Here is a 144,179-nt window from a genome sequence, read left to right on the forward strand (position 1 = left end):
GTCAAAGGTCTCCTTCAAACTCCTTCACGGGGCTCAATCCTCAGCCAATTCCTGCTACTCTTCCAGATAGATGCTTTTTTATTTGTTTAATTTTTATTAAGCACTATGATTAAAGAGCCATGCCTATATGCTTCACACTAGATAAAATAGTTCATATCCCCGTCGTATATAGTCGGTTAGTGCAAATCTAGCACTAGCTGACCCGCGCAACTTCGCTTGCGTCACATAAGAGAGAATGGGTCAAGATTTTCCCCGTTTTTGTTACATTTTTTATTGCTACTCTGCTCCTATTGGTCGTAGCGGGATGATATATAACCTATAGCCTTCCTGGATAAAAGGACTATCTAACACTGAAAGAATTTTTCAAATCGGACCAGTAATTCCTGAGATTAGCGCGTTCAAACAAACAAACAAACAAACAAACAAACTCTTTAGCTTTATAATATTAAGTATAGATAAAAGGACTATCTAACACTGAAAGAATTTTTCAAATCGGACCAGTAATTCCTGAGATTAGCGCGTTCAAACAAACAAACAAACAAACTCTTCAGCTTTATAATATCAGTATAGATTGAATAATACCCACATCGTTTAGTTGGTCAAATTCTGTCAAGAAATCTTTGGGTGACATAACCACTACCAATTGCAAGATATAATATTTGGTTGCTATTTCAGGTAAAAGTAAAGGCTGCATGTAAGAAAGTGTGTTTTTTTTTATTTAGCTTGTTACGCGGAGACTTTTACAAACATACAAACAACGGACACAAAGTACAACCAGATCCGCAAAAACTATTTGTGGATCGCACAAATAATTGTACCGTGTGGGAATCGATCAATGGTAGTGTCGTGGCGACCACCACTGCGCCACGGAGGTCGTCAAAGTAGTAGTGTGGGTTAAAGGCTTTAGTGGTAAATAAAATGTTGATGCCAAGTTCTATGTTATTTTAAACTACCGTATTAACTGTTCTAAGAATTTCTGCAACAGTTCCATTAACAAGATCCCTTGTTTTCATTAGACGTTCTAATGAGAAAGTCCCGGGAAAGTTCCGCGCAAATACTTTAATAGTTTATTTAACCATTATTGTGAGAAAATCTTGTTTAAAAGACGGGTATTGTTAGAAATTAATAAAGAGAAAGAAAATAAAATTATAGTGTATTTCAAGAAAATAATTCTAGGAAAATAGTTTTATTTCGAGATTCTTTGAATATATAAATGAAAAGAACTAACCAGTGCTGTGAACTAATTCTATACAAATATTATTATAAATATGCCAAAATGATTTTTTTGTAATTTCGTATGTTCGATAGTAATGCACCCTGCCCAGACCTTCAGTAGAATATGGATAAGAAATATTGTGAGGTAACTGTAATTTATTAGCTATCTACAGCCTTTCATGGAAGCAGGATATTTACAAAACAGCGAGGCACAGCTTAAAAATAAAATAGCAAGTATCCCTTCGCGATAAAAGTCTTTGCACATAATAATAATTGATTTGCCACTAAAATATTTCTAAGAAGACAACTCGAGGGAATACAAAATGTCTTCAATATTTCGTAAAATAACTCAAGACGTCGCGTTAGCGTCATTCTCAAGAATTACTTAAATTCCTATTAAAATGAAATGTCTTGAAGAATATTTCAAATTTTCAATATTTTCGGCCTTCAACTCAAATAGGTAGAAAAGCTACTGGATACCTTTTAAAAGGTTAGTGAACTTTAAGGCATGTTTTGGGATGTAGCGGATATCTGTGTCATATATAACTTACGAAAATTGATAGAGTGTGGGGAAAGCGATGGAGAACTATAATTAAACAAGCTTTGCCACTGACTTAGTCATAATTTATTGGAGAATTTTCAAATTGCATTTCGTCTGATTCAGTGACTTTTTGACATGTATGAATATTAATTTTAATATCTAAACTCTATAATCGCAATATCACTTTTCTTGACATCTATAAAAAATAATTTAATTAAAAGTCGTCTGTGTATCTTCATAGTGACATTTACAATGGTCACGATAGTGAATTAAAACTGTTATAATTCCACTATTGAGAAACAATTCTTTCGTAAAAAAAAGTGTAAAACCTTAACCAGTAACCGCGGTTACTGAGGTAAATTTGACGGTAGTTTATCTGTTCAATAGTTTTATATCAGTTTAAACGCTATTGAATAGATAAACTACCGCTAAATGTACCTCAGAAACCGGGGGTAAGTCCACTAAGCTTTCAAAAATCTGTGAATATTCACTCCGCAATTCTACAGACCCAGTCTGTAAAAAGGAAAAAGAAATATAAAAATCTGAGAAGGTCTACACGTGGCTCTGTAATGGTATAATAAAATATCAATAACTGCGATATAATGTCCTTTCCTGTTAAACGATTTGGATATCAGGGTCGATGAGGGTATAAATAGGATAGATTTTAATGGACTAGCCAGCTAGAAACGTTGGTTTCGAATATCGTGTATTTATGATTTATGAATTCAAGTATTTTAGTTTAGCGATTGTCAAATAATTATTTGGTAACATAAGCTGACTAGCTGACCAGCACAACTTTGCTTACGCCACGTAAGAGAGAATGGGTTATAATTTTCTCCGTATTTGTAACAGGTTTTACTGGTACTCTGCTCCAATTGGTCATAGCGTGAAGAAATATAGCCTATAACCTTCCTCCATAAATGGGCTATCTAACACGGAAATATTTTTTTAAATCGGATCGGAACAAACAAATTAACAAACTTCAGCTTTATGATATTAGTATAGATAAATAAAGTGGAGGATTAGTATAAAAGAATACTGCAAGATTCATATAGTTAAGTTATCTGTTACTTGTCCGCAGGTGGTCAAGTCGGCACCAGTTTTAAATAAATTTCGGTCTGGCGTCCGCTAATTACAATTAGAATAAATTGGACCTCCACAAACCAGTGACAGTACCTTCCTTTTAACACAATACTCCTCGGTAAGACTGATTGTCAGACTTCAATGCTTGATGGACTTTCGAAGATGTATTAACACATCAAATCTTACTACTTCGTATCAAAATAATGATTTTATTACAAGTTCTTGACCTTCACACGACTTAGATTACAATCATAGTCAAACTCATTACTAAGCGTACTCCTAACAATATTTTAATGGAGTCTCAAGCACCCAGGGACTTAGTATTAAGATACTTAAACTCCCTAACAGTTAAAATAGTTTTAACTGCGGAAGTCGAGCCTCTAACAAGAGACAATGACACTAAATAGTTGCGAAACGACGTCTTAGTAACTAAATAGTTTGGGTATAAAATATTTAATGTTTCTTCAACTGTTATTATAGTTTAAGTTATAATAAGAGGCTGTTAAGTTTAAATGTTATGAAGATAGTGAAAGTTTTGTAAAGTTAATTATTTTATGAATGTAAAGGTCAAAGTTTGTTTGTGGTTTTTTTTATTGTCAGATTTATGTAATAGTGAACGCGTATATAAATAATGCTAATGCTAAAAAACCGGAACAATTTAATGTTCACATTGTATTTCAAAAATTTTACATAATTACGATTTGATAATAATATATATTTGCATAGTTTACGAAAAAACAGTAAATCAATAGCCCGCAGAAACAATAAAATCAGTAATTTGAAAAATAAGACAAGTTATCACAATAGCGTACAATACAACTATTTATTAGTCATCCGTCCACAATCCACATCCAGACCTTAGTTGAATTCACTTAACCTATTAAAACTACAGCTAGAGCTTTTTAAAAGAAAATTTCTTCCTCTTTTCAATCCTGCTATAATTAAAAATATCAAAACCAGAAACTACGATACAATTTATTTCATTAAATCTCTGGATTAAAATGAGTTGCTAACGGAATAGTGTATTTTATTCTTCTTACACGTGAACGGTAATATGAACTAGCGGATAGTTATTCTTAATACAAATTATTTTATGATAATATGTGTGTTTTCCTTTTTTTAGGATGTTTTAGTTATTTTCAGATTGATGTGAAATTTGTCTTAACAGAGATAAGAAAATAGAATTTGTATGATTACCTATGATTATAAATCTAATTATGTATTACGCCATGGATGTAATTATTCATTATAATTATCTAGTTAGTACAAAAAATAATACAATACAGTGTTTCAAGTTATATTACAGGCTCCGTGAATTATATTATTTTTCTAGCCGCGTGAAAAAAGGTGCCAAGAAACGGTGGTGGTTTGACTGCCTCCGTGGCGTAGTGGCTTAGGTCGCCACGCCGAAAACATTGCGTCGGGAGGTCGTGGGTTCGATTCTCACACGGAGCAATTATTTGGGCGATCCACAAATAATTGTTTCGAGTCTGGTTGTGCTTTGTGTCCGTTGCTTGTATGTTTGTAAAAGTCCTCGCGACACAAGAGCAATTTTTAGTGCGAGAGTTGTCTTTTAAAAATATTAAATAATAATAATAAATCCTATGTCCACACAGTTTTAAGAATAAGGTGAGCGGATTTTAATAGTGACAGTAGCCCTAAGGCTACGGACTTGCAATTGATGATAGGTCGTAAGTTCACGTCCCTTTCCTCGAAAAGGGGTAGGAAATGTCTGTTAAAACTTCATTCTAAGTTTCAAAAGTTACGTTACAATTAAAATAATTTCCGTAGTAAAATAATAATCATGATTAAAATCTTAGATTTTATTATAGATAAAGATTTTACTGACAAGCTGTTACAAGTTGAGAAGGCTGTATTACTTAGAACAAATCCTTAAGCAATTAAAACGTTAAGGTAAAATTAGGGTAAAACTATAAAATTTGTTTTATTTTAATCACTATTTCTTCATTCTGGGAGGCTAGGTTTTCAACAACATTTCTTCAGAAGTTGCTGTATCGGGAATCAAACTCAATTACTTGTGATCTACTGTCACAAAATAGGTTACGATGGCCCTGAGGGTCAATAACTGGCCAGTGGAACCTTCACCGAAATGTTATGTATCCGAAGTAACAAATGTGTTAGCGTTAATTCCCGTATCCTACTCACATACATTGTATCCATTGGGTCATAAAGGCATTGTTTTGTTTCCTTAAAATACAGAATTAATAGTACAAGTACCAACAACAATTAACTTTAATTCAAATAAAATTAATACCAGCTCTTTTCTTACTTTTATAACCTTAGTCGAGAATACACTTGAGTACCCTTTCATAATAGTTCACAAAGAAAAAATATAAAACTAGATAGCCCCTTTATTCCTCGAAGCGTTACTCAAATTGAATTACTATGAACCGACCAGATAAAGTAGATAATATCCGCGTTATATGAATGTGAACAAGCCAAGATTATCAAAAAATATTCAATAAATTTGGTTTTTTATTCAGTGACTGTTTGACAGAGTGGTATTTGTAGTATTTGTGACTCACACGGGGGTCGGAAGTTCAAGTACTAGGTTAGACTAAAAATAAATACTATGTCAGTATTTTGTTAAAAAAAAATACCATTACTGTGGCAGTTGAGATGACCTCTATTACTAGATTAAATAATTATATGTTTCGTAAAATTAAGATTAAAGATAAATCCCGGTTTAAGTCAAAAATACTAAAAACACAAAAAAATTGTGAAACTCAAAAAGTTATTGAAGATCTTATCAACATACAAATTGTTTGTATTCATAAACGACCCTCAAAGCACCTACAAGTTAAAACCAAAAAATGTGGTCTACTTGGCAACTTTACTTGAAAATACATATGGATTTTTAGTTTTCACACAGGCTGGTTAACTGGCAACAAGAACATCTGGCATAGTTTTACTTAAGAAAATTTACTTTATAGATTTTCATATTTTTCGTTACTTTAAGCATATACTGTGTATAAATTTTATTGTGGTTCGTTCGTTCGTCGTATGGTTAGTGGTCAACCTAGTGTCAAAGTTGTTCAAGCCGCCCGAGAGGCCTTTGACATGGCTTAACGACTGTTATCTTAGTGACAACAGCCGGGACCGACTTTTTACGTGCCCTCCGAAGCACGGAGACGCCCATTGTGGTTACACTTCTCAAACACTTATTTTTCACTAACTAAATAGGTGTAAAAGTTAAGTTTGTTTTTACTTTTCTAGTTCGAAGCATTTAGTTGATTAAAAGCTTTCGTAAAAGTTTGGGATAAACTTTTTCCATAAGTTAACTGTATTGTTTACTTGCTACCCAACAAAGTTATAACACATTAGTTGAAAATACTCTTAATACATTTATATTTTTGGTACTACAAGCGCAACTTATATTGTACTAAACAACATTTTTTTTGTTAAAGATAAAAATGAAATTAAAATACACAATGCACTGCATTTTGTGTGTAAAATCAGTTACGTACGACAATCACATGACTCGAGATAAGACTAGTTTTTACTATAAAAATTGTGTTTTAAATAGAGAAAATACAAAAGAGATAAAAAAAATAATTTCTAAGCTGCTATTGCTGTCTGTTTTATAAAACTTGGCTATTTCACTTCCAAGTACTCCAAAGCGGGTTGCACGACCTTAACTAGATTTCAACGTAACGTCATTAGATAGTATTAGATAACTAACTGGGGTTCTTCTGCGGAAAACACGATGTATTTTTGTTCAACTTACAGTTTTAATATTAGAAAATTTCCTGGAAGAGTATTTAGGTCGCTAGGTTATCTTTTTATAAGATGAAGCTTGAAAGCTACTATCTAACATGTAAACAGGGTTAGTTTTAAGCCATTTACTTGGCGTATTTTCTGGACTTGGCTTATGTTATTTTTACCTTAAGCTTAATGATATTGTTTGTGTGTTCTTATGTTTCATTAGTACATTGAAATATACATTACAGAGCAATTTGTGTCTAATGTACCTACATTACACACAAATTGAGTTATGTACGTTATTCACATTTTAATTTTTGTTCAGCTTACAATTTTAATATTAGAAAATTACTGGAATAGTATTTAGTTGGCTAGGTTGGCTATTTTAATAGGCTATGTTATGGTACTGAAGGCTGCTTTAAGTTCTTACGCTCTTATTCATAAACACACTATAAACCTATTTTAGTAACAAAACTACTAAAATATGCTTTCTCTTTTTCATTTCGCTAAGGAGTGAAAGAAACAAAATTTTTGTAAGCTTTTCATAACTTCACATATTATTATGAATATAGCCGTTGGCATTAGTACAGGGCTTCTTGTAAGATTCTAACAACGGACAGAAATAGCTAACTTTTGTTCTACGAATATTCATATAGCTCAATACATCAAAAATAATAGCTTTTTTAATCCGATGTTATCCCATTAAAAATGTTTTATTGTAATGTGCCGTCACGGAAAACTTAAGACTACCCTCTCCACGAATAATACTTCATTGCTAAACGGTAAATCTGCAGAGAATTGTAAATTTACAATACCTTATTTGTTGCCTGATATTTTGATCTTGGCCATGGGCTGACTGTTGTAAGCGTAGTCTCCTTACAGCGCCAGTTCACTATTTTCAAATCGTTTGAAACTGCGGGTACTTCGACAAAACACTACCGATGTACACTACACTACAAACACTACACTGCGTTCACAATTACTACATATTATTTCGTTACCAGGAACTTAGGACTTAGGACTGGCTACATTATACTAATATAACAAAATAAAAGATTACTTAAACAAAATTTTCAATATGGCGACGGAAAATCGGAAAGGTCACGTAGCGCGCGCGCATCAAAGCGGCCGACTGACAGTTAATGTGTCAAGTTTAAGGCGCTACCCCCTCCCGCACTTCACCCCCAACCCCGCACGTCACAGTCGCAGCCAGGACTTGCGTAGAATTTTTTGTATGACATCAAAAACGAAGAAATTATGAAAAGTCGAAGTTTTTGTGTTTTTAACCATGTATTCGATAAAATAAATAAATCAGAAAAAATAATTTGTCTAGTTCAATTGACAATGGTTTTGCTTTTTTTTAAAATAGTTCTACTGTTATACGCTAGGGGCGCTGATTAATGCTCCGTTTAAAAATATTGTCTACAACTACTGTAAAATATAGTGATTTTAAAATTAAAAAAAAATATGTACCGATGCGCTAAAATGCTTAACTTTTAAAAGGTCATATGACATCAAATAAAACGTATCACGTAAGGTTAAAGCCATTAATTATAGAAGCTTATTCACAGTGAACAATGGACTAATATAACAGATTGATTCGATTTGACATCGATATAATAACGAACGTTTAATCATGAGAATTACTCGTACTTTTGGGCTCAAAAAATTTTGCTACTATATTCCATATACTGAGGGTTCTGTAGCACAATCTACTACACGGTAGTACTGTTGTAACGTCTTCGAATGAAGTGTTTTACATTTCAGATGACTTGGAAAATATATATTTTTTTATAACCCGTGACCGTCCCACAGCTGTGCAAGGGTCTTCTCTCGAATTAAGCTTTAGCCTAGTGCGCGTTAGTTTGGATGCCCTCAATAAATGTGATAAAGAACTTTTATTTCTATTTATTAATAGGTTAATATAAAAAAAAACATGCAACTAAAGAAATAAATGTTTTAAATTACGAATCCTCTTCCACTCAAAAACTTTCGCATTGATAGAATGACCATTTACTACTAAATTCTTCTTAACATTGTTACTATTCTTTGTAAAATTGTTTCTACTAGGGAACCCAAAAATATTGGTTCCACAAAAATGATGGATCAAATATAAAATGGATAGCTTCAACTAAACGAGCGAGGCGATTTAGAATCGACCGATGTCATTGGATTTGTTTCACGACGTTTCAATCGAATCGTATTTCACCAAACCAATATGGCGGATGACTCGTTTTTGGAATTCTGCAGAAGAAAAACGTGATTCTGATTTTTGTGTTAATGAATTGATAGATTTATTTTATTTTACACTAGCTTTTACCCGCAACTTTGTTCGCCACCTGAATTTTCCCATTAGAATGCGTAATTTTCCCGTGGTAAAAATTAAATAAAAATAAATATTATGTTGTATAAATGGTTTAGATTGGTAGAGTTGTTATGAAGTAGCTTCATTTCCTGGGTGCTCTGTCATTACTTGTAATATATGTATTTCAACGCCAAAGTGATACATTTAATTGCGATAAACGACTTTAATAATAGATTATTACTTTTGCTCATTACTGCTTCCGCATGAAAAGATTTCCCGGGAGAAAAAGTATCTAATGTGTTAATCTAGATTATAAACTACCAGTGAGAATTATGTAGAGAGTAATTTTATTCAAATTCGTTGTGTAGTGTTGGCGTGTTTTAGTCTCAAATATACATACAACAAATACCGATCATCAAATCTTTCGCATTTTTATTATTAGAACTGAATACAGTTAAATAATTTACAAGTATTTTAATTTACCTAATTTTGCTTTATAATATTCAATTATAAAAGTGAACAAACCAAAAAAAAAGAAACGCTAATATTTTCTTTACCGCTTTCATGCCTTGACGGTAACCAATACTATTCACTGTCGTGGCATTGCAAAATGCACCTTAGATTTACAGGATAAAGTCTATAATAAACTTCAGCCACTCGGCTCAATGTACAATGTACCTACCAATTAATTAAGTCACAAGTTTAAAACAAAAAAGGTATCGGTTACTGAATGGCCATTTTGTACCTTACTTTATATTTCATTGGTGTTTCGGAGAAGTGAGTGCTGAATTTCAGTTTCGTTTTAACGGTAAGGTACAGGACATTTTGGCATTTTATATTAGAAAAAGATGAGACTAGATTGTATACATATTTTAATGGTTTAAATTTGGTTAGTTCACATAAAGCAGAGACAAAATATTTTTTTTCGTATGACACTTAAAAAGATAACATTTCATACTCGTTATCTTGTGCTCATAACATATAAGCATAGCGTGCTTTCATAACTAGCAATCAAACGGATGAATAATAAGTTTGGGAAAGATACAAACTACCTTTGAAATGAATCCTGGCTGCAAAGAAAACTGTATTATCATTTTAAATAATTTGTTAAGAACACATCTAAAAATGCGAAACCTTTGACCACTCATACCAAAACAGAAGTACCTAACTTATTACATTAGAAAACTGAACTAAAAATAAAACAAGTAAAACAGACTAAAAATATAAATAAATATACACAAGGTCCGTACAAGCTGTCACGTCAAGAAGGGCTCTGCATGAAATATGATCGTTCGCCACAACGGCACAACCGTACCAGTGGACGACTGGACGTGTTACCGTCGTGGTAACGTGTTGAGGTACTATTTATCTTTTCACGTATCGCGGCACTTTTAAGTGTAAAATTCAGTTTAAATAATATTTAAGTGGTATAAGTTGACACCTCCCACACAAGTGGTCGCAGGTTCGAACCCGAGGCAACACACCAACGACTTTTCGAAGTTATGTGTGTATTAGAAATAATTATCACATGCTCCAACGGTGAAGATCGTGAGGAAACCTTGCATGCCTAAAAATTTGTTTAAAAAACATTTATTGAGGGCATGCAAAGTCCGCAACCCGCACTTGGCCAGCGTGGTGGACTTAAGGCCTAACCCCTCTCTCATTATGGCAGGAGATCCTTGCCCAGCAGTGGGACATAAATGGGTTAAATTTATTTATTTAATATTTAACAGTCAAGCCGCGACTACGGTCGATACAATTCGTTTAAAAAGTCGGTTTATAAAATAAGGTATCCTAACCTTTTATTTCCAGTCGCGTTTAAGACCCTTTGCATTATACTACTATGTGTACAAGTCGGAAGAATTTGATAAGAATTTAAAGGTTTAAAGCTAAACGCGTTATTAGGGGTTTGCTGGGGATTTCATGGTTTAGATAATAACTTAAAGTGTAACTCAACGTCAACTTTTTTTTTCAAGACAACCTTCTCTTATAGAATTATAGTGATTTGATTTACGTTTTAGACAAAATGACAAATATTCTTAAATTTTCAGGTCACGCTTTATACTGCCTAAAATATAACAGATTATTAAATAACCATACTATGCTAATAAACAAATGATTCAGTATATGATATATAATGATATGTTTCCAGGCTTTTAAAATTTTAGTAAGATTACCTAGACCGAAGTAAAGTAAATTTTGTAATAGTAAACCTGGCTCCTCTTGTACGACAATAAAGCGTTTAAAGGTGTATTTACCATTCACCTCTAACATAACCTTTTTACAAAAAAACACACTTAACATTTTAAAGCTTAAAGAAAATTCTAAGTGTATATAAAGATTTTAAAAATGTATCAATTCCCTCGGCAACGAACAGCCAATGCAATCCCAGACGTATTTATTTATTTATTTATTTCAAACTTTATATACAGGGCTGTATAAAGGCGGACTTAATGCCAGGGGTATTTTCTGCCAGTCTACCTTGGGGTGATGCAGAGATTTTTATGAAGGTGTTAAAAAGAGGAAGGAGAGTGAGTTGAGAAAGGGTGTACAAATAAATAATAATAGGTGTAGACAATATGAGGTGTAAATAAATAATAATATAAAGTATATGCACACAAAATAAAAAATACAAATATACATACATATTAACTACATAAATTTAAATAAATATAAGATAAATATACATAAATCAATATACATAAATATAAGAATATATATATATATATATATATATATATATATATATATATATATATATAAACTAAGATGATTGTGACGATTCTGCAACTTTGTTCAATAAAAGATCTCGTACTTTGCTCTTGAACGCAAGACGGTTAGTGGACATCCTGATTTCAAGAGGGAGCGCATTCCATAACAAGACTGCTTGGACAGGGAACATTCTAAAACATTTCTACTGAAATTCTGTTAGCAATACATGCACTCGAGTGCTGGTAATGTAGAAACTCTTAGAAGAGTCTAGAATATTCTAGAAAGTTCGCGGTTTTAATTTAAAATTTCCTTTTAGTGTCAAAGTTACTCTCATAGAATTTTTACTCTCAAAGTTTAGAGTTGAGAAAGAGCGTTGATTAGGTTTTTATGGTTTTAAACGTTTATTCTATGTATGAATACCTATTACATCGAATTACCTATATACAATTACCTACCTATTTCAAATATAAAATAGACTTACCATTTAGCTGTAATTATCATTAAGTAATACATAAGGAACCTATGATTTTGGTCGCCTCTGTGGTCTATACAATATGTGGCTTATAAGACTCGCTACCATAAGGACGGGGTTCGATTTCCAGGCCAGACATAACGCTAAAAGTTTCTTTCTAATTTGAAAACCTATATCCTTGCAATAGCATAATCTCCCAGCTGAGCCATATTTAATTACAAATCGTAACTAAACATGAAACTTAATCTCAACTTGTACATTTCATCTAATTTTACTTTTTACAAAACTTATCTGAACTTGTCTCATCGGATTTATAATTTTGTTCTCAAAACTTTCTTGTGAGATATAAAAACATTTTATTTGTTCAGTAAATAGGCTTCTTTAGACTGGGAACTTTTTAATTTTGTTATTTGATTCCTTGAATTAAGTAGGTAACATATACTTTGTTTTTAAGGGCGTGTAACCTCATTCAAGGTTATTTGAGAAAACGTATTGAGTTTGTCTACAGCGCTCGTTTTCACTTTATTATTTAACAACACTGAAACATGTGATTGGTTCTAAAAGACACAATATGCATTTTTTGCGGATTTACCGTCATTCATTCATTCATCGTTAGTGGTTTTGGGTCAAAGTTGTTCAAGCCGCATGAAGGTCTTTGCATAGCTTACGACTGTTATTTTAATTGACAACTTTTAAGTGAGCCCTCCTTATACTTTAAATTCTATTATCATCTGGACGCCCTCATTACGTTTAATACTTATTTTTAGTTCAGTGTAACGCTAAATTGCAGTTTATTTTGATCTAAGAATGAACCAAAATAACAATGCTCAAAAATACTTTTTACATACCATCTTTCAACCTCGATACCAATTTTCTATAGATTTAATTCTCTATCAAACTAACATGAATAAAACTAAACACCTTACTCGAAAAATCTCTTCTCACTCTACCGAAACGCCGCTACATTCTATCAAGCACAAACTCCGCTTGTACGTTCAAACGTTTGGCAAAGCTTCCTTTGAGATGAAACACCGACTCGTCACTGCTCCTATTGCTTGTAGTGTGATTATATATAGCTTATATATAGATTATAAATGGGCTATCTAACATTGAAATAATTTTTCAAATCGGACCAGTAGTTCCTGAGATTAGCGCGTTCAAACAAACAAACAAACTCTTCAGCTTTATAATATTAGTATAGATTCTATCAAGCACAAACTCCGTTTGTACGTTCAAACGTTTGGCAAAGCTCCCTTTGAGATGAAACACCGACTGGTAGTTACGTCAGTTTGTTCCCCGGTTATACTAACAACGTTTGACTGCTTTTGCATTGGAGTGTTATAATAATATGAGTTCGCAATGCTGGAACGTGAAGTATTTTTGAAAATTTAATAAATTAAGCTTTAAAGGGTTCTTTTGATTTGAAAATGGTAAAGGTAGGAACTAGTGGTTCAATTTAATTTGTCTTTCAGCAGTCTGAAACTCGATCTCTGGTGTCTGAGTGCACCTAGTGACTTTCAAAAATTTCCCGCAAACATAATCTGCTTCATTAGCAAAAAACAAGTGAACTTTATTCAAAGCTTACTTACAGATTCCTAAGAGAATTTTTATAAAGTTTCCTACATTTTATTTGGCTTATAAAGCTTCTAAAAGCAGCAATTGAGGGAAAAATACTATCTCTTCCTGTAATTTTCCTTCATAACATCACTCAGCTGGCAGTAACATCGCGATAACAGTTCTACAATTCAATCACGATTTCATTGTCCAATAGCTTAGCAGAGACCCTTATTTAGCACGGTATTATAACAACCAGCTGCATAGGCCTATGCAGCTGGTTGTTATTGTGTAATTGATGCTCTGAATTCCAAAAGCCGCGAACCTTTCGTATAACACTTTCTTCTAAGTTGATGTACTAAAGTACCTTACCATACTTCAAAAACTATAATTTATACGTAGTTTTAAAGTTCAAAAGATTGCTACTAACTTTTATCAAGCGAATCAACATCCAACATCGAAACACTCGAATGCGACTGTCCAAACGTCTGTTTTGAATAACTAACGAAGTCGCTCAGTTGAACTCGAAGTTACAACTTGTAGTTAGTTACTGCAAACCTTGTACAACACTAATGGGTCGTCAATATTGTATTACATTTCGAAACTGAATAATATCCATATTATCCATATCTAGTAAAATAATATTTTGAATACAAGTCGCAAAAAATACTTTAATTTTGTTATTATAATAAGCTATCTTATCCACGTGGCTCCGTTTGCGTACTAAATTTTAGTTTCTAACTAGCTGACCTGCGCAACTTCACTTGCGTCCAATAAGAGAGAATGGGTGAAATTTTTCCCCGTTTTTGTAACATTAATTACTGGTACTCTGCTCCTTTTGGTCGTAGCGTGATGATATATGTATAGCCTATGTCCTTTCTCGGGTATCAAAATATCTCCATACCAAATTTCATGCGAATTGGTTCAGTTGTTTAGGCGTGATTAAGTAGCAGACAGACAGACAGAGTTACTTTTGCATTTATAATATTAGTATGGATTAATACCTAAAATAAATTCTTTGGTAAAACGAACTAAGGTTATTAGTCAGCTCTTCATGCAAAATTTCCCTTTATATATTTACAAAAAAAGCTGTAAGAATTTGGTTAAATTTTGGTGGGGTGACTGGTTAAATACCGGATACCTTAATTTATTTTAAATTTTTCACACATTATCATTTAAAATGACCGAGTTATTATTAGTTTTTAAGGCATTAGAAAAATTGTCTGCTAAAAAACTTTTAACCACACGCAAATCAAAAATCTGTTGGCCACATTTTGGCTCTTTCATTTATATAATTTAATAAAATAAACAACATAAATCTGGCCAAACCTAGTGAACACTATCAGTGCATAATAGATGTCGTTAATTAACAAGCCAGCTCAAAGCTTGTTCCTTGAATATTTACGTGACATAGTTCGATCAATTCACTTTGTAACACAAAGGCGGTTGTTCTATCATTTACTGAGGAAATTGTTGTTCAACAACAACATTATATTCACATCTTTATAGCTAGTGTAAATGTGTATGTATTTATGTTACACTTTATCAAAACGGCTAAAAGATTTCAGTAATTTCATGTGGTATGGTAACAAAATATATCTTGATGAAAAACGTAGGCTGCGGTATAATCTTGTTAAACTGCTGAACGAATTTGAATAAAATTTAGTATACAGATAATTGATAGCTCGTTTACTAAATATATATAAGATTTATGGGGAAAGAAAATATACTTTGTATTAAACAATTTATATTTTCTTCTTCCAAAAATATTTTCACGCGGACGTAGACACAAGCAGAAACTAGTAATATGATATTTTGAATACAGTTCGCAAAAATACTTGAATTTATACCAAAAAACGATTTCCCTTATCTTCCACAGAAAACAATCTAAATACATAATCTTGGGTTGAATCTATCGGAATTCTTGGTAGAAAGGCTTTTCAGAAAAAGTCAAAGGTTGGTAACAATATCGTTTTATCAGAAATCTGGATCAAATTTAGCATTCTTGAACAAGTACGAATCATTCTTTGATTTGGATTGTAAGTGAAAAAGATCTAGTGCAATTCAAGATTCGTGTATTCACATATAATTGTGAACTAATGAACTATAATCCAACAGCTTAGTAGTTGCCTGCAAGGTTCGTAGCTAGCAGGCTTATACAGCGGACTCGGACGCGGACGGTAGTCTTATAGATATAGTCTTCTTTATTTTAGAGATAGACATAATTGTTAATTGTAATCTAGGTAAATCCTGCACGACAAGGCTTTCTGTTATTTGGTCGGACTAGATCTAGAATTTTTTTATGAAAATCAGATTATCGTTTCTCTCATTCTGCTCTTCACTGTTCCTCAAGCAATTTTAGAAGTTAATCCTATAATAATTCTATTATATCCAAGAGTGTAAATAGATACGCTAAAAAAACAATTTTGCTAAAATAAAAATGTAGGAATACTACGAAATAATAAGAAAAATCTATTAACTTTTCTATCACTTACATGAAATCCAAGAAGCAAAAATTTTCGAAGTATTACACCAACATTTTGTTAAAAATGTATCCTCGAGAACTCAAGGTTTCAGAAACTAATCGTCGTCACAATTCGTTTAACGAACGCCTCGGGGCTATGATTCAGGTGTAATCTTTGTAATTCAATTGTGTTTAAGGGCTGTGAACAAACTGGACTTAAGAGAATATTAAATAGGGGATTTTCCATTTGAAAATGAAAATATAAACGTTAGGAGAAGATAGTCTTAGCCAGGTAAAATGAATCTTTGAATTACTGCCAACAGCAAACGATTAGCAGACAGACAATGGCGGCGTTGATTTCTCCGCACCTCAAAATATACCTGAATTAGTGGCAGGTCATCAGAATTGGTCTCATACAAATGTTATTAAGTATTGCCCTTATTATATATACGTGTTGGCCAAAACAAATAAGTGTGTCGTGAATTCGTGAGTTTGTAATTCAAATAATTATCTTATTCATTTATTTATTTATCAGTTGTTCATTTTCTTATCTTTAAATTGTAGAAGATTCTGCTTTCGGTACCTTCATGAATAAATAAATTATTGTTATGAAAGAAGGACAATTAAGGGCTTTGCATGCCCCCGATATTTTCCTTTCGCCTTTAAAGCACGTAACTATTTCAAATCCAGATAACTGTTATTTTTTCTTGTATTAGTCACCCCTATTGCACCGCCCGGATTTTAGGTTAATAACTTTAAGACAAAAGGTATTGGTTTTTAATCAAATCCCGTTTATTTAGGCCAGATTCACAGTTAGGGCCAAGGGCGAAGGGCTGGCAGTCGAGAATAATTGGACGCCCTTTAATTACAATGCAGTATTTAATTAATTTAAGAAAAGTTTTTTGATCATCACTCTTGTTTAAAAACTTTGTTTGGACATTGACAGCAGACTGATGTTAGCAGAGGCTTTTTGTGCGAAGTGTGCAAATGAGTTTCTGTACTCGGGCCTTTACAAACGTGCAAACTACGTCATGTGATTTTACTATACATATTATTATATGGGACTATTTCGGTTGCACTTACACATTGTCACATACTTATGATTCTTTAGATTATGACGCGGTTTGCACTTTTGTAATGGGTTAAGTTGAATATTAATAACTGTGAAGGAACGCAAGCTTTACATGGGTTATGTTCACATACATTACAAATATTTCATAAAAAGAGGGGCGAGAGACAATATCTGTATAGTGTACAAGCAACAATACAAATTAAAAATTTATTATAACGAAAAAAACAACAAAGAAGAAAAATTATTCTTGCAGGTTCAGGAATGAAATTCTCAGAATTAAATCCATTGTACTATGAAATTGCACTAATAGGATTCGATCATTTCAAGTAACACAGTTTACTAACATTCAACCACAAACTACATATTTTAATACATAACATTTTACATCATATCTTTTCAGTCTTCCTCTTCAATATCTTGCTCTCTCAATCTTCCGAACATTTTAATCTCGGTCAAGTTTTCAGAGACTTTAATTACACTTTGATATTTTACATCTTGGAATAACACTGTGAATATTGAGAAAATTTCACAGTTTATTTTTAGAAATATTTTAGACCTACCTTGCTTGGATTAGCTGTAGAGATTTTGGTCCTTTTCATTCACAGATAGTTATAAACTTGATTGATAGTGATAGAACATCAATTTACTAATCCATGATTACACTGTTTTGAAAACATATTACTTTTTTTGTTTGTTTGAACGCGATAATCTCAGGAACTGCGGGTGCGAATAAAAAAAAATCTGCTGTTGGATAGTCTGTTTATTGAGGAATGCTAAAAGCTATATAACATTACGCTACAAACATTAGGAGCGGAGTAGCAACGAAAAATGTTTCAAAAAAAGGGAAAAATATGACTCATGATATCATTTATGTGACGCAAGCGAAGTTGCGCGGGTCAGCTAGTTATTTATAAAGGTGAATTAAAGTGTGTACAAACTATCTGTGTGCCACATTTTATCTAAATGAATTCCAATAATAATTCAAACATATTTTAAGTGTAAAATTTAATAGGCTAATTACCAGGGATTTTCCCTAGACTACTCTATTATCCATTTACTTCGAAAGTAATAAACTATTAAAACCAATTTTCCAGTAGAATATTCTAGAATTTTCTGGAACATGAAAACATTTCCCGAAGCATTCACCCAGAAACTAGAAAATAAACAGCTCAATATTTCTCGGTAACATTGTTCGTATAAAAGTGCATTCAAAAATACAAATGGTGTTGGATTTAAAAGAAAAATGGCGCGCCACTGCAGAATTGTGGACATAACAAATATGTCTTTTTTATTCTGTGTTGTTTTTAGAAATTCTTTTGAAGATAACAGTTGTAATTTGGAAACTGTATTGCATAAATTTTACGGTAGTCGAATTGCTTAAATACATAGGCATTCATAAATGCCTACTGAAATACATAGGGGTGCTAGTAATTGTGGTATACACCCTGTCCAATCTTGATAGGTTTTTATTGCCAGCTTAGGTCTTTATGTTTAGCAATTAAATACTAATTAAATTGTGTAGGTATTATCTCACTAGACTGGGTAATGGGTACTCTCACTTTTACCTACCTTTCCTGTAATTTTCAATTTGTAATTATTTTAATACTAATAAAGTTGCTCGTGAGATGGAATTACTGTCAACTACAAACGGTTTTTTGTCCAACCAATTATGGTCTATGTGTAAAGGGGTCTGCATCCCTATCCAGTTTTTTTTTATTTCTTTGTGCAAGAAGATATTTTTTACTGTTCCTTCCTTGCTCTTGCTCTCCTATGGCCCTTGAACTAGAAAAGGTTAAGAAACGCTGAATTAAATTAAATAATAAGAATTATTCGTTAGCATTAATGCATCAAAGGAATTTACTTCGTGTAACTTGAAGACCTATGCACACGAATTAAATCCAAGCCTTCATCCCAAGGGATTAAAATAAAATCGTATATCAGAACAAAACCTGCCATATTTGCTTTATAAAATAAGTACCTATAGAAACGTTAAAGCGCTTTCTTTATTGACATAGCTCTCGTACATTCGTATTGTACCAATAAATGTTTAAGCACAAATATTTGTTCCAACTTTCTTGTTGAGGATCTGAACGAGTTTTGCAGAACGTCTTCAATACTGCTGCTAAAATTGTAATGACTATTTTGTTATTTAGAAGTTTGTGGATATGTTATATTTTATTATAGGTGACCCGCGCAACTTCGTTTGCGTTACATAAGAGAGAATGGGTCACAATTTTCTCCGTTTTTGTAACATTTTTTACTGGTACTGTGCTCCTATTGGTCGTAGCGTAATGATATATAGCCTATAGCCTTCCTCGATAAATGGTCTATCTAACAATGAAAGAATTTTTCAAATCGGACCTGAGATTAGCGCGTTCAAACAAACAAACTCTTTAGCTTTATAATATTAGTATAGATTAAGGTCTTTGTAGCGATTTGTAAGTAGATGGCGTGCGGTACTACAGCGCCTAAGTTTTCGAAGAGTGTGATTTTTTTTAATAAACTTAGAATTTTGTATTCATTGATAGTTGAAGCGGTAATGCAGCATCATAACGAATTTCCGTTATTGTTTGTTGTTTATGAATATTCCAAATGAAAGAAAAAATGGTTTGCCTCATTCCTTATGTGACACTGTTGTTTCGCCATTGCGAAAGCTACTTTTAGTATTTGCAGTAATTATTAAGTAAAAAAAATCTTTGTGATAGTATTATAGCAAGAAATAGTCATTCTCTGCGTACATTAATGGGCGTGATATTGATTTTATAAAGCAGTTAACAAAATCGTAAAAAAACATGAAAATTTGATGCAAAACTTAATTTTGTCTTTTTCTACTTGCATATCTACATCCAATACTCACTAATCGTTTAACGAAACTACATTGTGTTCATGATAAAACTCTATCCAAATTCCCCCCTACCCTTGAAACTGACCACAAGCGAGGCGACTTATCGCCTTAATTACAACGGTCTCATTACCATACCTTTATATTGTCCAGTGTTGGTTTAGGACAGGACAACACGCGTAATGACAACGCCCTTGATTGTATATTGAGTCGCTAACGTGTTTCATATTACGTTCTAGGAACTGTAATTATGGATATACGCAATGCGTGGAACGAGATGGGAGAAAAAAATCAATTTATTCCATAGAAAAATATAAAAAACACAATGAATGGCAATTTTTATCTAATCTATGTTTGGTTCGCAGATTCATAATTTGAAGTTTTAGATAAATCTATACTAATATAGTAAAGCTGAAGAGTTCGTTTGTTTGTTTGTTTGAACGCGCTAATCTCAGTAACATCTGGTCCGATTAAAAAAAAAATCAGTGTTAGATAGCAAATTTATCGAGGAAGGTTATAGGCTATATATCATCACGCTACGACCAATAGGAACAGAGTGGCAATAAAAAAGTAACAAAAACAGGGAAATGTGACGCAAGCGAAGTTGCGCGGGTCAGCTAGATTACTTAACATTATAGATGCACAAGTTTTGATCTTTGGATGGGATGTTTGTACTATATTGCGCTAAAACTACTACACGAATTTTGATGAAAAGAACACAGATAGCGTATAACCTGTATTATCACATAGGATACTTTTAACCTTGTTTGTTTTACATGGGAATGAAGTTGTGGCATTATCACATTTGGAAATCTAGCTAACAGATTTCCAAATATGATAATGGCAAATTTATTTCATGAATCAAGAGTCACAATTAGTGCGATAAAATAATCAAATCGTTGTAACCAACAGTAATTTGAACACTGCTACTGTATACAAACGAAACGGCTAGAAAAGAAACAAACATAACCACTTCTTTAAGTCCAAAAGCAAAACATAATCATGTTTTTTCATAACGTCCTGTTTCAGCATTTAAAAAGCTAAATTATTATAGGACAAAATCGAAATACACTAGTTATATTGTATCCTTAAGTAAAACAAGATAAATTCACATCGCTCTCATAAACTGTCCATTTTATAAAGGTCCTTTCACAATTTGGGATCCTGAAAATAAATTGTTTGACAGCAATTTCACAAAACGACTCGACTTTCACTCCTATTTTACAGATCATGTTCAGAATCAAATCGATATCAACCGAATAACAGCTATCACGAATATAAAGAAAGCTAGATACCACAAACATCTGATTAGAGCGTACATTATGCTCTGGCAAAATATCGTCGGATATATTCGCGTAAATGGGACGCCGTAAATAGACGAAATATTAGAAAAAAAAAACTTTGAATTATTTATTATTAGAAACATGGAAAGAGACGTTCCTATATCGCATTTGCATTGGTAAAAAATTCGATAAAAGCTCATAACAGAAGGGAATTGCAAGTTCCAGAATGTTGACTATGGTTAGTTAGATCCACATCAAACGGTTCATCTTGAATGATCAACGACCACGGATTGTAAATGGCAGCACACGACATAACAAGAAATTCACGCTATGGAGCAACACGTCTCCACCAACCGTCCCGATTGGAGCATATAAAACACGGGAAGGAAAGGATATAAACTAGAACCACTATATTCTAGACACGAGATCAAAATTACTATATGATATCTGAGCTTGTACAAAATTTATATTTTTCATACTACATGCGATATCTAGTTTCTTTGACATCTTTGAACGGAATCTTTTTTCACTCATTTGTAAAAGTCGAGAGGGAGAAATTGGTTGGTTCCGAGAGAAAGGGCTCAGGCCCATTATTACAGCGATCAATATTTTGTAACAAAGTTTCCAGATAAGAAAGTACATTTATTTCGCTGACTTGTTGCTTGTTCGTTTAGTTTAGGCTTTTAGAGAGAAATTGAATTCATGGACGGCTTTTTGTATCTTTTATGGAGAGAATATTGAGAACAGATTATTTGGCAGGTTTTACATTATTAAAAGTATCGATAGACTTTGTTCGGAGTACGAGTTTGATATTATATAGAAATATAAAAACTAGCGGAGCCGACAGACGTTGTTCTGTCTACACGTCTTTGATTTGAAAATTTTAAACTTTTTTTTAATAATCTAAACCATTCTCAGATCCCCTTGAACACACACAAAAAATTTCGTCAAAATCGGTCCAGTCATTTAAGAGAAGTTCAGTGACATACACACTTACAGAAGAATAATATATATAAAGATATCGATTTTAATATGAACTTTGTCATATTTTTATTCCACTTCAAAAAGATAAGACGGAGATAAAACAGCTTTTCTGTATTACAATATTTTTTTTCCCCAGTCACAATTTTGTTTAACAAACATGTTTTTTCCTTGTTACGTACAGGAAAATATCGCATTAATTGTTTTGTGAAAATATTGAAATAGAATAAGAAAAGATTAGCAATAAGAAGTAAAATATTTGAAAACAAAGTTAAAATTACTCACATAAGTGTATAATACGCGGTACAATATAAATTAATTAGATACATTTATTACCTCTGTGCTTAATGCTCATTGATATAAAGATGTATGTTTAATGATTTTTTATAACTGTTCAAGATCAAAGACCAGCAGTCAGGGATTCTTTTTAAATACAGACAATTGATAGAGCCTGTAAACATTATTTAAGTTCAGGACCTTAAAAAGTGACACCATATTTTCCAATTCTACTAAAAATCATGTTTTATGTATTATTTATAGCACAACCTCTTTCGATTATGTTCTGAATTAAGGTTTCTTCGGTCAAATATCCGAATTTTGCCGAAAATATAAAATACGGTGGACATTTTTTCGAAACTAAACCTTAAGGTTTTATTATCATTGGTTCCTGAAATATGGGACTGATGGAGGATATCAAAAGTTATTCGATAACTTCAAGGACATGGTTTTATGAGAATTACTTTTCGAAAGTATTTTGTAGTTTCGGAGAGTGTAAAAAAGTATTTGGTACCGTTTTAGTGAATTGGTATTTAAAAGTTCTTTCTTTACCGCAGCTGTGGGATAGTCCCAGAGGGACTTTATTTTTAAATAATTTATAGAAGTTAAGAACTAAATTTGGTAGATAAAATAAAAAAGTGAAGTGATTTAAAGTGACAATATAAAAAAGAACTAAGGGCCAACATAATTTTAAATATAAGGTATTTCTTAGAAAAATACTGTAAATTGAAAGATGATATCCACAGTGGAATTATATAGATCTAATTTTAGTTAATGGCTGTAAAGTGATACTTCTTTTCGTGGAAGTGTGGGCAGGAGCTAAATAAATAAAAAGTAGCAATCATAGTTAGGTTTACAAAGTCAACAAAAAGAAGAAGAAATGAGTCAGACAAATTAGTAGGGAGCCTTGTCATGCACGATTTACCTTGATTATAAAAATATAAGATAGCTATGTTAAACAGGTGTCGGGTGACCGATTTTAAAAATTTTGCAAATTAAACAAAACGAATACTTAGACCAGGATTCCTCAAAAAAATATATAATACATTTTTAAGTAAAATATGACGAGTACAAAATGAAGGTCAGTTATTTAATAAAATGGCAACACTATATGATACAATGTTGCCAGTGAATTTTTCATAAAACTTTGTCATAACCTACTTATACAGTTTATAGCGTAACATAAAGACGTCTTGAGGTTTTATTAAATAAACTGGACATGGGGGGTAACGTGAATTTTTACTAGTAATTCGTCATGGTATTCAAAATTGTATAATTCTGAAAAATATTAATTTCTTAAAAAAACTTGGGCAGTAACAATTTGCATCATATTGTGTAGATTACATACAGGTAATTGACGAAATAAATAAAACCCAAAATGACTTGTACATCACGCAAATATAATAATTATTTCATATTATGAATTAAAGTCTCGACCTCTTAGCATTATAGTGACTTGAAAATTGCTTCAACGGCTACAAAACAAAATGTTATAGTTTCATTTCAAAAACTTCTTTGCCTTATTACACGTTGAGTAGAGTCGGCACCACAGGTTTTCTTGTTCAAAAACATGCTGTAAAAAGATTTATCTTGGAGTTGCTGAAGGCTGCCAGTAGCTTTCCTGGTAAGTCGGGACAGATCTATAGGTAGAAGAAGTCTTCATTCACTATAGCTTAACAGTTTATTTTCAAGAACCGTAAAACATAAGTGACAAAATGAATGTCAATGTAACTTTCACTAAAGTAAATTCACAAAGATAAATTCTATGGTATTCTGTTTTCTTAAGTTAACAAATTCTCTTTACGTAATGCCTGGAAAGGTTTTGATAACGCTTGGTCCACAATAAATCGAGCTAGCTTTACGAATGTCACTGCTCTCGTGTTACAACGATACGTATATCTTCTAGGTTTTACAGCGGTTCTAGGATACCTAGGAATAATGGCTAGCTGGTTTATTTGATCTAGGTCTTATGTCGTAGAGTTAGAATTGATTGGTTATTTTTTGAGGTCTGTTTTCTTTTATTGTAATGCTGAAATGGCTTTAAGCTTATGTTCTACAAAAAATACGATTTTGATACACGTTAAGACAGCTAAGCGAGCAATGAAATAACGTTTTGTATATTTTTATAGATCTTTTGCAGATCCTTTGCCCAGCAGTGGGACGATACAGGCTCATAATAATAATATTTTTATAGATAAAGATTTTGAGCTTCATTGAAAGTACTGCATGATTTGAACCGCGTTTCTTTCGGGATTCTTTTAAAAACTGTCTAGGGTGGCCAGTACAAGGTAGGGCGGTTAGTACCTATGCACCATAAGGCTTTCATTATTTAGTAGCCATGGGATTTGTTTTTCGTTTTTGTCATTTATCTTCCTTATTCCTAGATTTTTATGTCTTTCAAGTAGTCACCAAACTCAGCGGTATTCGTCTTGGAGTAATCAATGTCCCTAGTTACTGTGATGCAACAGGTGATAAAAAAGTATCTCATTCGCTATTTATATCACTATTACATTTTTACCTCACCTTAAAACATTATTTACAACATTTTAAAAGTAAAACTCGAAACAAAAGACAAACGTATAAAACCTTCACCGTTATCTACCGGTACACCGCCCTCTCGTGGAACAGAAGAGAAACTCTCGTAATTTGTAACAACTTCTTTATCTCTTAACTTGCAAATTATTCCTTACATTCTCGTGGAGGAAAGAATGGAACTTTATTTTAAACTAAGTGCCTGTTGTAAAATACGTTTCCATAGTTCTAGCAGATATAATGCAATGCAAAATGAATTCAGGCGTTTGTTCATGATTTGTTGTAGTTCAGTAGTTTTTACTACGGCTGTTATGTAGATGGGTTGCATTTATTGGACTAAATGCGTATTTTAATTACTGTTCCGTTACGGTTTGACATACAAGTTATTATTTAGACACAAAAATTATACGGGTAATGTAAATGTATATTTTGTTGAAAGAAACCACCGAATCTTACAATATACTTAGTATAGGTAAAGGTTACACCTGACAAAGATGTTTTAAGACCCGTTCTAGTTTGCATTTTCCTTTTCATGTATATTCAGAATTTATAAACATACCTAAAGAAAAAAAACAGCGATTCAGGAAAACAATCATTTTCCTCGGCCGATATTTGTTCACAGTACAGAGTTATGCATCTAAAATTAGGCTTTTCAGTCGTTTAATCTATTTCCCTTAACATTAAACCAATTCAAATACAACAATAACACCACATCTTCTTAAACAACAGTAATAAAACCTAATACTCGCTTTAAACTTAGTACAAACGTCTTAATAACATACTCTCGTAATAAGAAAACTGGAGTCGCTTCAATGATCTCGTAAGGAACTGAGTTTTATGAAGAGTCGAGTTCGTGCGTAATTGCAATCAAGGGATTCCATTCCACTTGATTTGTTAAAGCTGGGTGTAAAGAGACTAGGTATTACTGCTAGCGGAAAAATATATTTCTGCAGCTGTTTTCATTTTAAGCGACGTAGTTTCGCTTTAGAGCTACTATTGGGTAGTTGACTGGGTAAATGAAAAATTCTTAAACTTATACTCGTGCAAGTTTCATCTAAAATTCAGGTAATATTATTTTTTTTGCAAATAATGTTGAAATTGTTTTTATTACAGCCTGAAACTTTTTATTACGCACTCATTAGTTACAACTAAAATATTAGTGCAGAATAGCAGTACAGACCAGTATATGCGTATCACGGATCTCAGTTGACAACTAGTGTACGTTAAATTGATGGCCACTATTCAGTACTGTATGCTGTTATGCGTTCTGTTGTATAATCTAAGGGAGAAAACAATGTACAGCATAACGGCTATCAATTTGACGTCCCAAGTTATCAACTGAGATACATGAAAAGCCCGCAGATGCCTGTTAGAACCACTATCTCTTTTATGCCCAAAATACCTCTATAGTTCCCAAAAATAATCTTTTATATATTCTTCTTCTTATCGTGTGGTTAGTGGTCAACCTAGTGTCAAAGTTGTTCAAGCCGCCCGAAGGCCTTTGACGTGGCTTAACGACTTTTATCTTTAAAAAATCGACAACAACCGGGACCGACTATTTACGTGCCCTCCGAAGCACGGAGACGCCCAGTTCAAATACCACTATGCGGTCACCCATCTATGGAATGACCGCGCCAACGGTTGCTTCACCCACAGATCGTTTACCGACCGGTGAGCGCAACTGGCTATGGGCGCCTCACAATCTTTTATATAAAATCGCTTGCTCGCTAGCACTGCTACAAAATCTTTACACCGCAAAAGTATTTGTAGAAGCGTATATAAAATTCAATGATCCGTATACAGTTTCTTTAAAACGTGTTCTACCAACTGCATTAGGTTTTTGGTTCACAAATGTTCAGTTTAACTACGGACATACAGTTTTATAATAAAACCGAATGTAATTTAAAGTAATGTCGGACAAAAGTTGTACTTACACAAATTATTATTAATGTTTTTTTTTACTTCTTATTTTATTTTCTGTTCTGTATTCGATATAACCCACGCTACGTAAATTATATTATACTTAGATTACATTAAATGCGTCATAATAGTGAACAATACTATTTTTCTGTTGTTACTAAAAATATTTATAACAGTTTTCAAAGTAAATGCCACAATCTGCAGTACGCACATTGGGTAAATATCTAATTTATTATTTAAGCTTTATATTTGAATATTTAAAACGTACAGAAATTTATTAGAATAAAACTTAACTATAAATAACTTTTAACAACTAAACTAGAAATAATTTAAAAAAACAAAATATTTACAATTATACAATATATTTACAATATAAAATATGGATACAAAAGGAGTGCGTCACGCGTCGTAGAATTTCTAAATATCTAATAATATCTAATTATCTAAATATAGAAAACTAATGGACCGATTTCTGTGAGGCTTTTACAAGCATGGAAAAATAAATAATCATAAAAGACTAACATTTTTAAAAAAATCGTCGGAGTACAAGCTGCGCGCATGTGTATAACAGTTATTAAGCTTAGTTTAGCTAGCACAGTAGAATAATATATGAAGCTAATCTCCCACAAATGTAGGATATTATGTTTAAAACAAACGGTAGAGACGAGTGCTGAAAATGGTTGTTCACTCATTTGAATACCTAGTTTTGGTTCCTCAATTTGATTTAAAATTGTATACATATATAGACATAAATATGTGAATATAGTAGAGTAATATAATAAAACCTACAAATAAACATACATACCTACAAATAAACATACATACATACATACATACATACATACATACATACATACATACATACATACATACATACATACATACATACATACTTACATACATACATACATACATACATACATAAATACATACATACATACATAAATACATACATACGTACATAAAAACATTAAATCACGCCTATCTGCCATAGGGGTAGGCAGGCAGAGAGAAAATTTCTTTGCCTCATTCACATTCGTACACCCTGTCATACAAGACCGCCGGTTACGAGTGCTTGCAAGTACTTATGTTGAATGATATTTGTGTGTATTCATGTTCGTGACTGTACATTAAAATAATAAACAAGAATCTATTTTCCGGTTTTCAGTTTTAATCTTCTTTCGCGTTATTTCCTACAAAATGTACACTGAGTTATTTTAATTTTATAAATGTGTTTGAGCGTCATACAGAGCGATTATGTGGGACTAAGTATAATATTAATGTAATTAAATTAAATGTGGGAGCTTTGCTTTGTAGTTCTGTTTTACTGTTTAAATGGTAATGTTTTAAGCCTTGAAGAGTGGATTTTAAGTTTAATTTAGCAAAAGTAATAGACTATTCATAACTATATTATTATAAAGTAGTATATGGCTTATGGTTTTCCCGGAGTAAGTTAAACAATGAACAACGAAGAAAATAAAACATGTTGTATCTACAACCACTTTATTTTTTTGGCTAGCGGACTTTAGCTTATTATGATGTCAATTTTACTGATGAGTAAGGGTCGAACCTTAATAATGATTAATATCGGCAGTTAAATTATTAAAGTAAAAGTAAACTAGTTTTAAAGTTAAAGAAACGAATTAATGTATTTCGACATCATAATATGTTTTTTTTCTGCTACAGACACTTTTATAAAAAACACCGAACCCTTTTTAAACACCTTTTTTTACCGAATTTCTATTGCATGTTAGCTTCGCCATCGATTTTTCCACAACTCCAGCAAAAGCTTGAAAAACTGCAAAACACGATTTCTCAATATGAAAGAACGGTTTCTCACGTCCGTCAGTCTTTAGTACAAGAATTTGCACGCTTGCATGGCATGCATTTTATTCGAACTTTTGAGTCTGACTTGCGGGATTTTCATATTTGTCTTCTAATCAGTATTCTGGGATCCTAACCGAATTTTGCAGCCATATTGCAGGATTCGATTCATATCTAGCTATCTCAATATTAAAGAAATATGAATTTTGCATCTGTATTGCAGGATTAATATCTAGCTAACCTAATATTAAAGAAAGACGAATTTAATTTAATGTAAATGACTGCAGAGGTAAATACTTGATATGCGGTCAGTATTTCGATGGATGATCAGTAAGGAAACATGAATGAGCTGTTCTGAAAAGGATGGCTGGCTAGATGTGTTTGACCTTATATCTCTTCATTTTGTGTGATAATGCTCCCAGTTCCTGATAAAGTGTATGATAGAGCATCTTTATTTTAGCTAAATCGTATGCTTCACGGAAATGACTTAAACAAAAGAAAGCAAATGAACCGGCTCAAACTAAAACAAAATATAAATGGAGTAAATGGAGGCTATTTTGGTTATCTGCGACTTTATACTAACTGGGAATAAATTGGTTTAACTCCAAAAAAATACCGCTATTCACGACAAATATATTTTTATTTATGGTTATAAAAATAGTTTTCAAAAAAGACCTTCAAAAACCCTACATTTCAGTAGTCTGAAAATCACGCTCATTTCTAAATCACTTTATCTAATCAAAAGCCATATACGACTGTTCCTACTATTGTGTGCTCACGTACTCATAAAATCTTGTTTGAACAAGATGAGTAATATTACTCATTGTTGAACGTGACTGCTGGTTGGTGATAAGGATCTGCGTTATCTGGTGACCTTCGGAGGCTTAGGAGCTACTGGTTTATTGCAGGGTGTAGAAAAATCTTTGGGCAACTCACAGCTAGTCAGCTGCCTCATAAATAGAGCTTGTAGGTACTATGGGGACCAGTTAACTAATCATATCAACTTTAACACTTTCCTCTAGATTCTGATCACGGCGCATGGCACATGAAGCTAACAGCATTTACAGGTCCGTCGTGGTCGAAGATGGCTCAAAAAACAGAGCTTTGTAAGCAAATACAGGTCTTTGCCCAAAAGAGGCACATATAAAAACGACTTATAAATACGAACATAATATAATACAAAACCATTTTCATCCACACCCACTCAACACATTGAAATTGAATTGAAATTGGTTGACCAACGGTGATTGTACCGGCGAGACAGCACTCATAACTATGCCGCTAAATTAAAGTCGAAAAAATACATTATGAACTGTATCTGATTTCCACACTTAGATTTTTTACTCCTGATTATAATAAGCAAGGCTTTTTAGAAAGTCCGTTTGAATTCAACGTAAAGGATAAGACAAATATTGGTGGGACACGACCCTATGACCTCTTAATTTGCATTCAAATACCGGAGGCTTTAAACTTCAGCCTATGCGTGTAAAGCAAATAAGTGTGTGGTATATTTAATGGCTTTCACTAATATTACCTAATTAGCTCCTATAACTTACACCTTCTTAAAATTCCTCTTAAAACTATCAAACCTTCTCCATCATCTTGTTTTTGTCACCAAAACTTATAGCCTAATACGATTTGAAAAGCAATTAACGAATTATGTTCCCGTAAAGGGATTTCCAGGGTGTTTAATTGAAAAACTTTGTAAACCACTGTTAGTTAGGGGTTGTGGGTTGAAACCGCTAATTCTGTGTTGTGAACATTTTGATTTACGTATAGTTTAAGAGGTTTCCGTGTGTATAGGATGCTCTGGTGTTGATTGAAGGTTGAAGGCTTAAGTCGATTAAGAAGGTACAGTTGAGACCAAATAACTTGAACAATTTGGCTATATCATAAGGAACGATTTCTAGGTCCGCTTTGAAAGAATAGCAGAGCCCGACGGCTAGGGCTATAGCGCTTCGATCGCTTGTTTGGTAGAACAGTCAACCGAGGGTCCTCTGCACTGGGACTACGTTTAGTTTGCTTTCTAAGTAACTACTTGTGTTCAAGTTGTTTGGCGACACCTATAAGTTGATTATTGGATACATAGTCCTTAATATTTTCACTTCACGTTTTACAATATGTTTCAAGTACATAAGGTACTTAAGAATATATTAAAGTAAATTTTGGGCGTAAGATATAAAAAAAATGCGATTATAAAAGCAAGCTTTCAGTTTCTTTTCGTTTTTTTCACACTATAATGCATTACTTGCCCTGTCTTCTTTGATGCTTAAGCCATATATCATAGCGATTTGTTTTCGTAAACTTTCTGCTGTACATATTTTATTTCTTAGAACCAAGCAAAACTGATGGTCGTAGTTCTAAATACTCGCCGTGATAATACAAAACAATAATATGAAATAATCCAGTTATAAGCCTTATTGATAGTTGCCGTTATTATGTGCAACACAACACAAATTACCTGGCAATTTGCAAACAAATCAGCCGTTGAGAATGCAGAACACATATTCGCTTCCCCAATTATTATGCATATTATAACTTTAAAATATATGACGCACGTTATTAATTCAATACTCAACATTTCCCATAGCCACAGCATAGTAAAATAGGCCTTTGAGCAGTATGGAAACTCCAAACAAATGTCTAAAAACGTTCCACTCTCAAAGTAAGATGATTTGTTAACAGTATTCAGTATCGAGTAGCTACAGAAAAAAAATATGCGAAAGACTGATTAATGAATTCTTCAAGAACTTTTTATTTAGTGTTTCAAGAAGTCTTAAGGAGTCAGTAGCATAATATGTAAGGAAACTAGAGCTCGAAGCAAACTGACGAAGGTCTGCTCTAGAAATAGATAACGAACTCCGTATTTGATGATGTTAGTTTGCCGTACTGTACTATATCCCATTAAGCAAGAAAAACTTGTGGGAAATCTGGGAGTTTAAATTATTTTTCCAACAAAACTAGGCTACTAAATACTGTGATGTCTGAGCAACTTTATTACGAGAACTTTGCGACTGTGATGATTCAAGCGATTGTCCGTAATTTCTGTACTGCTATTAAAATTACACTGTGACCAAAGCCATCGTCTATAATAAGATGAAACAGCCATAAACATGATAAATGATCAGTCACTCTGTATTCTGAACGCGTTGACAACTCAACGTAATACATTGCGCGCTGGGACCAAATAACTTAGCAAGACCTTGAACATTTCGGGAAATAGAAACGAAAAAGTTTTTTTCCTTATGTTTTACAAAAGTAAGATACCTGCGTGGTTGTAATGGGCACAAACTTTAACGGTTTTAGTAGTTTGCTTTAAGTTAGAATTCAGGCCTTGAATTTTTTTTTGATTGCTCACGCCTCTTACACAAGAAAGCCCGAATTTTTCAACAAACGTTTCGATTGAAAAGTAAATATAATTTCAATCAGGTCATTTTAATTATATTTGGAGTACACGTCAGCCAGCATTTTGATTCATTTGATTTTGAAAAAAGTCAACCCATCTCAGTTTTTCCTTAACGAGGCTACTTAACTGCGGCAATCGTGTAAGATGCTTAAAATACGGGCCTTTGGATACGTACATCTGCTACAAAGAGTAAATTAAAATTCAAAACAAATGCAACAGTCGTAGCAGCATTATGAACTTACAATAAGCAGTAAATGTGTAAACGCTAAAACATAATTTGAAAGAAAAATATACCTTATTGATATTAGAATTAATACAAAACCGATACAAATTCCGATATGAAATGATATTGCATTTTGCATTTCTTTTTCAGACAAACCATTTTGCTCTATTTTTATATTCACACTAGCTGACCCGCGCAACTTCGCTTGCGGCACATAAGAGAGAATGGGTCAAAATTTTCTCCGTTTTTGTAACATTTTTTTATTGCTACTCTGCTCCAATTGGTCGTAGCCTTATCTAACACTAAAAGAATTTTTCAAATCGGACCTGTAGTTCCTGAGATTAGCGCGTTCAAACAAACAAAGAAACAAACAAACAAACAAACTCTTCAGCTTTATAATATTAGTATAGATAAACTTTAGTAACATTTGAATTTCAACCTTACTATCATTAAAATACAGTTTAGTTTCTTTTGATATATAAATATGAAGAGTACATTTACATGTTTTTAAAAATGAAACCTTTTGAAATAGACTTTATAAACATATAGTTTAAGGTCTAAACTGCTTTGTTTTATATCATTGAAGACTTCTCCGACATTTCGTACAAATTGATAATAGAAAAGGTACCTTATGTACAATAGTTTAAGGTTGGTATTTCCCTGTAGTGGTGTTTAAAAGACAATTGAACTTCAATATAACGACAGTCTTATTGCACACAATAGGGAAGTTGTTATAGGTGGTTACAGATGATAAAGTTGGAATATCGATGCGTTTTATTAGCAAACTAGCTGACCCGCGCAACTTCGCGTGCGTCACATAAGAGAATGGGTCAACATTTTCCCCGTTTTTGTAACATTTTTTACTGGTACTCTGCTCCTTTTGGTTGTAGCGTGATGATATATAGCCTATAGCCTACCTCAATATATGGGCTATCTAACACTAAAAGAATTTTTCAAATCGGATTAGTAGTTCCTGAGATTAGCGCGTTCAAACTAACAAACAAACAAACTCTTCAGCTTTATAATATTAGTATAGATAGGTGAGTCGTTTGTTAGTTTACACTACGTGTATTGGTACTTACTTCTTTTTTTATTTCGAAAGATTAGAAATTCGTAAAGAAATGAGAATATTTAGTTAGCCATTCAATTGGTGAGTGGGTAGCAAAACATTAAGCTGAAACATCTAAATGACTATCTACGATGTTAGAAACTTATCTTATGGTCTTTCAACCATTCTTTAACTTCATCGTCTTACCGTGTATTTTTGCCTTAAAACATCTCAATTCCTCATGTTATAGGCTTTTAAATGAGGAGTAATGCAAATTAAGGCAAGCATTTCATGCTATCTTATTTCTCTACTTTGCAGCCTACTTAGTTATTTGCTAAAAATAACTACAATTACGCCCACGTTTCTAAGTTTGGTCTATTTAAGTAGTCCTAAGTTCAAATCTTTATTACTCTAAGTACGTTCCCGTGTAGTCAGTGGTTTGACTAAATTTACCACGCGACTCCCACCGCTTTGTGGCTTGAAGTTGGCAGTTTAATATTATTTTAGTGCTTTATTTAATTACTGAATGACGTCAGCCGGACTTATGTGATGCTAGCCAGAATATTGTGTTTTGCTATTAATAAAGGTAGAGATTTATTCTTGGTCAATTATAAAAATATAGTTATGATAATAATTTTTTTTTAACCCGCTATTGTCTCATTTCTGGGCAAGGATTTCCTCCCAAACATGTTCACTACGCTGGCCAAGTGCGGGTTGGGGATTTTGATATGACGTAATTAAACAAAAAAAACATTAAGATGTTTTTGAATGTCCTGTGAAACAATGTTTTGTCAAATTTCATTAGATTCGGCTCAGCACTTTAGCCGAAACAGACAGATAATTATAAACTTGTGCATTCTCAATATTAGCATACGCAATATCTTTCCTGGAAATGATAAGTACCTTATGGTACAATCTATGGTGTTTATATTATATTCACGATTTCTATGTACGTTTGTATGTTTATTAGTATACTTATCATGGTGTATATAATTTTAGTTAGTAGTCGTTTATTTGTTCTGAAATGAGGTGTCAATTTGTAATGTGTTGGACGCTGTGTGTTCAAACAGTTTGTACCTTGTTATAGGGCTTGATATTATTGGACATATCGCACGGTCTAAACGACAGGTGTCTGTTATTTATAGTGTGTCAAAAATACTTATTTTATCAATGACTGCGGGGCAAAGATCTTCTCCTGAACTAAGGAAATATTTACATAGATTTATATACATCATAGTGTGTGTACCATGTTTTAGAAATATCTTAGACAGTCGTTAGCAGGAGTCAAGATTTAAAGTCTGGCAACCAGTCTTCCCGAAGGGTGCCGTGTTATAAACCTGATAACTAGGTTGTTGAGGTTCCCTAGGTAGTCACTCCATGTAAAATATTGGTATTAGGCTGCATCCGGTGAGACTGGTAGCCGAGTCTTACATAGTTGGAAAAAAGGTTAAGCCGATGAAGCTATATTTACATCTTGAGAGGAAAGGTCACTAGATATCATCACAATGTGTTCGTCTTCGAAACTTAGAAGAACTGATAAAGTTTTAAAGTAACCGATTATTATCTTATTACGAGAATGGAGCTGCGAGTTTTATCTAGAAGTATTATAAGATGGCCATTTAATGGTACTAGAATATTTATTGGAAAATATTTGTTATTTTCATCTTTTAGGGAAACTTAAAAATAAGGAAAACATTATACAAATACATTTAATTTTCTAAAACACAGTACCGATCACATGACCACGCAAGGTTGTTAGAATAACAGTAATTTGGGAGATATCCTCCGCGTCTCGGGTCTCAAGGTGGAGGTCGTGACTCCGTGATACTACTAGTAAGTAGGAAATTAATGTATTGGGAGCTAAATACATTGTGTAGCGTTGCAATTGCACTTTTTTTATTATTTATCCTAAGTGGAAATACCGACAAAATAATTATTCAAGCAAATTTTTTTCAGCATTCAGACAACAACAACAACAGCAAGCTAAACATTAAACAATATCGGGGTAAATGAAAAAACTTTGAAGTCCATGTCTGCAATGTTGCTGCTATTAGATCTATCATTCTCTGAAATGTGGAACTGGTAACATGCCCGGTGTATGAGAATAGGCTCGCCCCCTTTTACGTGGGACAAACATTGCTCATGGCGAAACGCATGAATATCTTCATGTAAAACTGGCGTGACATTGTGTTATTTATGTATGTATGTTATAATTACCCAAAGGTGCAGGCAGAAGTGTGTGAAATACACACATGTTTCGCGGAATAGCTGGAGTAAAAAAAAATAAAAAAGTAGAAGAGCGGGGTTTTGTTACATTTGCGTACTATGTATTTTTTTTGGTATAGTTTCGCTCTCTTCAGCGGTGGAAAGACATTTATATGTCCAACAAGAACAACTGTAACGTACTCTACGTGAATTCATTCATCATAATCAATTTATTAAAGTCACTGTCCCAGCCTTGTTATACAAGATATAGTTTGTATACGAATTCAAACGATTGATATGTTTGTCTCTTTTTAACTGAAGGGGAGAGAAAGAGACAGTGATATGTAAACAGATTTATAACAATACTGATTGATCATGCTTGTTGTAGTAAGAGAGTACACTTGCTTCGTGTCTTCACTTTTCACTTATTTCTTCGCGTTGAAAGTTGTTGGTAACTACTTTTAGATATAAAACGGCAGTAGCGCGATTATCTCTTCACTCGATAGTATCGAAAAGCAAGGGTTTAAAATTAAAAACTTGAAAAGAGTAGTACTCGAAGTATACGCTTATTAGTTTTTCATTCAACATTAGCAGATAGTAACTCAATTGTCAATAGTCAATAGTTGTAGATAATCATGCTTCTGAAAGTCTCTTACAATTAGTTACAATCAAAATACATTGCAAAGAAAACTTATGTATCAAATTATTCCATAGAATATTATAGTAAAATAATGATAATAATCTTTCCGTTACCATTTTATTAACTCGTATAATTGTGCATTTAACTAGCCAGGCTGTTAAAAAACATCATAAAAACCTTTGTTGACCACGCATCAATGATAATTCAATAACAGACGTAGTTATTTTTAGCCGATAATCTAGTGCTATATTTTCTTTTTGCATTGAAATAGATATGACCGTTTATACATAAACCGTATTTTCATAAAACTTTTTATATTAGACCTGCGTCTTAATAAATGATTATAAGAAACTAGCTGACCCACGCAACTTCGCTTGCGTCACATTAGAGAGAATGGGTGAATTTTTTCCCCGTTTTTATAACATTTTTTACTGGTACTCTGCTCCTATTGGTCGTAGCGTGATGATATAAATTTTAGCCTATAACCCTCCTCAATAAATGGGCTATCTAACACTGAATTTTTCAAATTGGACCAGTAGTTCCTGAGATTAGCGCGTTCAAACAAACAAACAAACAAACTCTTCAGCTTTATAATATTAGTAAAGATATCTTCTGCTTTACATACTTTACGTAGTAAGCCAAAGTATACCAATAATTAGCCAATTTTCAACGCATAATTTCCCCAAAACTATGTATAAGACATATTGTTCAGTTCCTATCTCTGTCTTCTTCAATTTTACTATTAAACCAAACCAAAAACTCAATCTATTTTCCAAAACAAATTTTGATACACGAACAGAATCTATTTCTTAAAACTATTACTCACGCTTGCATTCAACGCACAGACTAAACAGTCTAACTCCTGCGCATTTGATCGGCTATCGTGTCTCGCGTCGATCGTCACTACTTGCTTATTTACCAACTAATATAACACTACTATAAAAAATATAAACAAACGATTTTGAATCTATTTACCAAGTGTATAAAGTGTAAATTAGATTACAGTGTTAAGTGTTCAACTTAGACATACTGGTGACAAAATTCTGTGATTTTTTTTTTATAAATTTTTGTGAAGGTTTTTTTCGATGTTATTGTTATAGTTGTTTTATAAATTGATTTGATATTGTTGGTCGTTAAAATGCAATTTGTGTTATAGTTTTGATAGATTTGCGTCTTGTGTATCTTTATCCAAGTGTTTAATATTGAATCTTCACCAGTTGGAATAAAGACGGTATTTTTATGGTATTGAATTTATTTGGTTTTTAGTGATAATAGTTAGACAATGACAATATAAACAAGCAACTTAATTAAGTAATGATCTAGAAACCAGAATTTCCAATTTGCAAATTAAACTTGTACAAACCGAATAGCACAATTAAATGAATTCTAGCATTAAATTAAAAATTCTTTACACAATTGCAAGATGTAGAACGATACAAGTGCCAATTTAAAACAACGAAACTAGCACTTTTTATAGTACAAAATAAAGTCTAAAATCAATTGTACAATTTGGTCAGCAAATCAAAGGTAGCGCCACAAGATTTCAAGATTAACTCAAAACAATGAACCTACTTGACATTATCAAGTATCAACAAAGATGTGGACGCGTCCTTATCACTGAGACTATAGATAACACCATGTAAATAGCTAACAATTGAATAAAACGACCACAGTACGTCTAGGTTTCCTTTCGGCCAGTTACAGTGTAAAGTTAACGCACTCGCAGTTCATTTTTGGTGTGATTGCTCTACGTATTTGAAGTGATTGCACTGAATGTTTGAAATGATTGCACTCTGAGTGCATCTCTTAAATTTTAAAAGTGTTTTCACAATTTATCTTAATTGTTATTTTAGTGTAGTTACTTAACTACACTAAAATAACAATTACTTGACTGACTTAGTGCTGAAAAGTGAATTAACTGAAAGTTTTGTGTCAAAATGGTGTATACGATAACACAAGTGCAGTTACCACAACAGATTAAGAATGAAAGAAAATGCTGTGTTTGGAAGGAAGTGTTACTGGCGTTTTTATGTAAGTACTTACTAAACTAACTTGGTTTGTCTACATATCTGTCGTTTTCAATAACCTACCATCAGTATGCAACTGCTCTAGTACATAAACCTAGTTTTAATAACAAAATTTAGGCAGAATTATTAAAAGTCCTTCAATCGCATGGATAGTTTACGTTAAGTTTATATTTAGTAAAAACTTGACGCATTTCTAATTTATGTTGTTCAAGTTACTATCGATGTTTTCTAATCACCTTATTATTATTATCTCTGCTCTAATTTTCTAGTAAAATTTGATTGAGAAACTAGTTTCGCAAATTATTTATATAGCGTAGGTTCATTTTATCACACGAATTTCATCTTTTTTTTTAAATTATTTGTACTTCACTCAATACACAATCAAAACAAATCTCAACTCATCAGTATTTTTAACTAACATAATTTCAGAATTTTGGTATATTAAAAATATAAACGCGAAGTAACTATTGTACAGTCAAAACGCTTTAAAACCAAAAGAAAACTAAAAATCTCTTTATTTACTACACATGACCCACATACAAAGTTCGGTGCAAAGTCCCTTCTGAAACACTAAGCTTCTTACTCCATAATGCCTTTTGTCCCTTCCGTGGATATTGTCTGTAGATTTGTCACTCCTGTCCGTCCCGTGTCAAGGGCTTGGCTTCATAGTGTGAGGATGTTTGACGTTGTTATAAATTGTTCTTGTTGTGTTGAGGTTTTGTGTTGCAAGCTGTTGAGTTTGTTTTGATTGTAGGATTTCTTTAGTGGTATGGAAGATTTTGGGAACTTTATTTTACCTTCGATTCTACAACAATATCAGAGATGTGTGAATTTTGATATAGCAGAATAAAGTACAGAAATATTTAATCAATTTAGGATGGAATTAATCGATTTTACTTTACCCGATTCTAAAAAGGGTTGGACATGACTGTGCGGTGGCAGTATTTCTTCAATATACCTACAGATGTTTTATTTTATTTAATTTTTAGTACATTTTCGGAGCCTTAAGACGTAATTTCATGTTACTCAATTCTTGTAGGAAACAGTAATAACCCTGCCTACCTTTGACATCATCGACATCAAAAATTCACATAAAACCTTTTTATACCGACAATGTAAATCATTTATAACAACACAATACATCTGGAACTATGCCCAACCACGAAATTATCTGCACAATACGGGTATGAACCTACGACCTTCCAGTAGCGGATGTTAAAAAATATTATGAATGAGCTACTGGGCCATGTGGTAGCTGAGAATAGCTGAGTCAGTTTTTCTATTTTAGTTTTAATGTTATTAAATAACGCTAACAACGAATTGAGACGTTTACTAGATGGTAAAAACAGATTTTTAACTCTAGTCAAATTGTTCATATCTAGTTTCATCTACCGGTAGGAAAACAATCACTGGTTTTCTTTTTTTTTAAGACAACGCCCGCACTAAGAATTGCTCTTGTATCGTGGGGACTTTTACAAACAACGGACACAAAGCACAACCAGATCCGAAACAATTATTTGTGGATCGCACAAATAATTGCTCCGTGTGGGAATCGAACCCACGACCTCCCGTTGCAGTGGTATCAGCGTGGCGACCTAAACCACTGCGCCACGGAGGCAGTCCATTCATAGATTAACCAATTTGTTGTGTGGCTACTACTTGTATAAATTGTAGATTGGTGCATTTAGCAATCGGTGCCTCGGTTGAAACTATTCTTATAGACAGTCAATGAAGTTCAAAGAATAAACCATTTCTTTTAAAATAGTCCAAATAACTCTTTTCTTGAGTCACTAAGAATGTAGGGCGTCCAACGTCACAAAATGGCAGAAAATCTAACTATTCCAGCAGATTCGTTCCAAGTGGAAATCAAACCTCCGACATCCAGGCTTTTGTATCAGCCTTAAACACTGCTATATATAATTATTTTCATAAAAACATATAAATAAATATAATAAAAAAATATTGACGAACAACATGCTTTCCAAATCAAATACACACAAACTAAAACAAAATTGATTGTTGTTATTCATTGTCCTTCTGTCCCTTTTAGGACATAAGCAAGTCAATATTGTCGGAGCGTATTACGTACCAAATATTTTGTACTTCATTAAGGGCTGAAGGGTTCTCTAAAACAACGGGAAACGACGAATAAATTCAATTACTTAGGATGCTTGTGTTAAGGGTTACTACTGAAGTGAAATATTTGAAAATATTCTGGAGAATATCTTACTACATATCACTATTACTTCGCTACATATTGTAAAACTGTCTGTTTGTACCCGACTTTTGTGTTTCTGTCTGTCTGGTCGCAATAAATTCAAAATATACTAAAATTATTCGATTTATACAAACACATAGAGGAGTTCTCGAACAACGTTTAGGTGTATAACTTGTTAAGGCCGGCCAAGTTTAACCCAGATGAAGATGGGGCAGTGTGGTTTATAAAATATAATTAAGACTAGCCAATCACGAATGACATGAAGTCATAAGTTTGAATCCTAGGTCAAATTGCGTGTAGGCCGCCGCCACCTCCTCACCGACCAACGAGCCCGATAGTGGTAGTCTGCCCACTCCCAGGCTCTGCGGTCCCACCACCAGCCGCCATGGGTTAAGAGCCGGGTCCGACCGCCCGACCCCCGGCTCCCCACGGCAATATTAATAGAAATTATGAGTAGCTCGTTAAGTTTCTAATTAATTGAACAATTGCTCAATAGTAATATAGATATTTTATAGTAAGTCATTAATTACACCATTCTATAATTTATTGTCATTTCTTGGTCGGAAAACTGTGGTTTAACTGCTCTAAGAACACAAACCGCAGGTTTTAATGTTACAAAATAATTGTGTTATTATAAAAAGTTGTTTGCGATGTGAAATTTTTTTGTTTAATGCAATTCAACAACTTAGTATAGAGCATTGATAAAAAGTCCGCGGCTGGCGGAGTTGCAGCTACTTTATTTTGGAACAGCCTGAAATTTATTAATTGTTATCTAGATAAGTCATGCATGCTAGGGTTCTATACTTAGTTGTCAGACTACAATGCGTATTCCCAGAACCAAATCTATCACTCTGCAAAATTCTAACAAAATTTACTTAGCTATTATTGCGTAAGAACTTAACATACATACTTACTTTCACATAATTTATTTTATTAGATACATAGATCTAAATTTAATTCTTAAAGGTACCTACATGAAAAGACGGACTTTGATAATATATAACCTGACACTAATGTAACTAAAAAGTTATATAAATACGAATATCTATTAATAGTATTAGAAAAAGGTGTTAATTTATGAAATTATTATATATTTATTAAGTGTCAAGTGATTCAATCATTGACTGAAACTAAAAATAATTTTCAGTATGATCTCAAAATCTCGTTGGTATAAAAATAAAACTATTCGAGCATATAATCTGCAGTTCAATTTCATGGTTCAAGAAAACATATTTCTCATACAACTTCACTCTTATCATTATTGCTTGTAGATGGCGCAGTGGTTAATTTGTCCCCTCGCCACTACCATTGCGTCGGGAAGGCGTGAGTTTGATTGCCATACGGGAAAATTTAAAATAAAATAAAACTTTATAGAATTTTTCCTAACCCGGGAATTGAACATGAAACTTTGTGATCTTCAGTTGCGTACACTTGTCAGAAGTATATATTAATAATAATATTATTATGCTCTGAAGATTGACAAATACGTGTAACAATATTTACATACAAATTCACATGACTTTGCTTACTCATAATCTATTAATAGTTATTTAAATTATATTGATAATTTCCTTATCCTTTGGTCTACAGTGTTCGTTGGTTCGATGTTTCGGTCGGGTAAAAGTTTTGAAGTCCTGTATACAATATATTATTCGACACTGCTTAAATTTTGACACCAGGCTAATTAATCAAATTATTAAACATAACTATGCTTATTCATATTCTTTAAAACAGCCAACTAAAACCACATGTTCAATCATTTTCCCAGTAAAGTCATAACAAACCGAGTTACTATTTACTTAAACATCTGACTAATATTTTGTTGTGACATATTTGTGAAATAAAGACAGCGACTTATAAAAGATCCGTGGAGATCCGCACGTAGAACAGAGTAACAATGTAGTATGAGTAGTTAGTCTGATATCAGTCTGTGAAAACAAATGAATCAGATTTTGTTTGTGGTAGAATTAATGCGATTGAATGAATGAGATGTGAAGCATTTGGACATGGCAATGATAATGATAAATAATATACCTCTAGTCTACATGATGAAGAGCCCCTAAAGCCGTACTTGGTCATCGTAGCGGACTCAAGGACTAACCCCTCCCTCGATTCGGGGGGAGATCTTTGCCGAGCAGTAGAACAGTAATATATCAAAAATATACAGATAGACAAATTTATATTACGAGAAAAAGATAACAGTTAAATTGATTTTAAGGTCCCAAAAAGGTTTTGTTGATAACTTACGTTGATGGTTTTTGTGGGATTCTCCACCTGTCATCGTATAAACACAACACCAAACACATGCTTACTACTAAATCAAAGAGACAATATGACACTGTAATAAATATTCAGAATCTCAAAATAGTAGATCCAATAAAAGAAGTTACAATGGAACCCGCAGCTTCTCGATACAGTTATCAATACGGTGTTAAAAACTACTCTTTGTTTAGATTTTCTTTCTTTTTCTATTCCGTTTAATTTTATGATATGAAACAAGGCATTTTCCTGTGTTGAGGCAAAAATACTTACAGGATAAACAATATAAAACCACGTAACAAATAAAATTACAATAGCGAATAAATCTAGTAATTTTCAAGCCTACATAACAATTTCCTGTAGATTACTTCAGATCTTGAAGGTATTAAAATATACTTAAACAGAATACCTGAGAGATATCGCGTACGAGTCGTATTTTGATAAAATGAGTAACTATAATATAATAATATAAGTAAATACGTCATAGAACAAACATACATGACAGTGGAAAAGTAGATTAGCTACATTTATTTGAAAATTCTTGTCAGGATTTTTGAAACCTACAGCTTTGTTTTAAGTTAAGAAAAACCTGCACCTATCCTCGTGGTTTAACACTAGTTTGAAAGTAACTTTTTATAATTTGGTACTTTGACATTATTTTTTAAACGGGTCAAGATGTATGTACTACATCGGAGCCATAGAATAGCGTGAGTTTGGCATTAAAAATGTACTACAAAAATAGTCAATACACCACAGTACTACAGCCGCTAGAGGACCCATTCGATGTTTGTACAAAATGACTGAATAGCTAGTTGGTTGTCGATACTCCATAGTAGTGGAGAATCGGGCTCCCGGAGTTTGTTGTTAGAAGTAAACTTCCCCAACAACGTGGGACTATAGATTAACTGAAAATAAGTGAGTGAATTTCATGACCCACTTTTTATTCTACAAGAAGTAAATAAGATCTGATTTAGCTCTCGTAAATGGTACTATTCTAAAGGTCAGGTGTGGCACCGACGTCTTTACGTGCTCTTTGAGGCATGAAGATACAAACTTTAAATTCATAATTCCATTTCATTAGATTCACTAAGATTTTTTATTGGGGAATCGAACCTGAGGCCAAAACATTACCAACCGCGCCAGTAAGACATTTCTTACAATAACTCCGTAATATTCATATTTCAGTCACATCATATTCGCCAACCCTGTCTGAAACACGTGGCGTCCGCCAGTAGGTACTAATAGACCAAATGAGACGGTAAACGTACGGGTACGGCTAATTACAGACCTTTACCGCTCCATCAAGATATCTAGGTTATTATGTAATTGTAGTATTTGTTTATAATAGACAAGTTAAGTAGATTTCGCGAGGACATTTCATTGATGGATGGACTGCTAAGTGGTCTTTGTGCTTCGAAATTCGATTTTGGTTTCTACGAGCTCACGTGTAGTAAAAGCATGTGACAGCAGAAAAATCTCTGAAAAAACTCATAAATGCTTCAAATTATTTTGAAACTACGCTTACCACTGAAAAAGTTTACAGTTTCTATTGGTACCATTAAAAAAATACCCAATAACCTAGCCTTAAAATAAATAAGTAAAGGTTTAATAGGCCTGTTTTGACAGGGTATATTATTAAGATTGATGATTGATTAAGAAACCCTCGGATGGTATTCCTAAAAAACTATGCGTGAAAAAAGAAATTGTTAGTATATATTTATGCCAGGTGAGATGGAAGACAAATGCCTAATCCAATATTGAATAAAAAAACATTACTAAAAATATTAGGTCGGGGAAAAAGTCTTTTCGCATTATAGTATGTATGAACTTGTAATAAAACCTCTTTGGCTTCAAGAATCACAAATGAGTACACGGTTCATTAGGTTTCTTTCAGTGAGCTCGTGAGTTTCCCAAATATCGAGCTTTATTGTGTAGAGAAAAGATTTTAAAAAGACTTTTTCCCCGACCTAATATATTATTCTTCATTTTTGCTTCACTGTGAACCCTATAGTCAATACAGACTATCAACAAATTGGCGCGATTGGTTTGAATTGGGCGGTGTACGTCGTATAATTAGACTAGTCTACGAGGACTCAATTGTAGACGAACTAATCAGTAAGTGACCTTGATTGATGAGGTCAAGGTCACAGAGAATTATGGCGTTAATTATTTTCTATACCCCATTTGTATGTTCTGATTATTTATCTTAACTATATTAGTAGCAAAAATTGAAATGGGTCAGTTGCGAGTCGGACTCCCGCAAATTAAAGGTTTTATATTATGTTTAAATAACCAAGAATTTGTATACGAAACCCACTTTAAAATATATTTTTATTTGTAAAAATATGAGCAGTCAAGACCACGCAAGTGGTCGCTGGTTTGAACCCCAGGAAAAACACCAATGACTTTTCAAACGTTGCATGCCTAAGAGTTCTTTAGAACAGTTCTTGAAGGATTGCAAAGTCTCCAACCCGCATTTAGCCATCGTGGTGGACTCAAAGCCTAACACCTCCCTCATTACGGGAGGAGACTCTTGCCTAGCAGTGGGACATTAATGGGTTAAATTTATAATTTATATTATAATTGTAAAAATATATGCCGTCCAACTATAACACTTTCTTGAGAAACCTGCAGCAATTCGGCAACCACATCATGCAGCCGTGTGACAGACTGACGGACAGTGAAGTTATGAGTTTTTTACCCTTTGTTTAAGAATCCTTGAAAATAACTTATTAAAACAGAAGAGTTGATTTTTTTATTTAGCTTATAAATGATGATTTATAAAAGGCTTTTATTTGCACATATTTTCATTTCCCAATTCAGAATAAAATAAATTGTCCATGCAATTCAATTAATTGAGCATTGTATCAAATGTAATTGCGGGCCCATTAGTGTTAATTACAAAATTAAATTATTCGGCTACAGCTGATGAAATACTTTTCGACCTTATTATGTCACGCGGTCTTTTGGTAGCCAAAAAACAAATTATTTAAAAATATTGACTGGCGTTATCTTTTATTGAAGTTCTAACTGTAGAAGGTAAATCTAGTAGGCAATGGCCAATAAAATTAGCTGCCAGAAAAATATTTGTTGTGGCTATAACTGGATGAAACTTACATGGATTTTAATTCGGCTTTTTGGCGTTGCGTGATAAGACGTTGTGTCACTACAGAATAATGAAATGGATACGTGGATTATGTAGCGCGATTTCCTTCTGTCGAAACTGTCGATTTATTGACAGTGACATTTAAAATGTTTTCAAAAATTGGTTCCTACCGCTTTTTTTGCAATAGGTAACTGTCGAGCATCGAGAGTGACATTTAAAATGTTCTCAAACATTGGTTCCTATCGCACCAGCTTAAGACGCAGATCAGCTTTTCAGACGAAACTTGATATTAATTTGCCGGTTGTCGATTGTCAATAGTAGTAGAAATTGCCCCTCAGTAAGGATTAGTGTGGGGATGTCATGACTATTCAGGTCGTTTCCAACGTGCGAACTACGTCATAATCAAAAGAATCATAGGAATATAACAATGTGTAAGTGCGAGCGAAAGACTCCGATATAATGACATGACTAATTTCGCACGTTTGAAATGGCCCAAGAATAATGTCCCGCTACAGATATTAAATGCCTTCTCATTATAACTGACAATACCTCTGCATAACGCTTAAAGAATCTTACAATAGAAAACAAGCAATGAAAAAAACAAACAACATTCCTCTACACATAAACACTGGTATAGTCAAATAGTTGCGGAGTTGATAAATGGCTACACAGTTCGTGTTACGGAAATTATAAAGAGCCGGGTTTGTTGACGGTCAGTCTGTTGTGACATTGAATAGAATGTTAGGTTTGTTTTGTTTTGATTTTTGTTTCAAAGAGAGTGAGGAAAACTTTACTAAGATATAAGGTGCAATTAACTATAGAGAACAATTTCTGAAGGATAAGAATTAATAGGGAAGAGAGTCGTGTTATGTGACTATGAGCGGACCATGTATAAGCCGTATAGGATGCTGATTTTCGATTCGATTCCCGGGGCGGGTAAAGAATCCTTCTATTCATTATTTTAACTTCTGAAGTTAGATTTTGGATCTAGAAATACTTATTTAAATAGCCTCGCCCTCTGGTAATGATATTATGATAATATCGTAAATAAAACTTAATGTATTCAATTTTCCTAAAAAAACATTGTAAAACTGAATGGCATTGGCAATTCAAAAAAGAAAAAATCTCAAAAATATAGCTTAAGAAATAATTTATACTTAACAAAAATTGCTTTAATTTATATAATCCCTACTTTTTCCTACATTTTTGAGTATCTTAGCATATTTGGAACCTACAAGTGGTTATTTTTCCCATATAGAAAATCACAACATATTACTTCATCAATCAATCAGTAACATTACTTTATCAAAACCTCATCTCATGTAAATGGCTCCATTTACATACATTATGTTTAGGTCTCCAAATAGTACAATCTATACTAATATTATAAAGCTGAAGAGTTTGTTTGTTTGTTTGAACGCGCTAATCTCAGGAACTACTGGTCCGATTTGAAAAATTCTTTCAGCGTTAGATAGTCCATTTATCGGGTTGTAGGAAGGTTATAGGCACCATTACGCTACTACCAATAGGAACAGAGTACCAGTGAAAAATGTTACAAAAACAGGGAAAATTTTGACCCATTCTCTCTTATGTGACGCAAGCGGAGTTGCGCGGGTCAGCTAGTTCTTAGATAAACCTAGTACTAAATCAAAGGACATACCGCAGACAGAGATCTTCTTAACAGGCAATTTCCCTCACTGTCCTTTACTACGTAAATTCTTCACAGACTAGTTACACTTATCAAATCTAGTAAACAGTTGGATTTAACTAGTTAAAGACGTAGGTCTTAGACCCTACGACGTGCCATTCAATGTTATGGTTTGAAGGAAATACGTGATTTATGATCTTTGCATAAATAAATTGGATTAAAATTCTGCTATATTTCATACACATGTATGATATCACGCCTGTTATGTGTATTTGTACACTTACGTCCTATCCTTAGTCCTATTTAAAAGGGGGTGAGCCTATTGCCATATACCGGGACCAAACTACAGGATACTGATAAGCAGCACTCTTCCCTACCGGCAATCGAACCTGAAACTACACTACCTACTACGCCACTGAGGCAGTCAGTCCTGTAGCGGTAACTATATTATTAAGTCCTATAGGAGTGACTTGTAATCACTCCGTGGCAATGGTTAAGGTAGTCGCCGTGACACTACCAAAGCGCCGAGAAGTCGTGCATTCGATTCCCACACGAAACAATCACATTCGATCTACAAATAGTTGTTTCGTATCTGATTGTATTTTGTGTCCGTGTATGTTTGTAAAGCGACACAATGGCAATTATTCTAAATACAGAAGGTATTTAATAAAAAAAATGTTACGAAGTAGCAGTTACTACCCAAAAAATAACAACAATTCTTTTCCCACTTCCAGTCAACATCCCATTCTTCACCCACGGCGTGGAGACCACGAACCTGACGTCATCAGCCCACGCCGGCCACTTCATCAGCAGTCCTCAAAATGAAGAGATATCGTACACCTCCATGGCGATGACTATAGCTGCTGGGGTCACAGCTCCGATATACTGCTATGTGATAGACAGGTTCGGACGGAAGACTGGCATTTTTATTATCAGTATGGTACAAGGGGTGAGTGTTTTAGAACAACTTTTTTTCTATAACAATAGTCTCTTTCTTTTTCTTGTTTAAGATTAAATTTTGTATCGCATAGTTTTTTACGAATGGTATTAAATTCAAAAATTGTAAATAAGTTAAGTAATTATTTGATTCAGTTTTTTTGTGTATTAAAAAAGTATCGTCGAATTCTTTACCAAGGCCGTTCTAAGTTTATATAAAAGACAAAACTTTACAGTTTGATATATCTATAGAAATAGTAATGCGCCTAAACCACGGCCTCCGTAGCGCAGTAGTTATTTACCATTAAAAACTTTACGCTTCTATCTAATTTGAACATTAAAGCAGTTAAATAATTTCTACCTGTTTAAATAATTTCACCACGCGCAAGGGATCACACGGTTACCCCGGTAACCTGTAAAATTCTCCTTAATTATTAAACATACCCTTTTTAATCCCAATTGTGTTACTAAATTTCTTCCTCCATGTGGCCGTAAAACGTATTTTTAAGGATATTATGAAAACATGGAATAATTACCTGAATGGGGAAAATTTAAATAAACATAGGCGGTTTTAAAACGCCTAAGCGTTTTCCGTAAGCAACCTATAAGAATGGTAATGATGTCAAAGGTTTTTGTCAAGACTTTTTAGATAGGCGCTGAAATAAGTACCGTGTCGTTAGGTAAAAAATCTGAATCTGCGAAAACTGTCCTGAAAATCAGAGTTTTTCGGGCGGTCGTAACTGATGAACTAAGCATTCAAGTTATATAAGTCTAGTAAACGTTTCTTCCTGAAACTGAAATCAAGTAGATTGACTAACCAAAAATTTAAAATGTTTGAAGGGGACCAAGATGTAGTTTTATGTTAAGTAGATAAAGGTAAAATAAAAATGATATAAGCTAATTTTATTAAACAAAATGAAAATGCAAGCTGCTACAAGAAACGGCACACAAAAAGATACTTTTAGGCTCCAAGATATGTAATAAGTCTTAAAAATTCGTCCGTAATGTTATTATTTATTTATTTGGGAAAACTAACAATTACTTCCTAATATATATAAGATATATACCTACAAATTAACACCATCTTCGTACAAGAGTAAGCAGAAATAGAACACAATTCAATCAACCTAACATTCGACATAAGATCTTTCTCAATGATTTAGCAAAGGCCTTTGACCCATTGTACTGTCACATTACTTCTGGCTGCCTGATCTACAGATACAGATATAACACAATGGAACAGGGGAAGAGACAAAGGTTTATTACGTTAATTAACAAATCCAATTAACATTAAAAAGTTAATGTATTGGTATCATTAACATTGTTTTATTGGAGACTAGATTTTTTATGTGTTTAAATAGAGGGAAAAAGTTTGCGAAATGATTGTATTATTATTAATTTGTAGTTATAGGAATCTTGCTGAATAAATAAGTCCAATGATACAACGAACTATTAATATTTTTGTTTGGTTTTTTGTTATGTGGCCGTTCAGTAAAAAAGCCTTCATAGGCAATCATTTGTTTCCACCCTGTAAATTTATCTTACTGCAATACTACTTACGTAATTAACTAATGTCAAACTTCTTAACTTAAATGATTTACTTCATACATTTCTAGCATTAGTCTTTTCGTACCGTCATTTCTAACTGATGTTTTATTCCTCTTTCAGATCACCCTAGTCCCACACTTCCTTCTCAACAAGAACAACATCTACGTAGTCCAAATAATTCTTCACATCCTCGCTGGAATTTCTTCTGGAGGACTCTTCACTATACTACCAATATACATCAAAGAAACATCCGTGATGAGAGGCTTCTGCATTTGTTTGATGGTTGTCATGACAACGGTGGGGTATTTGATGAAGATGTTGCTAGTGATGGAAGTGAGGCTGTATCTGATGGTAGGACTGGTGGGGGTACAGTTCTTTTCAATGTTTTTGATGGTGGAGAGCCCGTGCTATTTGGTGATGAAGAAGAAATATGATGTAAGTACTGCAAGTTGCAAGAATTTTTTTTACTTTTTGGCAATTTTTGATCATATTCATATTTTACGCAATTGAGTAATTAATCATAATAATATGCAATTAGTAATTACACCCGTTTGTTGCTAAGTATCAATATATGAAAAGTTGTTTCATGATCAAATCTTAGGCTAGCCTAAAAATAGTTCCTAAACATTATTTTCACAAAAAAAACATAGTGATTGTCCAAAGCATAGATAGAATTTGAGCTTATCATAGTCATTCGTATTATGGCTCGTGCTAACAAGCGTTACCAATTATGGGCTAAAGTTCAATCTTCAAAAATCTTCTAATTCTCATACATCGTTTTATTAAAAAATTATATCCGCACCAAAAATTTATCGCATCTCGATTTTGCAAAAGCTTCAAACAAAAATGTATAGGAACGATTTAAAGTTCGGGCAGAAACAAAGAGACTTAAACGAATAAAGCAAATAATTTACTTTATTGATAACAATAAAAATAAAAAAACAGACATTTGTTTGGAAAGTGGTGCATTCTGTGCAAGTACCGTAAATTAGTTACGTGTCTAGAATTCACTTGGTTGCATCTTAAGAGTTGTGCCAATTGAAAGTTTCTTCTTATTGTGAAGTGGTTTGTTCAAAACTTGGAAAAGAAAATATGTAGATGCTATTGAGGGTATCTCTTTTTAGTTTTAAAACACTCATGTCAATATCGATTGAGTTTGAAAATATACTGCGTAACATTTTAGTATCGAAAATAATCTTGATGAATTTCGTAAGTTATTTTAGATGAAAAAAAAACCATTCTCATAAAAACAATCTAAGGGTTTGGTGAAGTAAGATATTTAAAAAATATTTATTATATACTTGTATTTGGACAGCTTGGTAGTTGACTCAAGCCGGGCCTAGGGCTTGAGTCTACTTGCTTCTTGCTTCCCTAGTAGGACAGTAATAGATTAAATCTTTTCATTTTATTAGAATATCTAGAGGGAGTATGTATTTGATAGTTCTATTGAAGATACACTATTATAATCGAGTTCCTCAATATTTTCTCAGAACTAAACCCGAACTGAATTCTTCTAAAATAATATAACACGCACTTCCTTTGTACTTGAAAACATGAAAAGATTGAAACCATTCGTTTGTTTGCAGGCAGCGCAAAGAAATCTATCAAAACTCAAACTATTGGCGGAAGATGATCCTAATATATCAAAAGAGATATCCAGTCTCAAAGATGAAAGCGATAGGGCGAAATCAAACGGAAAACTCTCTGTTTCCACTGTTTGTGAGTATATCAGATATTTGGTTAAGTGTATTATTTGTTGTTTGAAAGAAATGGGTTTTGCTTGCGGCGGTGCCGGGTAGAATTTCTGCATGGATCTTGAGAAAACACCTGTGAAGGTTTTGTTATATTCTTTCAATGTTAAGTGACTTGTTATTCAATTAGTTACGTATATTTTTTACATCATTTGTAACATCTAATCTTTGTATCTTCAAAAATTCGTAAATATTGTTATAGACTGCGCGTCGATTAATTAAAATTACGAATTAAATTCAAACATCGCTTTAAACACATACTTGCGAAAAACTTAAACCTTTAGATTCACCTTTAATAATTATTAAATTACTTTTTTCACTAGTTATATTATAGGTTAGACCAGAAGTGCGTCAAGGCACTGCACTTAGTCCAACAAAATTCTATTTCACATACTTATTCACATTATCACCAATTACAGACCGAACTAAAATCTGGCTGGACGGCATCAAGATAGGCTTCGTGCTGTACACCGTGAACGTGCTCTGTGGAAGTATTCTGTTCCTTGACCAGCACAAAACATTGATGCAGTTGAAACTAGTTGCAGATCCTGAAAGCACGCTAGTCCTCGCTTGCTTGCTGGGAGGGAGTGTGTGCTGTCTGATTAGTATTACTTTCTTGGATAGAAAGGTTGGTTCTTTTTGTTTCCTAATGTTGTGCGTGTCTGTAATTGGCATAAGTATATGCCCTTGTATAATCTACAGAAATTATTGTAATTGTTGATGTTTATTCTGACATGCCTTATAAATAAATATAGACAACTCCCGCACTAAGAATTGCTCTTGTGTCGGGGAGACTTTTATAAACATACAAACAACGAACACAAAGTATAAACAGACCCGAAACAACTATTTGTGGATCGCACAAATAGTTGTTCCTCATGGAAATCAAAATCCATGACCTCCCGACGCATTGGTAGTGGCGTGGCTACCATCTTAGCCACTGCGCCACGAACACACCGGCATGGTATTCAATCTTTATGGATTTAACAACGTGATGATATCCTGATGATTTTTTCTTTATATTAGTTTATCTGAACCATTTATAACGAGTAACCCTATGAAGTTGTGGTTGATAATGTTTTGTGTCCAAATATAATGTTTACCTAGGTTTCTAGATTCTAGGCCTTTTCGACCAATGTTTATCGTGATTTGAAAGCAGCAGCAATGAAAGAGCAAAAAATATAACTTGCTTTGTAAAATGCAAAATAGTTGTATTCCAATTGGTATTCGAAATCCTATCTATTTTTAGTATTGACTGAAAAAGTGTCAGCAACAATGTTTGAAATGTTTTTTTGTCGGTTCGCTTTTTTTGACCGTCGGACATTTATTACAAACTATTTGTTTGGTGTTTTATAATACATACGGATAGATGTTTTTTGTGAAACGGGATTATATTGCACAATGCATACTATACCACTCATGATTATAATGAAAATTAGAGAGAGGAGGTCGTGGCTAAGTAACAACAGCCGTACGGAACGATCTCTGAGGTTAAGCTACGCTTACCCTGGTTGATTTGTGGATGGGTGACCATTATACACATCCGTTTCTCCGTGTTTCAAAAAGCATTTTAAATTGTGGTTCCCGGCTGTCATTTTCAATGATCTCCGTCAGTCCATACCATTAGTCAGAAGCTACTTTTTACCGAGGTGTATCGTGTTAGGTTACCCAGCAAACTGTGTTGTGGTAGTCAGATAGGCTGTCGCTCAATATAAAATACTGGTATTCAACTGCACCCGGTGAGACTAGAAGCAGAATCCGACATAGCTGGAAGAAAGGCTAGGCTGATTGATTCTCTTTCTCCCATCGTATTGTTAGTGGTCAACCTAAAGTCAAAGTTGTTGTTCTTTGTTCTCTTTCACCCATCTATGAAATGACCACGCCAAGGTTTGCTTAACCCACAGATCGTTTACCAAATGGTGAGCACAACTGGCTATTGATTGATTATTTATGCTTTACGTCTATTCCAGTACCTTCTGACCCTGGGCTACGTCATCATCACCTTGTCCACGGGAGTCCTGGCCGTGTACACACAAGCAGAGATGGCAATCAACTCACTGAGAGAAGTTCCTGTCATTTCCTTGGGTATCCTGGTCTTCGGCTACGGTATCGCTTGGGGTCTACCTACTTTGTTGGTGGTGGAAATGTATAATATGGAGGTAAGAATCTCAAGTGTTTGATGTTTAATGTTTGTTGCGAACAGGCAGACAGACGCGGAGAAGAGACTTTATTTTTTTAATTAGCTGACCCGCGCAACTTCGCTTGCGTCGTAAGAGAGAATGGGTCGTAATTTTCCCCGTTTTTGTAACTTTTTTTACTGGTACACTGTTCCTATTGGTCCTAGCATAATGGTATATAGTCTATAACCTTCCTCGATAAATGGGCTACCTAACACTGAAAGAATTTTTCATATCGGACCAGTAGTTCCTGAGATTAGCGCGTTCAAACAAACAAACAAACAAACAAACAAACAAACAAACAAACAAACAAACTCTTCAGCTTTATAATATTAGTATAGATATAATATTAGTATTAAATTAAAATTAAAATTATAAAAAAAAAAAAAAAAAAAAAATTAGTATAGATATGTATTGATATTATTACTACACCAAAATGCCTTTTGGCTTGGCCTTAATTGAAAAAACCTTTCTTTAAGATTACGTCTTAAGGGAATTCTATTTCTTTTATAAACAAGGTCTATGGCTTACTTGTATTTACAAGCCATCATCTACTTAAAAAGCTGATATTTTCGTAATTGAGCAGTAGTATTGCTATAATAATTGACGGCGTGTTTTGAAAACATTTTTAAAAAATTCAATAACATTTTAAGATAATACTAATACTTATTTAATCTATTTTTTCAGATCCGAGCAACATTCATCGGAATAATCTACTTCTACTCTCAAGTAATAAAACTGGCCCACGTCCACACCTTCAAGTATCTCGAAGACTTCGTCGGCGTATACACAATGTTCTACATCTTCGCATGTGTCAACATGTACGGGGTGGTGTATACGCTCTTTGCAGTCCCGAACACAAAGGGCAAAAGTGTAAAACAAATAGAAAAGCAATTGCGAAGACCGAAGCTACCCGCTTAAGACATTTTGGTATTAAGGCATTGTACATATTTAAACTAAAATTACATGATTATATTTATTCTGTTATTTCTGAGTGTGTTGTTATTGGCCTGTCATTGATTGTTCCTTTAGGAAAATTAATAGCAAAGTGTTTATCAATAATTCAATCCTTAATTCTCGGATTAAAAAATGTCATAAGTTAATTGCAATTTTATAAAAAGAAACGGTAGTTTTGCTTCCTACAGACCTTAAACATTTTTTAAAGTCGCATAACTATCGCATTTGCAAAATACCTACAATAATGGTTCTCTAATATGTTTTCAATTTCAAAAATACAAACTGACACACAAATCTTCACTTAAAACCTAGAAACTACCTCATAAAGATAACAAACAAATTGAACAGCATAAAGAAATAAATATCACCGTAACACATTCGTAACATTTTATCTTCGTAAAATAAACGATGTGCCGCTCGAATCACATTATACATCTCGCTTACACTGATTGAGTTTTATTGCAATGACATATGAATGAGCGTGAATAAATTACTACCACGATTCGATGTATCGAGTTCCGTATAGGAAAATTGTACGAAAAGTAGAGAAGATTGACTGACTGACTGACTTGAATGCCTCTGTAGCACAGTCGGTAGTGTATCTCGTCGCTTATCAGAAGGATTCGGTTTCAATTCCGGGGCTGAGTTCAGTATTAAAGATCTTTTCTAGTCTATACTAGGAACATTTAAATGCCACGTAACGTTCACTTTTAATGGCAAAAGACTTTTACATGGAGCAACTGCTTATCTGACCTCCACAACCCAGTTACATGGATTATAATTAGATACACCTCGGTAAAATAGGTTAAGAATTTTAAGCTTCTGAGTGTATAAGGATTGTCATAGATCTTTAACCCGCAATTTAACGTGCCTTTGCAACACGAAAACATAGAAAAAAACGGTATGTTATATCGTTGTATCAGTGTATAGCCTAGATGAGTATTAAAAATAATTTAAAAAATGTTAAACTTTATTAAAACAGAGATTATAACAGATTGTTTCATGTAAATAAATAAATACTAAATCCTATGTCAAGCCCAATATAAGTAGAACTTAAGTCGAGAATGCAATGACTGTTTCCACGTAATCTAATCTACCAAAATACCTATTAAGTAGTGCATATAATATTTATCTTGTTGCAATATAACACCCACGAATTATTCCACTTTTAGAACATTCAGGATAATCAAGGTTGTTCAGATAACAGTTTCATCAAAACTCAATATCAATCACTCCCACGGTCAAACACTTAAATGTTATATGAACCGCGATATGACGTCATTATGTTGCATTTTTTTCGAAATTATATTTTATGACAACATTGTCAAACAACAAAGCTTTACAAGCTATAAATATTAGTTTTCATTATATCCATGGCAGCTTAGCCTTTCTTTCAACTATATTGGAGTCGGCTTCCAGTCTCACCAGGCGCAGCTGGATACCAGTGTTCTACATGGAGCGACTGCCTATCTGACCTCCACAACCCAGTTACCTAAGTTATAACACAATACTCTTTCGTAAGACTGCTTGTCAGACTTTCAAGTTTATATTATATGCATGTAGATATCATAAACAGCAGTTAACATCTCCAAATACATAGAACCTTTGTTAAAATTTAAATCAGCGAAAAGTATTAATCCGAAACAATATCACAATGGGAAGGGAAAGGTGTGCGACTGCAGATCGCTATGTTTGTATCCCGGACTTGGCAATTTGTTTTTAGGTTTTTCAAATTGAGTTAAAACATTTTAGTGTTAGATTTAAATAACGTACCCGGTATATTGCAATATTTTGGCCTCTTTTATTGCACCTCTAGCTACACCTTCAAACCCAACAGGCCTGATGTTCTACAAAGGAAACAAGATCAGAAAAAACATTTTCAAAAGTTTTTACGGAACTCTAAAAGCATTTCCTTCATTATTCGCATGGATTACCCAATGTGTACAGTCGGCATATTAAACTGCTTATCAGTCGATATTCATATTTATAGTGCACGTGTGACGTGTGCTTATCTATATAAACTCTTGTGTTATTGGGACATTGCATGATGCACTGAAGTTAATGATTCAACTGGATTATAGGTTATTGACCTTGAATTGGACTTTTTATAGTACTGTCTCTATGGTTGAAGTCTTTATGTTACTGTGTCGCTTTTCTGTCTGAATTATCGAGTATCGTCAAACGACTATCAGTGCCTCTATCGGAAGCCGTGAAAATCATTTTTGTTGTACATTTTAAATGTTAAACAATCGATACTCGACAATAACGATTGTAAAGAATCGAGCCATTGGAAGTAAAATATTAATATTTAGTTACGTTCTGACAAATGGCACATGAGAGAAAAGACTAGTGTTAAGAGAGGCTACCGTACCCTGCCTATTCCTTTCTACTTTTATTTAATTTTAAAGGTATTATTTTTAAACATCTTTTTTTATTGCAAGGTGCCTAAATTGACAAAAAAACTAACCTAAAATTATTTTATGAACGGAATTTTACACCTATAATTTAAATCTTGCATACGGTCCATTACATTATTTATTCGTCTATTTAAAATATAAGGTAGAAAACAGCCAGTGTCATACTAAACGAAGTCCTCTTCTTTTCACAGTTTGTCAATTTTGAAACTTCATGAAACCCATTGCCAATTATAATTATGCCAGTGACAATTATAATTACTCTCAAGACGCTGTGGTTTATGTTCTATTCATTGTCTTAGTGCTGGTGTAAGTGCGCTGGGGTTTCTAATGCGTGTTGAGACTGCTCTTTGAATTTACGATGATACTGCTAACTGAAATTGGTTTGAATATTGGGAACTAGGTTTATATTAAAATCTGTCCTGAGAAAGCACAGTACTGCTCCACTTCCAGATCCTGGTAAACGTAGCAACCAGTTCCTATTTCCTCCTATACGCTGCAAAACTTCGTTTGCTAGACGACAATATGACAGCCTAGCCTGCAAACTAAATAATTCTTTAAACAAAAAACTAAAATTCACAAAACTAAGTAAATACTCCATCAAAGAAAAGTTGAAAAAATGGTTACTACAACTCGACTACAATAAGACAGAAGATCTCTTAGCATTCACCACTTAAAGACTCCATTATAGACATCATTCATCATATCATTGACATACTCCAATAACGCATACCTCTCCGCAAACTTAATATTCTGTTCTATCTCACAAACACACACACACACAACACACTCAAACGCACACACACCACACACACAAACACACACTCACATACACACATATTCTCACACCCCACACTCACACTCACACACATGCGCTCGCACACATGCGCTCGCACAAATATATGCACGCATGCACTTGAATCCCACATCCACAAAATTCTTTAATTCTGTAACATGATTCACGGTTTGAACCCTGTTGCCCAACATACAGGCTTAGCCTAGTTTGGGAATCAGTTGTATTGTCATATGTGAATTTAAATGGGAAATAAAGATATTATTATTATTATTACTATTGAGGAAAGGCCTTTGGGCAGCCTTTGGTAGAACATCGTGTTTTTTAGCGCAAATATATTTTTTAAAGTTATAAGATTAAAGTAAACACTTTCTTTGTAATAAGCGTGTATTTTTTTATTGTTTCATTCAAACATGCAAGTTTCGTTTTGAGCAATAACACAAGGAGAGTTTACTATTTTATTTATGGAAATATTTTTCATTTAAAGCAAACAATCATTTATGGGAAACATCCAAAAAAGGTATCAAAATTGCTGTTATTATGCAATCCATAATGAATGAAGGCGCAGTGGTTAAGCTGATGGCCACGCTACTAATATTGCATCGGGAGTCGTAGGTTCATTCCCAAACGGGACAAATATTTGTGTCATCCACAGATACATTATTGCTTCAGGTCTGATTGTTCTTCGTATTTGTTGTTTGTATGTTTGTAAAACTCCCCGTAACACGATCAATTCTTAGTACGGGAGTTGTCTTGGTAGAGAAAAATGCTTATTTTATAAATTTGTCTCTGAAACCATGCAATAGTAGGTATATCTGATTGATGATAACAGCACAATTCAAATGCGATTTAAACGATATATTATTTGAACAATAAATAAAGTTGACACATTGTTTTGTTTTGCGATGAATGTTGAAGACAATTCTTTGCAATATTAGATTTCAAATTCGGTGATTCATGCGTGTTTTAAGCGTAGAGATAATACTAATTTTATTTAGGTTCTAATATTTGTGTTGCTGTTTAAAGAAAATACGAGTCTATTTGGTTTATTTATTTTTGTGATTATATTATTTTGACTTCGAATAATAATAATAATTTGAAGGGTTTTTTTTGTGGAGATCAGATACGAACTTAGATAGATTAGAATATAGATATTTATGGATAAAAAAAAATATTTTTTAATCCAGGACCTTCCTACTACTTACTTGGCAAGGGTCTCCTTACAAGGGAGGGGTTAGGTTTTGAGTCCACCACGCTGACCAAAAGTGGATTGGGGATTGTTATTTGTAATAAATATATCAAAGACTTGTACTGTATTTACATTTAACATGACCTACACTCTTCATTAAGGACAAAAAAAAAACACTTCTTACTCTTAAAAACTTGTCAACATTAATGCTTATGACTGTACGCAGTGCACATTAGTGAATACCACACGCCACATCCAACACGTCATTACATGTTGATGAATGTTTCACGTCGCTAATCCCGCTACATGCTATTTATGAGCGTGTTTAAAATGTTCACGTTGAAAAAGTGGGCAATTTTGTGAACAGTAGCAATTCTTTACCGTTGGTGCTAAATGGTAAAGAAAGTGACATTTAATGTGAATCTACCTAAAGTAGTACCCACGGTACCCGCCAGAGGTGTTTATCATGTTTTCATACAGAATTTAAGAACAGCCGGTTGTCGAAAGCAGTAATGGACCTAGAATAGTAACACTCACCGGTCAACCGATCAGTAAGTAAAGAAAGCTTAGCGTGGACGTTCTATAGACGATAAACAAAAATCAGAGGCAGACTCGGGAATCCAACTAGAGTCCTCATGAGTTACAGTCTCGTAATTAATACATACTAAGTAGTCTAAAAGATAGAGGGAATTAAAGAAGAGAATGACAATTAAATCCCACAACACTGTGTTATATATAGCAATACAATAAAAAAGAATATTTACGTTTTCAAGGTGTATCGTCTTATAACCCTGGTAACTGGGTTGTGGAGGTCAGATAGGCAATGGTTTCATGTATAAAATACTGGAATTCAGCTGCATCCGGTGAGACTGGAAACCGACTCCAACATAGTTGAAAAAAAAGCTAGCCGATGATGATAATGCAACGTAACGTTACAAAAAATAACACAATATAACAAATCTTATCAATGAAAGGCTAGGATTTGTTTTAACACTGTTGGCTTCTATGTGACAAGTGGGTTCAACATGTCACGTCAAGATTCAGAGGATAAAGATTGTTTTATTTGTGTGGTCAGGAATTAATCTCTTGTCAAATTGTTCAAGGTATATAATTTGTATTGACATTTGATCTTACAAAATTGGAAATGGGAAAAAACTATGTCTTTTGGAAGTATTATGTCCTATTTCACTTCTGGATATGTAAGTAAGTATCAGTTCTTCGGGTAGAAATCAGACAATATCGGACACTTATTCATAGTTTGTATAACTGGTCCAATAATACCTATAGCTTCTTAGACTTTGGTAGTCACTTTTTGGATGCCAGATTAAAAGCAACAGCGTATAAATAAAAAAAAAATAATGAGTTTACAATACATACCTACATGTGAAGAAGGAACGACGACTCCCGGCACAGGACTTTATATGTCTAAAAGGAGAAGTCTTTCCCACATAATCTAAATATTGTATTTAACCAAATAAAACATTTTTTTATAATATCTCTTTCTGCTTGGCCTTAAGCCGAACACCTCGGTTAAGAACGGGTCGGTGACTTGGCAGCCCCTTGAGAAAATATTTATTGAACAACTTATTATTACTATTTTTAACTCCCGACTACTGATGTAAAAGGCAAAATTATACCCAACTCGGCTAACATAGGCTTAATACTGTGTTAAACATTTAACATAAATTAGTTGTAACCAAATACTTAGTTCTTGATTAATACCAGAATTTATAATACTAAGCCCTAACTTAGATCTGAAACATGGATTTCATAAGCAAAGTTGTATCTAAACACATTATGATCAAACTTAGTTCGTAGTTAATCAAGGAAAACAAGATTGAACGCCTGAATAGACGGGAATTAATAGTTGGTACATGTTCAAACTTTACCAGAATATTGCAATATTACAATATTTTAGCAGCAAGGCTTGAAAATGTATTAAACTATTACTGTTTGACGAAAAAAAGAATAACTTATTTTTTTTTAAAACCGGGTATCTAATGCCATATACTCGGTATGCTGTTAAAAAAATTCAGCAGAAAACGGGAAATACGAATATTACTTTAGCTGAGTTGAGAGCCGACCCCGGTACCTTGTTTTGCGCTGGTAGATGTAGTAGAAAAAAAGTAAACAAGTTTAATCCACTTACGAGAGATTTTTCAAAGTAAAAAGTCTTATGCATTAATCCTGGTCTACCTATGAGCCTTAATATTATCAAAACTATAAATAAATTTTTGAGTTAAAGATAAGAAACACCCATACATACAAACAAAACTTTTACATTCATAATAGTTATAATATCAGTAGAAAGATCTACATCGAAAAACTACGATCCTCAAATAACTAAATATCCGTCTTTTAGTACCAAAATCAGCGTAAATTCACCCCGAACCACCAATTTCACAAGTAATTAGGCCAAACTGTATGCACTGAAGCTCATTCCTGCACATCTGAATTTCTTGAAGCAATTACGTTCAGCTCGCTGTTTAATGATGCACTACATTGTAACGAACATGTTACACTTAATTAGATACTTGAATTAAATATTTTGATTAATGGAATTGAGTTGTTTTGGGTTTTTTGGGCGTAAGAGGCGAGATTTTGTTATATATGTTTCGTTATTGTTTTATTTTTGTTTTTAAAAACGGAGAGCAATTCCGTTAAGCGAATCGTTCAATTTATGATTATTGATCAACCTAATAAGAAAGTTTTTAAGCCACCCAAAAAATCTTTGATATATATATATAGACAGACGTTTTACGTACCCTCCTAAGCACGTACACGCTCCGTTTGAACACCACTAAGCGCTGTTGTGATTTAAAAAATATAAACCGACTACTAACCGTCTAACATAAACTTGTACATTCCTGAATTCGCAGAAAGTCCTAAAAAAAGAATGCAATACCAAAAAAACTAAGAGTTTTCATCTCTAAGACATAGCTTTTTTTTTTACGGTGTGCCGTGTGATACGTATACATACGTATGAATTTTCTATTCAATTCGTTCTAAACTAATATTAGCTCTAAACGGTTAATTATCTAAGTGCAACTGTTTAACAAGGAAGCTTTACTAATTAGTGTTCATGTAATCGTGTTTCGTGTCATAGGTTACATACAATATACCTTTGTCTTAACATTATACCAAATTATATACGAATCAGCACATTATAATAATGTAACATTGAGTAATTACTCGGAGATTTCACCACGATTTGGCGTGATGTTTCGGCACATTTGCCTATAACAATCGTAGCCTCTAGGCTCATTTTATCTTCAACTTAGCTTATCTAACAAGATGAGCAATAGTTTATTTTGTAGTACTTTTGGAGTGTGTGTGTCGGCAACTTGTACTTTTTGCTTGTTCATTGCTGATCTTTCGTGATCCACCCTCTTTTCAAACGCTGGATGGCAGTGTAAAACTTATAAGTTTTTCTATGCTCCCCCTCGGTTGTAGTCTATAATCTTCTAGTTTGGGGTATCCGTATCCTAAAAGATCCATTCTTTTCCTACTGTTTCTGTCTGGCTTTCCCTGTCTACATGTCGTTTCATCTATTGCTCTTATTTTGTCTTATAACTGCTTGCTAAAGTGCACTATATAAAACAATAGGCCCGACCATATTACATGTGGCTAACATTCGAAGTGGTGAAATATCTTTTCCTTCACCGTTGGAATAAGTCGTAATTATTTCTAATACACACTTAACTTTGAAAAGTATGTAGTTATTCCCGATTTTCTAAATATTTTGAACTGATATTTACAGTAGAAGTAGTATTATCACACGTCCAATAGCAAGGTAACCAATTACTGAAAGTGTTCACGAGTAATTTGCTCTGCCGTGTGGACACTAGAATTCTGCGTATTAATATGTTAATCTAAATGGACTGCGAGATTCTAATCCAACTGAGTTCTACTGCTTTTACAGCTAGGAGAGAGGAAATACTGTGTCTACAAACATTTTGGGAAAGCATTTGCGGCAATACTCCTTCCGACTCCCAGCGGTAGTGTATGCTACAGACTATTGAACAGGAGGTTCGATTCCTGTGACAGGTAAAGAGCTACTGCAATTGGCTTTTTTTGTAATCATATTGATAGAGACGCTAGTTGCTAGTAAGTTAATGGGTAATGGACTGACCCCTTTGTCGCTAGTCAGACTTAGGCAATAGATACTAAGCGAAATTACACTGTACACTGAACTCTACACCTTCCTTTTTAGATATTTTCAAAACAAAGACACATTTTTAGAACACACCCGTTGCATTTCTTCCGTTTGAGAATCGAATCCACGACCACTGCGAGTAGCAGTGTGGTGGCAACTTTAACCACTACACACTAACATCACTATCGTCATCATGACAAAGTATTATGACGTTAAAAACACAATCAACAATATAACTTCATTTCTCGCTACATAAATCAAAAAGTCTGAAGCAATAAGGAACACCACAGACATAGACTTGTCTCCCATAAATCATCTCCTCTTCTGGATAATTTCACATAGCCTGTTCATTATATTTATATTGTTTTTTGAATGTTAGTAAATGATTTTATAATGAACTTGGAGACTTTTATAAGACGAGCTATAGCTTTGATGCTAATACCCCTGTTGTAAGTTTCATGTTTTTATATAATTAATATAGTATTAGGTATTGTTTAATATTATAATTAAAGATCATTGTCATAATTTGACTACGAAACAGCGGTTGCTTTAAATTAAACATCTACTTATAGTTAGAAATGACCTAAATATTAAAAAATAGCTTTATCTCGCCATATTTGTCAGTTTGTCTGATTGCGAAAACCTCAAAATCTACTGAACGGATTTTCACGCAATTTTCACTAATAGGTGAAAATCTACCCTAATCAACGTAAGCAGTGTAGCGGATAAAAGCAAATATCGATATCTTAAAGCCAAAAATTTACAAACATTTTACTCTTCATTTCACCATAAGTGATAGTAAAAACCCTATCAACTCAACCCATAAGAAAACACATGTATCAATAACTATAACCCGGGTAAACCACAACCGGGTGAAATATCCATCAGTTTTATTGCCAACCCGGGCAAAAAGGTTGAGGACATTTCGCGCTGTAAAAATAAATTGAAAATGGATGGTTTGTTTTTATGGCGTACAAGACTGTGACGAGAATTTGGTTTATGTAGGATACTGCCTTAGTCTTATTTTAGTTAAAGAAAGGTAGGCAATTATAACCTTATTGTTAATGAGAAATTTTGAGTCTTCGGATGGATATTAGCTCCTCAATCTCGCCGAAAGAATTTTTATGAAATTTTACACACACAAGTTAATAAAATCCAAATTAATGACTAGTATCTCTTTGCTTAATCAATGAATCGAGGACTGAAACCTCATGCTTTCTAACTAAATTAATTTACTATAATCTATTGAGTTATACATTCAGTTCTGTTTCCTCTGATAGGTACATTTCTTTATTTCAAGTTCAATCAATAACATCGCAATGTATATGAAAAAAAACAATCACCAATTTTTTCTATAGACTTTAAAAGATAGTGTTTCATACTGAATTCTTGAAAAACAAAACGAAATAATACAATAAACGTATTATTTATTTCAAACCGTGTTGGTTTGCCTCGTGGAGTAGAGGAACACGTGTTCATATTTATTTGTTTGTATATCGGAAGTATTTGACCCAGCACTTTTCCAAACATAAATAAGGAAAATTATAGAAATAAACCTGACGGACGTATCAAGTAATGTAGAAGTGTCATTGAACTCTGCCAACTTGAATTTGGGTGATAAATATTTTGAAGATCTCTGTAGCCTTATTTGGCAAATACCAGAAGTCCAATATCTATTTGCTTGACCCTTGGATCCAACCCATGACCTCATGTTTATACTTATTGCTAGCCTTTATCTAGCACAACACGGGTGTTTTGGTAAATAAACTTGAATTTCATATAATATATGTTAACGACAGCCGTGGGGATCGATAGGTGAGGTTAAGCCATGCTTGTCGAGGTTGTTCTGTAGATGGGTGACCATCTTACTCATATCGAGTTCCTGCGTGTTTCGGAAGAGTCCCGGCTGTCATTTTCGAAGATCTTTGACAGTCGTTAACAGTAGTCAGAAGCTTGAAAGTCTGAAAACCAGTCTTACTGAAGGGTATCGCGTTATATCCCAGGTAACTGGGTTGTGGAGGTCAGATAGGCAGTCACTCCATGTAAAACACTGGTATTCAGGTGAATCCGGTGAGGCTGGAAGCCGAGTCCAACATAGTTTAGAAGAAAGGCTAAGCCATGATGAGTAAATTAGGGCAGTGGTGGGACAGCGGGTTAACGATGTGGTAATCTGAGATATAGGTGGGGGCGGGACTGTGAGACACTGCAGCTTTCAGAAGGAGTTGGTGATGGAATCGCAACATTATGTTTCATAGTGTACTTTTTGATATATCGTATATTGTGTATGAACAGGTGTAATACATAGTCGTATAACTCCTGTACATACACGATCGCGTGCAAAATGTACACCTGTCGTGTTTACAATCTGATACTACTAGTATTTTGGAACTATCTCAAAAAATGCCTACGTCATAATAAGGAAAGAAACATTGATATAACCTTGAAGATTTTCCATACAGTTTAAAGTTAGATGCAGACGAACAAAGAATTCAAAAAATGATTGTGTGTTCAAATATTATTCGTGATTTGAAATATCATAGTCATTAAACATATATGTATTTTAAGATATAGTAGTTGTTTAGTAATGAGAGACGTGACAATTTTATCGGCGGAATGTAGGCGTCCTCCTTTCAACGCCAAAAGGTTCAACAGTTACGGTTTCAGTACCATAAAAAGTATAGAAAAAGAAAGATTTTAGGTGCATAAAGACGCATACTTATAAAAATTTTACTTCTCTTTTCTTTGTTCACTTTCCACATAGTACAAGCAAGCAGCCAGAAATATCATAAATTTTAAACTCTCGCATTACATGTTTTATATATAATAGGATACAGGAATTAACGCGAAATCCTATTTTACCTTAAAATGCCTAAGGATTCGGCGCAGGTTGCAATCGCCGTAGCCACAGGCTGACTCAGTCAGCCTGCGACCACGGCGAGTTTTTAAGGTAAAATGCGTGTTCGCGTTAATTCCCGTATCCCATTATATATATATTAATCCTATGATATGATATTAGGTCCGCTATTGTACCATTCACAGCAATAGGACCGACTTTTCCCATACACTCCGAAGTACGAAGACTCTTACTTCAATTTTACTACTTTCAACAATAGATTATCAGCGTCACAGCTTGTTTAAGCTATCAGTATATTGAGTGAAACTAAATTCAAAACAAGTTGAATAAAAATCGGTTTTCGCTCTGAAAGTAAAATGTTTTAGTGTCAAAACTACAGTACTTTAAAAGCTTGTGTCTGAAAATTTTATGTGAACACGTGAAAAATGCGATTTCAGTTCTTGAAAGCTTTGAATCGATCTGACGATGCTTGAAACAATTTAATTTCAAAGTAGAAATGACAGCTCATATTCGAATCCGATTTTTAAGTTTGATTTTATCAGTAACTCTGTTGTTTGTGTTTGTCCGTTATGATTTTACGTCAAACTAGAGTACAGATTTTGAAAAAAAAAATCTATGAACATTAAATTAAGTTTAGAAATATGATGAAAATTTCGGGATGACCTTGATGCGTTCCTGGATGGTCGCAACAATCATCATAGGGGACTGGAAATTCAAGGGAGAGGCCTTTGCTCGGCAGTGGGACATAAATAAAGGCTAATAAAAATTATTTAAAAAAAAGTTAAGAAATTAATTGAATTGCTGTAGTTAATGTAAACAATAAGTAATAAATTAAAAACTCCAAATAAAAAATAAACAAACCTTTTTAAAAAAACATTCTTGAACGGTTTCAAATATCTTATAAAAGTGGTATAGTTTTGTCAACAAAATCCACACCTCTTATCCCAGTGACCTGACAAAATCCTTGCAGCGCAAGTTCTAAGACGCGGTTCACAATGCGGTCTGATTGCGACCTCTTACGAACTGAGTACTCGTGACATGTTCAGGTGAGAGAGAGGTCTTGAGGTGCGAGAAGATGTTTGAATTGTGGTTTGCGATTCGGTGGATTAATTAAAGGTGTAAAGGAGTAAATGAATCGAATTGTGAATTGAAAAAGGGTATCGTTACCTTTAAATTTACATTTTAATTACATAAATAAGTAATACTAGATGCTTGTGCTCATCAATCCAATGTTTATCCCGGGTGGGATTCCACTTGAAATTGTAGTTAAAATTGAAAACCATTTTAGTTGTATTGAAAAGATACTGATGTATAGATTATAGTATACAAAATAATATGATCGTTTAGCCGCTAAAGCTGTGGGTTACATTAGTGGATTCAATTTGCAGATAGAAAAAAATATTTGTGCAATCCATAATATATCGTTGGTTTTGATCTATTTTGTTTTGGTATTTATCAGTTTTAGTTTAATACAGTCATCTATACTTATACTTATTACTTATCTATACTAATATTATAAAGCTGAATAGTTTGTTTGTTTGAACGCGCTAATCTCAGGAACTACTGATCCGATTTGAAAAAATCTTTCAGTGTAAGATAGCCCATTTATCGAGGAAGACTATAGGCTATATATCATCACGCTACTACTAATAGGAGCAGAGCTGCAGTAAAAAATGTTACAAAAACGGGGAAAATTTTGACCCATTATCTCTTACTAGCTGACCCGCGCAACTTCGCTTACGTCACCTAAGAGAATGGGTCAAAATTTTCCCCGTTTTTGTAACATTTTTCATTGCTACTCCGCTCCTAATGACCGTAGCGTGATGCTATATAGCCTATAGCCTTTCTCGATAAATGGGCTATCTAACACTGAAAGAATTTTTCAAATCGGACCAGTAGTTCCTGAGATTAGCGCGTTCAAACAAACAAACAAACAAACAAACTCTTCAGCTTTATTATATTAGTATAGATGGGAATAGGAGTAGTTCTATTGTAAAGCAGGTTGAACCGTCGATAATTTTTTTGTCAGCAAGTTACCTAAGAGTTTTACAAGTTCACACCTTTAAAAAATATCCTTACGAAAACATACTATATTAATTAAGACACATTACTACTTGCACAAATCAATGAGAAACACATATAAATACGTAGTTACTAAATACAGTTAACAAGACACGTAACGTACAATTGATTTGCAGTTCACTAGTTCACAATAGAATCCAACTTGTCGGTAATGGTGTAAAGGGTTTGGAAATGCGAACGCTAGGATTGTAAGTATAAGTTGTAGTATGTTGCTATTTGTGTTGTCGTTTGATATAGGATAGATCTTATATTAGAGGAATAATTTCGTCTAACAAAATCCTCCAATATTCGGCGACATCGATCAGTTTTATTGAAATCGGTCAACTTTGCAAGACATTGTTTAAAGTATCTAAGTACGATACACTGGTAACACTGTTTATTTCATCACTCTCATAGCCCGGTGGCACGGCGCAGGGCCAACGGCTTAACCATAACCTCTACTTCCTAACTCCAGGCAATGTCTAATAAATTATTAACGGAATAAAACTAAGAAAAGACTTTTTGCCACACCCTAGATTCGAGCCCGAGACTTCTGCGTGACAGTCGCATATTTTGTAAGTAGGTAGGTATCTGAAATATTCGCCTGTGCATTTGTCGTGACGTTTCAAGTGGATTGCGTGCCTCTAAAATTGTCACTGATTTGATTTCCACGAATTATTTATTTAATGTAGTATTATTATTAAATATATGATTAACAAACTTATTTACGTACATAATAAAAACACGTCTACATTCATATGCATTTAAGCCACTTAAAAAACAGACTATTTGGGCGGTAGTGTGTACGACTACTGACCACAAGTTTCGGTTTCGATTCCCGAGTCAGGTAAAATGCTTATAGTATTTTTCTTATAATTATATTATTCCCAATAACACAGGTGGCAGTTTGGTTACGGAGTCCGGTGCTTTTCAATTTGTTCGCCTCCTATTATATAAGACTAACATTGTAAAAGGCAAAACATGTATTTCATAAACCTCCACCTACTTTTTCGGGTATAACAGGCGTGATGCTATGTACCTATATGAGTACAGTTATTAAAATAAAACAGAGAAAATATAATTTCATTATCCAGACACCTAAAATCAGAGGCTAAATTGTAAAAGCTACAAAATCAACCGTAATAACATAACTAATGTATGGAAACAATAAAATGAATGAGTCACGCATCGGGCCGTATGAAACGAAACCCTATTTGACAGAAAGGGTAAAATAACAATACGATTTGCATGCCTTTCTATGTGCGGCTATGAAAACAACGGATAATTGTTGGCAACCAGGCAACATCAAGTGAAGCTGCCGAAAAAGAAAAGGAAGAAAAAGAAAAAAATGGCGGCTACGTTAGTTTTTTTTTTAATTCATTACGTCAACTTACGTTTGTGAATTGTACTGTTATTCTTAGTTTAAGTATATTTTACCTGATTATAATTGTTTAATATAACATTTGCTTAATTTGAAAGGCTCCAATCGTTAGGACAGTATATTAATTTAACATAATATGGCTCTCTTTTTTAGTAACTTGAATTTTATTACTTATTTTTTTGGAAATTATGCACGCCTCGTGCCTAAAATACGGCAACAGCAACTATACCATTGATTGTATCACCTAATTAATCACTCATATTTGCATTATAAATGATTTGATTTGATATTTTTAAAGGTGAGTAATGTAAAAGTAATTCAACAAATTCATTCATTTAATTCACTACCAATATTACAATGTGAAAGTCTATTTATCTGATAAGCTTTTTGCATAAATTGCTGAAACTATTATGATATTTTGCAGTAAGATGGTTAACCCGGGGTTTAATATAACCTATTCTCAATGAATTTTGCTGAAATGCAAATTTTCAACTACGTGTAACTGCTGATCATGAGTTGGTGACTTTGATTTCTGGGTTTAACAAAGGTTTTATTGGTTTTCTATTTTTTGTAAGACTATTCTCAATAGTAGTAGTAGTAATAATGTGGCAATAGATGTCTTTTTTATGGACTCACATTGAACAAAACATCAGTGTAATTTATTCACCTAGATTTTTAGAAGAAACTAGTGCAAATTACGAAAAGAATATATTCTCTTTTCGTATTATGGCCCAACACATTTGCATGATATTCACCGTAGCAAATCAGAGAGGTCAGTGCTCCTAACGCGATTTGATACTCAAAGCGTTATTAGGATATTAAGTTGACCCATATAATAGAATTATCATTCAGACGTAGGCCTTTGTTCAGAGGATTTGATTTGCTATTTCATATAGGTGTGGTTGCTGGAATAATGTGATTATGTTGTCTGATGTACTCTCAAAATGGTGGTTTGCAGTCTGATTCCATATTTCTACATAAAATGGATATAGTTGTAAAAAAAAATAATAACAATTTTTCTTATTTACCTTAATTACAAAAATAATGTATGCGAAAAAAGCAAGGAAAACTAGTAAGGGTGTTTTATGGTCCAAGTGCGTTTTAAAGTCTCTCCCAATCCCAATGGGTAGATGTTTTGTTTTTATGTATGAACGTTTATAAGTAATCTATACTATACTAATATTATAAAGCTGAAGAGTTTGTTTGTTTGTTTGTTTGAACGCGCTAATCTCAGGAACTACTGGTCCGATTTGGAAAATTCTTTCATTGTTAGATAGCCCATTTATCGAGGAAGGCTATAGGCTATATATCATCACGCTACGACCAATAGGGGCAGAGTATGAGTAAAAAGTGTTATACAAACGGGGAAAATTGGGATCCATTCTCTCTTATGTGACGCAAGCGAAGTTGCGCGGGTCAGCTAGTGAACAATAAATTGCTAAAAATTACAGTTACTGAATTTAGCACTAGTTTGAAACGTGGTTTGGTTGTTACACTAATTTATAAATGGCATGAAAGTTACGAAATAGGTAATTCTATGTAATGTGCACTAACTGAAATCCTACTGAAATCTATGTCATTGTTATTGACTTGTACAATTTAATTATAAGCTTCATACTTTCTCTCGGGGGTGTAATTCTAGACAGTACAAAGATTAGGAAAGCCTTTTACAAGCAGCAAAATGAAAGAGTCTTGTAACAGGGAAATACACTTTATATAATACTAGCTGACCCGCGCAACTTCGCTTGCGTCACTTAAGAGAATGAGTCAAAATTTTCCCCGTTTTTGTAACATTTTTCGTTGCTACTCCGCTCCTAATGACCATAGCGTGATGTTATATAGCCTATAGCCTTCCTCAATAAATGGGCTATCTAACACTGAAAGAATTTTTCAAATCGGACCTGTAGTTCCTGAGATTAGCGCGTTCAAACAAACAAACAAACAAACAAACAAACAAACAAACAAACAAACAAACAAACAAACAAACAAAAAAACAAACTCTTCAGCTTTATAATATTATAGTATAGATTCCACAGGCTTCAGTACATTTCTGCTTTGACGTAACGTCTTAATCACTATTATCTAAGAGAGACAGCAATGTATAGTAGAGTGGCTCTCAAATAGTTGTCAACTGAGATACGTGATCCCCTGTACTTTCTAGTATGACTCACGTGCCATCAACAAGTCAACATAAAAAAACTAAATAAATGCAAGACTTTGTAAATATAATAAATAAATACGTTGCTACCTAGAAATATGATCTATTTCTGTAAACAAGTACCATAACGTATGTGTTCTTAAGTATTTGGAAAGAAAATAAAATTTATCAAATAATGTTTGTGATGATAAGATATTGTGTTAAATTGAAGGTTGTAGAGTTTATTGACTTTTATAGAAATAAAAGGGTTTTGTGGTTGAATGGTGAAATAAATGGGAAGGAAAATAAGGATGGAAAGTAAATAATATAATTTGCAAAAAATTTAAGTCTTCAAATCAAGCATTATTTTCAGATACCTTTAATTAGGGCATAAATAGATAAATACATCAAATTAAATACTACCTAAAATATTCCGTTGATTAAAAACCTCGCGCTCCTTCTCTTAAAAGGACCCGCGTCTGTCTTATCGATTGTATTCGTAAATCGAATTAACACAGTAACATATTATAGATGCCTATTTAAGGTTTGGTACCTGAATCACAGGCAGAAATACAAGTTGACACTAAATATAAAATAAAGTAAAATGTATGGTAGAAGACAGAATTCGAAACAAAAACCACTAACCGTTGTTGGCGCGGTCATTCTATAGATGGGTGACCGCAGTGGTATTTGAGCTGGGCGTCTCCCGTAAAAGACGGTCCCAGCCGTTGACTACTAAGATAACAGTTGTTAAGCCATGTCAAAGGCCTCTCGGGCGGCTTGAACAGCAGACACTAGGTTAACCACTAACCATACGACAAACAAACAAGTGTATGCATAAAATATCTAAAAATAAGTACATATCAAGATAGTGATGGTAAATAAAGAAAACAAAGAAAACTAAAGTCTAAATAATAACATACTTTAACAAACATCCAATGCTATAAAGGTTATTTTAAACAATTTCAATATCAGTGCCATTTCCGACCAAATATGATACTGAAAATACAAACAAGTCAATGTCACTAGTCTATCGTTCAAGCCCCAACTACAACTAACTTTAGAGAATATTCTGGTATCATTAGCTCGGTTCTCTACTACTATCGACTACTGACAACCGACCTGTCATCGAGAAATCTTGTATGAAAATCTGATCAGCGCCTCTGACGGGTGTCGCGTCGCCGTCGTAGGAAATATTTTGGCAGTACATTCTTAATGGTAAACTTTCGATACTCGACAGAACTGACTGTACAGAATCGCGCTACAGTTAGGGTCATAGAAGACCTTAAGACATAGAATTTTGAATATTCAACAAAAATACAATACCAGAATTGTGAAAGAGGTTCTAAATATTTCTGAATGAATAGAAATAATCATACATTTGTATGGGTCAATAATTGTTCAAAATACACGCCAAAAAAAATTATTGAACTTCGAGTTTCGTCAATAATAAAGCACTTAAACTAGATAAAGGCATATTACCTCGAGGATATCATATAATTTCAGTTGCCAAAAATTTAAAGCCACTATACTGTACATTGTTTTCGCCCTCAGATTGTAGTTATTACCACGTTACGTCAAAGCTGCAATGTACTGAATACTGACCATCAATTTTCAAGCCCGCCGATCCTGGAAATAGTTGCACATGAACAATGTCACGAGCAAAAGCTATTTCAGAAATAAATTAATACAAAATCAAAAGTGTTGCACGATTCTCTGCAGTCAGTACTGTTGAGTATCGAAAGTTTGATATTTGAAATGTACTCCCAAAATAGTTCCTACAACGCCCGTCAGAGGCGCTGATCAGATTTGCATGCAAAATTTCTCGATGACTAGCCGGTTGTCGGTAGGCGATAGTAGTAGACACAAGAAGCCACGTCCCACAAGACAATGGAGCAGACAAAAATAAATGAAATGCTAACATAGAAATTGAAATCAGATTGTAATATAATATAATGTCGTAATTATGACGTAGATAGAACAAGACTAATAAACTTTATTCAATTGATACAAATATTGATGTTGATGATAAATTTAATTTAAACACACAATGTAATAACGGTTTTAGATTTATAGGTAAATGGAAATGTAGGTGACTCAGACTCAGTGGCACAATCAGTAGTGTATTTAACTACTGATCATGAGGTTTTGGGTTTGTTTCTCGGGTCGGTCACCGTCGGTTTTAGAATTTTCTTATTTAGAAAATTTCAATCAGCCCGTAGTGTAGTAACGTGGCCGGGATATGTCAATAGGCTAGTAATTTATTACTTGAGACTAACATCCGAATAAAATATCAAAAAAAGTTGTTCATGTCAATTGTGAAACGTTGGTGCTTCACCTTTGCCTACACTCCGGGTATAACAGGCGCGATATTAGTTAAAACAAACAAACAAACTTTCCTTAGGAAGCAATCGCCGTGGTCGCAGCCTACGACCACGACGAGTGCAACCTGCGCCGAAACGTTAGGCATTTAAGGTAAAATGCGTGTTCGCGTTAAGCCCGTATTCTATTATACATTAAACATGCAACGCGAGAGTTTAAAAGTTATGGTAAACAAATTTACTTATTTTAAGACATACAATTTTAACAATAAAAACACACTTAAAAATAGCACCGTCTGAAATTCGTGTTCACTATCAAAAAATCTTTTAAAAAATAAACATTCCTCATTCGTTTCTTTATCAAAAATCTAATATTACGTTCTAATATTATATAACTAGTAAATAAATATTGAAATTCCGCTACTATCCATTTTGTAACTGACGCAATATATTTCTTTAATTACTATTGTTTTGATGAAACGTGTGCTTCTTATTTATTTATAGTATCTTGTTCAAACAGCTTCCGTTCCACGTCACAAGTAAATGACATGACAACGCGAATTAAAATACAATGTAAAATTATAAAGAGACTTTAAGGCGGGATACTTTTTTTAGGACCTAAAATCGAAAAGTGTTGATTTATGTTAGAACCCTGCTTCACTAGGACGCCATGGCGGCGTAGCTGGTTTCGTATCCAACATCACACACACTTCAATATTAACTGCTTGGGTACGTAGCCAGCGACGCCGCCATGGCGTCCTAATGAGGCAGGGCTCTTATATCTTCCTCCCAAGGTAGTTCATCTAAAGCACCCATTCGAATAGCACCTAGCCTTACTCACCTATATTTGACAGGTTCTCTTCGTGGACTAGGTTAGGTGATATTCGAACGGGTGCTCTGGATGACCTACCTCGTCCCTACTTTGATTACGGGAGGCTGTTTGAAAAAGAAACAACTCCTGTGTCAAAACTTGCAGGTTCAGGCACAACATCTGGGATGCGGAGTATCCAATTTGAGGTACCGCGTCCTAGCCACTTTATTGGTGACTGTTGAAGGAACACCGTCAGGTTTTTAGTCGGTATGCCCAAATTTAAAAGCCGGAATGCCTAGCCGGTGGGAGAGCTCGACAGACCCCCGCTTTCTCCCTGGAGCGGGACATGCAGTAATGCATTTTCCTCACGGAAAAAAGAGGCTCGGGCACAACAAGGACGTCTTTATAAGCTCTCCTAGAGTCGGAGGTCCACCACTTCCTTACTTCGGGCAAATGATTCACTAAGCAATTCTTGGCAATAAAATTTTGCGTACCTATTTTAGGATATCATACAGAGACAAGGCAAGTAAAATTAAGAACAAAATAAACTGAATTTCTTCTACATATTTTAAATTAAAGGATAATGATATATAATATAATGTATAGTAATTAAGAACAAGGTAATCATATTTCACAAAAATGACGTCACAGCATCATAAAAGGGATTCTATTCTCTTTCAATGACACTACTGATTTCACTTACTACACCTATACTGTGGTTTTATTCGGCAAATTGTTGTATATCTCATTCAAACTCAAATATCCATATATATGTATATAATATACTATGTATACATTTATTTAAATAAAGTTGTAAGATAAAATGCTTGTTTGATTGTAAAGCTCAAATTATTTGGACAGGCTGTATACAAAAATTTGACTTTAATGTACACAGATAAAGTGTGAAAAGACTCCTATAAATAATTGTTAATGCCACGCGGTCTAGATGTGATAATTTTCAAATTTATGTTTTTTCCTTTACTAGTAAAATTACCTATGGTTCGTCCATAAAAAATAATATATATTTATGGACGAGTTTAACACTAATTCATAGATTAGCTTACTATTTATAAAAGGCATAGACCGAAAAAAATAGTACTTCTACTGAGAGTTACTTATAATTGTTGATTTTTTAGTCAGTTGTCAACTTAAGAATATCAATTTGGGCAATGGTTCATGCAATTGTTTCCGGAGAATTTTGACATGAGTATTAAATAATTAAAACATTTCAGTAGCGTGATTCTGTACAGTTGGTACCGTTGAGTATCAAAATTTTGACATTTAAAAACTGCCAAAATATTTCCTACGACACCCGTCAGAGGCGCTGATCAGATTTTCATACAAAATTTCTCGATGAGGTCTGTTATAGTCGATAGTAGTAGAGAATCGAGCCACAGTTTTTAAAACATGTCATTTTAAAGGCGATGGTTCATGCAGCTGTTTCTGAAGACTTTGACATCTCTGTTAAATAAATATTTAATTTGTAAAAGTGATTATATTTTAAGTATTTAAATAGCTAAAAGAAGGTGCAATAAATCTTCAAGCCTTAAGGATAACAAAGAGATAAAAACCAGACGCTAAAAAAAGGTTTATCTGTTACGCGTAGTGGTGTAATGTGGTTTAATTATAGACAAATATAAAACGTCACTTACTAAACACACTAATGATGATTCAAAACTTATAAACCTGATGATCATGGAAAAAATATCTGGAATTATAAAATGCAAGCAGACACATGATAAAAAAGCAATGGCAACAATCATATAAAAATATTTTTTTGTTCAGTGTCGCAATTTTCTATACTCAATCGATGCTATCAGCAAGCGACTACTGAAAATAGTTTCTGAGGAACACGCTAGGGGCGCTGATCAATTTTTCATACAAAGATTGCCAATAGTCTATATCAGAAAGAAACTTTTTCACAATTAGAGTAACGTATGTTTCACATTAAAAACCATCACATAGTACGAGAAGCATGTGTGACATTTAACTTAATTAAAACAATAGTCCTTTCAGAATACGCTAGGGGCGCTGATCAGTTTTACATACATAATTTCTCGATACGATAACTGGGTAACCCGTTTGCAGATATGAGTATAAAATTTATCGGTAGCTACTCCGTTGTTGTAAAACTAATAAGAAATGTATAGAAAATCGAGAACCATTAGACAAATACCATACACACAGACAGATTGATAGTCAACACAATATAAATGATAAGAATGCCATCCCCTTATCTTAGATAAAACATGTTTGAACAAGGTTCTGTTTAGTTTTAATGTTTATTCTAATTAACTTATGTAATATAGTATTTGCCGAAAATGAGGTATTACTTCAGTGATTGTTCGGTCGACGTATCGTGTGACAAGGTTCTTCAAGATGGGTTTAGGAAGGTTTCGACAAGTGCATACGGCCTTTGCATGTAAGAATACTTTTTTACTTACTTTATGTTAAAAAATCTATGCATGGAATAGTAATACGGATTAGTTTTTTTTTACTTTTGTGTTATTAGTTGAGAATGTAAGCTTTTATTGTTAAAGTCGTATGAAGACCTTTGTATGTTGTATGATCTCAGTTTGTTTGTCGTAGTTGACTAATTTTTAACTCGCTTCGTATTGAATTTACGAGACACTCAGTTATGAGGTTCATGGTTTGTGGATATTGGAAAAATAACGTATGAAATTGCCTGTTAATACGAAAAATACAATCTTGCTGGTATCTGAATAAATGAGGTCCTTTTGCGTTTCAATTGATATTGTTGAATTAAAAACTATCGTATTAAATTTACCCTAAGCCTGCAGTATTAAAACATGTCCAATAGGGTGTCCCAAGCTATAAGGGAAAAAATTTTTTTTTTGAAATCTTATACGCATACCCTTTTATTTTATTCTGTTTGACCTCAAAAGCCTAAATAAAAAATATTATAGTGATAACTTAATGTTATCACGTGCCGACTTGACTTCAAAGTTATAAATTAAAAATTTGTATGGAAAAATTATGTTACTTAGTCTTAATTTAGGTTTTGGAAAGAAAACAACTAATAATATTTAAAAGAAATAGTATTTAATGATATTAATATACATCAAGGATCTTCTATATACTTTCTTTTTAAAGTTTTCTTTTTGCAATCAGGGTAAATTTTACGATGTTCTTGTACACAACGTAACAAAAATTGCTTTTGTTCCTCTTCAACCGTGATTAGCCCGTGAAAGTCTTGCATCAACTTAACTGCCCTTTCAGCAGTGTCATTCACTGCTTTCAGTGTTGATAGTTTCACTTTTGCTTCAAGATACGAAGAATTATTAGACCACGAAGCAGGACTTTCTTCGAGAAAACTATCATCAATTTTCAGACGAGAGAACAAAGACTTACTTGAAGACGATATAAAATCTTCTATGTTTTTCTCGTACAATAGTCCGCTTAAATCTTCTTTTGATGGTATATAGCGTTTTTCTTGAGACGAGATACTATCTTTAGATAAGTTTGATATAATGTTTTCCTTACTTTCTTGGCTCACCTCGTCGTCAAAAAGTGATAACATAGATACTTCCTCGGTCAAATACCATAAATGCTGAGTAAACTTCTTCAATACTGCTTTTGATATATTTTTATCAATATTTTCGTAAGCTCTCATGGCTTTCAAAAATGACAAATCTTCGTAGGGTGCTTTGACTGCCGAAATACACTGCATCCATGGCTTGACATAGGATGAAACGATGAACAGGCAGACGTCCAATAGAGCATTCTTATCTTTACTATTAATTTTAAATTGAGAGCTAAGTAACACTATTTTTAAAGAATAGATAGCTCTAGCCATCCATCGAGCTTGGTGCATAGCACCTGGGGGTCGGATTTTAAACTTTTTTTCTTCATCTCCGCCTAAAAACAAAACTGAGAGCTCTATCAACTCACGATAGTCGTCTCTGACAATTGTTTTTGTCAATTCAGAACGGTAAAACGAAATCAGATTCTGGATTTCGTTTAATGTCAGGCAAGAAACAATTTTTTCTCGATAATTTTCGATTTTAGTACTATCGACATTTTTCCAGTTGTCTCGAAATTTTTTGAATAGGGGAATATCTGGGCTTGTTGTCACCTGGCTAATTTTCACTTCGAACGCTGCTTTGAGTACCAATTCATAGATGTGATGGCGGCAAGCAAAAATAAGCACTTCTCTGTTGATCTTTTGCTGCAAAATCACACAAGCCCCGTTGAGACGACCAGTGTTAGAAGCCGTGGTGTCACAGCAAAGTATTTGTACTCTTTCTTCGAGGTTCCAGTCTACTATAGCATTCCAAACAGCCTGGGCTTGCTCACTTCCAGTAGAACTCTCTAAACGTGGCACAGATATAAGCTGCTCCTTATCTTCATAAGAAATAACAATCGGAAGACGTTCTTCTTTTGATTTTCGAGTATCCAAAGCTGGTAATAGTTTGCCATCCCAATGAACAGTCACAACATCTGGAACCTTGTCTTGAAAATCGATTTTTATAGCTTTCGCACGCTCTTTTCGTTTTTCCGTTCTGATTCTTTGGATGGAGGATTTGCTAATTGGAAAATCGTCGACATTATGTCCCAGCGCCTCAATAGTAGCTTCTAAAATAAACACAGAATCTCTCATACTCAATTGACATCGGTCCAATGCTGCTACTAACTTCGGGGTAATAAAATTCTTCCGCACTGACTTACAAATTACAGGTTGCACGTTTTCAATGGGCGGGCTATTGGAACTTTCTTGCAAGGTCTCGCAGTCGCTAGAATCTGAAGACGAATTAATCGGTAAAGGTTCAATAATCGCCGACGAAGTCGACGCAGCAAAATATTTAGCACGGCGATTCTCTTCCTCAATAGATCTAAGGCGCGCCCTGTCCTCTTTCTTCGTTAACTTTTTGTCGACTCCAGTTAGATGGCCCGGCCGACCAGGCTCTCTCTGGTGCTGCAGGAAGATTTTGTCTTCATCTATTTTTATCATAGTCAACGCATCAGCGTGAGCAATATCAAAAAGATTGTTCAAATTAGCAACAAACTCTTCGCGACGCCGTTTAAACACATCTTGAGTTTTCTTAGCATTTTTTTGCAAGTCTCTCCAAACTTGATATAAGTTTACAAGTTTTTTTATACAGTTTGGCAATGATTTAGTAGGTATTCGTGCCTTTTCCCAAAAAATAATGCACTCGCGTATCGTTAGATTTGCACTCTCATTTACCTTTAAATTTACTTCGCGGATATTGTAAAACAAAACTGCTAGAACTTGCCCATTAGAGGGAAGTTTTGAACCAGTTATTTGATGTTTTACGTAACCAATTAAATATATTTCACTCTTTTTAGAACTGCGCAATTCGACTGACATGTTGATTATTTGAAAACAATGCAATAAATGATATTAAAACAAGAAACAACACGCACTGATATTTGCAAGTCCTTACGCGCTTAGGAGTTCACGTAGTAACATGTTTCGATACAAGTCGGCACGGGTTGCTGTTATCCGAAGTACGTGATATTTATTTTAGAGTTATATTACTACAAAACGAATAATAATTGCGGGTATGCGTCGAAAAAAAATCACTTTGATTTTTTTGGGACACCCTAATGTCCAATGAAACCATTTTGTTCAGGTCAGAGAGATAATAAGAAATATAACACAGTGATTTTAAACCTTAACTTAATACAACCGTAATTGAAATACAGTCACGGAAGAGTTAATTTAAACAATAGTCAAAAGGAAACAATCGTGAAGGTGATGTAATAATTATGAAAATATAATTAACATACATTAATCACACCTTTTTCCCATGGGGGCAAGCAGAGGTACAAAAAATTGTACTTAGATCTCAACATACTTCTATATTGTCTTGTCAACGAAATTTTGATTTGTATATAATATATTTAGTAAAAAAATTAAAAGCCTTATATTATACTAGCTGACCCGGCAGACTTGTTCTACCATATAAAAAAAAGTGTCACTTAGGGGTATGAAAAATAGATGTTGGCCGATTCTCATAGATGGATAAACACAAAACATTTCATCAAAATCGGTCAAGCCGTTTCGGAGGAGTATGGCAACGAAAACTGTGAAGCGAGAATTTTATATATTAGATATAAAGTTTTAGAATAGTGGTGATGATAGTGTATAGTTAAATTGAATACGTAATGTGAGTACTAATTCTATTATTATTATCAAAATGGAATATCGAAAACATGTTTATTTACATTTTAAGATACAGATATAGGCAGAACAAATATTCGTCGTATCTTGTGATGGCTAGACTTCAGAAAGTTATTTTATGTTTACTTATTCATCTCATTGTCATTCTTTCTTTAACCTATTGTTCTTTGTTTTTTTGTGAAACTAGTATCAAAGTTAATTAAACCTCCCGAAGGCAACAAGGATAACAGTAGCGAAAGTCATACCAAAGGGCTATGACTCGCTACTGTTATCTTATGTGGCCGAAATTTAATAGTGCCCTCCGAAGCATGGAGACGCTTATCTCAATTACTACTAAACGGTGACCCATCTAAGGAGTGACCGCGCCGAGGTTGCTTAACCCACTGATCGTATACCAATCCGTGAGCGCAATTGACTGTGAACGCAACATCATTTTGTTTCATGACTTATCGTAGAAACAAAACTATAAAATTTGAGAAATATTAACAGCCCAGAGTAGTCCCGGTAAAAGCAATGAAAATAAAAAATTCAACCGAGTAAAACTTCATTATATCACATTATTATGTGATATAATGATTTCGCTATTTTTATTAGACAAACTACAATCTACAACGTGTTAATTTCCAACACACCTCTTTTGTTTATTTTATATTGACTTTTGTTATCTCCATTGAGGTCACTAGTTCAATAGTCTCGTTTAATAAATATTTGAATCACCAAACTAGGTACGAGTATAATCGGGCAGAAAAATTATGTCATTGAGAACATAAATTATTTATATTCACTATTTTTCAAGTGCATCTCGTTGCTGGGCACGTATCTCCTGTTTTGTAGTTGCTTCCGCCACTACTATACTGAGAATATTTTCGCGTTAGTCAATATAATATGAGATCTTTTCGAAAAGAAAGAAAATAATTGAAAGATGTATTTTTCGATGTATTATATGGACCATTCAAAACCATTATAGTTAGTCGAATGCCCATCGGATTAAACCAGAACCAAGAAGGAAATTAAAAATCTTAGGGCTAGCGATGTTCTTTGGCCTATTCGACGTTTTGTCCACTTAAGAACTTACCAATGACACTAATACTGCTACCAGAAGTCTTCAAAATGATTTAAGTATTTTAGTGTATTTTTTCCTTTCGCAGCATTGAAGTTTTTGACATTTCAATTGAATGTATTAAAATCAATATTAAAGATTGGTTTCTTTGTCCAATTTCAGGTGGCTTCGGCTCCCTCATCATGGGTCTGCTCAACGTATGGCCCTCATACACATCGGAGTTATATTTCTCAAACACGACCACCCCGCTATCTACTCCTATGACAAAGGCTGAAGAATCTCTATTAGGTAGTCTACCTTCATTGGGTGCTATGGTTGGATGTGCCATCGCTGGAGTTCTGATAAACAATTTGGGAAGGCGGAATGGAGGTGTCGTGTTGTCTTTGCCAGTCTTGGTAAGTTTATAATTATGTTTAGTATGACTTTCTGTTTATTGAGTCAAGATTTGATATCATATAGGATAATAGCATGTATTTGCATTTGATCTTATTTATACGAAGAAATTTAAAACCTCCTAATACCATTATTGTAAGGGCAATTGGGCTCATTTTCACATGGAGAGTAATAATTGATGCATTTTTAAAAATATAAATTATTCCTTATAATTGCCCTTTGAAATAGCGATATTATGAAGTCTTAGCTTCTTTCTGTAAAATTCGAATGTAGATATGCGATATTATCCAATGCTATGACACGCGGATTTGCACTATAACCCACTATGTTAAACAGCCACAATATAGGGGTAAAGTAAAAATGACAGTCAAATTAGGTTTCACAAATTTACTGATAGTTTTATGTAGAAATAGATTTAAATGTCAAGTCAAAGTCAATGGGTTTCTCAGTTACTTTAGATATGCTTGTATGAAGAAACTAGCTGTCAGTCACATAAACTTTTGTAAATTGATTTATTAATTAAAATGTTGTTCTAGGAAACTGTAAAAATAGTAAGTTGTTTGCTCACGTGATATGTAAACATCAAATAGTTAGTCAGCTGCTCACGTGATCTGTGAAAAACAAATAGTTTGTCACCGAATCTTGTGTACTTTAACTTCTGTTTTTATGACTAACGATGACTTTTTGATTTTAAACAAATAGTACTTTAGATAAAAAGTTTCAGATGTGTGATGAGATCAGTTATAAAAATTTCCAAACTAATAACATATTTAAAAACGAAAAAAAAAGTTATAAAGGAAGCTGTACCGTTCCATTGTTAGGCAAAAATCTCCCTCAAATTCTTTCATCGATCCATGCTCTACCAACCATCCAGATAGGTGAATTAATCGTCACGTCTAGATTTCATCGGCCTAACGCGTATTCATTGAACTTCAGGCATCCATTGTGTGACGACACTTACCCACCTATCTGTATGCATCCGAATAACATTGCCCAATCCTACTTTAGTTTAAAATGTTTTATGCAATCATCTGCGGTTAAAAAGATCCTGTATAATTCTCATTATTCTTTATTTTTTACAGTTATCATGGGCCATCATAAGTGTAACTACTTCAATGAAATTGGTGTTAGCTGCACGGTTCGTGTCTGGTATTTCTGGAGGTGCCTTCTTAGTTGTAGCTCCTATCTTCATCTCGGAGGTCGTGGAAGATTCTATTAGAGGAACGTTAGCATCAGGTAAGGAGAATTTTGTCTTCTTTTTTGCTAATAGTTGATATTTTAAACCGTTATATCACCAGAAAATTCACTATTAAATTGTATTTATTCATATTTTAAAACCGAATCGTTGACAGGGTCTACCCTTTTCGGTAATTTGAATGTGAATACCATGTTTTAACCATGTCATACCGTGATATACAAACATTTTTAATTTCATTTTTTTTTCTTAGCCTGTACTGTAATACTGCTGGGCAAAGGCCTTCCCCACTTTTTTCCAAACATTCCTATCTCCTGATATGCATGTAATTTTTTTCCTCAAAGGTACCTAGATCGTCACTTTTAAACTCCCTAATTATCCTATCTTAACAGCGTTGTAATTCTAAAACTTAAGCTACCTTTTTCTTCTTCCAGCTTCCGTCTTTCTCTACTGCACCGGCACTTTACTCTCATACATCATTGGTTGGTGCTTTACATACAGAACTATCATCTGGTTGAACTTGGTCTTCTGCGTCGCTGCTACTGTCCTCATCTTGCTTGTGACTGAAAGTCCTGTGTATTTGTTGAGGCAGAAGAGAGAAGAGGTAAACTAATTCTATAATAAAAGGTTATAAGAAGATAAAGAAAAAATCTTTGAAATCTTCTGAATATACTAAAGACAAAGATACTGAAATAGTCTATTAAGTCCATAATACTTTGAACTATAATATCGATTGAAAGCTAACGTTTTTGTTGCCCAAATATTAAAAACTATAACGAAAAAATCTGAAGTAGCCACCAAATCTGACTAACAATTAAACATTTTCAAAAGCTATAACTATTTGTAGTATCTAGTGTTATAGTTGAAATATAACTGTGTGTTTATAATTGCAGGATGCCAAACTGTCAATTGCTAAATATCGAGGAGCGCCAGTGTCATCAATGATTGTGTTAGACGAGCTGACCCGACTGAAGCAACAGGTCATGCCATCTGTTGAACTGGTTTCTATCACAGGTAAGATATCAGCAGTAATCTGAAATATAAGGGGTTCAACAGTCAGCTCTTTACTGTTCCGTAATTTAAAAAGACTTTCAATTTACTCATGAATACAACCCTTTAAACCTAACCTTACCTATCGAAACCACCCTTAGTATTTCTTACGTGATTTAAAAACGTACCTTAATACTTACGTTTGACGGTGTCCTTTCAGAAACGGACCCCAAAGCAGAAGAAGCAGAAAAAGAAAAATTGAAATTGGAAGAAAATCTGGACCTCGAAAAGCCACAAGCAACATCGTCGTTCAAACTCTTGTGTAAGTACAAGTACATCAATATTTACTATTATTAATTCGTTAATCTTTTATTATTTAGAATATTGATAAAATCTAATTTAAAACTTTAATTTATTTTATTTTTATTTCGCAGTTGTGCAACCAGCTTCAAGATGGGCGTTTATGGTGGTGATGACAGTGATATCTATGCAGGTAAATACAAACAAACTTCTCTTTGTTAAGGTTTACATAGCAGCAATTGAAACCCATAAGAACACACACTTCTAAAAATCAGGATATACAAATGAATTCCTATTTTCTATAGAAAATTCAATCAATTTTTTTTTCTGGATTCCAGGTCTTTATGGGTATTGTCCCAGTGCAAGTGTACGCAAAGACGGTGTTCACAGAGACAGACCCGAGCAAGGCTGATATGTACACTGTATTGTTTGCTGTCGTTCAGTTCAGTGGGTCAGCTGTCACCGGCGCTGTAGCTGATAAGGCTGGGAGAAGGGTAAGTTTTTTCACCCTTTGACCGCCACGGTCGGCTAAACTCGACAAATCAGAAAGTGCTCACGTTCTGATTTGTCCAGTATAGCCGACCGTGGCGGTCAAAGGGTTAATTAGAATATGCGATTTTAGTAGTAGTTTCAATTTGGGCGGCTTAAACAACTTTGACAGTAGGTTGACCACTAACCATACGATAAGAAGTAGTAGTTTTCCAAAGAATTATGTATTTGCCAATGGACTAGATCAATGGAAATACCCTTCAAATTTATACGTATATAATGAAAAATCAATTACACTATATTATTTCTTAAATTGATGCAACCTAAAAAAGTGAATGTAACAGTTGGATATAATTATTTATTGTGAGAACGTTATTCAAGAAATGACTTTAACGTTTAGCAGATTCTCCATTATTATCAAGACAGCAGTTAAAATTCTTCCTTAAATTTATCAATCTTCGAAAAAATCGGCTGCTAATATTATTATCATAACGTAATGCTCAAGCAGTCGCCTTAATTATTATTGCATCATATACTCATCCTTTTCTGATTTTTACTATCAGGTCGATAATCAATATTACATTTATTAATCATTTTATGTTGTTTTTTACAGATTCTTATCATCTCCTCTTCAGTGCTGGTATTCTTGAGCATGATGTCTCTCGGTTGCCTCATGCAGTTCAAGGCTGGCCCTCCAATTTTGACCGTCATTCTTATCTTCGCCTACTGCTTCTCATTCATGTTTGGAGCTGGTTCCATTCCTTACGTGCTTTTGGCTGAGGCGTTTATTCCCGAGGTAAGAATAATTTTACTTTAATTATTTAAATTATTTATTTGAATATACATAGGTACATGAAATCTCCCACTTGGGAGTAGATAAAGACCAAAGTGGTAAACGTAAATGCTTCCTCCTAACAAGCCATCCGGTTATGAGTACTACGTTGCTGAAGCAACTTCTAAACTAACATCACTAATATGATCTGCATGTATCTTTTCATGGTGTCCTCCCTTAATAAAAAGTCGAAATTCCCACAAAAATCACAGGTTAAGCATTCGGCTTTATTGTAAACAAAACGTGAATTAACTGCGTACGCAACGCGTACAAATGTTCTGATCTTAGATATAACAGGATTACGATAACATATTCGTATTTTTGCTTTGATTAAGTACCAAATATCTTCCTATCAAAGAAAGCTAATCTAAAACAGACTCATACGATAAATTGCTTAGCAACAGTTATAGAGATAAAGTAGGTAAAAATTTGTCTTATCAAGGTAATTTATCTGAATTCTGAAATCAAATGAATTGTTGATGACGATATGAACTATGAGGAAAACGTAATAGCTTATACAATATAAAGACTTATCTTTTATACGTATCTTTTTTAAAAACATATTACAACGAGAGGAAACAAATCTCTTGTCGAGATATCGAATGCATGCGAGAGAAGTGTGGGTGTAAACAACGGAGATGAAAATTTCATGTGATAGTGATAATGGGTTCACGCCTAATGTAACACGTAATTGAGATAGCAGACATCTATGTACTCACTAGAATAATAGCGTTTACCATCTTAAGTTATATATACCTGTAAATACACAAGTTTGGTATCATTCAGTACGAATCAGCAAAGCATGTGTGTACTCCTGTAATGAGGGAGGGGCTTTGAGTCCACCACGCTGGCCAAGTGCTTGTTGGGAACTTATTTGGTTAAAATTATAAGTGCCTGATTCAAACGCACACCGCCATCTATTACTAATCAGCCACGCTGACCGAGTATAAAAATCATATAACCATGCTAGATCCTGAAGTCCTCTAGATTTTTTCCTTCATCATGTAAGCAAGGTACAATTGTTTCTGTAACACCTTTATTTCTTCGCAGGTCCAAAACTTGGCTTCAATGATCATCATCGAGTGGGTCTGGTTCCTCAACTTCTTGATCATCGCGGTCTTCCCCTACCTCAACACTGCCTTCGGAATGTACGGCGTCTTCTACCTGTTCGGAGTCATGGGCCTTGCCAACTCGATCATTGGCTACTTCATCGTGCCTGAGACGAAAGGCCTATCCAACGCGCAGATTCAAGACCTGTTTTTGTCTAGAAAAAAGCATTGAACTAATTTTGATGAACTTTCGGAAATGTTATTTGAAGATTGTGAAATAGGACTTAGTGAAAATTGTGAGAGTTGAAATGTTAATGTATGAAAGAAACAGATGACGTATTTTTGTTACTTCTGAATTATGTGTGGTCGAATTATGATTGTTGTTACATAAGTAATATTAATTTATTAGCGAATTATATACGGGAATTAACGCGTTAATGCATTTTTCTTGAATTGCCTGACAACAGTTCAAAACCCCGGGCTATTGTAACCCAGGCCGAAATGTCAGCTAGTCCAAGATACAATGCATGTTTGCTCTATGCACGCAGTGTGAGAGATTAAAAGTTAGCAATTCTTATTCTTATTTTCTTTGTCTGAATAAGCCAATTTTACGCAAAGTGAAACGCAAATTATTAAGCGTTGACCAATCATTTAAACGGAAAAGTGCAAACAGACAAATTGAAGAGCCGAGTTTTTTTATGTTGTTATCATTTTATTTGAATGCTGGTAAGTGTGTGAATGAGAAAATCATGAAATGTAAATAAAATTATAAACTACAAACAGTATTATCAAGATCTTTGATGTTTTGCAGCGAATATGTTTATAATATTTTACTTGTTAAATAATGGCAACAAAACGTCCAAAGTACAAAATACTATAAATATGTAGATATTAAATAGCCATAAATTGAACTGGTTGCTATAATAACAAGTTTTTTGTTAATTTGTATGTAAATAAATGTTATTTTCTTAAAATAAGTTCGTTTTTTTTCTTTACTATTTTCTACGATTATCAAGAATACACTAATTTTAGATATAAGTAGTGTGAGGTGTGGCAATGCGATTCACAAAGATGACTCTGATGGAAGTGAAAACTATTTCAGCTACATCATTCGACGTGAACAAACTGAGCACCGGCACTTGGTTTGAAAACCAATTTCTCTGTATTAAACCACCACAATGCTACCTGTACGCGCAGTTCGTAAACCTACTAGACTAGCGTGGTAGACCCAAGCCTCTCTCAATAACTATATGCCAAGTCCTAACTTGGCCATCGTGGTGGACTCTGTTAATTACTATATGCCAAGTTGGGACTTGCGTGGTGCACTGACCCCCGAGGATTTTTTATATGAGTTTGAACGCTATTGAATAGATAAACTACCGCTAAATGTACTCAGAAACCGGGCATCAATGTCCTCTCTCATAATGTAAGTAGACTCGTACTAAAACTATAGAATAATTCGTAAAAATGACTTCACATGGCAATAATTGAAATAAAATATTCATTATTATATTAACATACCAACACAAACGACTGTACTAAACGCTCAATTACAATAAATTTATAACAATTTATCAAATTGAGATAAGAGAAAAAAATGCCGTTTCCGCAATCAAAGTGTTATCAATTGTTATTTATATTTTGGTACTACTGTTTGTAAATGTAATCAGATAGATAAAAACCTTTATCTGGTCACCAGACCTTTTATTTTGTAAAGTTGTTAAAGCTGTAATGATATCATAATACTGAAGTATGAAGTAATCTCGGTGACGAAGTAAGTTAAGAAAATATGCCGATTTTGTCGGAGATTTACTGACTTTTTTGGCATAAACAAAATACGCGCGTATATACTCGTATTATAGGAGGAGACACTTGCCAGTGGGACAATAATGGGTTAAAAAATATATATATTCAATGTTATTGGACTTAGGCTCGATACCAAACTTTTCTCTCTTACTGATATTTTGAAACAGTGAACATTTATTTTAGGATTTGATCTGACCAATACCCTACTCAAAATGCGTGTTCCAAAGTAGTGTCAACTACCGCTATTAGTACAAAGGCTGATTTAAACCAATAATATAAAGCTGAAGAGTTCTTTGTTTGTTTGAACGTACTAATCTTCAGAGCCAACAGTCGGCCCTGAGATTTTTTTTAATCCTGCAAGCTATATAACGTCACCCGACTCCTTACCCAAACAAAAGGAATTTCCCAAACTTGAAACTGCGTATATTTCTTTTAAGGAGTATCTTTCCATAGAAAACAAATAACGCCAAAGCCAAAGAAGTAACAGTTATTTCCGTAATCAGTGCGCAAAGAAATCAATGGATTCCATTAAAATAAATTAACATGTACATAATTATGTCAATACACGAACAGATTGACATTCAACACGTTAGCGATAAGAATTTGTGTGTTGAAGAAGATAAATGTATTGCTATGATATATTTGGCAAATACGAATTTTATGCCAGTAGTGTTTGCGAAGTGTGAGTGAACAAGATGAATGTTGGACGATTGAGGCAGTTTCATACGGCTTTGGCAGGTAATTTTAAATTTAATTGTTGCGTGATTTGTGAATTAAAGTGTTAAAATAATAAATAAATAAAGGAAATTAAAGTAAAAAATTAAAGTGTTAGATACTTTTAAATTGCGAGAATAATTTTTCTTCTTTATCGTGTTAAGTAATGGAATTATTTTATTTATTTTCTGTTTAATTTTATTATTTATCCGTAAATCCGTACATTTACGTTGAATCCAAAAGATATTTAATTTACATTATTAATATTACAAGTACCTATGTAATGGATTTTTTTTTCATTTTTTATTTTTTACTTTAACAAAACAATTGGTCGTTATATTTATGAATTAAATACAATTAATTTAAATATTTCATTTTCAAAACTTGTAAAACTATTGAAGTGATTCATGTATTAAATTGTAATTATTTAAGAAATATTTTTTTATGTATTGACTTAATAGAGACTTAGGAAATATTTTTATTATAATATTATTATTTTGGTGTATCTCGGTATATGTCTATCAAGTTAATATTATAATTGATTGAATTATCTTTAACCGTTAATTCTATTTTTGGTCTCAGCTGCTGCCGGCTCCCTCATCATGGGTCTTATGAACGTATGGCCCTCATACACATCGGAGTTATATTTCTCGAACACAACCACACCCCTCTCTGCTCCTATGACAAAGGCTGAAGAATCTCTATTAGGTAGTCTACCTTCACTGGGTGCTATGTGTGGATGTGCCATCGCTGGTGTATTAATCAATAGTTTAGGAAGAAGATACGGCGGTGTTGTGCTTTCTTTACCTGTATTTGTAAGTACAATTTGAATACAAACTTTTTCATTATTAAAGAATACTGCAAGAATTCCTCTGCATGTTCTGCAGTGAATGTAAAAAAAATAGCTTGTGACTTTATAAACTCATAGGCCACGATTTTGCAATATTAGTTTCATGTACGGCCTCCATGGTGCAGTGGTTAAAGTGGTCGCCACACCACTACCATTGTGTCGGGATGTCGTGAGTTCGATTCCCACACGGAACAATTACTTGTGCGATCCACAAATAGTTGTTTTAGACTTGGTTGTGCTTCGGGTCCGTTGTTTATGTGCTTGTTAAAGTCCCCGCGACACAAAAATAATTCTAAGTGCGTGAGTTGTCTTTAAAAACAAATAATAAAGACTTACATAGAAGGAAGGAAGGAAGACCTTGATTTGCTGTAGTTGAATATTTGGCTGATAATAAAAAATATCCTTATAGATAATCCTATCGAATGTTTGGCCGTCAAATCGAAAGATAGACAAAGTACGTAAGGATTAATAGATATATCGGAGGATTTTAATTTACACAAGAATTATGATAGTATTAGGCTCTCAAGATTCTATTAAACAGTTTACACAATAAATTAAACAGCCATTTGGTTTTATTTTTGTTTGTAACTAAGTGATATATAAATAATTAATTGTTCGGGTAGTTACCGATCATATTTATTGTGAATTCAAACAATTATATTATAGGTAGATAGCCACTTAAACGGATAATTTAAAACGTTAAACATCAATCCTTAACACATACTAAGGATGGTTATAGTACTAACCATTATTTATTTTTCAATTTTTGGTCCCTGTGGCATGATATCGTAAAAAAAATGTTTGACAAAATAGTTCTTACAGAATACGCTAGGTGCGCTGCTTAACATCTCATTAAACATATTTTTTTCTTTTCCAGTTAGCATGGGTGATCATAAGTATGACGTCTTCCATAAGAGTGATATTGGCAGCCAGGTTCCTGGCTGGTATATCAGGAGGTGCCTCTCTCGTGTTGGCTCCTATCTTCATCTCAGAAGTGGCTGAGGATTCTATCAGAGGAACTTTGGCTTCATGTAAGTAGCTAAATATATTTTTTGCGTGTTAGGGAGTTTTTAAATAAAATTTTGTTTGATTTGGTCTTAACAGTCAATGTTAAACAGGTGATCTTTGTTTATGTATCCTTTTCTGGATAATTATTTTTACTCTGGTATAGAAAATGGTGGTAAAAATAATACGTTTTGCTCACGCATTTTATCAGTATAAAGAAAAGAAAATATTTTTGAAATTTTTGAGCCAGTATTATTAATTTATATCAAAAATATAAACAGTTAATGTTGGTCATCATAAAACAAAACTTCTTTTACCCGTTAAGTATCCACAGATCATATTAATTTAGTAAATTCTTCTATTTCTTCCAGCATCCATGTTCCTCTACTGCAGCGGCACTCTGCTCTCCTACATCATCGGCTGGGCTTTGACGTACAGAATCATTCTGTTCTTTATGATGGGCTTCTCCTTAGCCGCTACAGTCCTCATCTTCCTCGTAGTAGAGAGCCCTGTGTATTTCTTGAGACAGAATAGAGAAGAGGTAAGTCGTTTTAGAATTTGTAGTGAAACGGAATTTTAAAGACATAAAATTTCGTTATTGTAAAATTCTTGCACTCAGATTTTTGCACTGTTTAATCACTTCCAGAAAATCATTTACATCTGTCTCTGTGGTCTACTAACGGTAAGGTTTTAAATGCCTCAAACCTCGTTATTTATATCTCTTTTGGGATTTTAATGCGTGAGTTGGCTATACGTTCGGCATGCATATCTCTTTGTAAATGGCGGCTACCTCTGCATATTTTTAAGTATCTATAACAAACAAGATGTTAAACAACGTTATCACCATCTCTTTGTTTTCTTACAGGATGCAAAACTGTCAATCGCGAAATACAGAGGTGTGCCAGTAACTTCAATGTTAGTACTTGATGAGCTCGCAAAATTGAAGCAATTGGTCATGCCCTCGGTACAATTAGTGTCTGTCATAGGTAAGATCAATAAGATAATTTTTTATCCGTAACTGTCCCACTACTGGACCATGGTCTCCTCAAAAAAAAGGAGGGTTTAGGCTTTGAGTCCGCCACGCAAGTTTACAACTTGAAGCAACACACCAATGACTTTTCGAAGTTATGTGTGTAATAGAAATAATTATCACTTGTTCCAACGGTGAAGGAAAACATCGTGATGCAACCTTGCATTCCTGAGAGTTATTCAGAACAGTTCAAGAACTGTTCTGAATAACTCTGTATCAAAGTCCCCAACCCGCACTTGGTCAACATGGTGGACTTAAGCTCTAAACCCTTCCCCATTACGGGAGGAGACCCTTGCCCAGCTGTGGGGTATTAATGGGTTAAATTTATTATTATATTATTTTAAACAAACAATATTGTGCCCTCTTAGAAATTAAATTCTTTATATTTTTTTTCACACCGTTATACGTATGTTATCGTAAAGATTAGATATCGAGTTATGAATTAAAGTAAAATAATGCTTTTACAACCGATTCTATCGGTTCTTTGATTGATTGAATACTGATGTTGTTATTATGTTATTCAGAGACAGGTAGGTAGGTGTTAGGTATTGATAACTCCTTGCCATAAATTCCACGTACGGAACATAAAAAAGTGTGATTTTTATCATTTGAATAGTGTAGCCACATAGTTAAGTTGACTTTATTTTGTGCAGAAACGGACCCCAAAGCTTTAGAAGCGGAGAAAGAAAAGTTAAACTCAGAAGAAAACGACCAGGAGGTACAGCAATCTACTCCATCGTTCAAGCTACTGTGTAAGTTAATACTCTCTTTATATCTGAGGTGACCCTTTATGCTTGTTGAAATAATTATTAATTAATATGGTCACGCAACAGTAAGAATATGTGTAGAAAAAAAATACTACGAGACATGCCTGGGCTAATATGGCAAGGTTTCCAAGAGTCGCTTATACAAACACATACATTGTATTCACCGCATTAAAGCACATAATTATATGAAATTATTACCTAATAGCAGAAAGTGATCACCTACTACCATCAACAGTCTGCTGACTATCGACAAAATGTATACGAATAAGTAATCAGCGCCCCTAGCGTATTACGCAGGAACTATTTTCTTTAAGTAATCTTAAATGCCACACGCTCACTAGTCGACAAAACCAACTGTAAAAATATGTGTCAATTACTTATCTATGCTGTTGTAAGCGAAGTAAAGTTGGACGTTGCGATTCCGATAAGGCGTTGCCATGGCAACAGAACTCAGTATTTGATATTCTTATCTATTGTAGATCCGATGATATAAAATTTTATCCTATGGTCTTATATCAACAGATAACAACGATACAAGATGGGTTTTTCTTAAAAATGACTCACCATTCATACCACCGTCGTGTAAACGACCATAAATCTTTGTTACGCTTTCACGGCTAAACTACTGATCCGATTTAAATGAAACTTGACATAGTGACAGTTGAAAACCTGACCTCAAATTTAAGCTACATTATTTTTCAAAATTCATCCCTTAAACGGATAAAAAAGGGGTTAAAACTCTGGAACCACGTGTAAGCAAGTACTACTATCTCAACAAAGATCTTAATTTATTACTTACTACGCATTCTTGAAATCCCAAGTGATTATTACAACTGCACGTTTTGATAAGATTACCAGATTATATTAAGTCTATTATTATCATAATTTCGTATATTTTAACTAAGAGGTATTCGCGGAATCGATAACAGATCCGCTTGACGATATTTTTATAGATAATGTGAATACGTGGGCTGATTACAAGGTACTCGGTTCGATTCTCGTGTTTGGCAATGTGTTTTGATTGTATAATAGTTTTTTCGGAATTTTGTCTGTAGTATTTTGTCTAAAGACAGGTAGATCTGTATGTCTTGGGTTCAAGTCCCAGATTATAACCATATAACCCTTGGGTTTCTCCGTCACAAATTTGATAGCGAAACTGTCACGCCTAAACATAATCTTCTGCATCATTGGCTAGTTCCAAACAAATTGACAAGTACAGCTAAATATCAATTACGTGAAGACTATAACTAACTACATAGCAACCTAGACATCTATTATGACAATACATTTGGTTGTTTTACATAGAACTAAATGTCAGAACCGTAGAAGTTTATTAGGTTTCTATCTCCTACACTATTTGGTATATACTTCATGATTTTATAATATCTTTTTCTTATCTTACAGTTGTACAACCTGCTTCAAGATGGGCGTTCACCGTCGTGATAACTGTCATATCAATGCAGGTGAGATATTTTGACTCTCAATCGAATTATCTTGACAATATATCCGACAGGAACTTTAAATATTTACTCTAGATAATGTATCTTTCTTTTTTTTTATTATTATTTATTTAATGGGTTTAATCGTTAAGCGATTATATCACCCAATAAAGTTTAACAAAGAAAGATTACAAAACAACAAAAAATAATTATTATTCTAATACATAAGAAATAAGTGCATTAAGACCATAGCACTTCAATAACTGTTTATAGTGGCAGAACTGCAACCGAATTGACTAGGTATAATCAATCAAGACACAATTCAGCCAACCTATACAAACATAAAGATAATGTATCTGAATGAGCCGTTGTGTAAAATATTTTTTGCTATAACTCAAATAATCTAGGCCAGCGTGGTGGACTCAAGGCTTAACCCTTCCCTTATTACGGGAGGAGACCATTGGCCAGCAGTGGGACATTAATGGGCTATTTTTTTTTAATGTTGGACTTTTAAACAAAATCAATGAATGCTTGAAACTCTTTATAGCTTTGTTTCATATTTATTCTGTTTGCTAGCTCTGCTCTAAGCATTAATTCCATTTAGTTCTGATACACTATATTTATTAGAGAACCAAATTAATCAAATCATTAGCACTCTATAAATACATAGCAGAATTTCAGCAAATAGTATTATTTATAGAGCACTAATGAAAAATAATAAACTTGAAAAACAGAGTAAATAACTAACATAACAATCGCAAAAGTCTGTCTGTCGGTTTGTCCAGCATCATATATGGAAATATATGTTTGTCTACTACGCTCTTAGGGCTAAACTGCTGAAATAACATTTGTTGTTGGGTCAGCTGAAAACGTGATCATATTGTATATGTAGTAGATTTAGCTTATTTGAAAAGTTTTAAATAATATAAATATTATGGTAAATATTCAAAATGTATACTTATCTATACTAATATTATAAAGCTGAAGAGTTTGTTTGTTTGTTTGTTTAAACGCGCTAATCTCAGGAACTACTGGTCCGATTTGAAAAAATATTTCAGTGTTAGATAGCCAATTTATCGAGGAAAGTTATAGGCTATATATCATCACGCTACGACCAATAGGAGCAGAGTACCAGTAAAAAATGTTACAGAAACTGCAGTCAGCTAGTAAAAAAATTAGGTTAACTTAAACTTCTCAAAAGTCAATCTCCAAGTGGTAGCCCAACTAGCACACAAGCGCTATAACAAGCTGCACAATGGCCGGTTAAAGGATTTTTATAACGCCTTAGGCTCCTTAGTAAGAAGTATAGTGGTTCTATAAGCGGCTACAGATCTCTTGTAGCGTCAAATAGGCCCATACTGTCCAGCTTATAGCTCGACATTGGATCTACAGTGGTCGTAAATAGTAATTATAATAGTACGTAGTATAGTAGTAATACAGGAGCGCTAAAATAAGATGAAGGTGGTATAATCGCGCTACAAGAGCTTTTTCGCAGCTTCGTGGCGCTTACCAGCTGTTGTACAGAGGTGGTTAGCGCCACGAGCGTTCGAAAAAGCTCTTGCAGCGCGATTATACCACCTTTACCTTATTTTAGCGCTACTGTGTAACGGTTATAAATGCTAACGCTCTAAATTAGTAATATGGTCGGTTTATTATGGTGTAAACTTAATATATTGTATTAAAATGAATCATCAGTGACAAATGAGGAGACATTTTATTTTTACGGATTGGATTATGAAAATATCAAGTAGTCTATCGCTTTTATTTCTTTGTGTACGTGATATGAAAGTGCGAGTTCCAGTTTGCTGTCAATATATATGTATATTATCGTCAATATTTTCATGCGCCCTCAAAATATTCAGTTTTAAATGCAAACATTATATAGATATGTGGATTTGGAAATTGTATTTTGAACATAAATAAGACTTTGAGGGTTACAGATAGTTTAATTAGGGTTATAGGTAATAAAAAATGATTTAAATTATGTTAACGTTACCAGGCTATAGATTTATATGATCTTCAAAAGATCGTAATAACCTCAAAAAATATGTTTACCAAATGCTGTAATGGCGTCTCGATCAAGCACCTCTCAGAGTTGGTTACATCTGCTCTAGCGGCTTAAGCTGTACAAAGGCTCTAGTGTTTGCTGTTGTACCTTATACATCTATTTGCCGTACAGAAGCCATATAAATATCTGATATAATGCTCAAGGCGCTATTAAAGACCTACGCGCCTCTTTTATAGATGAGTAATACACTAGCCCTAAAAAAATCTGTTATAGAACCTAAGGCATTACAAAAAGCTTATTTACGCTCTTGAGCGCTATAAGCGCAACGCATAACTCCGTTTAAACTCCTTTATCTCCTAAAGTCCCCTTATACAGTTAACGGTGTTATAGAAGATTCCATTAACTCAGTTATACTTCCCTAGGCTGTCTAGCGATGCAATTACATGCTCATATATCACTATAAGTCATTAGTTTCCTACTAAACGGCTACTGTCCCGCCTAGCTGTTAAAGGGTTTTTTAAATAGCTAGTATACAACTTATAGAGAATTGTACAGCATTTGAACGACTCTTATGCAACTATCAGGCTGTGTAACGACTGTATAAGCAGCTTGTGTGCTAGTTGGGAGTGGTATTAGGGATGAATTTTGCACTCGAGTGAATCCGTGTGAGACTTGTTGTATAAAATAATTGAATAAGTCAGCATGACTCTGGTTTCTTTTTGATTGCAAGATAAAATATCTAACAAATCATATCGGCACAAGGTTACATTCGCAAATAATATAATTTTAACTTGATATTTTATCTCGGTCTTTTTGATTAAAAATTCGATATCTTTCTCTTTGAGCTGCTGTAATGAAAATAATATTTTGGTATTTTTGGCACTCAATTATAAGATATATTGGGTTTAAAAGTTGATTACTTATATTTGCTTATTATTGGACAAAATAGCTTTTAATGTGTGAATTATTCAAATTCATATCTTTTTATTTCTGTTACGCTGCGTCTAAATTTAAAATCAATTTTAGTTAAACCAAATAAATGCAGAGAATTTTGTGTTAAAAATGTCCCACACCACCAAAAAATTAGCTAGCTTGCAACACTAGTGATCCAGTTCTCCAGCTTAGCCCAAAAAAATGCACTAAGTCTAATATTGTTTCCATTAGAACAATAGTAAGTGAAAAACGCACAATCAATGTGAAACTGGCTTAAAAAAATATTATTCTTTTTTCAGTAACGTAAATAAAGTCCCCAACTCGCACTTGGCCAGCGTGGTGGACTCAAATCCTCCCTCTTTCAGGAGGAGACACTTGCCCAGCAGTGGGACAGTAATGGTTACTTTTGTTTCAGGTGTTGATGGGTATTGTCCCGGTGCAAGTGTACGCAAAGACGGTGTTCACAGAGACAGACCCGAGCAAGGCTGACATGTACACTGTGTTGTTTGCTGTGTTCTTATTCTTCGGTACTGGCGTCACTGGGGTCGTGGCTGATAAGGCCGGGAGAAGAGTAAGTAGTTTAAAAATGTATAGTGAATTTGATGTAGGAGTTTTTCGAAAGTGGTTGAAAAGGATAAAATGTGTTTCAATGCAATTGGGACTTTAAAGCGATGCAAATGAAAAAGAAGCCTGTTTATCTTGTGTCCTTAACTTACATTATCATTGGATGCGAGGGATAAATGGGGTTAAGCGACGTTTTTGAAAAAGTGGTAATGAAAAGCCGATGCACTTTTGTTTGATGCATCGTTTTCAAGAAAAGCGTCAATGAGAAGCCGATACAGTTTTGCTACATGAAATAAGATGAAGTAAACAATAAATTTGACTAATAGGTACCTACATAATAGTTATTTTAGAGTTGAAAAAGAAAACGCAGAATACGAATTGTCGCAATATATTTTAGTCAAACTTCTAAGACTTTTAACTTTTAAACTAGATTGCAACAATATTTTACTCTACTATAAAAACTTAGTTCGCGATTTATCGATACAAAATTTAAGATTTATCTTCGACATTTTGACACTTTACAGTACGAACATTTAACAATACATCGCCATTTCTTCTGTTCAAAACTTTGTCTCTAAAAAAGGCTTTCACAAAACAGCCTACAAACCGCAAGGGTAGTTTATTACTGTGTCTTTTTCCATGATTACTGAGATGATGTAGAGATCTGTAGCGAAACGTGACTAGCTTTCAAAATGGCTATCTCAGAGCAGAATGTTGTAATACATTGTAAATTATGTCGTTGCTTCTATAATGTAGTGTTTATTTTCAAAGGAATATACGAATCTGAGGTGTTGCGGTTATTCGCATCCGTATCCGCAAACGCAAAACATCCGCATTAATTCCGACTTGAATTTGGCTGCCTCCGTGTCACCAAGCTAATACCATTGCGTCGGGAGGTCGTGGGTTCGATTCCCACACTTTTGTTGTTGTTGTACTTTGTGTCCGTTGTTTGTATGTTTTTAAAAGTCTCCGCGACACCAGAGCAATTCTTAGTGCGGTAGTTGTCTTTTAAAAAATCTTGCATACCCTCTATAAATGTATTAAGCAAAAATATTGTCATTATTGCCTATAAAATCGCTTTCTGTTCCTCTTTGATTTGTTAAAGTAATTTCATATTATTAAAAATAAGCACCAGAATCAGTGTCCACTATTAATAGATCGTAACATAAAATGTTTCGTTCTGGTCAAAATAGCTATCAAATAACTAAGTACTTTTGTGTGATAGCTAGAGGCATGGTGACTAAAACGGATATTGCGCCACACATGGAACCAATCTGGTTCATGATTTGTTTTCATAGAAAGAAGACCCGTATTGTTGATTAAATGAAACAAGGGATCTGATAACTTCTGCAGCTAATTTGAAAAGGAACTTCAACTTCGTTAATGCGATGAGTTTTATTTGATCCACAAACTCTATATATCACAAAGAATTTTACTATTATTTATTTTATTGTTAGCGGTCAACCTAATGTCAAAGTTCTTCAAGTTGCCCAAAGGTCTTTGACAAAGCTTAACGACTGTTATTTACAAATTTGCAACAACGACAAGTCAATTCATAACGGAGACGGAGCACGGAGATGCTCAGCTCAATTTACACTATGCGATCACCCATCTATAGAATGTCGAGCCAAGGTTGCTTAACTCTTAAACCACCGATTTTAAGCAAAAGTAGCTATAAACTTCATATATTAAACAGAACCATTCGTCAATACTTTTAATATTTAATAGCTGTTAACAGTTGTCCTAACTTGTCTTTTCCATTTCCAGGTCCTCCTAATAGCATCATCAGCTCTAGTGTTCGTATGTATGATAGCCCTGGGATACCTGATGCAGTCGAAGATAGCTCCTCCCATCATCACGGTACTGCTGATCCTGGCTTACTGCTTCGCGTTCATGTTTGGAGCTGGGTCTATTCCTTATGTGCTGCTGGCTGAAGCTTTTATACCCGAGGTAAGATATTCTAGATAAATTTGTCAAGTATTTAAGTTATAAAATGCAAGTGTGTTTCTTAAACTTTATGCCTCTTAAATACAATACATGAGAGAAGGATGGTGGTATTATTTTTGGAACAATTAAAAAAACATTTTTAGGATCTCGTGGCTTAGTTAATAACAGCCGCAGGGATCGATCTCTGAGTTTTTAAGCTACGCTTGCCGAGGTTGATCTGTGGATGGGTGACCATCTTATACATCTTCCGTGTTTCGGGAGGCACCAATTCATAATTAAGCAACATTTAGTTATTACTGCACTACGTAGCGTATTTACATACTATCCTATTCCTTCAAAGACGGCAATCGCTACCAAAATTTTTTTGTAAAATATTCAACAGCTTTTAAAACTTTAATAATTTATTTTATTTCCAGGTCCAAAACCTAGCCTCAATGATAATCATCGAGTGGGTCTGGTTCCTCAATTTCGCCATCATCGCGGTCTTCCCTTACATGATCAGTGCTTTCGGTATCTACGGCTCCTTCTACATCTTCGGCACTATGGGTCTGATCAACGCCATCTTCGCGTATATGTACGTGCCGGAAACCAAAGGCTTATCTAATGCTCAGATCCAGGATCTGTTCCTGTCCAGGAAAAGGCGTTGAAGTGTGATTTGGAGGTGTTAGGATTTAATGATGATGGCTAGATTTGTTAGATATTTTTTATGTCTTTCAGGGTCTAAGAGAGCATGGAATAGTCAGTCTCAAAATCAATGACTATTGATATGAAAATCAGTAATTTACAAATAATTCTAAAAATACGAGAATTAACTCGAACATGCATTGTACCTTAGATCGTTTGACGTTGCAGCGCGTACTCTGGCCGCTATCACAGGCTGGCTGATAAATTCTGTATGAATAATAAAGTTCCATATAATATTCTACAACAAAAGGTGACAGTTTAAAAGATATAGAGCCTAAATCTAGAGGCCAGTCTTACGTACGTTACGTTAATTACGAAATAAGTGCCTCATAATCTATCGGTCCACTATATGACAAATGTATGAGATAGTCAAGCTATCTGGTAGTTATCCAGACGTCGCGAAACCTTAATGTTACATTATATAAAATTCTCGCGTCACAGTTTTCGTTACCGTACTCCTCCGAAACGGCTTTACCGATTCTCATGAAACTTTGTGAGCATATTGAGTAGGTCTGAGAATCAGCTAACATCTATTTTTCATGCCCCTAAGTGACACTTTTTTTAAATTTTTATGGCAAAACAATGTTTGCCGGGTCAGCTAGTTACATTATATTTTGTGGAATAAATCGGTCTCCTGACACCGTTTAGGTTGACATTTAGGTAATAAAAGAAACACCAGAATAAAAATTCTTCTCGTAAATAAAGTTGATTGTCTTCCAGACTATAAGCTTAATATATTTTGTTATTATTATTATTTATTGTAAGATTCGTGTTGGTATTATTTAGAAAATATTGTGCCTTTAAATGTGTTCATAGTGTAAGTAGGGATTTTATTTATTTTACACAAAAATACTTATGAAACAGGGTACGTATTTATTTAAAAGAAATGTAAGTTGAAATATCGTACTATTTGTTTAGTAAATTTAAGTATTTGTAAATAGGATATTTTTATATTAAGTTCGATGTACATAATAGTTATTAAGTAAAATAATAAAATATATTGTATTTAAAACTGACTTTTGTCATTTTTTTTCACTGTTTTTCTAAATTATTTTTGTGGCCTTGATTATAATTTTTAGTGCGTGACCGAACATGATCGATTGATTAAAGTTTTGATAGAAACACTAATATTTAAACAATTATGCATTTGTTTAATTCTACATTAATAAATGATGATGATTAATAAACCTTCCTTTCAAAATGGCACATCAATACTAAAAGACAAAAACCCTTTTCTAGCGTTGATATAACAATTAACATATTAGTAATATTTCTAGTTATTTCCTTCGCAATTTCAAACCTATCTTCCTATAACTGTTAATAAAGCGATCAATCTTAACAGAGACTCAGAAATAGCTGGAGTTTTTTGTTTCACACATGTTTGCCGATGATCGATCTCTTGCTCCGAACTGAAGACTGTACAAACAGTTGTATAGGTTAGTTGTACACTGTGATGTGAAAATATCATTATGCTATAATTTTTATTAATCTCAATAATATGGAGGTGTATTTGTTCTCTCTACTTATATGTTGAAAGAGATTTGAATGATATCTGGTAAGATGAAATGCTTGAATAGCTACGTAGGTTAGATATTATTTATAGAAAAACTAACTCTGTACGCTAGTCCGTTCGCGTGAAAAAAAATACTCTATGTAAATAATGGTACATAGATTGCTCTCTATGATTAAAAAGGTGTTATTAATTGTCTTATGCCCCTACATTATCCATCAATCATTTTCAAAGATCAAAGATACGCCAAGGAATTTGATGTAATCTCAATATTTTTTTACAATATTATATGTAGTTCAAAATACTTTACTCCAAATATTATTATCTGTTATCTTATTAGCGATACAGCGATACGAAATTTGAAGGTAAAATTACGATTCACTGTTTATTCATACACTCAGTAATTGATTGACAGACATGACATGAATATATCGCATCAACTTGAATATATTTTGCTTATTTTTTATTCAACCCACTATAATTGCCCCTAATTATGAAACATAGCATATCTTTTTATACAGCATAATCCTTGTGTAATCTATTAGCTGGATTGGTGTATTGGTGCCAAATAAACATTACTAATATCGGACTCAAGTTTCTATGTAATGTGTACTGTCACTTGAAAAGGCTTCAGTGACCGTTAGAAGAATTCATGTTGAAAATGATTTCAGTTCAATGAACTTTTACAGAAGCTGTTAATGTCATTGTAATGTATCTGTAGTATACGCGGTGGCCACGCAAAGGTCTCAGGATGGCATCTCTGTTTGGGTCAACAATAAATATTATCCATACGCTTGGGCAATAGAAACATTTTTATAATTAACAATTAACAATTATTTATCTAGAAGAAAACATTTTTTTGCATCCAAAACTAATCATATGCCGCTGTTACTTTTATTAAATAACAGGCACAAAGTACAAAAGAGGTGAAAAACTGAAACTTTTTTGTAGGAATCGAATCAAAACCCTCGACAGCAGAAAACGTAACGTCCTCAAACAAAAAGACGAACACAAGATAATTTTCAAAATTATTCAGTTCAATGACCTTTACTCAGGTCGCCATAGTTACCAGACAATTGCAATTAGCGTCAATAATTTGACCGGAAACAAGGAGATATTTCTTTTGTTTTCGATACTTCGCAGAAACACGTTTGTAGAAAATCTTTTGTTTTGATATTATTGAGACAGGACTTATTTGAGTTATTACGTCTTTATTTGATCATCGTGAGTATTATATATTATGATTTTTATCCTTCTTGATAAGTAATTTAATTCTTAATGCGCTGTGATTTGCTTTTGGAAGTTGAGACTTTTAAATATTTACATACAATCATCGTAAAAAGACTTGCAACAACTATTAATGGATCGCACAGATATTTGTTTCCTGTGGGAACCGAACAAACGATGTCCTTAAATAGGATCTTAAAGGTATTTGGATTTAATTCGAGAATAAGTTGAAGTAGTTTAGAAAAAAAAAAGAAAGGAAACAGAAACGGTTTTCACAAGGTTTTTTCCGGATTTACACAGCCAATTTTTCATAAAAATTAGACTGTCTACAGGGACAGCTATAATTTGTGATGTCATAGCTAACCCTTGTGCTAGTACTTCTTCCTATCGAAAAACAGGCTCAATTTTCTAAAAAAATATATTTTAATATCATCTCAAAGTTATAAATGCGTCATACGAGACGAAATCAACATAAAAGTACGTCGGATGTCGGGCCGATATTTTATTCATCGTTCGGTTGTCAATTCGAATCTAGTCAGTTGCGAGGTGTCCTCGCTTCTTGCCTATAAAAATGAAGTGTTGGTTTCCATTAAACTCTTGTGTTAATAACTTTACATTTTAAAGTATACTGTGTTGGAATTTCCAATCATATATTTTTTCTATAGCAATAGATATGAAGTTATCATTATAATTATATTATTGAATCAATTGTTTGTTAATTTTGTATTTTATTTGTATTGATAATTATAAAAAATTATACGCACATCTTACTAAACAATTCCACAGAAAATCTACGTAATTATGTTTCAAACAAAACAAAAATATATCCAGCTAAAAGTGATTGTATAGTATTTTTAATTGACTGTACCTAACAATACCATATCGATTTAATAGACGACCCGTCTAAATTTAACCAAAAGTTCCAAAATATTTATAAAAGAAAACACACAAACATTTCTAAAACCTTAAAACAACGATTACAACATAACTTAGGCTAAAACTCCTATCTTCAAATAGTTATTGAACCAAGAAAACCGATTTCAAACGATCGTCTGAAAGAAAAGTTTTAAGTCTCAAACTCAAAGAATTAATACGTTTGAAGTTCCACATTTAGGCGGTAGAGGGCTCTTAGGACGGTAGAGTTGTTTGATACGGTATTACTTGAGTATCGAGTACGTTTTACTTGAAATCGAAATGGATTGGGATTATTGGGTACAATGGGCACATATGGAAGTTTGGAAGAATGTAGGTTTAGAAATTGAGCAGTTAACCAATTAGTCCATCTGCCTTTTCAAATTGCTTTTTTAACATCCCCTTTATGAATAAAAATTAATACTACTAAGTATTATTAACCGAGATAAAGTGCTGCGACGTTTATTGATAAAGTATTACGTTCTACGAGTATAGGGGCAGGTTGTGACTTTGATTCCATCACAAATAGTGGCTAAAGTCACAAAATTTATTGGTGCTATTGACAAGTAGTTATTTTTGGTCAACTTGTGAGTTGTATCTCAAGTTTCTAAAAGACCCCAACTTTCAAAATAAATTAAATACTTTACAAACCTTTAAATGAGACATGAATGAGAAAAGAAAGCGCGGACGGAGGAGTTTGAAAAGCCCCTGCATTTCGCCATAATTACAAGGTTAGTCTAATGTAATGGCATTATTATACCATGCACGAAAATATACACTTTATTAAAAAAAACCTGTCATTTTAAATATTTTTGAAGTGACGTAAGCCGGCAAAATTACGTTAGTCCGTTGGAAACAAACTATATGTCATCGAAGTGAAAGATGATTGCATCTCATCGAACATACATGACACGGACACACTCCACTAATATTCAAATGTGGAAGTTTGTTTGAAGGACTTATATGATATGTTCCTAAAGTGGAAGTTTATGAAACATTTACTACATACATAATATCACGCCTGATACACATATAAGTGTAAACAGAGTTGAAAATTTACACCAATATTTTGCCATCATAGTGCCATGTAATAGGGGGCAAGCCTACTGCCATTTACCCGGCACGTTACCAATCTCTGTGATACTAATATATATTAGAAAAGCCGAATAGCGCTTTGCCCTACCTGGGAATCGAACCTGGAAACTCATGATCAGCGGTTGGTTACACTACACAGTAACAGGGGCTTTTAAGTTACGTAAGCCGATAAAATGTCGTGACGTATTACAGTGAAAACAAGCCGTATGTCATCGAAGTGAAAGATGATTGCATCTCATCGAACATACATGACACGGACACACTCCACTAATATTCAAATGTGGAAGTTTGTTTGAAGGACTTATGTGATGTGTACTTTAAGTTGAAGTTTCATAAACAGAGCTTAATGGATTTGAATTTCAGTTCAGACTTTGCGATTTTGTGTCATGGAAAATTTGGATAGGCAATAATATATACTTATAATAAATCTGTAGAGAGGTCAATTCTGTACATTGAATATATTTACAAAAAGCCAATGGGGGATGTTTAGTAACGGATACTGATACCGAATCTGCAATTTATAATTTTCTGTCTGTCTGTCTGTTACGCTATCACGTAAAAACTACCGGATAGAATGCACTGCACTACACTAATTTTCAAATGGGTAAGTTTGTTTGAAGGACTTGTGTGATGTGTACTTTAAGTTGAAGGTTCATAAACAGGGCTTAATGGATTTGAATTTCAGTTTAGACTTTGCGATTTTGAGTAATGGAAAATTTTGTCTTGTCAATAAAATTTATAATAGTCGATTACGAAGTTAATTTGGAAAATTATATCTAAAATTACTGTCTTTGCATTTCTTTTCTATTTAAGTACTGATCAAGAGGTTAAAGCTCGACTAAAACATTTATGATCCAAAATGTGATTATTTTTTTCGGAGATTTTGTTTAGATATATTATTCGTAGTTGCAACTAGGTATCTGGAAATGTCTAGTACTGACCAGTAACTACGTGACAATAAGCTAGCCCTTTCTACCTTCTACCAAAATTATGAGTGGCAAAACAAGGTGACGCCTTTTTGTCAGTGCAAGGTTTGAGGTATTTACCTACATCATTACTTTATTATTACTTTACTCATTACTTATTATTTACTTACCTTAGGGCAATAAAAATAAAGTCACTAAGACAATAGAAACTAATTGTTACATAAATAACGTCACTGGAAAAGCAATTTTGGTTGTAGAAATTTTGATATAAAAATAAAAAATAAAAATAATAAATATTATGGGACAACTCACACACGGTCATTTGATTCCAAACTAAGCAGAGCTTGTACTATGGTAACCAAATAACTGATAAACATACTTATATACTTCTAAATACATACTTATATAGTTACATTAACATCCAGGCTCAGAACAAATACTCATGCTCATCACACAAAGATTTGTCCCGGGTGGGATTCGAACCCACCACACGCGGCGCTATGGTTGTTGCGGCGAGGTGACCGCTTAAACCACTGCGCCAAACGTGCAGATATAAAAGTCATACAATTACATCAAACGAAACTCTTTCATATCAATAAAACTAAACAAAACACATTTCCTTATAAAACCAAATCAGATGTATCATAGAGTTTCCTTCAGGTAAGTTATTGGATGCGATCTGTTCCAATGTTCTCGATATTCCAGCTCAATGGTTTGTAATATCAACTGGTTATAAATATGTTTTATCACAAATATGAGTGGGTTAGGAATATGAATGTTTATAAATAGATGAGAAGCGTTCTTTGGTAGATATTAAACTCGATGAAAAAATACGTGATATTATTTTTGTACGTGAATAAATAAATTAGTACTCTATGGCCACGATTTTTTTTTATCATCGTTATCCAAAAGAACAACTCTCTTATTCTTTGTCAATGAAATGACTTTTAATAGAAATGAGATTGATGCAAGCGCATATTATTAAAAAAACATTGTTGGATGTGAGAATCGACATTTGTTCGAAATGATATTTTAAACTATTTTAATTAAGAGAATTGATGATCTTTGTTGAAATAGTTTTAGAAATATCGTTAGAATTAATTTTAAAAGTTAAGTTCAATTAGAATTGCGCTGAAAGAAGTAATTTGAGTACTTGTAGAGATCTGTTTTGGTTGTCTAGGAATCTTTAATTTCTTTTGAAACGAATTTATGCTAATGTTATAAATGCGAAAGTAAGTAAATTTGTGACTCAATAGTGTTAAGACTCATCATCATGGCTTAACCTTCTTTCAAACTATGTTGGAATCGGCTTCCAGTCTCACCGGATGCAGTTGAGTACCAGTGTTTTACATGAAGTGATTGCTTATCTGACCTCCACAACCTAGTTACTTGTGATATAACCCTTCAGTAGGACTGGCTCTGCATAGTTATACTGTTACTGTCAATATTCTGTCACTTTCAATGCATTTTAAAACTGTTTAGGAGTGAAAAAGACAAAACACTTTAATGATTCAGAGCTTAAAGGACCTTTATTAGTAAGACAGAAAGGCTGGACAAATTTTAATACTAGCTTTTGTTCGTGGTTTTGACCTGAACATAATAGCTATAGTCTACGCGGACGACGGCACAAGCAAGAGCTAAATATATCTCAAATAAAGCTGCCATTCCAACCCTAATCCCCTCTATTAGAGAACAAAATAAGTCACGTCCAAATATTTATTGGTATTGCTAAATATAGAAATATGATAGCAATAAGATTTGTCAACACATTCAAGCGTATTGATATACGCTAACGGACGTCATACAGAAATATTATATTAGTAGGGTTATTTGGTTGATCGGGATTTAGAGGCTGATGTCCTCATGTGATGTCCTCCATCAATAACTACTATTGGAAACAATTTTTATTCGTTGCTATCTACTACTAGTTAACTATGGACAAAAAATAAAAGCTGATCAGCGCCCTTACCTGATTCTTTCAGAACAATTTTTTTTCTTTGAGTGATTTCCCGTTAAACAATTGATATACCAGCTGTAGGAAGTCGCGATACTGGTTAATCAATGCTAATCAAATAGAATATAATAAAAGTCACTTTGTAAGATTTTTAAATTATTTTTTATCATTGAAATAAAAGTAACCATAATATAACTATCAAACTTCATGAGCCATATTTATGTGGTCTGCCTGAGCCATTTTAGCCGTGCTTTGTGTTGCCGAGGCAGTTTTTTTTTAAATATATTAGTTTAAAACCTGAACTTCAATACCTTCAAACTCTCTAGTGGCTACCCATCTTATAATTAATCTCTTCAAAGAACGTTTTACCTTACTGTTTAGATTTAAAAACAGCTACATATCTCGAGACACTAAACCAAAACCATACAATAAAACTAGAACATTTCCCAACAAACTAAAACAGCAAACTCTAATTTCAGCCACCCAGATACATAATAATGATAAAGTATCCACTTCACAAAAGGCACAACTTGTTACCTTGTCCTAAGCATCTGATTGTACAAGAAAAAACAAATTACCTGTGTTGAGTGGATTTACTTTGTCATGGATGTTTGTTACACCGTACTAGAGTTACTGTTGAAAAAGGTATGAAATATTTGACAAAGTTTATATCTTTGGGTGTTTGTTAGTGGATATAATAAAAACAACTGAATGGATTTGGGTTAAAATTAGCAATACAAATTGCTGCAATTCACTCTTGTGAATAAATAAAGAATATTTATTGCTGGAAACACTGATATCACATAATTGATTAACCTATACCGGCTAAAATGGTGTATGAAATATACACTAGTAAATGAAATATTATACACAATAAAAACATATCTGCCACCTTGTCAAGTACGTCGCCAAATTTTGATAATCACAGTTTTTGCTGCTGACATCAAAAAATTACAGCGTTTTGAGTAGGTATATTCCGAGAAAGACATACTTGCTTCCAAAATTCCTTTTGAACGAAACCGTAACCAACACCTAATTAAAATATAAAATAGTAACACCAAAACAATTTAAAAAAGCGACCATTTTAGCACGCTACCATAAAAAGAGAGACCGGCGTAATTTTAAATAAAACTACAAAACACTTCAGCTACAATTTCCCAACACATTTCGTAACGTAGTTTGCATATAATTTATTTTAGTTAAAATTTTCGCTGGTAAAATTAAATTGCACATGTTTAAATGGTTTTGATTAGATTTGAGAATATTCGTAGTTATTTAGGCGCCCATATCCAGTTGTGCTCACCGGTCGGTAAACGATTAGTGGGTTAAGCAACCTTTGGCGCGGTCATTCCAGAGATGGGTGACCGCATAGTGGTATTTGAGCTGGGCGTCTCCCTGATTCGTCCCTCGCGTGCTTCGGAGGGTACGTAAAAAGTCGGTCTCGGCTGTTGTCTACTACAGTCGTTAAGCCGTGTCAAAGGCCTCTCGGGCGGCTTGAACAAGTTTGACACTAGGTTGACCACTAACCATACGACAGACAAACAATTTAGAAACGAATGCTGAAAAGTGTTTAGACGATTCATGCTGTATCCCAATAATTACAACCGTGAATGTTAGCAGGTATGCATGTTTGTCAATCTTTTACTCAAAATATACAAAACCGAGCACCTTATAAAATTAGTACTGACTCATAAAGAAGAATACATTATTTATTTATGTACATTATACATTTTGCCACGGTATTTTTATTCACCCGGATAGATTAGACTCCACCAGTAACTTATACAGTTTGAAGCGAGAGTTTGAACTGATGAAAAATAATAATGGATGCATGAACGATTGTTACTCTGTCGCACAAAAAATACTGAATGGATTTCGATGAAATTTGGCACACAGACAATGTGCCAAATTTAAGACATTTATGACAGTTTAAAACCTGGGTAGTTTGTAGATTATCTATTTATCTAATGAAATCTTTAAACATAGACCAAGTCACGGGTAGAAATTAGTGACATACATATTATAATGAACTACCATAATATAATATATCATAACATCCTTGCCTCCAGCATTTCTAAGGTTCGTAGGCCTAACCAAATATTATCCTTGTTATTGAAACGCAAATTAGTGCTACTATTCTCTCAACAGCGGACTTCAAGAGGTATCTGTATATTGCTCAATGCTCATGATAAATTCATGTTGCTCATACTTTTAACTACCATTCCATACATACACAATATCTTGCCTTTTTCCCATAGAGGTAGGTAGAGACCAAAGAACACCACTTGGCACAATCCTTACAAACTTCCCTTGCCTCATTCACATCCATACATCTTTGCATACAGGATCGCCGGTCCTATATTACGGGTACTACGCACCTGACTTTTTTGCAAACCATCACAGATATGATCAGTGTATATCTTTGGGTATGATTTTTTCCGTCATCCCGCTATGCAATGACCTTCACCGAGCTGGATCATTATCCAGCTCGGTGAAGGTCACTTTATTTGGTAATAAATATCTTTCATCCATTGATGAAAGATATTTATTACCAAATAAAGTATGTCAATAAATATATTGCGAGTGAGTTGTCTAAAAATGTCAGTTCAGTACCTCGATTCTCTATGACTATCGACTACCGACAACCGGCTAGCTATCGAAATGTTGACTTTTAGAATGTACTGCCAAAATGTTTCTTATGACACCCGTCAGAGGCGCTGATCAGATTTTCATACAAAATTTCTCGATGACAGGTCAGTTCGATAGTAATAGAGAATTGAGCTACTGTAGCTCAATTCTCTTAAATTCTCTCTCAATTCTGTTGGCAGTACATTCTAAATGTCAAAATTTCGATAGCTAGCCGGTTGTCGGTAGTCGATAGTAGTACAGAATATGATGAATAAACTTAATATATTTTATTAAATATGCTGGCTGGGATAATGAACAAAGTCGTATAGCGTGATCCTATATTATCATACTCATAAAGATCACCTCCTTTTTTTTTTTTTTTTTTACTTGATTAATGCATGAAATTGCATCCCCAGCGCCCGGGGGAGCGTTGGGGTATGTGGGGCTCTCCGAACCAGAAGGGCTAGGCCTACCCACTAAACCACCAAGGTGTTGCCTCCTCCTCGCCGCATAGTGCCGAGGCCACGGGAACGCCTTTAGGCACACATCCGCGACCCCGACGCGGCCGTCCACAATGTGGACTCCTCCACAGTGTGGGACGACACCCCAACACACGGGTGCCGTCCCCCCACTATGCCCCCTTGTGCAATGGCCGGAAAACTCCCCCGAGTTCGCCAGCCAGGGGGCCTTCGGAAGCCGGGACAGGCCACGCACAGATGCGCAGCATGTCCCGGCCGCCGGCGGCGGAAAGGTGTGTAGGCCGCCGCAACCTTCCCTCCGACCAACGAGCCCGAGAGCGAGATCCCAACGCTCCCGGGCCCTACGGTCCCACCACCAGCCGCCATGGGTTAAGAGCCGGGTCCGACCGCCCGACCCCCGGCTCCCCACGGCAGCCCCACCGTTGCCGCATCTCACGGTGCGGCCCCGCCCAGTCGCGGAGATAGGATACATCCCTTCCTCCGCGACCAGCCCCTCCAAAACCGGCCAGACTGAGTCCACTCAGCCCAGCCGGCCGGCCGCTTTTGGTCCCCCGGGCTACAACGGTACCACCCAGACGGGGAAGCGGCCTCTCCTCCACCAGCCGCCATGGGTTAAGAGCCGGGTCCGACCGCCCGACCCCCGGCTCCCCACGGCAGCCCCACCGTTGCCGCATCTCGCGGTACGGCCCCGCCCAGTCGCGGAGGATGAGATACATCCCTTCCTCCGCGACTAGCCTCTCCAAAACCGGCCAGACTGAGTACACTCAGCCCAGCCGGCCGGCCGCTTTTGGTCCCCCGGGCTACAACGGTACCACCCAGACGGGGAAGCGGCCTCTCCACCACCAGCCGCCATGGGTTAAGAGCCGGGTCCGACCGCCCGACCCCCGGCTCCCCACGGCAGCCCCACCGTTGCCGCATCTCACGGTGCGGCCCCGCCCAGTCGCGGAGGATAGGGTTGAGCTACCTCCCTTCCTCCGCGACTAGCCTCTCCTAAACCGGCCAGGCTTACGTCGCCTAGGCCCAGCCGGCCGGCCGCTTTGGTCCCCCGGGCTACAGCGGTACCACCCAGACGGGGAAGCGGCCTCTCCACTGGGTCCCTCTTGGTTCACCGCAACCGAATCCGCGGACTCAAGGTTGCGGCTACTAAGCCCCCCCACCACAGCAAGGTGGAGACCCGTCGGGGGGGATAAAGATCACCTCCTAATATTTAAAACAGTTTCGGTGTCACAGATCCCTTATAAAATGAAGGGTCGGTCTAAAACTTGCTAATCAAACGGATGACAATGCACGAACACATTTACAACAAAATTGGATTCTGTGAACAGCTTTCATTGTGTTTGGCTTTGTTTCTTTTAATTTGTTCAATGTTAAGTAGATGTTATTTAAAATTGGTTTTTTGATCCTTTTAATGCTATAAATTATTCTTAAATTATTGGTTTAATATCGTGATTAAGCATTAACATTTTTACAAATTACTTTTTGCAAATGATTGTCCTTTTTTAAAGATATTTCAGAGGTTTTGTCAACGCTCTTGTAATTATTTAGAAACTACTTTTTTGAATTTCAAAAAGACATCATAGATAAATATTAAAGCAAAAACAATATTCAATTACAGTCGGACGTTTATAATTTCAATGGATGATTAGTATAGTAATAGGTAAGTTTTAAATTACACACTCTACACAACTAACAAAAGATTATGTGCCTTATTTAGGGGCAGTTTCAATACTTCTGGAATACTTTGAGTTTGCTAATAGAATAAAAATCACTTGTTCTCATACATTTGTTATTTTCTATCTAGCAGTTAAGCTATCTAGTACAATTCCTAAACTTTTGAAACTCTTATTCTACTTAATACAAAATACACAAATACAAAATACACCCAAAAATACATAAATTGAAACTACAAGCAGTAAATTGTAGTGAAAGTGACAAATTAAATGACTGTGCCTCCCGATCAGTTGATTGGATAATCAATCACTGAATTACAGACACAGAAATACGCATTAAAGTCATTTTGCAAATAATTTATTCTCATTAACTTTCGGGCCCTGTTGGGTTTGTGTTGAATAGTAACGTTATTTTTAAATTTACAGTTTTAGTTTTGACTTGAAGTTAAAAGTTTTGTGGCCTGATTACACCTTCTTGCTGAATGTATAGTATCTAAACTATTATCATAAATAACACGTGAAAGTCGCTATGTTTGTCTGTTACGCTTTGACAGCTGGAAATAATAAAGGAAGTAAAAACTTTAGCACAACTTCGAACTTATAACTTTAGCACCACTACGTTAAATATTGCTGATCGGATTCTCATTAAAGTGTGGATATAGTAGAAATTTTGTTCCTAATAAACGTTGCTTCCGAAATATTTTCTAGTAATGAATCGATCGATGACAGATATAATAAAAGCAACATAAAATCATTTTGGTCACTTAATTCCTTTTTTTATAAACCCAAATCGAAAAAACACAATAGTAAATAAAACACAGACAATCCTCAGTTGACATTAAACACCGAAATTCAAAGTAAGAAACTCTCTAAGGAACAGAAACGCTGCAATAAATAAAAGACAACAGCCATTCAAGGGACATCTTTGGTACAATTATGTAAATACTTTAACGGAAAACACAACTGGAAGTGTTTTAACGGTCCTTTTCACTTTAAATATCCTTTTTACGAGAACTTGTATGGAGTTTTGCAAGTCTATTTTAAGTAAATTTGAAAATGCGATGGAGAATTACATAATAAGGAGGAACTTATTTTCCCTGGAATAAGACGTACAGTGAATATTTTATTTAAATAAAATTTATCTTAAAATAAAGATCCTTATACAAAGATATTCTGTGACGCTGTTTCCTACAGTCGATACTATAGAAAATCGGGGGCCACGCTTTGACGTATAATGTTAAATGAGTAATTATTTAGTACGCTAGAAGCGCTGACCAGGTTTTTATGGGACAATTCTCGATAGCTTCTTGCTCGAAATCGTGCAAAAAGGACTCTCTGTCTCTATTAAATATTGGTCAAGTATTTATATATTTTTTGATTCAATATTTTTTATGATATAATTTTTAGAATGGTTTGTTAAACGTTTGAAACATGACTAAAGAATTCAAAGACCAATATGCTATTACTTTGCTGTTATAAATATTTTTACAACTGTATATTTTCCATCTGATGGTCTTAAAAGTCTTTTAAAAACCTTTCAAACCTCCAGATTGTCCATACACACAGTTTCGATCAAACGAAAAAGTCTATTTCGTTAACTAACTTTGAAGCTGACAAACTTTTCGTATACGTTCAACTGAAACTACCCGCTACTGTATGGGACAAAGCCTTTTATGAAGTGATAGTGCACTACCTGGTGACAAATACTGAACAAAAGTGAACGGTTTTTGAAGGCTTTTATTTACTTCCAAAACTTAGTTTGGCCACGTTATTTTTCAGAAGTTATAGTAGACTATTGATACGTGTTTCGCGTATAAAGTCGCCCACAGAAAGATTTTTTGGAAACAAATCAATGTTTGATTATTGAAATAAAGTAACCGTTATCTATACTAATATTATAAAGCTGAAGAGTTTGTTTGTTTGTTTGTTTGAACGCGCTAATCTCAGGATCTACTGGTCCGATTTGAAAAATTATTTCAGTGGTAGATAGTCCATTTATCGAGGAAGGCTATAGGCTATATATCATCACGCTACGACCAATAGGAGCAGAGTGCCAGTAAAAATGTTACAAAAACGGGAAAAGATTTACCCATTGTCTCTTATGTGACGCAAGCGAAGATGCGCGGGTCAGCTATTAATTTAATCATATGGTCTCAGCTATGCTGATAGTTATCCAAGGTAAGTAAAGTTAGCATAAAAGTTGCCTAATAGACAAATACACTTTTCAGTTTTATAATAATAATATATTATTAGGACGTTAAGTCGTATATGGAAATCAAAGAACGTGGATTCAATTCCTGTTTTGTAAGATGTTATTTACATTATATTCTTTAGATTTAGTAGTAAACTTTTGGCGATTGAAAAGAGTGGCCGTGAGTTTCTTACTAGCTCTTCTCATAATCCTCTACCCTCTTTCCGAGCCAGTGGTAGATTCAGTAATTGTAACGACTATAAGTGTGAATAATTGGCCTTAATGAATAAATGATTTGATTTCGATTTTGATTTAGTATTTTTTTTTAGTCGGTTAATTTTATGTTTTCAAAACTCCCCATGTCACAGGTCTTAATAAATAAATTAATCCCACTGATGTTCCACTGCTGGCCGAATGAGACAGGGGTTAGGCCTTCTTGTCTTATTAAAATTATATTGTCATCACTGCCGGTGCAATGAACGTATAAGTGCCTTATTTATCCTTGAGCCCCTTTCTCTAAAAGATTTTTAATAGATGGGGCCGTGTTCTTTCAATGACAAAAGGGCTTAAGTGATATTGAAACGATTTGTACTTACGACTTTTTGCATCTGCACTCTAATACGTTCAATCTTTTAAGCGGCTTTTGATCGACATGTTACGCATTTATTTTTGCTTTTACGAAATCAGTGGAAGGAGATGGTATCAATTTTCAATTTTTGTAAAAAAAAAGGTTTTTGTTGTTTTTCGATAGGTACGCAATTTTTATAACGACGAGTGCTTTAGGAAATTAAATTCAAAGGAGGAATGTAACAATAGCAAACAAAAAATTAAGAAAATATTTAGTTTTTTTTTTCACTTTTTATGTCGTACCTACAAGCAGAAATGTCAGAAAAAATACAGAAACTGTAAACATGGTACTGTTTATGGAAAAATGATTGCTTTGATACGTTGTTTATTTGATTTTTTTAATAAAATCATGAAAGAATAAAAACAAAACTACTGTAGCAAAAAAAAAAAAAATTTTTCAAAAAAAAGAAACAATTACACGTCACTCCATTTCACTTTCCTCTTTCAAAATTCCGCCGTCACTCAAGCATCCTAAATTATCTTTGTTAAAAGTAAAAGGGAACAAAGTCTTTGATTTAAGAAAGTAAAAGTAAAAGAGAAAAGGTATCAGTACATTTTCTTTCTTCAAGCCTACTTCACTCGCGTTTTAAGGTTTCGCAGCGGGAACAAAAAGGACTTTGCACTTTGTCTTATGATACACAAAAATATATAAAAAGCGATAGCCCATGGCTTCAACTTATTTAAAAAAATGTATTTTTGTTTTCAGTGCCATGGTCATTAGTGTATACCACTGCTGACCCGATTCGATTTCCAGGTCGGACAAAGTGCTTTCAGATTTTTCTAATTTGTATTAGATCAGTATCAATAGTAGTCCGGAGTTTGGTAATTTGCCCGGGATGTGGGTCAAAACAAAACAAGGCTAGCTTTTAATGCAAAAATTCAAAATTTTGTAATAATATTTATCCATTAAATATTGTTTATATTAAACAGCGTTTTCTAAATCCCATACGATAGTCAAATTTGGGTTTGATTTTACATAATTTCCAGGCAAAATTTTAGTCTAAACTGGACTGATTAATGACTTGTAGACCGTTGTTATCTAGCTAAAGGGAAGACCTAAATATTTTCAGGAAAACATCAATCTAACATTTGTTAATAATTTATGAAGATTAAATGGATGCTATTTGTAATACTACTACTTGGAAAAGTCGGGTTATTTATGCCTGCTAAAAATAATTTCTAATTCTTTCCAACTTCTTAAAATATTTTTTTTCTAACGATGAAGGAAAAATATCGTAATGATGCATGACACGTCACAATTCTGGAGTTAGTCACCGTGGTGGAGTAAGGCTTCATCTCTATTCATAGAGTGACCGTTAATTTAATGTTTTACATTAATAAAATCCCGCCTTCTTCCCTTAGGGGTAGGCAGAGACAAGAGAACGCCACTTGGTACGATCTTTACTTACTTTCTTTGCCTTATCATCATCATTACATCCATGCATCTTGCCATACAGGACCGCCGGTTACAAGTATTACGCACCTGACCTTTTTACAAGACAAAACCAGGGCACTTTTAAAAAAATCGACTATTCGTTCAGTTTGCATTACCTCTAGTAAAGTACTTGTAATAGTGTTGTGTTTACAGCATCCAAATCACAATGTAGCCTTTTAATGAGCAGACTCTTTAATCACTTTCTCAGCCCGGCATCGAACCTATGTCTCCCCAATTTGTTATTCTAATACCCTCGTAGCAGATAAGTTAATCTGTGCACACGAATTCTCTTTTAATATTCATGATTGCTATTACCATAGTAATTACTCGAGAATATTCCTCTAAAATTAGTGTTGTGAGATGTAATTATATCCCGGAGTCCGGGATTTTTGTTCAATCCCGGGACGGTTTTTTTATGGCAATTGGGCAATTGGCAATTGAGAATATGTATATCTTAATAACATCTACTTTTATTTAAAAGGAATCTACGTTATCTTACTTTAACACACCTTAAATATAATGAGAAAAACAGGAGTCGTACTATAAAGTTCTACAAGTTCTGGTAACAAGGCTAAGATTAATCATAATTACAAAGTAATAAATATTAATTAAAACTAAAACACTGCTTTCAAAGATGTAATTTATAAATGCGTTCCAAACGTGCGAGAAACTTGGCTGTTATAAATCTTTAAGAATTTCTAGTTATGATTCACGCCAAGCTAAAACAAGTAAAACAGAAAAACCTTTTAAACTATTTTGTATTTTGTCAAAAATATGCGTAAAAAATCGTACGTTTGATTGTCAAAATGACTTTGAGTTCTGGTTTTTATTTGTAAATCTGGTATTTAGAGGCAAATACCATGAATTTTTTTATTGTAAAAAAATTTGCTATACAAAGGTTTATAAAATCGATAACGATATTTTTTGTTCAGAAAATTTTATTTGCGTAGTTTAAATATTATTTCACTACCAGCCTCGTGAAGAGACAATAGATCAAACCAAATTCATAAGAACGTACCTATGTATCTGTTGACTGCTATTATTCACTCATTGTTTATATTTTATCCCGGATCCCGTGATCGCATGTCCCATCACTAAAGTATTCATTTAACCACGTAAATATTGCTAAGTGTATAGATCCAAGTCTTTGTTGTATTACGCCGGTTTAATCTACGGAATATAAATTTATTATTAGTTCCAATATATTACGAAACTGGCTTTACTGTGAAGGAGTATTTTTTGGAAATTTTTAATTTAAGAGCTAAGTTAAGGGAGTGTGCATTGAGACGTATTTCAATTATTAGTATAGTGACACACATGTGCATTTTTTGGTGCTGAACGTTTGGCTTAATACGTAGTGATATAAGAAACTGCGTCACGTTAAATGTAGCGCCAAACTTTCCGTCAAATCTTTACTTGTTGAATAAATTATGTCAGATATTTTTTTACAGAAAAAATATTTTTGAAAGTTCATCATAAATATCTCAAAGACACAACTTCTAAATAGTTCAAATAAAGGACACCTAAGAATAGTATCAATAAATAATGTATCACTCCAAAAATCTTCTCAAAATAACTAAATTCATTAATCAAACCACTTAATCATTCGAAGACCTCATTAAACCTAAATATAGTGGAATAATTTTCAATAATGGTTACAGGTGAGCCTTAAATACGTTTCCATTAACGTCTTCATTAATTAGTGATCAATTTGTATGAAACTGTAAGGCTTGCTACACACATACTCGGTTCGGCATTAATCGCCCAAGCCGGGTGGCAGTATCGAATATTGTGTAGATGAATGTCAGAAAAAGATGCCGTTCGACATTGCCACGCCAGAATGGTTAAACCAAATTTTGACGATCGAACCTAAAGGTTGAACCCGTTCGGCACAAGCCGAACAAGTGCAGTAATTGCTCCGAGTTTGTTCTATTGCTCGCTAAATAATGTCGAACCGAATAGGTATGTGTAAATCAAGCCGTAGCCGCGTCGTAAGAGTTCGTGTTGAAAGATTAGCGAAAATTTGGGACACGACCTTTCAGCTTATATAGAATTTTGATATAAGGTGGTTCTTAAAATTAGCCTCTCGAATAATCTTTGAGGGAGTTAATTCTCTTAAGATTTTTACGAGTCAATAACGACAAATAATTATGACGAACACTTACTATATTTCACAGGAATTAAACAAAGAACCTAAACCTATTAGTACTTTGTATTTGGTGTAAGTAAAAGTCTCAAATGACACAAAAATAGGTGTTAGTACAGATTTAAGTCAGTACCATTCTCAAAACTACCATCTAAAAGAGACATCACAATTTGCAACCAACAAAAAAGATAGTAGATCACCGTAAAAGGAATCCACAAAATCGTGTCAGAAAACATCTAAATATGTTACGTAGCAAGTAAAATAAATATTTACAATAATTCTCTGGAAATGGGAGATGGGAAGAAAAATGTTGTCTTTCGTATTCTTCGTCTAAATAAATTTTCCTTTGCGTGAAAAACTGTTATGAGATTTTCTCTATTCAAATTGTTTTGGCTAAATGAGGAATGGTTTTTGTAACAGGATAGAACTAAGATTTAGTAGTGCATTTCATTTTGTCAAGGTTTATCGTACGCTAGTAGCATTCTTTATTGGTATATCGTATGGTTAGAGGTCAACTTAGTACTAAAGTAGTTCAAGCCGCACTAAGGCTTTAGGAATGGCTTGGCATTCTTCTGTCATGGCATGAACATGGTAATGACAATGGCATGGCTTCTTTCATCTCAATTGTCATCAACTGGGACTGACTATTAACGTAGTCCTTGAGACACGTAAACAGCTCGTGTTACACTAAGGGGTAACCCATCCATAGTATGTCCTTAGCGTGGACAGCTGGGTTGCTTAATCTACTGATCTACCGACCGCTGAGCGCACCTATGAGCGCGTCCGAATGCCGCGCATTTAATTCCCACTCGAAACATAATATAACCAATCGATTAACACAGATATTTGTGTGATCCTGTTTACTCTCTTCAAAAGCTTTGGACTACAATAATATACCTTTTAATTTATGATATGTCTGCCTAAGGGTGCTTCCACACAGCCGTTATAATCTGACTTATAACATTTGTTTTTAAACAAATTTGTATTAAAATTGTTTTATAATCGTGTTACACAATGTTGTATAACGTTATATAACTGCTGTGTGGGAGCACCCTAAGACGGTAAGTAGGTATATATAATTTTTTCGGTAAAAATATCTTCATTACTTGTAGTAAAAGCAAGTATCTACAATAATCTACATACTCAAAGCTCCCGACATACTTTTCAATAAATAATACTTCAAACACATAACAGGATAATATCCATCAATCACTTAAAATAATTTATTTTTTACCATAGAAAATATTGGATTATAATCTCATATTAACTTACATTATATTGTGTAGCGGTTAAAGTGAAAATGTTATTTTTCTTGTAAGTTAGAAGTGCTTATTTTTAGGTCAAGAAGGACTTCATGAAAAATAAATGAAGATAGGAAATGTTAGTTATTATAGACAAAACAATCTTCTGCTTATCTTTATATATATAATTCTTCTGTCTGTAAGTGTGTATGTCACTGAACTTCTCTTAAAAGACAGGACCGATTTTGATGAAATTTTTTGTGTGTGTTCAAGATGATCTGAGAATGGTTTAGATTATTAAAAAAAAGTTTAAAATTTTCAAATTAAAGACGTGTAGACAGGACATCGTCTGTCGGGTCCGCTAGTATTATCATAAACTCCATAAAATCATATTTACAGTTTCAATATTATCAAAATTTCAGGCCTGTTTATGCAATTATTTATTTCTTAATGTTTAATTTACATTGTTTCAAGTATGATTGATTTTTTTCATTAATGGTAAAATTGTTAATTCCTCCGCAACATATGATATATTAGATATATGCGATTCTTTAAAAATGTACTTCTTTCTATAAAAAAGTTAGTACCATATTTTTGTTTATCCAGATTTTATTTATTTCTGAAGTTATAATAAGTTTTAAAAAAAATTGAATCTTTCGTATCAAATAGCATTGACAATAAGAAACAACAATAAACAAAATAACCAGCCTAGTCTTTTCATCAAAAGACACATTTACCCACATAACGGCTACATATGAGCAATCACTGTACTCATATGCCCCCCGGGCTGAAGGAAATTTGAAAATGTGCCTCTAATAGCTTCTTGTACGATTGTGAAAGATTTTTATAATTTCCGAGGAAAATATAATAATGAACGGAACGGATATTAGTGGAAATTGCTTTTAATAATATTATTTTTCTAAGTATTATAACATATTTGATTAATAGTTTTCTGTTTATCGATTTTCTTTCTACTTAAAAGCTTTAGTTACATAATCATATACCATAAACCATTTATTTTTGTTACAAATAAAAAAAAACGCCAAAAATACAGAACTTAGTAACTAGTCAGTACATTATTTTGTATGCGAAAGAGGGTCTACAGCTTAGTGTGCGCTGTGCTAGGCACAGCACTGATTTTCAGCTGCCCCTAACTTACAATACCTATAATATTGAACGTGACAAAAAAAAACAGCACAATACTTCAAACCCACATTACTTTCTAAAGTTAAAAATAGTAATACATACATATATAAAATCACGACTTTGCCTCATAGGGGTTCACAGAGATCAAAGATCGCCACTTGGTACGGTCCTTACAAACTTCCCTTTGCTTCATTCACATCCATACATCTTGTTATACAGGACCACCTAGAAAGCAAAATGTAAACAGGCACTTTTTTAAATTCTTTACGTGAAGGTTCTTCACTATCAATCAATATGCCAGTGATATAGAGTCTTAAACTATTCCCTATAGATCAAACTATTTCAGAATACCTATCATTTTAGTCTTAAAATTGAGACTCTAGAGCTTTTCAAATTTTTTTTTGCATCTTATATTATATCAGGTCTCTTAGTGTCTCTCTAGTGATAAAATAGCGTTGAAAGGCTTTACTTATAAACTTTAAAATGCTGTAAGAAAGTAAAAATATCGTTTCTGAAATCACGTTAAAATGCGGCCAATGCAATCTGCGCCGAAATGTAAAGCAAAATAGGGTTAATAATATGTGTGATAACGTGGTTGCGGTGTCTGGAGCCTAAAAAAATCAAAGCTTTAAACTCACAGATCTAGAATTTTCTCTATTATATTGGTAAGGAAAATTAAGTTTCGAAGTAAAAAGGGATTGTGTGAATGATATTAAAACACATAAATTTAGAACTTTTATGTGAAAAATAGTCCAAAAATATAACCCTTCATATTCTATCTACCCACATGTTGACAGAAAGTTTACTGCCTGTACTCATATACGCCGTAACGGGATGATGTTACGACCAATAAACGTTTGAGTGCGCATAACTCGGAAACATTCGAATTAGATGTTCGTAAAAACGGTTTAACTGATATTAAGTTTAGTTTTCACTAGACGAAGTGAACAATTTTATTTTTATAAAATTATACTGTATTTTCTATGGACATTGAATATAATGAAAAGAAAGAAATGTAAAGTCCCTAACCTAGTCAGTATAGTGGATCTATGGCTTATAAGAATAGACGGTGCTCAGCAGTGGCATAGTTAATACGTTTACCTGACTGTAATTGTAGAACCGATTATTGAGATACTGCAGTGGCTGTTTAGAAAAAGCTTAAAATCTATGCTAGGCAATGTCGCGGACAAAATTCGTAAAAGGACTACTGACTCTAAAACAGTGACAACATCGGAACAAACGACACGACATAATTCGCAATTTTATACATTTCTTGGTATCACACAAACAGCAAAACAGTCAGAAAGCTGACATAAATCTTACATAACACTTCAAAATAAAGAAACATGACATCGTGAAAAGCATTTACTATTTATTTTTCTGTAACATTTTGACACAGACTAAAAGCATAGAAAAAACTGTTCCCAGAATCGTTTTTCCTTTTGCCTTCAAAAGATAAATTGTTTATAGACTAACAAACAATTTGGCCTATAAATAAATGTCTAGTCCTTCTAAGAAATATATTTGTTGGGATACTTTTGAGAAAAATATTGGAGGCCAAAGGACACTTGAACGCAAAATGTTTTTATTGACTCCACACATAAACACGTAGATACGCAAAGAATTACGAAACAAATAGCAACAAAATATTTTTCGCCAGCCCACGATCACCTCCAAACTATCAGATGTTTTGATACAGAAAAAACTTCCAGCTACTTTAACTTACATAATTCAACCCATTAATGTTAATAAAATAGTATTAAAAAATATAATAATATCCCGCTTATGGGCAAAGGTCTCCTCCCATAATGAGGGAGGGCTAAGGCCTTGAGTTCACCAACATATTGCACTCGGCTATCACTGCTATTATGCTTGCTGCACATAAAATCTTACATAAATAAGAAAATCACTTTTTTCCCAAATAACACCACTTGGTACTATCCTTGCAAACTTCTCTTGCCTCATTCGCATACATACATCTTGTCACACAGGACCAGCGGTTACGAGTACTATACTATAAGTATACTATTCCCCTTACCTTTTTGCAAGACGTCGGCGATAGAATCTGTGTATGTCTTTCAAGGGCACCCCGGCGTTTTCATTTTGGTCCTTACTGTATCGTAGGCTGAACAATTCTAGCATTTACAGTACCCCTCTTAGTAATATTTTTGTCTCTAGATTCTACGTCAGTGAAATGGAATAGTCATAAAAAAGGACAAACGATAATCGAAGCTATTCTCAATACGCTTCCAAGTAGAGAATTAAACCTTTTGAATTTTTACAATAGGAATCGAAAGACGGTTCAGACGATCAAGGTTTTCAAATCTATACTAATATTATAAAGAGTTTGTTTATTTGTTTGAACGCGCTAATCTCAGGAGCTACTCGTTCGATTTCAAAAGTCGGTTCAAAATTCAGTGTTAAATAGCCCATTTATCGAGGAAGGCTAAGGCTAGGAATAAATGATTTGATTGATTTGATTTGATATAGGACATATAATCATCACGCTACGACCAAAAGGATCACAGTACCAGTAAAAAATGTTACAAAGACGGGGAAAATTTTGACCCATTCTCTTATGTGACGCAAGCGAAGTTGCGCGAGTCAGCTAGTTAATTGATAAAAAAAGGTTTCATCCACTTAAACTTTTTACTTTTTCCTTCATGTAACGTACTGGGAATTAAGTTTTTGATCGTTGTCAGTACCCAAGAGCTTTGTATAGTTAGCTCGGCGTGTTTTGATACAAAAGTTTTTATTGAAAAAGGGGCGATGTTTCGATGTTACGTCTTTTGTTATTTGAATCGTGAAGGTTAGTAGGTTTTATTAAAACTGTTTTTGTTCGCCAGTATGTTAAATTGACGACTAGTACGTATTACGAAGTGATATTATTGATTTTATATTCGGTGTCTGACTTTTCACGGCTTACGAAAATTTGTGAAATGGATAATTTTTAGTTTTGTTTATGGTTTGGTAATGGTGTTATGGATTTTTAATGGTTTAATGTGCAACATTGGGTCCCTTATATTTTTTTGATTAATAGATGGTTTTATAATATAAATTAGGCACTGCCTTATAACAATTGGCACATAAAAAAATCTCTACACCGATAAAAATGACACAATCTCTACAAATCAGACACAGTTATATATTTACTCAAAAAACGGTAATAGCAAAAGAAAACAACACAATACACTAATTACATCAAAAGTATTCCAGTGCAAAAATGTTCGTAAAATGCCGGGAATTTACCCATTCTTCCCTTCTCACGCACTCCATTGTTGAACCAAAAGCCATTTATCATTGTAAGAAGATTACAGCCTTCGACACACCCAGTTAGGCACTATTGAATTTCCCGTGCCTATTTATGCTGAAAAGTGGTATTTTTATTTTTTATAGTGGCCTGTCATCGTGAAAAGTCAGCTGGCTGGAAATGCTATTGTTCGAGATTTGTCGTAAAAAAAAGTTTTATGCTGCTTTTTGTATTTTTTTTTTGTTTTAAGGGATTTGGATGGGTTGTCAATTTCTTAATAAAATAAAAAATAAAGTTTCTATAGTCTGTGCTTGCTCCTGTGGAGAACTGGTATGATTTTTTAGGATACGTATAATTTAGACTTGAGCATACTTGGAAGTACTCAAAACAAAAGCTGAAAATATTAGCGAATAGCTAAAAAGGTTAAATATATTCCCATTACTAAAAGTAACAATAAGCGAATATAAATAGTAATAAATAATAATCATATTAATTTAATTACATTTTTAATTTACCAATAAATGAACCGATAAAGGGCTTGTGTCTTACCCCTAGCCATCTTCATGTCCGCTGAACTTAACACTTGTAAGCTCTACTAAAATTAAACCTTAGCAAATCTATTATCCTTATTTTATTTCAAATACACTACAATTTGCAAGTTTTTTCGCTTATAAATCTATCTATGTTCAGTGTAAACTCTCTCTACTAGTAGACACATGTCATAACTTATATAACTCTAACGCACGACGCTGACATGTTTAATACTACACATATTTGAGAACATTCTCAATCATAAGTAGTGCGGCTGAAGTAGGTTATGAAAGAATTATAAAAAAATCCTGTATAGTATTACACAGTAAACTTGCGCGTCAGAAATATCTCTTATGCCCGGTTTCTGAGTACATTAAGCGGTAGTTTATCTATAATATTCAAAAGAGATTTTTTTTATATGATTTTAAACGCTTAAATCTGTACTAATATTATAAAGCTGAAGAGTTTGTTTGTTTGAACAAACAATCTCAGGAACTATTGGTCCGATTTGAAAAAAAATATTTCAGTGTTAGATAGCCCATGTATCGAGGAAGGCTATAGGCTATATATAATCACGCTACAATTAAAAGGAGCAGAGTACGAGTAAAAAGTGTTACAAAAACGGGGAAAATTTTGACCCATTCTCTCTTATGTGACGCAAGCGAAGTTGCGCGGGTCAGCTAGTACTTAATAAAATGAGTAAAAAAAAACACAACATTATCAATCAGAGCTTACATTATTAGTAAGATAGCTAAACTATAATTATTCATTCACAACTAACATTATTGTGTGCCCTAAATACGTCTAACGTACCCAAAAGGCACGATTTACAAAGTGCTAAGTTCCATAACAATAGTTTGAACACAATGGCAAGTTTCTGAGTTAGACGTATTGTTATTTGATTGTATTGATAATTCTCGATCGGAATAGCCTTTGCTATGATTAATAGTGAGGAAGCTTTGTCGTTAATTTAGTTCCGATTTCCTGGTTTGTTGTGGGTAATTGAATAGAAATTGTGAATGGAAAAGGAAGTATGCTCTTTGGAATTGTTGTCTTGTGTTGCACTTAACAGTCTAGGTATATTTTTATAGAGTCGATCTAATTTTCTCAACTTTGTTTCTGTTTTTGCATGATTTTTAAATACTACCTTCCATGCCTTTATTTAGCTAAGATGGCGAGGGTCATTACACATCAACTCCCAAGTTCTTTACTTTTATTCTTTACAACTATTTGAAAGCCATTATCTTGAACATTGTTTTCTCTTTTTGATTATAATGATTAACACGTTACTTCAAAGCATCAATTAACGAAATAGTGACACTAGTTGTCCACTGAGATACGTGATCACGCGTACAGATCACCAAAGTCTATCAACAAAAAACCTAAGAATATTGTCCTGAATAATATTTTTAACCCGGGTCTTTATCACAGTGACTCAGTACCACAAAAGAAGATTGTTTCCTTATTCTGGAGTTTTATAACTAATTGAGGCTAATATAAACTTTCTTTTCCACAATTTTTCTTCAACATTAAACATTCAGCGCGACTCGTTGATATTCAAACGGTATGGCCGTTAATTAAATTCAAAAACGTAATTAAAACTTTGACAAAAAGGCTGTTCCTGAATAAGTTATTATCAACCTTAGGCTTTCAAATTTAATTTTACTTATGTGGTAGTTTTACAAGTCCATTTAATTCTGTTTTTGTAAGCCCAAGTTGCGTCACGATATAAATTTCATTTGTTAACCAAAATGGTTCTGAATAATCAATTAGGTATATGTTTCCTGCATAAAAAAGATTTTTGAAAAAGACCTTTTAAAATATGTCTGAACACTTCAAGTATCAGATTTTTGCAACTTTTGCGGTATATACACGTATTTTGTTTCATATTGGGATCCAAACTCACAACTTAATGATGGTGAAGTTGTGGCGACATTTTCGCGTCATGCAGACAAAGCTGAGATTTATTTATGAATAATAATTTGTTTTTATTATTAACAAAATGAAAAAAATATTTTTATTTTCAAGTTGAATATGTAACCAATGTATCATTTTACCATGCTTACTTCTAAACTTTATGCTACAACCAAGAAAAAATACAACAAAAAGGAAAACCACATATTTGAACTCAGAATAGACCTCACGAAATTTGTATAGAGCGTTATTTATTTACTAGATTCGACAACATTTTATTCTCAATCTTCCACAAATAATATGAATACAAAAAAAACTGCGCAAACATCCAATACATTTCAACTTAAGGCGTATAAATAAAATATGAATGGCTCTTCTCGCCGCGATCAGAAAGCAATATGTTTCTTATTTAGACGAGGATGTACGACGGAGCATATTTGTCTGAAGTTGGATTGAACTTTGTGATTGTACTACGGGTATTTGACGTATGTGATGTAGAGGTTATCGTTGTCAACGCGTTGGCAACTTCTTAGTAACCTGAATGATCTATTCTTTATTCTCTCAGACTTATAATTTGACGTCCTCCATGGCGCTGTGGTTACGTTGTTCGCGACGCCACTTCCACTGAATCGGTAAGTCGTGGATCCGATTACCACATGGGACAATTATTTGCGCGATCCACAAAAATAGTTATTGGGTCTGCTGGTACTTTGTGTCCGTTGTTTGTATGTTTGTAAAAGTCCCCGTGACACAAAGGCAATACTGACCTACTTGTCGTTAAAAAAAGATTATATAGTATAAATTGAACGATAGACAAATATTATAAGCAATTTCTACAGACCGCTTAGACCAGGGCGTTATTTGCTTCCGCAGTTGGTGGCAATACGTTTCAGACAGACAGTTCCATGACTAGCGCGAAACTGTCGGTACTGGTGTAGTGGTACTCAGCAACAAAAAGGTAATGTTAAGCGGCGTTTATCCGTGAGCAGTAGGAATGCCATCTTCATATAAGTATGGTTTTCGGATTTGCAACTAGAACACAAGTTGCTTTATTTATTACAACCAAGTATAAAACCTAACTCAAATATCGCTTAAAACAAAATATGACCTAACAATCTATTCTGTTTATATTTCATTCAATATTTATAACAAACTATAAGACTCAAGTTTCTTCATCTACTGATATTAAATTCACAACTACAGCCGCTAGCGATTTGCCGATAACAATTCTTAGTAACTGCACCCAGTATTATTTGAATGGTTCTTTAGAAATGCTATGATTGAATCTAGATTGTGTCGAGATTTTATTAAAATATACTTCTTTTTCCATTTTACACTTGACATTCTGCAGTATTATATTTACAAAAGCATTCGTCTTTGACAATAAAACTGCGAAAACGCAGAAACTGACTTAGATATATTAAAATTCTTAAAATTGTCTTTAAATAAATATAAAGTTAAGGTAACTGTTGAGACTTAATAATCTACAATTTATTATTTTTGAAGCTGATAATTGACATGAGTTTTTTATATTATTTTTATAGACAAATTTTTCACAACTTTAGCAAAAGCTTCCTTTTTTATACCCTTAGAAATGATGCCTATATTGTTCAACAACAGTCGCCTGCATAAAACCCTGTATATCATAGGATTGTATTAATCAGACAAAGCTGTACTAGTTTATTTCGGCTGACTAGAAACCTAAGGAAATATAATAAAAGATCCAATTTTCAAGTTTCTCCCAAGGTCAGTCAAAATAAGCCAAGTAGAAATAACATTCAAGAAGTGGAATTAAACAATGATTAATGTCCGACAGTAATAAACAATGTTGTTCAAACTTTTACACTTTTAACACATAGATATTGAAAAACGCTAGATAATATTTTAAGATGTTATATTTCTTTCGCTAAAATATAAATATTATATGTTTTCTAATCAATTGATAAATTAACGCTGACCCAAACAATATTTTCGTATCAAAGATGAACATTCATTTTCCATAGCGCTGGGCCAGTGCTTCACTTATACGACTTTAATTTACAACCACAGGGAATGACTTTTAACTTGTCCTTTGAAGTATGAAGGCAAATATCTCAAAAGCCTCCCCGTTTCTTGAACTAATGATCTTTTATCTACCAGTACTGCTTGCGCCTTTTCGTCAAAGTATAAGGTACGCTTTGGCTTAAAGCTTGCGGTATCTAGTCTACTTAACATCTGTGTTTTAAATCCCTTTGTTTTGCTTTTAGTAACTACAATGGTTTCGTTTCATTTACGTGATCTTTTTGAGGTTTGAACGAGTTTTCAAGTCACGAAATTTTGTATTAAGGTTTTATAAAATGGATGTCTGTAAAAAGGAAATTTTTCAAGGTTACAACACAACAAGGTATTAAAGGACTGGTTTCAATAGGTACTTCTTATTGTTATTTACTACGAACAAAGTTAAAAGCAATTTTTCTTAGAAAATGAGCTACTATGTATGTCGGAATTTTAAAATTATTATACTTAATTCGGCTGTTGCGACCAGTGTCAGTAAATCCAGCCAAATATGCCCAGTTTATTTGAATCCTATAGCTATATTATGTACATTTCTCAAAGATCACAATTTCTAACTTCTGGAAATTACGTATAATTTTGGGACTGAAAAAGAGATCTTTTCTCTGATTTGGACTTTAAACCTCTGCGTCACATACACTTTCCACGCGCCGCAGAAACAATAAAAAAGGCACAACGTTTTCTGTTTCTTTCAAAATTCTGCCAAATTATGCTGTCTTGCCTAAAAAATGTTTTATCTAAACAAAAAAGAAAGTTCCAGCCATTAACGCAAACTTTCGCATGATGGATGGATGCTAAACCGTTGGGATATAGATGTGTTAATTCTCTATAGACTGTATTGGATATATTTGTGAAATAAAACAGTAAAAGCATTTTCACGTTCGCTATCAGTTATATTTTAGTTCTTTTTTGTTATTGTAAAATAGTGAGTGTATTGTATTGTGTAGACACTGTTAAAAAAAATTGATAGCACTTTATGTGGCTTTGAAGAACCGGGTTTGATTTCCGGATCAGCAATCGTCTTATTCTAGGAATTATCTCATGACCATCGACCGAATTTTGTAATTGTCTATTTCTACAGTTTAAAAATGCTTGCTGATCATTAGGTCCCCTTTTCAATTTTCAGGTTGGGCTATACAAAGTGCACAGTCACTTTAAATGCTATGGAATATTAGATCATAAACATGTAACATAAAAGTTTTAAGTTAGGATTGTATGTTCAAATCAACAAGAAGTAAAAATTATTTTAAAGTTGTTATTATTATAATAATGTGAATAAATGAGAATAAAAAAAACTAGAGACCCAGCAATTGACCAGCGTGGTGGACTGTCCCTCTCTCATAACGGAAGGAGACCCTTGCCCAGCAGTGGGACATTGATGGGTGAAATTTAAATTTACTATTTTCACCATTACTATGAATGACTAGCTGACCCGCGCAACCTCGCTTGCGTCACATAAGAGTGAATGGTTGAGAGTCTTCCCCGTTTTTGTAACATTTTTCGTAGCTCCTCCGCTCCTAATGGTTGTAACGTGATGTTATATAGCCTATAATCTCGCCTTCCTCGATAAATGGGCTATCTAACACTGAAAGAATTTTTCAAATCGGACCAGTAGTTCCTGAGATTAGCGCGTTCAAACAAACAAACTCTTCAGCTTTATAATATTAGTATAGATTTGGTTGTTCATAACAACATACATCACTTGCTTAATTCAATTCAAAATAACATATCGACAGATAATTAACGCGGGACGAACAGATTTTAATAATTAACATCAACACCAGTAGCGGTCGTAATTAATTTATTACAGCTTTGTTTTGTTGTCCAATCATTATTACTTTAGTAGGATAATGTAATATGAATAATAGCAAATGCGGACAACAGATTATAATTGATATGATTTTATAAACGTTGCTGAAATGATAAATACAGTTTGTCTGTTACTTTATCCAGCAGATATGACGCACTGGTTTAGATCGGAACGCCGCTACCATTGCATCGGGAGGTCGTGGGTGCGATTCCCATACGGAACAATTATATTATTTGTGAGATCCGTTTCCGTCAAATAATCGTTTCGGGTCTGGTTGTACTTTGTGTCCATTGTTAGTATGTATTGTTATATGACCATATGTTAGTTAGTAAAAGTCCCCGACACACAAGAGCAATTCTTAGCGCAGGAGTTGTCGTTAAAAGAAGAAAAAATATGACTTGTGAAAATGCTATCTCAAGTTGAAATTCAAAAAATTCTTTCACTTGTTTTTCAGTTTCACTGGAAAAAAGCAAACGTTTCTGTTAACGTACAATGGTTAAACACCCTCTGACAATAAACAGTTTTACACCCTATCTTGTGACCATATCCGCAGCTTATAGCAGTACAGCTATAACACTGTCGCCGTGAATGTAGCAAAACACAATATTCAATCTACATTGTCACTTATGTAATACTTACCTACATGTTTCCGCTCCATCTATTATTTCTTTAATCAATACGAAATTTTATCTGTTCATTAAAACGAGTAGTGGACTGTGAATTTTATCTTTTTATCCATTGACCGCGGTAGCTGAACATGTGTTATCAGATTTCCGAAACAACGTGAAAATATGTTACTCCCACACAGCTTGCATTTTAACGGAAACGTTTTAGGTGCATACTTATTAAATAATATATACCTACCGAAAAATATTTAACAAATTGTAAATAATTCTAAAAAAAATATTTCAAAAATATTTTTTGTTTCGCCCGAAGCTAAAAAGTAGTTGATCAACTAACCTTACTATGAAGTAAGCACGACCATTTTGAATTTACATATTGTTCATACATAAGAGTTTATATATTTTTAAGGACATAACAATAACTACACATCATATTAGAATAAACATAGGGTTTTAAATAAAAATGTCGTCAAAATCGATTCAGCCTAGAAAAAGCCAGCCTAGAATTATAAGGTAACAACCATAAACAACAAACGAAATAAAAACCTTCTCCTTTTTTAGTCAGCTATAAATTGGTGTAGCTTTACTAATGTAAACCACAACTGTGTTATGTCAATTGATTATTAATTTCCATCCACACAAAGAAAATTACAATCCCTACCAAAATATGTACATTAAACATAAATGTCTAAATAATTGAAGGAATCAAACAAACAACTAACAGAAACTATGATATAATTTTATCTGAGCACTTGACAGAGCAAGTGGGTTGTAAACGCGTCGATTTCTAACTCACAACTCAGTTATCGTCCCCAAACTATGTTCCAGTTTGCTATAAGTTTGTAGTACTGATGTCAGAGACGGAAGAGGACGGGCTGTTTAAGTTATGTTTGAAATTAAAGAAATGTGACTATGTTAAGTAAAGTTTAATAAATAATAATATGTCCAAGAAATTCATTAAAACAAACATATTTTTTAAAGTGTTAATCGAGCCTATATGCGTTGGTAAAAAGTATGTATTTATACTTTCCTGGTTATTTTATTACTTTATATTGAATATGTAAGTAGCCAAAAACTGCTATAATAGAACTGTACGCTGCTAAGGAACTCGGTTTTAACCATTTGAATGACACATAATATTTTGTAGTATACATGAAAACTTGGTTAGGTGCATATCTAACACTTTTACGTGCTCTTCGAGGCACAGAAACCAAATGATTGTTTGAATCTATATTAAAGATTCAAACACGTAATTTTTAAAAAACAGCCGCCCCCTGTCGAAACGAAATAGGCAGTTAGACATTAAGAAAAACCATAAAAATAATCAAATTCACACTTTCTTCTATTTATACTAATAACCCCACCCTTATTTAGTATATTAGACAAATACTTCTCGCGTGATTCGAACCTATTACTTAAGTGATGTTACCGCCTATTTTGCTAACCTTGGGTTTCACGAAACCGTTTCTCAAATTCGGTACTGTATATTTCTTTGTGTTTTTATTCTGACAGGTACATTAAAAAGCTGGGTTGGTGTCATAATTTTGTTTTAGTTTGAGTAGTAATTATGAAATGATTTGTGGTGGTGATTAAGTTGGTAGTTTTTAAGGAGTTATAATATTCTTTTTTGGAAAAGTTTTGATGGTTTTTTTATTTTGGGTGTATTATTAAACTGTCATCGTTTTAGTCGTGAATAAAATATACGGTTTGTTAAATTAACGAAAATGTTATAGTGTTTGTTGTATTTCCAAAGTTGAAATTACACGTTGATAAATAATAGTTGTTTCTGTGATTTAGGTAGTAACGTGTTATGTAATTGATGAATACGAAATAATGGGTTCGGGCAAAGCGCTAAATTAATTAATCACGTGTCATAAACAACAATATAAAGACCGAATAGCGGATTTTTCCTTGTATAACTCTGTCCACCACATCGAGTATTACAGGCGCGAAGTTATAAAAAAACTAAAGAATTTTCTAGTAAAATTGTAAGAAAGTGAACAAACAGGAAAGTTTATTAACAGTAACACTACATAAGTTCCGACGTCATTGTCAATTTGAAAGTTAGTAAGCATACATTTTTATGGAAGTCCTAACTTAATAACGATTTGTGAACTTTCGAGCTATTCACCATTTCACTAGAATTTTACTAAAATAGATTCTAGGCTTGTAAAAGGAAATGTTGCGTATATCAAAAATATAACTATTTCGTTAAATATTCTGTACTAGCTGACCCGCGCAACTTCGCTTGCGTCACCTAAGAGAATGAGTCAAAATTTTCCCCGATTTTGTAACATTTTTCGTTGCTAGTCCGCTCCTAATGACCGTAGCGTGATGTTATATAACCTATAGCCTTCCTCGATAAATAAGCTATCTAACACTGAAAGATTTTTTCAAATCGGACCAGTAGTTCTCGAGATTAGCGCGTTCAAACAAACAAACAATCAAACAAACAAACTCTTCAGCTTTATAATATTAGTATAGATGTGTATATTGTTTGATCAAATCCCGCACGAGATTTTTTTTGTGTTAAACTTGGAGTAACACTATTGGTGGCAGATGGTGGTTGTATTTCATACACTTCTGCCTAAACCTTCGGGTATAGCAACGCGTGATATTATGTATGTTTTAGGTCGGGGAAAACGTCTTTTCGCATTTAAGTATGTCTGAACTTGTAATAAAATCTCTTTGGCTTCAAGATTCACAAATGAGTACATGGTTTCTTTCAGTGAGCTCGTGATGTACCCAAATATTGAGCTTTTATGTGTAGAGAAAATATTTTATTACAAGTTCATACATACTATAATGCGAAAAGACTTTTTCCCCGACCTAATATGAAGGTTTATAACTCTCGGTTGGTTACATTCATATGCAATTTAAAATGGATTAAACTTCAATAAAGGCATGATATATTTATTCAAAAACAACGCTCTTAAAAATCCTCAGACACTTTAGTATTAATAACCCCACGTAAAGCCTAACATTACATGTTTACGACCTAAATATATTTACAAAGAACCAAATTTGATTTACGCTTAGTACGTGTAACACTATAAATCTTGTGTTGAACACTATATGAAAATAATGTGCGACATTACAAATATAAATAAATATGAGGTTTTTATTAACTGTGATAAATTGGGAAATATAGAAGGCATAATTTTATATCCTAGCCGAATATATAAGCCGACAACTTGGTAGAGAGACTTGGCTCGCTTTTATCTAGATTCTGATTAACTAGCAGCCGCCCGCGACTTCGTCCACTTGGAAAGTTTCACAATTATTCAATTTTCACATCATTGTCTAATGCGCATCTGTCATATACATTTTTTATTCCTTTTCACCTCCTTCGGGGTAGAATTTTCTTCAATCATCACTCTCCAATAAGAGTGATGATTTTGTACCACTAACCGCCATTGGCTACCGACAAACGTGTAACTGTCGAGTAATTTTGTATGATAAACTAATCAGCGTCCGTGCGGGCTTTACAAGAAGTATTTTCTTTGAATAGTTTAGAACAACAATCGCTTGCTAGTCACCGTCTATAGAAAATCGCGCTACAAGACTTCAATTGATTAATTAATTTTGTCGTAAGCCTAAAATGTTCTAAATGCCCACCCATCTAGGATTATACCGCGCTTAATATTCCTAGCCCCGCTGTTCCCAGTTCCCATAATTTCCCAGACTTCTATAAACACGTGTATGGCTCCGTTCCACTAAAATTTAACTAAATGTCTAAAATTCTAATGCAATCGTTTTTACCTTTTCAAAGCTCCATATTTTTGCTACCTGTGTTTATTAAGTATAATTCTGAGAACATTTTGATATAGTTTAAAACGGTCAGCAACATTTCATATGAAGTTTTAAAACAATTTTAATATACGAGGTTCGGAGTATCATTTAAATTAAGTTAGTTTTAATACAAATGTGAATGTAATGAAACTATATTTCGTTTTTAAATGCACAATAATGTTATTATATTATTGTAGATGAATTTTAAAAGCGATAGCCACATTATTAAGCCTGACTTACGATTGAGTGGTCCTAGGTTCGATTCTCACAACGAACTTTAATTCACTCTTGACAAAAACGAGTAGAAAGCCACAAATTCGGGTTGACTACCAATAACTGAAAAACGAAAGAAGCCACTAACGCATAGGTTTTTACGGTATCATTTTTCTAGGTTATTTATTTGGACTCAAGGCCTAACCCCTCCCTCATTACGGGAGGAGACCCTTGCCCAGCAGTGGGACATTAATGGGTTAAATTTATTTATTTAGTCTATAGTGTTATTAACTACACAACTATTTATCCAAACTTTTCAACAACTTAGAAAACAGTTGAAAGACTACTATATCTTTAAAACAATTGTTTTCCACAACTTAGAACACAAACATTTTCTTCAACAAATTTCAACACATTCTAAAGTCGTAAATTCTACAGAAGTACCATTTCATTACGCAAATACGTTACCTGCTTTAAAGCCTTATAATAAAAAAAAATTCCCGTAGTAGAAGGTTTTAGGCTTAAATCCTGGTGTACACTGGCAGCACCGTACGATAAGACACCCTAAGCATACCATCATGTACCTACACACTATTACAAACTGAGCCATCTTTGTGTATGCCACTACATGTTTAAGCATGCCAAAGCATCCCAACTACACTAAACAAATGACTATAAATAAAATTACAGGTTCTGTAGTAAGTAGGATACCTCTCCATCCCAAAGACTCCCGAAACATCCCAAGGAATGCCGAAGCATCCCAAGGAATCCTAAGGCATCCCGTAGTCTGGCGATAAAGTACGATGAATCTTACCGAGGTTTTGTTATGAAAGTTACTTGAAACTAAATGTAGTGCAGCCAGTGAGTGCCGAGTTTAACTTAATTTTATTCCAGTCACGTTTTCTTACTAGGTTTCAGCCTAGGACCCGTGAAGTTAGCGCGAAAAATAAAAGGCAATGTTTGAGTTAAGATTAAGTTCTGACAAAGGTAAAAGAAATTTGTATGTGTGAATAAAATAGTTGTTAGTTATCACTCCAAGTCTATCATCACTCCAAGTTTCGCTGTTTCACATTCTTCATATAGTATTGGCTATTTCCCAACTCGCACTTGGCCAGCGTGGTGGACTCAAAACCTAACCCCTCCCTCATTACGGGAGGAGACCCTTGCCCAGCAGAGGGACATTAATGGGTTTAAATTTAATTGGCCGTTTCCAAAAAGTCCGTATACTTTTGTATGGAATTTAATTGTCAATATAATATACAACTCAAAATGCGAAAGAAATATAACTTTTTCCCGATCCAAGAACAAAACCTACTCGTGAAACTTCGAAATCGGTAAATACATAACGCTTGGACGCCTGAATTGGATAAAAATGCGAAGAAACCTTTCGTCATAATTTACCAATAGCAAATTCATTCTCAGTAAAAAAAATTCAAAAATATACTAATAAAACTCACATTTTAAACCCGAAATGATTATGTAAATACATAATCTCACTAAATACTCGAACGTGAAACTGGAGCGAGTAAACGCAGCTGAAATCCGTCTGAAAGTTGTTCCTAAGTAATTGTGTATTCATAAAAGCTTGTAAGAGCTTTATTAAGGTAGTGTGTGAGTCTTGAAATAGTAATGATACTTGCATATAAAGTTCGTGTATTAAATGGAATACAGAATGTGAGAAATGAGCGGATTTAAAAGATATTTTTTTATGGTTAGTTCTGATTACTAACTGGGTTTACAGTATTTGACATTTAAAAGGAGTTGTCAAGAATAGTGCTTTAAAATAACAGTATGTAGGGATGCTGATTAATTTTGCATATTAATATTTGTGATGGCTATATGAAAACTTGGCAGTCATAAAAAACTGTAAAATTATCCGCAATAGGAGCAATACCAAAAAATTTTATTGGTTATTTTCGGAAATAAATCATTTATTTAGTTTATTGCAAACAGACGAAGGAAGACGACGTCAAGGATAGGGTGAAGTGGAGGAAAGGTGTAAGAAAGACTGACCCCACAACCATATGGGACGCATAGCCAGTAAGAGAGAGAGAGAGAGAGAGAGAGTTTATTGCAAACAGACAGACATACAGACAAACATATAACGTGTAGCTTCAGAACAAGAGTTTAAAGGCATCTCTTGCCTACAGACACCACCAGTTCATATAAGTACCCTCAAAACTCACAGACAACACTATCTGGAACAAATATCATAAGTTTCGCTTCAGATCCTCGTTGCTTAAGTCTGTGTATGTTGCATCCAACTGACTTACACTACTTGATACTTTATACTTGTACTACAGTTGGGAACATTAAGGATTATAAGAAGTGTAATTTGTTTACACATCGCGCTTGTTTATACTACACTTTGAACCCGTTACACAAGCATTAAATACGTGAAATGCTAACAAGACGATAAAATTAAATATTCGAGACTACAAATGCTTAAAACATATAATAAAGTTCCTCGCTTCAAAGTTGACACTAGTCAGTTAATATGGACCTTAGTCACGATAATAATATATTAGGCATTACGACCTCGTGTAACTGACCTAACTATGCCAGGAATAAAATCTGTAAGGAAATCTTGCTTTTGCTTTACCTATTCGCGAAGCACTGAAGGAAATAAAAAGACAAATAGCTGATTTAGTGAAAGTATGATTTTAAATTAGCGTTAAGAAGGTCTGAGTTAAAATTTGGGGCACTAGGTACATAGGATTTCCACTTTTGCGAGCAAAAAGAGTAGGTAGAGTGAAGTAAAAACGAAAATCGGTGCCGACGTTCTTTAAAAGCAAAAAACATATAATACGATAGTAAGATTTTCTACCACCTACATATTCAACCAATCTACATTTGTAGAACATTAGTAATGTTGCAAGAGGAAGCCGTTCTCTCGCCGTCAAAGTTAAATTAAATTTTATTTACTTAGTGACCGCCTACAGCTGCGCCCGCGAACTTACTGCAATCTCTAATATTAGGTACATTTGTATATGCTTTTCTACGGTTTCGAATTTAGTACCCTTGGTTTTTGACTGCTATTTTTTATTAGCAATCATTTCTTCTCTAGTTTGGCTCTTTAAAGATATTCTATACAGTCATACAAGTATCGGGAGTTTGACATTTAAAATGTACTGTAAAAATACTTCATTGTGCGTCCGCTATAGGCGCTGATTAGATTATCTTTTAAAATTTTCTCTATTACTATCCGGTGTTCGGTAGTCTATAATGGTAGTGAGTCGTGGTACATGTAAGAAGCACCAAGCTACCTAGTCAGAGGTTGAATTGACCAAGCATCGAGGAGCAAAAACCTTTTAGAAATACTTTTTAAGCTCTTCTTCTTTCGTCCTCAAATTCTAGGAGCACCTATTTGTAGTGATCATCTTTATTACCAACTTACCACTAACTTACGGTAAGTCTTTTTATTTTTTTATCTTTTTAGTTTTAACCAGAAAGTTATATTAGAAGAAAAGTTATTCTAATTTGATACATCGATATAAAATTAAAACTCTCTCAATCTGAATAACTCAATAAAATAGTAATTTAGAATGTGTACATACATTTTGTCAAATAAGCTTTTTGCAGAAAATTTTCTAAGTATACAAATATTGTAGTCTGTAAATTCTCAAGACCATCACACAATGTCTCTCAGTGATTTAATTGTGAACACAAAACCTTTCAATATAATAAATAAAATTACCATACGATATCTTTGTGAAAGCGGCGTATTTTAAATGCGCCTATAAATGTATTACGTCATTAATTAAATAAAGTTGAACGCTTTGGGAGCGGTAAAATGCCGCCGGCTGACGTGGCCTTGAGAGTTCCTGTTGTAAAGTTTTGTGACAAGATAAAAGCTTGTTACTTTGTTTTGATAGATGTTTGAAATCGATGGATATCGACGTTATTTACTATAACTGTCCGCGAATGCAACTGGCTATAAGCTGTATCAGGTAACTAATAAAATAAATATTGTTGAATGACCCACTCCTAGACTTAAAAGGAGAAGCCTGGTCACTATCAATTTAATGGATATGAGTATGGGATGCAATTGCAACCTATGATTACGATTTACCGTTTACGGGTTTTAGTTTTTAGGACTTAAGAAACATTTAGTCCGTAGTGTTTATGTCACATGATTAAAGATAGGTATCAAAAATTTATGTTACAATAACAGCGCTGTCAAATAAATCTGGACCCCGAAAACAAATAATGATTGCACACTATTCATTCTACGAAGAATAAAAGTCGTAACAAATTGTGGCTTTTAAACTAAGATACTACACAGATTTTTATTAACTCCATTTACTATCACCTGATAAAATATTACCAATAAATCACTAAAGCAACATTTTACCACCCTCATCCCCAAAATGAAGGGTAGTTGAACATCAAACACAATTTTACGGCCGTCATAAGAGTCCTCGTGGTTTTTACTAGCCGTCGTTCTGTTTTTAATTATATTGCGAGAAGTAATTGTTTCAGATTATCACTTGGCTTTTATTTGAGGAGTTTAAGTGGATAAAAATATTGGGTAGGTTATTTATAGCCACTGGGAAACGTAAGTGGAAAAAAATAATTTGGACTGAATAGCAATTGCATAGCTACTGGATAGCAACTAGATAGCAACTAAACCGCGACAATAACACAGATGTATCCAGAAATTCTTGCTTATAAAATAATAAGCAAAAGCGAAACATTTCTTAGAATTATTCTGCACTAGCTGACCCGCGCAACTTCGCTTGCGTCACATAAGAGAGAATGGGTCAGAATTTTCCCCGTTTTTTTTGTAACATTTTTTACTGGTACTCTGCTACTATTGGTCGTAGCGTGATGATATATTGCCTATAACCTTCCTCGATAAATGGGCTATCTACCATTGAAAGAATTTTTCAAATCGGAATAATAGTTCCTGAGATTAGCGCGTTCAAACAAACAAACAAACTCTTCAGGTTTATAATATTATTAAGTATAGATTAGTATAGATAATCGGTGTAAAAGCTTCATTGTGTTAATAAATGGGTCTTGTACCACCCATCTTAGTATCTCAACTGCCATGGCACAGTGATTGAGGAGGCCGTGGGTTCGACTATCACACGGAAAAATATTTCTTCGATCCGTAAATAGTTGATAATCAAAATAAAGTTCTCCGATATAATTGTGATTTCTTAGCCTATTTAGCCTGTGAGCTTATTATACCTATTTAACTTAAAAGTAATAACAGCCTTTAGAATCAAAGAAAATATTGCTTTTGAGTTGTTTTCACACCAACTCAGTCGTGTTTAATATCAAACTAATTTGTAAATCATAATATTCTGAATACAAGCGATATTACACTCTATTTCTAAATGGAATAAAGTAGAAAATTCCATGCTTGTAAAATGTTTGATGAATGAAATCGCAAGGTGTGAAGAATAGGAGACTAATTTTTCTTGAGAATTTCTTAAAATAACTTCTGAAGGAATATTTGGGTTTGTTAAAGCTCAAGATTTTTGGTACATTCGCTCCATTTATATACAAATCTGTGAAGCGTAAGGCAATGTTTTTTTAGGATGATCAAGATATCTTTTGTCCTTTTCAAACAGGTCGTGAAATGTCAACGGAAGTCAATTTTTATGTTGGTGTCAAAATTGTGCATAACATGGGCTTAACAACTAATAATAATATAAAAGAATCGGGATTGACTTTTATTTTGTTTTCCTAAGAAAGGTAAACTTTAATACAAGCACTAGTTAACGATTACTCATTAATCAAAGAGCTGCGTAAAAGGTTGCTTAACCGCCTTTTTTGTTATCTAACTGATCACGGAAATAAATAAAAATGTATCTATTCGAAGTCATTTTGTTTGCTAGTCTTTCTTTCTCGTCTACCGCAAAACCACATATAAAAAAATCTGCAGTGTGACAGATCATACCCTGACAATCACAAAGACTTCTATTCGACCAAAACCAACATTGCAAGCAAAACCAGCGTAAGCTAGTTCCCAATAATTGCGAACCAATTCACACCCCAAACTGAATCGCTAAGTGTTATTTTATCGACGTTCGCATTAAAAGCCGTGCCCAAAAAATGCAGTAAATCGTTAACGGCCCAATAAATCCTGAGGGATTTATTCAAGATTCAGCCTTGGAACTTGCTGACTAGCTGAATGTCAGTTTGGTATTGTTGACTTTTTGGCTTGAAGAATGCAGTTTTTTTGGAGAAAATCGTTGGTAGGTAGGTATTTTATTTATTTCCTAATATTTTTTGAGACTATTTGTGGAAAGAACATTATTATCTTTTCTCTTGTTTATGGGCTTATTACAAACAAAATAGTGGCAGTTAGTCATTTGTTATTGTTTGATTATACCTATTCATCAATAATATTGAAAGTGTGGCAAATAGAGCTTGATAGTGGAGTGTCAACTTTAGAGAATCGCGTTACAGTCATCAAAAAGTATACCTACGATTGAATCACTCTAATAATCAAGCTTATCGTGTATGCATTGCTGATTTGACGTAACTTGTTAGTCATTAAATTCAAAGCAAGAAAACAATGTACATCATGGTGGCTTTCAAATACTTGTCAGCAGGGATACGTCATAGCCCTCCTAGTCATGCGTTAGCAACAGTAATTACCTCACATCGTTTAAGTGCTACGATGATATGTACATGGCAGGTAGACACATCAAATGTATAACACCATCTCTTTACTGGGAGTTTAAAAAGAACGATCGTTTATCAATACTCTATACAAAATTAACTAATACATACGGGACGGGACGTATACTAAAGGGTACTTAGTTTAAATAACAGTATCGGTGCGTCGGAAACTCATTTACTTGGTACAGTACACGAGGGACGAGGCTATGAAATGCGCGAGCTCTCCGAGGAATATGTAGTTACCAGTGTGTAGTACGAGTTCGGGTTTTTATTCGGTTTACAGTTTCGGTTAGTGCTCTGTCTGTATTGTATAATTCATTGAAGTGGGCTTGAGACTGGATGAATAGACTATGGCAAATGCAGCAATGCTAGATGAGTGACCTAAAGATTCGAATTTTAGGTATCACATTTTTAAATGACTGTTCGAAGTTACGTTTGTATCTATACTAATATTATAAAGCTGAAGAGTTTGTTTGTTTGTTTGAACGCGCTAATCTCAGAAACTACTGGTCCGATTTGAAAAATTCTTTCAGTGTTAGATAGCCTATTTATCGAGGAAGGTTATAGGCTATATATCACTACGCTACGACCAGTACGAGCAGAGTACCAGTAAAAAATGTTACAAAAACGGGGAAACATTTGACCCATTCTCTCTTATGTGACGCAAGCGAAGATGCGCGGGTCAACTAGTTAGAAATAATAATAAATATCACTAGTTTTACTGGTAAAAGATACCTGAAAGTATTTAAACACAGGTTTTGAAGAAATGCAAGGGTCTGAAGGCCTAATCCCTTCCTCATGCCGGGAGGAGACATTTGCTCAGCAGTGAGACATTACTATGTTTTATATTTATTCGCTGTTTTTAGGGCCATAAACCTCTAA

The 144,179-nt window shown here is 33.9% G+C and overlaps 3 protein-coding genes across 9 annotated transcripts; all 3 read left to right on the forward strand.

Annotated features, from left to right (window-relative positions):
* Positions 1–37,177: 37,177 nt before the first annotated feature.
* Positions 37,178–54,982, forward strand: LOC142982875 (facilitated trehalose transporter Tret1-like). 7 transcript variants are annotated; one of them, XM_076129586.1, is made up of 8 exons: positions 37,178–37,396; positions 38,222–38,352; positions 48,314–48,528; positions 50,184–50,498; positions 51,650–51,782; positions 52,234–52,442; positions 53,785–53,973; positions 54,679–54,982. In XM_076129586.1, exons 2-8 carry the CDS (start codon positions 38,259–38,261, stop codon positions 54,910–54,912), a joined length of 1,389 nt encoding a protein of 462 aa, XP_075985701.1. In that variant the 5' UTR covers positions 37,178–37,396; positions 38,222–38,258; the 3' UTR covers positions 54,913–54,982. The 7 variants fall into 7 exon arrangements, with proteins under 7 accessions (XP_075985701.1, XP_075985700.1, XP_075985703.1 ...); XM_076129585.1 differs by having other exon boundaries at positions 37,178–37,366; XM_076129588.1 differs by having other exon boundaries at positions 37,178–37,353.
* Positions 54,983–77,393: 22,411 nt separating this feature from the next.
* LOC142982806 (facilitated trehalose transporter Tret1-2 homolog) lies at positions 77,394–88,493 on the forward strand. The gene is made up of 10 exons (XM_076129490.1): positions 77,394–77,487; positions 82,454–82,686; positions 83,767–83,920; positions 84,314–84,483; positions 84,773–84,893; positions 85,090–85,191; positions 85,304–85,362; positions 85,508–85,663; positions 86,272–86,454; positions 87,541–88,493. Exons 1-10 carry the CDS (start codon positions 77,445–77,447, stop codon positions 87,769–87,771), a joined length of 1,452 nt encoding a protein of 483 aa, XP_075985605.1. The 5' UTR covers positions 77,394–77,444; the 3' UTR covers positions 87,772–88,493.
* A 1,522-nt stretch (positions 88,494–90,015) lies between these two features.
* Positions 90,016–101,464, forward strand: LOC142982627 (facilitated trehalose transporter Tret1-like). The gene is made up of 10 exons (XM_076129232.1): positions 90,016–90,083; positions 90,642–90,874; positions 91,787–91,940; positions 92,286–92,455; positions 92,780–92,900; positions 93,598–93,696; positions 95,116–95,174; positions 98,507–98,662; positions 100,423–100,605; positions 101,019–101,464. Exons 1-10 carry the CDS (start codon positions 90,041–90,043, stop codon positions 101,247–101,249), a joined length of 1,449 nt encoding a protein of 482 aa, XP_075985347.1. The 5' UTR covers positions 90,016–90,040; the 3' UTR covers positions 101,250–101,464.
* The last annotated feature ends 42,715 nt before the right edge of the window (positions 101,465–144,179 follow it).

The sequence above is a fragment of the Anticarsia gemmatalis genome, chromosome 22 (genome assembly GCF_050436995.1).
Source record: "Anticarsia gemmatalis isolate Benzon Research Colony breed Stoneville strain chromosome 22, ilAntGemm2 primary, whole genome shotgun sequence".
NCBI classification, from domain to species: Eukaryota; Metazoa; Arthropoda; class Insecta; order Lepidoptera; family Erebidae; genus Anticarsia; species Anticarsia gemmatalis.

Bases quoted from the DNA above. Each gene is read 5' to 3' on its own strand.
- LOC142982806 (XM_076129490.1), top strand. From the start codon at position 77,445: ATGGGTTTAGGAAGGTTTCGACAAGTGCATACGGCCTTTGCAT. The intron at 77,488-82,453 runs GTAAGAATACTT...GTCCAATTTCAG, and splicing joins AGTGCATACGGCCTTTGCAT to GTGGCTTCGGCTCCCTCATC. The intron at 84,894-85,089 runs GTAAGATATCAG...GTGTCCTTTCAG, and splicing joins TGAACTGGTTTCTATCACAG to AAACGGACCCCAAAGCAGAA.
- LOC142982627 (XM_076129232.1), top strand. From the start codon at position 90,041: ATGAATGTTGGACGATTGAGGCAGTTTCATACGGCTTTGGCAG. The intron at 92,901-93,597 runs GTAAGATCAATA...TATTTTGTGCAG, and splicing joins ACAATTAGTGTCTGTCATAG to AAACGGACCCCAAAGCTTTA. The intron at 100,606-101,018 runs GTAAGATATTCT...TTTTATTTCCAG, and splicing joins CTGAAGCTTTTATACCCGAG to GTCCAAAACCTAGCCTCAAT.
- LOC142982875 (XM_076129586.1), top strand. From the start codon at position 38,259: ATGGTGTATACGATAACACAAGTGCAGTTACCACAACAGATTAAGAAT. The intron at 48,529-50,183 runs GTGAGTGTTTTA...TTCCTCTTTCAG, and splicing joins TTATCAGTATGGTACAAGGG to ATCACCCTAGTCCCACACTT. The intron at 52,443-53,784 runs GTTGGTTCTTTT...CGTCTATTCCAG, and splicing joins TTACTTTCTTGGATAGAAAG to TACCTTCTGACCCTGGGCTA.